This window comes from Miniopterus schreibersii (assembly GCF_964146895.1).
Source record: "Miniopterus schreibersii genome assembly, chromosome: 2".
In the NCBI taxonomy this organism is placed as follows: domain Eukaryota; kingdom Metazoa; phylum Chordata; class Mammalia; order Chiroptera; family Miniopteridae; genus Miniopterus; species Miniopterus schreibersii.
Window position 1 is genome coordinate 179,941,623 of NC_138102.1, and position 138,400 is coordinate 180,080,022.

The window sequence follows — 138,400 nt, forward strand, 5'->3', positions numbered from 1 at the left end:
AGAAAGAAAGAAAGAAAGAAAGAAAGAAAGAAAGAAAGAAAGATGCCTGTTGTGCTTTATCCCTGAAGGAGGATGACTTCTTAGTTCAAAAAATACCTAGATTAATTTTTGTGTTTTGTAAGGAAGGGAGGCCTCCTGAGCATATCTGGATGGAAAACGTTTGCACATACACAAGGCAATAAACCACTTTATTGGTAGAGGAGTTGAGAAATTTCTAAACCACTTTACTGGTAGAGGGTAGAAGAATTTCTCCTTCCTCTTGAGAATTCATTGACATTATAGAGAAAAGATATAAAAGGTATCATCCCACAGGGACAAAGGGAGTAGGAAGGGCATCGACAGGTAAGAGGTTGAACACACTTTAGAAGGGGATTTGTGCAGAATGCTCGCAACATATTTAGAAAGACAGGAGAAACCAGAGCACGCAGGGAGATAACAGTGAGAAGAAAATGAGCGAGGCTTCAGAACCCCAATAAGGTCCAGGGCTTAAGGGGAGCAGGTGGAGAGGGTGATGAGGAGAGTTGAGACCCAAGGTCTTGCCCTTGAGCCTTCTGCAGGAGGTTTATTCTCTGGAGACTGGTAGAGGGGACATCTCAGGACACCAAAGTCACCAGCATGACAGTGGACAGGAACAAAACACAGGGCTGACAACAGGTATTAATTGGAAGTCTGCATTCTGATGGTCAAAATAGCCTCCCACCCCCAATCCACTCTTACCCATTTCTACATTTCAAGCATAGGATGTCAGCTGCCAGACAAGTTACTGGAAACTTTACTAGAGAAAACGTCTTATGCATGCTATCATTTGTGGGGGTTCTCAGCAACATAGCTGTCTCCCTGCCCTAACCCCCAATTGGACACCTGTCATTCCACAAGCTCTCTTCCACAGTTGTAGAACTTCTGATCAGCTTTATCAGTACATGTGTTTTAAATATTAACAAACAACCAAAGAGCATTAGACACATAAGTGAAGCCCCCAGTGTGAAACAGAGACACTAAACCAAGAAGGCAAAAAAATTAAAAAAACAACAACCTAGAAGAAACACTGTCCCTCTAGGTTGGACTCAAGAATGAGTCAACTGAATCAGAATGACTCTGGTCCAGCCACAGGTGCACAAGTAATAATAAATTCCTTATTGTTGGGTGCCACTGAGATTTTGTGGTTGGTTGTTACACAGCAAAAGCTGACTGATACAATCCATAAAACAAGTATAGGATGCTATGACCACTGAACAATTATAGAACAAGAATGAGAGAGAGATATCTTGGAAATTTAATATAAAAAAGTCAAGATAAGAGCTTCAGTAATAGATTTGGAAAATAAATCCCATGGGTATAAAAGGAAGAAATGGAGCAGGAAATATGACAGGGCAGGGAGCAGAAAAACAATCAGGAGGCCTAACGTCTGACTTAGAAGAAATTTTTTTTAAAAAAGAGAGAGAACAGAGAACACTGAAGTGGAAATTATTTTTAAAAATTCAATAAAATTTCCCCAAACTGAAAGATTGTGAGTCTCCAGATAGAGTAAGTCTACCATGGAACTAGTAAATGGAGGAGAAATAATCCACACAATGTACATCATCGTGTGACTCGGGAAGACCAAAGTAAAAGTCCCAGAAGCTTCCAATGAAACAAAAATAAGAATGGAGTCAGTATTTTTGTTTTTCTTAAGATCTGCACAAAACACTAGAAAGCAATGGAAAACTGCCTTTGATATTCTGAGGTCAAATGATTTTCAACAAGTATATTTATATGCAGCTAAACTCAATCAAGTGAGGATGAAATAAAGACTTTTTTCAGGCATGCAAGAACTCAGGACATTAGCCTCTCATGCATTCACTCTTAGAGAGATATCAGAGGATGTGCTCCAGAAAAGTGAAGGAGGAGAACAAAAAGAAGGACATAGCATCCAGGAAATGGGGCCAACTCAGGAGAAGAACAGTGGAGAAAAGCTACAGGAAGCAATGGGGAGTCCAAACCAACAGCTAGCTAGGACACTACAGAGAGCTTTTTTAAAAACCTACTACAGAGAGCTTTGAGAAAAAAGTAGATTTGGTAAGAAGATCATACACTAGGTAACATGATAGACCCTCTGTGAGCATTCTGGCAAGTAAAAATTCAAAGCAATTATTAACTCATGGAAAAACAAAAGTTGCCCAAGAGAAAATATTGATCATAAAACAGATGGAGAGAGTGGGCAGTTGGGGGAAGCTTCGGAGGTCAAATTCATTCCTGATGGACTAGACATAGCAGCTAACGGAGGACAGGAAGGCCACAGTGATGCATAGGTTTCTGGCTTTGGTGAGGGGGAGACAGACCGCTTGAGGAAGAGCCTCTGTGAAGAGGAGCTGTTGGCTCGAGGAGCTGGGGGCATTTGGTGGGGTGTCCTTGGTGTGCAGACAAATGGTAATGGAGGTGTGGGAGCAGATGAAGCCCACAAGCAGAGAGCCCTGGGGGTGGGAAGAGGCTGAGGAGGCAGATGAAGAAGAGCCTGGGAAGGAGCCCGGGACACATAGGAGGAGATGGTGGAGCCAGAGGTGTGTGAGGGGGGTGGACCGAGAGAGCGCCGTAGGCAATTGGCAGAGGCCAGAGGTGGAGAAGGGGGCTCCAGGTGAGGGCTTGGGCAGGGTAGCATCCTGGAGGCCACTGGGAACCGTGACAGGAGGTCTCAGGCCTCAAGTGGGAGCAGATTGCCTAAGGGTAAGGGATGGAAGGGCAGTTACAGAACTTCCAGGACCTCCTGTTGCAAAGCTGTCTAGTTCCTGGGTGTGCAATTTGGGGCAGAGGGGCCCTGTGGGCAGTTATTGCACTTTGTGGGCTGGGAGAGAGGAAGCTCTTCCCTTAATATAGAGGCAGAGGCCACGGGGCTGGGGGGGGGCACGAAATGCATTAGGTCATCACCAGGGCCCAGCCTGGCCCAGGAAGCCCACCTGCTGTGCCCCCTTCAGGTCCTCCTCCCTCCCTCCCTCCTCCCTCCCTCCCAAAAACTCTTTTTGGTCCTGTTTTGGACACCCAAGATTCATAGATGATTATGACTCAGGCCTTGATTGACCTAAATGTGCTAATGGCACATAACCCTTAGCAGGAGAGATGGAAAGGTCTGGAAGATGCTCTGATAGAGGCTGGAAACACTCTGAGAGAAACTCCCACCCCAACCTTTGAGGAAAGTCTTGGGCCAGCTTTGAATCTTAGATGCTGCAGAATCAAAGGATGCAGAAGAGCCATCGAATCATGAAGGTGGAATGACAGTGAAGAGGATTCTTCGAGGAGGCCAGGCTGATCTGCAGGAGGAAGAACGGGCCTGGGGGCCGGGGCAGGGGGTGGCAGCCGGGGGGAGCGAGGGCTTGTGCTGGGGCTTTGGAGCAGCTGCAGAGCGTGAAGAGGGAGGGGCTCCTGAGACAGGGAGGCTGGCATTCCTTTCAGTTACCATTTCCCGGTGGCACTGATTTTTTAACAGAACCCTGTGCATGGATAGACAAATTGTGATATATCCATTCAATCGAGTCCTACTGGCAATAAAAAGAATACATTCCTGAGGTACACATCAGCACTGATGAATTTCATCAGCTTTAGGCAATGTGAGAAAAGCCAGACACTAAAGACCGCATGCTCTAGGAGCCCATTTGTATAAATTTCAGATATGACAAAATAGACCGAGAGAAAGCAGATCACTGGTTGCCAGGGCCTGGGGTGGGGAGGGAGGGGATTGGTTGAAAAGGGCAAGAGGGATCTTTTTGGGATAATGGATGTGTCCTATATTGTGATGCAGTGGTTACATAATTGTCCAAACCCATTGAATTGTACACTTGAAGTGAGCTAGTTTTATTGCATATAAATTATACCTGGATAAAGCTGATTTTTAAACGTTGAGTGAGAATGCTGTTAGAAGGGGCCACTTAGTCTACTTACTTCCAGTGCAACCTCCTGTGAGCCATAGGCTAAGCAGCAAAAGGATCTTTGAAAATCGTTAATCAGATTACATCACTCTATTTAAACACTCTAACGGATTCTCTTTCCTCTTAGAATGAAAGCGAGAGGATTACTGTGGCTTACAAGTCCCTCTGCCCTGCTCCTGGGCCCCAACACTTGCAGGAACTGGAGCAGTGGTACAAATGGAGGCCCGTGTACGTGAGTAAATACGTAAAACTGTAGATTAAGCCAACAAACTGCTAATAAGACCTGTTCTATCCTCCCACCTTGACAAGTACACCTTCATGATGATCCGGAAGGCCAGGCCCAAATTTAGAATTCTTGGAGTCCTTGGAGTTCTGTGCCAGAAGGTGGTGGCACAGAGGCAGACCCTAAGCCGCATGCAGCCTACCCCCCTAACTTTTCCGTCCCGGCTCCATCTGAAACAGAGGATTCCCACTAGGCCCCTGGAGATATCTGCGTCTACAGTCCCCTGGGGGCTGAGACAGTACTGAGCGTGGAAGCAGGGAAACCGGATTCTCAACAAGTATTTCCTGGCTTTTCCCTGAAATGTACTTTGCTCTGTGTGCATGTGTGGGTATTGTTTGTGTGGGCCTGTATGTGCGTGTGCACACATGTATGTGCATGCCTGTGTTATGTATGTATGCCCACATGCACACATATTTATAGGTGTACTTCAACAGGAGCGTGAGCTCCTTGAGAACAGCAATTGTGCCCGACTCGTCTGTTTCATTTGTACCTGTGCAGAGTGCATGCTGAACGAATGCTGTGGAAGGAATAAATGAATGAGTGGGGGCCAGCATAGCACAGTCACTGACAGTGTGAGTTTTGAGTTTTGGAGTCAGCAGGATTTGAGGTCAAAATCTTACTTTGCCAACTCACTCACTAAGTCATTCTGGTTCAGTCTCCTAACCCCACGGAGCTTTGGTTTCCTCACCTCCAGAGATAAAAATATGACCAGGGATAAAAACATGACCTATTTTATGGGGCTGGCGAGAGGGAGAGGCAGCAGGAATCGGGGCCAGCAGGCGCTGCGCGGTCGTGGCGCTCTGCAGATGCTCGCTCGCGCGCCTGCTGCGGTTTGCGGCGGAGGCGGGTGAACCGCCAGCTCCGCGATCGCGCCGTCATCGCGTTTATGGTCAGCGAGAGGCGATTCCGGGCCCTCCGCCTGCGGGCTTCTTGCTCGGCTCGGTCTGATCGGATTCTGACTGATGGGGCCGCCTGGAGAGGGCGGTGCGATCCGCGGGCCGCGCTCCGCCGGGCCAGCTCCTAATTTGACCCTCCGGTTGGACTAGTCCTTCTGGTGCGGCTATGACATTTGTCCTCTAGGTGGCGCCGCAGAGTGGAAACCGGGCTGCTGAGTCGTTGCGCCCCCTGGTGGTCTTTTGCCGTCAACATTTTGATGAAGTGCAGAGGGGATGGCAAACACGGGGAAATTTTAGAATTAAATGTGATAAGTTTTAATACAAAGAGGAACAACTTGTGCAGGAAGAGAGAGATCAATAAGGGACCAAGCCATACCAAGGAAATGATCATCCATAATAATAACATTAGCATCTATAATTTACTGATCACTTTCTATATGTCAGGCATTGTACTGCACTTGGCATTCATTGTCCTATTTATTTATTTATATTTATTTATTATTTTATTTTATTTTAAACATATCTTTATTGATTTCAGAGAGAGGAAAGGAAGGAGGAGAGAGAGATAGAAATATCAATGATGTGAGAGTCATTGATCGAGCCCGCAACCCGGGCATGTGCCCTGACTGGGAATCGAACCCCGATCGTCTGGATCCTAGGTCAACGCTCAACCGCTGAGCCACGCCCGGCCAGGCTCATTGTCCTATTTAATACACCTCCAGAAGGTATGCGGCACAAGAACAATGACTTTCACTTGGAGACAGGCACACAGTAGGTGTCTGGCACATAGTAGGTGCTCGACAGATTTTGAACAAATGAATAATGTAGTAATCCTATGAAGTAAATCTTAGCATCTCCATTTAGAACATGACTGGGGAAACTGATGGTCAGAGAAGATACACAGCTGGCACATGCCAGAGCCAGGGCGCCTGAGGGCCAGACCAGCTTTGCTGTGTGTTGGGGCCTCACAGAGGAGTGTAGGCCCTGGGCCTTCAGAGAGCTTGCTGTCTCATAGGCCTCAGCCACACCCTGCCTGTTTTCAAGTGCTGCTCCCGGGGGCCTGCCAGAAATGGCTATTTATGGCTCAGGGAGGCTGTCCAGTGAAGGTCCCCTCATAAATTATGAAGGGAGACACATGTGGGTCAGGATTGGGGAATTCAGTGCTCGAGGGATCTTCTGGAATCTTGCTGGTCTAATCTGGGATTTTCCTTCCTTTCCCTAGGAGAGCTGCTGACTCAGGCAGCCCTTATCTGCTGAGTCTCCATGATGAGCTCCCTAGGGCATCTCCTGGTCCTGCAGAAAACGCTCCCCTCCCCCTAAGCCCAGACCGTCCTCAGTCTCGGTCACCGTACTCCATTTCCCGCAGCTGGGGCTCTTGGCCTGACCACCAGCTGCTCAGAGGAGGGTTTCCTCATCTCTAAACGGAGTGCTGTGCTCCATCCTGTGTACCCCAGCACCCCAGCATGCATGCTGGGAATCCCTCAGGTCTGGGCTGAGCATATTGGACCTTTCCCGGAGACATGGTTTTGAATGGACACTGGTAAACTTTCATAAAGCAGCCAGCCATGCCCCTTCTCTGAAGGCCCCTGGTGTTTGTTTTTGAGTTCCCGAGCCTTTTTTTCAGCATTCCATACTCTTGGTCTTTGGCAGAATGTCACTTAATTGTCATATGCTTCCCAGGGCCCCTAGCAGTTTTCTTCCTCCTAACTCGCTGCTTAAAATCTTTGAGTTTGGGGGGTTTGGTGTGATCTCAAAGTAACCTGGCAGGAGGGGAGGGCCAGAGGTTCTTCTAAATATCTGTGCATACAAGCGTCAGTGCCCGGACTGGGGCTGCCCATTCAGGCTGCTCAGTGACTGTTGTTTATCACAGGCTGTGGAGGCGGAGGTTATGCTCTGACACGGGAGAGGCCACTTCAGACACTTCCTACTTGCTTAATGGAACGAGTGAAGAGCTTGTCTCCTCTTGGGGGGGGGGGTAGGGGAGACCCAGAAACGCAGCAGCAGCAGCAGGACCGGAGCCCACTGCTGACAGAGTGTCTGGCCTCAAATTACACCGTAGTGGGACCCAGGCATAAAATTAGCAGCGGTGTTCTCTGTATGAGGAGCCAGAGAAATACCCACATTCAGCAGAACCACGGCAGGGACAGAAGAGAGGGAGAGAAGGGGAGGGGGAGGCCACCCCAGGCCCTGGGCCTTCCCCTGGACAACCTCCTCCCCCACTTCGGAGGCAGCTGCCCTGTGGATGAGTCAGGGCCGGGGGAGGCTCCCTGGGGTCAAGGGGGCATGCATGGGAAGGCAAGGTCTCGAGAGACCTGGGAAGTTGAACTTGAGGGCTAGGCCTACCCAAAACACACACACACACACACACACACTCAAACTGTAAACAAAAAGGAGAAATTGCCGTGTGTCCGCAAGCTTTTGGTGTATTTTTCTCATGAATTCTCACCACAACCCCATTGGGTAAGCCCACTTTACAGATGAGTGAAGAGAGGGCAGGGAAGGGCATGGGCGCTTGCCCAAGTTCATGTGCCATCAGTGACTCACTCTGCACCCACTTGGACTTGGGCATCTGAATATGTCCTCTCACTCCCACAGTGTCACCACTGTACACATTGTGGGCTCCTGTATAGACACACCATGGACACATGCTTGCCTACAGTTATATGTCTTTATATGCATGTTACTGTGGACGAAAAGGGGCCACATACTGAACCCGACAAGCTCAGGGCAGGCCTGCGTGGTGGGCCCCACAAACTCAGAGAGCAGAGGTAACCACATAGGATGGTCTGAACGTACAGAGTCCTGCAGTTACCTGGGCCGATGGTTGAGAAATTCTGTTCCTCTAATCAGCTCTGACACCCAGCTTCATACCAGGAGCTCAGCTTTGACTTCCTGCCGACACCAGGACCATGGCCTGGACCCAGACCCAGACCCAGATTAGCATTAAAATCTCAGCCCCAACAACCCATATCCACCCTTGGTTTTCCCATGGGGTGTGGGGCACCAGCCTCTCTCACTGGTACAGGTTCCTCCTGAAATTTATATTTTCTTTCCTTTGAGCTGGGTTCTACATGTTTAAAATACTTGAAAATATCTTATCCAGCATATTCTATGTGGCTGTAGGAGGAAGGGAAATTTCAACTTGTGCTCGCCCTGCCGTCTTCATTTATCTCTGTATTTCAAGTGCCTCGCTCAATAAATAGTTTTTGGTTGAGTATCTTTTGTCCTTTCTTGTCCTGTCCTCTGTCTTTCCTCAGCTCTGTCCTTACCTCCCACGGTGTCCATAAAGGACCTTGGTTTCAGAAGAGCCCTGGGCCCTGGCCTGCCTGGAGGAGGAGAGGGACATGCTCTTCAGTCAGGACTGCAGGCTGGGCCCAGAGCACCTTTCCTCCTGCGGACCCTGCCCCACCCTGAACTCTATTTGGGCAGAAAGCTCCTTGGGGTGCCTGGGTGGGGCAGAGCCGGGGCTCAGAGAGGCCTTGAGGCTGCCAGCTGCTCTCCATTCTTGGGGTCACACAGTCCTTGGGATCCTGAGGATGGATCCTGTCCCCAGTCCTTTCGTCTGGGAAATGACAAAGGACCTGCAGTGGGAGACCCTGGCTCCAGGCTCCACCCAGCTGGCTTTGTCCCCGCAGACCCTTGTCCCAGTCCTGGGAATCTTAAGGCAGCATGAGTCTGGGGCAGAGGGAGTCAGAAGATCCCATTCTGTAATTCACGGACACCAAGGCAGGCTGTGTCTTCACGTATGTCCTCTGCTGTCCTGCTTTGCATCTGTAGCGCGTGAGTGAGTGTGAGTGTGAGTGTGAGTGTGAGTGTGAGTGTGAGTGTGAGTGTGACTGACTGGGGTTCCTGGGCATGGCTGTGGACTTCTTCTCAGAGAGCTCCCTCCAGAATCCAACAGCCACACGCGTGAGGGGAGCCACAGAATCGCCAACTGGAAGCGCTCATTCCTTCCCTGAATATAGAATACGGGCGGAGTGCTTGCCCTGTGTAGACACTGGGCGAGCCAGGAAGGCGGTCATTAAACATCTAAATATGAAAGATGCTAACAGTCCAGCTGCTCTGAAGTGGAAGTACAGGGACTTGCGAGAGAGCATTAAGGGAGGGCCTTCATTCAGGGGGAGGGGGAGGGAAGGCCTTGCTGAAGAGGTGACTTCTAACCCGAGCCCTAAAGGAGACAGGGAAGAGCATCCTGGCAGAGGAACAGCATGCACAGTGGCCCTGAGGAGCAGGCATCTTGGAGCCTTCTAGAAATGGAATGGAGGCCAGTGTGGGAGGAGACAGCTTGCGAGAGGGGGCTGGGAAAGCCAGCAGGACCTGCAGAGGCAGGAGGGCTGGGAGTCTGGGCTTCTAGAGCAGGGTGAGCAACTGAAGAGTTTCAGCTGAGAAGGGTGTGATCAGGTTGTGACAGGCAGTCACTCTGGCTGGCAGCCCTGCAGAGAGGCTTGGCCGTGCAGGTCCTGCATAGGCCCAAAGATCTAGAGGAAAGTATAGCCCAGAGCTCCAGGGCAAGGGGGAGGGGAAGGAGAAGGGGAAGATGGACCAGCTCTCACACCCCAACATGACAGAGGGGCCTGTGAGCACTGATTCTGTCAGAGGAACTGGGGAGGCTTCCTGAAAGAGGCGGCATCTGAGCTGGGCTGCAGGGATGGCAGGCATGGTAGAGGCCAGCACTCCAGGCTTAGAGAACCCCCTGGGCACAGGCTCAGCAGTGGGGGGGCATGGTTTTGGGTTTGATGAGCAGGAGAATGAGGAGTGACTCCCCAAGGTCACAGGGCCCCTTGGTGGCCAAGCCAGCACTGAGACTGCCTCTGATGAAGTGGGGTTCTCTGATGCCCACCTGAGGCCGGCACTAAGAACTGGCATTGAGAAAGTCCCCAAAGCCCCAAATCAGGCAAACCTGGCATCTGAGGCTGTGCATTTCCCCACATGCCGTGCAGCTGGGACATAGGGAAGAGGAAGTGTGGGCCACTGGCTAGACCCAGAGCGCCTGGAGGAGGGGCCTCTGCTAGAGCTCAGAGAAGCGGGGGTGGGGCCTCCCCAAAATTTCCTGGGGACTCCTGGGACCGCAGCCCAGACGCTGGGTGGCCGGAAGGAAGTGAGAGGTGAACGCAGTCTGGGCCTGGCTGGGTGAGACCCTCCGTCACCCACTCTCCTGGACCACTGACGGCCATGGCCGTGGCCCAGCAGCTGCGGTCCGAGAGGTGAGTGCAGGGGTGCTGCCCTCCCTGGGCCTCCTCACTGTTCCCAGCAGGCCTTGGGGACAGAGGCCAGCCCTCTTGCAGCCCCTTATTAATAGCAAAAGTTGAGAGGCTGGGGTTGAGTCAGAACCCAAATACTCAGAAATGCAGACTCTCAGAACTATTTTAAGGAAACTAGACTGCGGTTCACTCCCTCAGGCACAGATGAAGACTTGAGGCTCAGAGATGGGCAGTGACCTTCCCAGGGTCACACAGGAGTGGGTGGCAGAGTCGGGATGGGAACTCAGGTGATCTGTCTCCCAGGCTGGGCTCACTGCTCCACATTGTGGTCAGTAGTGGCTTTTCATCTTTTGTTCAGACAGAAGACAGAATCTGCCATGTTCTCCCTCTTTAACCAGGGCTTGGCTCAAATGTCACCTCCTCCCTGAAGCCTTCCCTGACAGCCCCCTTGCTGTTCTTTGACCCCTTGCCCTGCTTTCTTTTTCTGTGCGTCCTGATGTTACTGTAATAATATTCTAGACTCATTTATTTGTTGTCCTTGTCACTGGCTCCACCTTTAGAGGCAAGTTTGATGAGGGTACAGTATCTGTCTCTGTCGATCACTGCGGTCTCCCCAGGATGCAGATCAAGGCTGGTATGAACTCCGTGCTCAGTAAATGCTGCTGAGTGAATGAATGAGTGGATCTTTGAGTTGGAAAGTGTCCTTAAATCCTTCTGGTCCAATCCTGTCGTTGTATAGATGAGAAAACTGAGGCCCAAGGAGGACAGAGAACTTACTCAGGGCACAGGGAGTGAGCGGCAAGGCCTGGGCTTGGGGCACAGCCTGGCCAGGGCTTAGGTTCATCTGTAGCAGCATTTTCTGAATGTTTCCTCAATAGCCAGGCCTGTACTCCGGACTGTGGGCACCTGAGGACCCAGGGCTTGGCTCTTGCTTTCTGGGATTGTAACAGCAGGTGACATAAAAAAGAGCGCGCTGCCCTGGCAGTGTTTCTCAGTGGTTAGAGCGTCAGCATGCACACTGAAGAGTCCTGGGTTCGATTCCGAGTCAAGGGCATGTACCTGGGTTGCAGGTTGTATCCCCGGCCCTGGTCAGGGCACATGTGAGAGGCAACCAATTGATGTTTCTCTTTCTCTCTCCCTCTCCCCCTCCTTCCCTCCCTCCCACTTTCTCTAAAACTCAACGGAAAAAATATCCTCCACTGAGGATTTAAAAAAAGAAAGAGTGTGCTAATTGTGAGGGGGTGACTCTGAGCGTCTCCGGAGATGGGTCAGGCTGGCGTGGGCTGAAGTGGGCGGCAAAGGGCCTGTGGTGCAATCAGGCCAGAAATGGAAGCTGGGGTGGGGTTTGCAGGCTTTGGATGGTGGAAGGAAGGCTCGGCTGCGTGTGAGTGTGTGTGTGTGTGTGTGCGCGCGCTCTCGGGCGTGTGTGGAGGGAGGGGCAGGAGAAGCCTGTGCTTACAGGACGGATCTGGCAGGGCCTTGGTGAGCCACAGAGGCTGGGGCCGGGGCGCTGGGGTGAGGCCGAACCACCAGATCCCAGCCCCTCGTCCCCACCGGTTCCCACTGGAGACCAGGCCCGACATGCCAACACGCACCCCCGGAAACAGCTGCTCTTCGAGGCTGCGGCACTTCCTATTTCTCGGGGTTTGTGGCCCAGAGGGATGACTCCCAGGGCTGGCCAGGCGACTGTGTGCCCCCCTCCCACTCCCTGTCCCTTTACAGCTGCCCTCTCCGCTCAGAGGAGGATCCCCCAGAGCCAGGTCCTGGGTCATTGGCCTCCTTGCCCCCTGGAGGCCACTTATTTGAAAGCGGGCCCCAGGTTCTGCTTCGGGCCAAAGCAGAGGACCAGTGGGCGGGCGGCAGAGTCCCCACAGCAGGACTTTCTAAGACCAGAGCTGTCTGGAGAAGGAAAGGACAAAGCGAGGTAGTGAGTTTAGTTCCAACAAACATGTTTTGAGCACCTACTACGTACAGGAACCACAAAACTTGAACTAGCTGCTGCCCAAGGGTCTTTCAACCTTCAGTCTCACCTGTCCATGCTCCCGAGTGTACTTTGCATGAACAGAGTGTATATAAGCCCCAAGCATCCTGCCCCCAGGCGGCCGAGTTGACTTCAGCTCTGAGGGGTCCTGCTGAGGTCTCCATGGGGACGGTTATTTTAGGGGGACATCAGTGGAGTTGCTGCCCCCCTGCTCCCCCGATGCAGCCCCTTCCTGGCTCTCTCAGGAGGGCCCGGACCCTTTCCACACGGCCCAGTGGAAGCCTTGCTCAAACACAGACGCAGGCAGTGGCCCGGCTGAGCACCTCCTGTGCGCCCAGTGCGGTCTGGGCGCTGGGGATGCAGGGAGGGCGAGGTCCCTGCTCCTGCGGAGCTTCCCGGGCTGTGCTTGTTCCAGTGGGGCCTCCTGACCCTCCTGGGATGTACATGCATCTGTGGTCCCCATGTCCTAGAGGGGAGGAGCCAGAGCACAGAGAGGAGCCTTCCCAAGGCCCCTGCTGGCACCTGCAGAGCAGGGATCCAGGTCTCCCTCTAACACCGGTGCCCTCCTGCTCTGTCCCACTCAGGCCGGCTGATGCCCTTTACAGCTGCCCTCGCCCCTCAGAGGAGGATGGCCCCAGAGCCAGGTCCTGGGTCATTGGCCTCCTTGCCCCCTGGAGCGCTTTCTTCACTCCCCCCACCCCAGGGCAAGGCACAAGGCGCTTGGTGCATGGACCCCGCCAGCCTCACCGGCCTCCTCTCTCATCACTTTCTCCCTCCAGTTCTGTGCTCAGATGCACTCAGATGATCCCTCTCCCTCACGGCAGATCCTTGGATTTGCCCCCCTTGCAGGGCCTTTGGCTCTCAATGTTTCCCTCGCCTATCATCCTGTGGCCAGCTCCTCATTTCTTTTCCTGCTAGTCAAGGAGGCTTCTGGGAGGAAGAAGAAGCTCTCCTGACCACCCTCAGTCTGAGCGAGCCTGGCCCTCACCCGTGCACAGCGCCCCTGCTTTTCTCTCTGAGGGACAGATGGACTTGACGTCTCCCCCAGAAGTGTCTGCTCCCAAGCTCTCACGCCCACTGCACACTGACTCTGAGGGACGGGGCAAATGGCCAGGCTCCTGCTGCAGCTCAAAACGCCGGTGCTTTTCCTTTATAGCACCTATGCCCATCGCAAATCTGTCATTATTTGTTAGTGACCAGCTCCTCCACGCAGCCGTGAGACCAGGTGGCAGAGGCCGTGTCCTAACGTGCTCGGAACCGTCTGAGGTGCTGCGGGCGCTTACAGGGGTTGGCTGTTGCTACTCAGAGGGGCACCTGAGGCTGGGAAGGGCTGGGATTCATGTAAGTTCCTGCTTCAAACCAGGGACTGCACAGCCTCTAGACTTACTTGGGCAAGCCTGTTAACCTGTCTGTACCTCAATTTCCTTGTCTGTAACAAGGGGACACCGTCTTAGAAGAGTGCCTGGTGCAAAGTGGGCGCTCAGGAAATAGTTGGCCAAGGTTACTATTACCCAGCCTGTCGGGTTCCCCGCTCAAGGCTCTTTTTACCCCCCTGGTTCCTTCCTGCCCTACTCTCATCACATTGCAGATGAAATACCCATGAAATGCGGAGCCTCAGGGGAGAAGATGAAGGAGGAAGCTTCTCCATGGGTGTCACCATAGGGGCATGTGTAGAAAGTGACTGGGGAGGTTGCCTGTGGCCACCAAGGTACTATGGGAGTGGTGGGGATTTCCTCTGCGTGCCCACTGCCACCCTGAGTCACCTCCGGATGGCAGCCTTGTATGTCTGTGTCCCAAGGTAGCCTGGGATCCCAAGCAACGCAGGTCACGTGGGAACCAGCGGGGGCTGGGCCTGGGTGTGTAGACTTTGACACCGTTTTCTCCTGAAGTCTTGGCAAGCTCTGAGGCTTCAGATGAGGGGGCCCCTGCCCCCCAGCTCCCTCCCTGTTTCCTAATTGCTGCAATATAGAGTCGTAATTGCTTCCAGTTTCTTCATCTGTCCACAAGTGGCTGGACTTGGCGACTTCTTCCGCTTTATTGGCTGTCTGTCTTCTCTCCCTCCACCTGTCACTCCAGGCCCTTCCTCTGCTCACTGCTCTTCTCTGGGGTCTTAGCCACAGCCTCAGCCACATGGTTCTTACCCTCCCACTGCAGCTGAGATGCCCCGACCCAGCTCCAGAACCACACACCAGCTCTTGCTGGGCCTTGACCTGGGTGCCCAAGAGACCTCTCAAATTGGCCTGAAACTGAGTCCATCAACTCTGCTCCCCTCCCACTATCCTGGTCAGAATACAGGTGACACGTGGGTGTCACTCTGGACGCTGCTATTTCTTTTACCTCCACATCGAAACAGTCGCCAAACCCTGGCGGTCGTAACTCAGGAACGTGTCCATTGGAAATGCATAAGCCTGCAGAGAACAGAGGAACTATAATAGCTTAAACAAACGGGTTTGTTTTTTTCACATAACAAGAAGCTCAGAGGTTCATATCTGGTTCCACAACTCAGTGACTTCAGGACCGGCATCCCAGAGACTCCCTTGGTCTTCTACATGTTTTTGCCTCAGGAATGCAATGTAGCTGCTACAGGTCCAGATGTCACGGTTGCCTTCAAGAGAGGCAGAAGGGAGAAAGGGAAGAAACCATGCTGGCTTGTCCATCTCTCTGGATCAGGAAAGCAAACTCTCCAATAGGCCCCCTGCTGTAGATTCCCTCTTAGGTCCCATTGGCCAAAACCGGCCACGTGGCTACTCCTAGCTGCAAAAGAGGCTGGAAGGCAGGCATGGGACTTTTATGTTTGGCTCAACCCAAGCATGATCTATCACCTTGGAGCTAGGCACACGGCCACCCTGAACAAAACTGGAGCTGATTAGCAGGAAGGAACAGGGAACACAACAAATGAAAAGGTGTCTGTCTGTCATCTCTCAGTTGGAGCATTTCAAAGCCTCCCAGTGGTGTTCTGTCCCTTCAAGTCTCTGCCCTCCTTTCTTCTCTACGCAGGTGCCTCAGTTGGCCTCCTGAAGCCGGATCAGATTGTGTTTTCACTCTCTTCTGAAGCCTTGCATGGCTTCCTATTGCCCGTAGAGCTTCCTTAGCTCAGAACCAGAGACCCTCCTCTGCCTGGCCAGCCTCTGGTCCTGGATGGATCATGCAGCCGCAAAGTGATTTGCTAGCTTGTAACATGGCTGTTGGTACATGTCCCTCACCCTGGAGGCCTGGTCTGCGTGTTGGCCTGGCCCCCCGGGGAAGGGGCGCTGAACGAGCAGTGCCGAGCACACCCGGGATTTGCTTTGCACACTGCCTCACACCCAGCGGGCCCACCGGACAGCTCAGGGCGGTGACCAGGGCTTCTTTTCCTCCCTCAGCGACTTTGAACAGCTTCCTGATGATGTCGCAATCTCAGCCAACATCGCGGACATCGAGGAGAAGAGGGGCTTCACCAGCCACTTTGTAAGAGAGACCCCTGGACCTTCACCTCTGACCTCTGAACCTTCACCTCTCCCATCTCTTCACTTCTACCCAGTGGTTCTCGGCAGGGCGATTCTGCCCTCCAGGGGACATCTGGCAGTAAATACCTTCAGGCATTTTTTATTATTCCCACGTGGGGTGGGGATGCTGCTGGCACCCAGTGGGTGGGGGCCGGGGATGCTGCCTAACATGCTACAGTGAACAGGACGCCCCACGGCAAAGAATTATTTGGCACCAAATGTCCCTCGGAGGTCAAGAAGCCCCACTGTAACCCTCGGACATCGAACCTCTCTCTCCCTCTTCTGCCCTTGGCCTCCGCGTTCCTACCCCCTGGCCTCTGTCCTAGGTGTTTGTCATTGAGGTGAAGACGAAAGGGGGGTCCAAGTACCTCATCTACCGCCGCTACCGCCAGTTCTACGCCTTGCAGAACAAGCTGGAGGAGCGGTACGGCCCCGAGGGCAGGACCGGCCCCTTCCCCTGCAGCCTGCCCGCCCTCCCAGGTAGCGCCGGGCCGTCCCGCCGCAGGCACAGCCGGGCCCCCGCCCAGGACACAACCGCGTCCCTTGGCTCCCCTTCCAGCTTGGCTGACGCTGTCCAGTCGTCCTGTTTTAGACTAAGTGACAGCGTACATTGAGCCCATGCCCCCTCCTTGCGGTCACGGGCTGCCCTCTAACTCCTAGCCTCCCGGTCCTTGACTTCCTAAACTCCCGTGACCCTCACGGCTTCAGCCACCCGCCAGTGGCCGTGGCCATGGTGTGGAGCACACGAGTCAGGCATGCGTGTCCCCCTAGTCAAACGCACCAGCTCCTCTTCGAGCCCTCCCGCTGGCCCCTCCACGAGAACTGCCCTCTACCCCCGCAGTCCTGGCTCCTCCCGGTGCCCATGGCTCCTCTCCTTCCCTGCTCTGCTGAGAGGCTGTCCCCTCACCCCTTGCCTCCTGGCCTTCCTCCCAACTCGAGCCTAACTTGCACCTTGGACAAGCCCAAACCTCCGACTTCTCAGCTCCTGCCTGCTTGAGCCCTGCGAGAGAAATGCTGTGACCTGTTGGCTGGGACGCCGGTGGGCGCAGACAGCTCTCAGGCCTCGTCTTTATTGTCATGGCTCCTCTTCCAGGAAGCCCTCTCCAAGCTTCTGTGGCACCCGTGTCTTCCAGTTCCCTTTCTACCTCACCGGCTGCTCCCCCAGTGTCTCCCTAGAGGTCCACGGCTCCCTTCTGGGGTGGTGGGGGTATCTCTGGGTACGTAGTCCTCCCAGGCCCAGCCTGAGGCTCCTGGAGAGGACCTTTGTCTCCAGTCAGCCAGCGTCAGTGTCCCTCTCCCCGCAAACACTCGGTCTTGCTTTATCAGAGTGATTCACTCACCCACTCACCAAATATCCGTTGATTTGGGCGATATTCTAGACCTGTGGTTCTTAATCGTGGTGGCATATTGGAAGCCACTTGTTTAAAATATCCTGATGCCCAGGCCCCACCCCCAGGGGTCCTGACTCAATTGCTCTGGGGTGAGTCCAGTGCAGTGAGATTGCTGAGGCCCACTCTCCTAGGTGATGGGGCACAGCCTGAGCAAAGCAAAGGTCCTGTTCTTCTGGAGCTAAGAGCTGCGCGCGTGTGTGTGTGTGTGTGTGGTGGGGGCAGTTAGGCACCACATAAACAATTACAACAAGAAAAACATCAGCTGGCGATACTGCAGCTCAGAGAGGGCAAGTTGGATGGGGATGGTGCAGAGCAGCCACCTCAGCACCTGCGGAAAGATGAGGGGAGGAGCCCAGAGGCCATGTTCTTGGGCTGGGCTCCCAGGACAGCTCTTTGCCTCTCCTCAGCCAAGGTCTACATGGGTGTGAAACAGGAGATCGCGGAGATGCGCATACCGGCCCTCAACGCTTACATGAAGGTAACGGCGGGGCCGTGCCACCCTGGCACCTGGGAGGGCACGGGGTGTAGCCCAGGTACCATGTCTGAGCATGGCTCTGGGAACTGGGGCCGGTTCTCTGGCTTGGATTGTCTACGCCTTCCATCCTTAAAGGCCGGGCCTGCAGGGTGCCAGGGGCGGGTTGTCGTAGGCTCAGTGGAGAAGGTATGAGCAGCCACACTTTGAAAGGACAAATACAGTGTTTGTGCCGGGAGTTCTGATACAGAGGTGAATGGGGCCCAGGGCCTGCCTCCAAGGTGCCCCCTGCCCAGTGGAACATGGTCAGGTGGGTCATGAAATCGCAGAGGCTCAGCCTACATAAGGGGGCACGATGGGCCAGGGCCCCAGCTCTCTCACACAGCATGTTTGTGGGAACTGGAGAAAGACCCCTTGCCAGGGCACAGGCTGGATATTAGTTGCTGGATATTATGGGCTTGAATGGGTGCCCTTGTTTATCCCCCAACCTGTATTTTGTCTGCATCCCTAGGAGATGGGGAAGACAGAGGAAGGAGCAACCTAAAGGCAGAGACCAGGCTGTCCAGGAAAGGCCTTTCATCAAACAGAGCTAGACAAGAAAGGGACAATGTTCCTCATGTGGTAGTGAGCACGCTGCCACTAGAGGCATACAAGCCATGCTTAATGGCAACGTCAGGAACCTAGAGAAGGAAGCCCTCCTCATAGCCCAGAGGCATGCTCTTCTACTCTCATGGCTGAAGCACCGAGCTGGGAGTCGCTTTAGTCTTTGCTCCAGCGTTGCCTGTCTCGGTGATGTGGGGCGAGCTGCCCATCCTCCTTGGGCTATGGCTTCCCTCTTATGAAGTGCGGCAGTGCCTCCCATTCTCTGGTCTCATAGGAGTGGCACTGAGATCCATTGAGAAAAGAATGTGAAAGTGCTTTGGAAACTGTGAGCCTGCTTCCTGAAATGAGAGCTAATGACTCCTAGTTCTGTGAAGGGGTGGGAGGAGGGAGCAGGTGGCCCGGCTGCCCACTTTTGGACAGCAGGAATCTCCCCTCTAGGGGGCTCTGCGACAGCTGCTCCCTCAGGGCAGCTGAAAGCTCCACCCTCCTCTCAAAGAGCTGGAGAGTGTGCTCTGGAGGGAGGGAGAAGAGGCTTCACCCCACACTGATCTTAGCAACCGGCAGCCTGGAGGACCCCATCTCTGCCTAGCTGTGTCCAGTTTGATTCCTTGAAGCCCAGAGGTCAATCAGTGCAGGAATCTCTGCTATTGGTCACCCCATCCTGTGCTTGCACACCTACAGAGATGGGAAGCTCACTACCCCTCTCCCTGACCCAGGCTGCTGGTCCCATTGTTGGATAGTTATTAGAAAAGCCTGATTCCCTCCGGTCTCACCTCTGTCCTAATGGAGAACATGGGTCATGTGATAATGACAATGGCCTGGAACTATGTGGAGCACTTTGACTAACAACAGGGAGGCTCTTGATATGCATTAGCCAGAAAAGTGAACGGGCTTATTTAGTTCCCTCAGTAACTTGTGAGTTAGATACCATTATCCCAACACCTTGCTGACCGGTCACGAGTACACTCGTGTTTCCATGTCCAAACGTTGCTGAGATGACTTGTGTCTGCACTTACATAGTTTAAGTCATCTTAAGGTCTGAAAGCAATGTCGAGTTTTATAAGAGCAGAGAAGTAGCCGGGTGCACAGGCAAGTTCTGGCTCGAAATAGTGGGTCAGCAAGGTGTTAAAATGAGGACAGGAGGCACAGAGAGGCGGAGTCGCTCACCCAGGGTCACAGAGCAGTTAGGTAGGAGGGATGGGATTTGAACTCACATCCCTGAGACTCTAGGGTTGTGCCCTTACCCACTGTGCTATGTAGTAATAAAAAAACAGCAACAATGGTGACACCTCACTTGGTGGACGGGTCACTTGGTAGACGCCCAGTGCGGTTCTAAGCGTTGGGCACATACTCATTTATTTAATCCTTACACCATCCCACAAGGGAGATACTGCTCTCATCCCAGTTTATTAGTGAATACATGGAGGCCCGGGGTCACCTCGCTGGTGAGTGGCAGGGCTGGGATTCGATCCCGGGCGCAGCCTGGCTCAGTGTCTGTGCATTCTGACCCAGCTCTGGACTGCCTCCCAGCCCTCACCTACAATAGCTACGTCTTTCTCAGGCTCTGTGTTCCCAGCTCCTCTGGGGTGGTGTTCCAGGCCTCTCCTGTCCTGCTGCCTCCTTGGGATTCTCTGAGGATGCCTGGATTCTGGGTGCCTGTGGGGCTTCAGCTCCCAGAGCTAACCACAGTGCTCCTGGGGGCCTGTGTGGTGTGTGACTGAGGGTAGGGATCTGCGCAGTGTGCATCTTGGAGGTGACCCTGCCAGGCCTGGGTCCTCACGCCTCAAGGTCTTTGCCTCACATCAAATGAGAGTCCTGACCCCACCATTTCCTAGCTCTGCCAACTGGGCCAGGCACTTTCCCTCTCTTAGTTTCAGTTTCCCCAATTATGATATGCGATGAAGTACAAGCAGTGTTTTTTTAGGTCATCTCACCAACTGTTGTTAATTTGGGTTTTTGGGGGATTCCTCCTGCATATCATCTCATTTTGATCTAAGGGATGGTCTTCAGCGGCAGATGGCCCTGGGTGCCCCAGCTTTGTCACTTGCTAAGCTGTGTGGCCTCAGGCAGGCCCCTTCACCTTTCTGATCCTACGGCCCAGGTCCCTGTGAAATGGCGTGAGGTCACATGGCGCGGCACTCAGTGCCTGGTCAGCACCCTGTCCTGCTCCCTGGCACCCTCTGCTGTCCTGTCTGGAGGCCTTTGGTCTTTTCTAAATGAACTCTTCTCCAGCCATTTGGCCCCCCCTTGACCTTAAGCCTGGGCGCAAAGCTTGGGAAGTGTTCCTTTAGCCACTGGAATCGCTGAAATGTATCTCGTTTCTGTTGCCAGGCAGAGGAGAGGGGGGTCCTGGGTGGGGCTGAGGGACGGAGCAGCTGGGCTGCAATGCCCAGGCCGTCCTGACGCCCCCACCCTGCCCTGTGCTCTCCCCAACGCAGGCCCTCCTGAGCCTGCCCATCTGGGTGCTGATGGACGAAGACGTCCGCATCTTCTTCTACCAGTCGCCCTACGACACCGAGCAGGTGCCGCAGGCGCTCCGCAGGCTGCGCCCCCGCACCAGGAAGGTGTAAGTGGGGTCCCTGCGCTCCCGGGGCCGCTTCCTCCGGGCCTATCCCGCAGGAAGTAATCATTGAAAACCTGAGCCCCTGAAACAGCGCGGGTGCGGGGGTGGGGGTCCAAAGGTGAGGCTGCAGCTGCTCAGGATGGGGGGGGGGCAGCACTCCTGAGCCCCACCCCTCCCGAGCCCCACCCCTCCCCCTCCCCCTCCCCCTCCCCCTCCCCCCTCCATCCAGTGTCTCTGAGCGGCTCAGCCTGAAGCCCCCTCCCTGGTGCACCCAGCGGGGCACAGGCCGGATTCCAGCCCTGGGCCCTGGAGCAGGGCGTGTCCCCTCTTCAGCCTGTGTCCAGTTGAAACAGGATAATACCGTGACTTCAGGGGTTGGGTGCGGGAGTAAAAGAAAGAACAAATGTGGGAGGTCTGGCAAGTTAGGCACTAAGTGGCAGCGTCCCATCCCCTCCTTTCTCAGCCCCTGCTTCCTGGTCCAAAAAGGGGGTACAATCTCTCCTCTAGAGGCAGAGAACAAGGCGGGGGGGGGGGGTGCTGAGCCACAGGAGCAATTGTACCTGCATTTTTAACATCATCTCTCTCCCGCGGTTCCCACGTCTGGCACAGAAGCGGGGAGCTGGGCCCTGGGAGAACCAGAAGGCCTGACAGCCCCTCTTCTCTCTCCACAGCAAGAGTGAGTCCCCACAAGGTGCTGGCTTAGATCGCTTGGCAGCTCCGAGAGCAGAGGTACCCTGGGGCCTGCCCCTCCCGCCTCACCTCTGGGCAGCTGACCCTCAGCCACAAAGCCCCTCTTGCAGGGCATTGGCTTGTGTCTAGTGGGGCTGGGGCTGCCAGGAGGAAGGGCCACAGCCTCATTCTTGGACATCGAGGACCTCAGCTAAGCTGTGAAGAGGCCACATGAGGAGCACACAGAGGCAGAAGAGAATGTATCCCTCTGTCACTCATTCAGCAAGCTTTCCCCGGGCCCCTCTGGGCCAGTCCTGTTGACTCAGAGATGACTCAGGCAAGGCCTTGTCCTCAAGGGGCTCACGAGTCCCTGAGGACACACATTAAAACCTGCATCTCAGAGCCAGTGTGGTCAGTGCCTGGGGCATATGGGGGTGCTGGAGCCCACACAGGCCTGGGGGCAGGGAAGGCCCTGGATCCAGGGAGATTGGCTCCTTCCCTCCCATGGAAGAAGCACCAGTGGAAGGAGCACCCACTGCGGAGTCAGGGAGACCTGGGTTCTAGGCCTGCTCCTCTGATAACTAGTGGAGTGGCCTCAAACAAGTGACTCATTCTCCCTGAGCCTTAGTCTCCTCACCTGTTAAATGGGGCACCAAAGTAAGCACTTTAGTAGGGACTCAGTGAATGTTTCCCTCCCCCCACCTTACTCCACTCTTCCCCCCAGGCCCTGTTTGACTTCACTGGGAACAGCAAGCTGGAGCTGAATTTCAAAGCCGGAGATGTGATCTTCCTTCTTAGTCGGATCAACAAAGACTGGCTGGAGGTGAGTTTGGATGTGAAGGTGGAGGTGAGAATGGAGGTGAGAGTGGAGATGAGGTTGGAGGTGAGGGTGGAGGTGAAGATGGAGGTGGGGTTGGAGGTGAGGTTGGAGGTGAGGGTGGAGGTGAAGATGGAGGTGGGGTTGGAGGTGAGGTTGGAGGTCAAGGTGGAGGTGAGGGTGGAGGTGAAGTTAGAAGTGACGATGGAAGTGAGGGTGGAGATGAGGTTAGAAGTGATGATGGAAGTGATGATGGAGGTGAGGGTGGAGGTGAGGTTGGAGGTGAGGGTGGAGGTGAGGGTGGAGGTGAGATCACTTTGGGTCTGGTGAGGGGATCAGAGAATGAGGAGGGGTCAAGGAAGACCCCAGGGAAGAGGTGCAGTCTGAGGATAGGTCTGGGGGTCTGGGCAGGTGGGTGGGAGAACCTGAGGGAATATAGCCACTGGGGGGACAGGTGATTGTGGAGCCTACACTCACCTTTAGTTCTCTCTGACCCCAAGAAACTGTTGCTTTGGGCCAGTCAGTTGATCCACTGAGCTTAATTTCTCGGTCTGTCACTGGGTTTCTCAGAGGCAGCACTGTGGACACTGAGGCCAGAGAGTTCTTTGTTACAGGGCTGCCCTGTGCGCTGTAGGATCTTTAGCAACATCCTTGGGTTCCACCCACTAGATGCGAGTCACACCCCTCCAGTTGCAACAATCAAATAGGTCTCCAGACACAGGGCCCTGGGAGGCAAAGGCGCCCCGCTGAGAAGCACTGGCCTTGACCCGGGATGGCGTTGCTGACAGGCACGCGGCGAGGAAAGGCGGCGAGGAAGGGAGGGCTCGAGCTCTGGAGTCGGCCTGTCTGCTGTCACGTCCTTGCTCTGTTTTTAAGCAGCTTCGTGACCTTGGGAAACTTGCTCAACCCAGTGGTTTCCTTTTCTGTAATTGAAGCAATGCTGACAGTTTCTTCACAGGGTTCCTGGAAATGTTAAACGAGATGTAGCTGTTCAGGGCTTGGGTGTGTGGCCTCTAGCTGGTGCCGAGAGACTTAAATGAGACGCTGGAACCAGGGCCTGTCTTGGTCATAGCTTTGTCCTGGCTCGCAGCGAATGTGCCCCATACAAGGGCCCATGATGACTCGGTGAATGAAGATGGGAGGTCACTGGGTGCGAGACACAGGCCCAGTACCAGCCTTTTGTATTAGGTCCAGTTGTTCTTAAATAAGATTTCTTTCTCTCAGGGCTCCTGGGTGGTGGCATCTCAGGAGGTTGTGGGATGGGTCCCAAGGGGAGCACTGAGGGCAGGGGAGGGCCCCGGGCATGCAGGGCTGGAGGGCAGCAGGAACCATCAGCCTTGCCGAGCTGGCTGTCTTGATTTTCTCCCAGTCCTGGAACTCTGGGTTAGATGCTCATCAGCTCTGACAGCTGCCTCGGGGATATGGCTGGGCCATGTTCCAGAAACAGGAAATGCATGCCATCTTCCTATTTTCTGGAGAGTTCTTTGTGGCTCACTTCAGGTTGAGGGGAGAGTCGGGGAGAAGTGAGGAGATCACTTTGAGCTTCAGTTTATAGGTCTGTAAAACGGGACATAAACAGTATGTCTTGCATAGGGTGTGAAGGTTAAGAGAACATGTGTAAAGCACAGGCCGTGGCCGGGTCCGGCCCCGAAGCTTAGGCGAGAGACATGGGCTGGAGGGGGAGATTCCCGGCTGTTTAGTCTAAAGCAGGTGTTTGGTGGTATCTGTGGAATGAATGGGGGAGGGAAGGAGGAAGGGAGGGAGGGAATGAAAGAGGGGAGCAGACTCTCAGATAAATTCAGATCTTGACCTATTCTAAAATGAAACTCTTCTTGGGTGCAGCTTGGTGACCTTGGTCACTTCTCCTTCTCTTACATAAGGGAACCCAAACTTTGCCTGCCTTTCTTGGTCATGTTAAAGGAACTGGGGAACCCCAAAATGTGGCCCTGCCTTTCTTGGTACTGACAAGGCAGTTCTTTATTTCCTCTTCAGGGCACTGTCCGGGGAGCCACAGGCATCTTCCCACTGTCCTTCGTGAAGATCCTCAAGGACTTCCCGGAGGAAGATGACCCCACCAACTGGCTGCGCTGCTATTACTATGAGGACACCATCAGCACCATCAAGTTTGTGGCCTGTGGGAGGGCCCTGTCTACCCTCCTTGCCCATCCCCACTCCCACATCCGTATCATATTCTAGACCATGAGGCCCAAATCAGATCCTATGTTGTCCCCCCAACCCCAACCCCCATACTCTTAAAGCCTGCAGTGCCCCACTGTCCTCCAGATAAGCCATAAAGCCATAACAAGATGTCAAGATCCACCGCGGTCTGCCAGCCTCACTCTCCTGTCCCCGTCGGGCCTAAGGCCTCTCACTGATGCCGTTGTCCTCTTAGGGACATCGCAGTGGAGGAAGACCTCAGTAGCACTCCACTGTTAAGGGACCTGCTGGAGCTCATGAGGTGAGAGGCTGGGTGGAGGGGTGGGGCACATACCCCGGAGGAGAGATCAGAAGGGGAAATACAGTGCGTTAGGTGCTCTCTGCATCTCCTTTGCCTTTGTTTTGTCCGCAGCCAGCCCTGCTGGGTGGGTATCAGCTCCCTTGTTAGAGAGGAGTGGGGGGCTGCAGAAAGGTCAAGGGCCTTGGATGACATCACACAGTTTGTGAGTGTGGATTGGCAGCTAGAGCTAAAGTCTCTTTAGGTAAAAGCCTTGAATTTGGATACTTCATCACCAGGGAACTACCACCTCCCAAGATCCAGATTAGTTAGGGACAGTTACTTTACAGAATGGAAATAGCATCGTTACCTTCCTGACTGTAACAGTAATACCTATTCATTATTTTTAAAATATCAGAAATCACAGAGAGGTATAAACAAGTGAAATCACCTCATGTTTCCACTCCTCTCATTATCTGACGCACACTCAGATTTCCTCGGCACACACCCCACCCCGGCATAAATCGTCCTTTAATTGGCTACCCAGTAGCATTCTCTGGATGCACCTCAATGAATGTGGCATCCTCTTGCCTTGGCCTTTTAAGTTCTCCTTCACTTTTTTACTACCACAAATAATGTTGTGATCACATATTTGGCGACTTGCCCAAATGATTTTCTAGAAGTAGAATTTTGGGATCAGGGTATTTGCAAGTCAGTTAGGCTTTTGATCCATTTTGTCAAATTACCCATAGAAAGGTCAGATCACTTTTTACCTGGACCAGCCAGTAAGAGTGCCCACCTGCCGGTACCCTCATCAGACAGGCCCAGTCCCCTCCAGAGCTTCACACAGGTGTCTCTCGGGGCTTTATTCTGCTCTACTCTGCACCTGGCAAACCGCTCCTCTTCCCCACGACAGTTCTTAGGTCTTCAACACATTTATACACAAGACATTTCAGGCTGTGCCACTAATTTAATGTGAAAGTCCCTTCCCCCGTGGGTCTCAGGTTCTCCATCTGCACAAGTGATAAGGCCTGTGTCAAGCTCTGACTTCTGATTTTTAGGTCCAGGCCCTAAAACTGCCTTGGCCCTGCTCTCTGCCCCCATGCTTAGGCCTAAGGCTGCTGGACCTTACACTCACCCTGATCTTTCCCACCCAGGCGGGAGTTCCAGAAGGAGGACATCGCCCTAAATTACAGAGATGCTGATGGGGACCTGGTTCGGCTGATCTCGGATGAAGATGTGAGGCTCATGGTGAGGCAGGCCCAGCCCCTGCCTTCCCAGAAGCGCCTCTTCCCCTGGAAGCTACACATCACCCAGAAGGACGACTACAAGGTCTACAACACAGTCCCCTGAGCTGATGGTGTCCCTGGGGCGGTGAGGGGACACTGGAAAAACTTCCATTTGAGAAAAATTAAACAGACCTTGCCACGTCTGTTCACACAAATTCAGTTGTTTTGGTGTCTAACATGTTACCTGGCCAGATTCATAGATGGCTCCAGCTGCTGCAAAACAACTAGACCCCAGACAGGACACACTCTTCAAAGAATTATGAGCCTTACAAGAAGTAGTGGGCTTCTCCAATAACCTCCCACTCTACCCTTCTTACCCACGATCAGAGCTGGGGCCAGAATCCATTTGGCCCCATTTTAAGATTGTTCTGGAATGAAGAGGCAATGCTGCTGTTAGAATACTGAGCCCTGGGGAGGCCATGAAGTGGACAGGCTGGGCCAGGAGCTCTTGTGCAAAGTCAAGGCCTTGAGGGTGAGGTGATCCCGAGAGAGTGGCATCCCTGGGTCCAAACAGAAGCAGAAAGAGTCTCCCCTGAAGTAAAGTGCCCCCAGTGCAGGATGGCAGGAGTCACTTAGATTAAGATAAAGCAAAAGGTTCATTGTCAAAGATCAACAAATCTCTGTCAGTGATAATAGTTGGTGACAACAAACAATAGCTTTAGAATCTCAGGGACTATGAACTACGTGACTAAAGCGTTTAAAGAAATAAAGAATAAATTCATAACAATGAACAAGCTAAAGAGAATGACCAGACAAATTTATAAAAGATAGAATATTATACATGTACAAGTATATGTATATGTATATATACTTACACACATATATATGTATAGGTATATGTGCATGTGTGTAAACCTGTTGAAACAGAAAACTCAGCAGATGAGTTAGATGGTATCTTACACACAGGTGAAGAAAAAAACTGGTGAGTTAGAAGATAAAACCAAAGAAATTACCTAAATATAACACAGAGAGACAAGTAGTTGGAGAATATGAAAATGAAGAGAGATAAACAACAGAATGAGATTGCTTTTAAAATCAGAATCTCAGAAAGAGAAAATATAGAGAACGAAGAAGAGGCAATATTTAAATAGATGGCAGATACAGTATTTCAACAGGAATAAAAAACTTGGATCTATGGATACAAGAGGGATGCCTGGGTAGGCAGGACCAGTAAAAAGCGGTGCACAACTGGCTACAACATTTTGAAACTACAAAACACCAAAGTCAGAAGATCTTAAAAAACAGAAAAAGTTGAGATCACTACAAAATAACAACTAGAATGGTAAGCAGCTTTCTCAACAGCATCCATGGAAGTCAATATAATTATAGCTTCAAATTTTTGAGCCAAAATAACTTTCAATGAAGAATTATAGCCTGGCTGGGCGTGGCTCAGTGGTTGAGCGTCCACCTAGGATCCAGGCGATCGGGGTTTGATTCCTGGTCAGGGCACATGCCCGGGTTGTGGGCTCGATCAGTGACTCTCTCATCATTGATGTTTCTATCTCTCTCCCCCTCTCCTTTCCTCTCTCTGAAATCAATAAAGATATATACATATTTTTTAATTACATACTCAGTAAAATCATCTTTCATTAGTGAGCATGAAACGAAGATGTGTACAGATAAAAAGTGAGAATCTGCCACCGAGATACCTGAACTAAAGGTATCTTTAAAACACATTCTTCAATAAGGAATGTGGGTGGTCCTTGAAGAATAGTCTGAGATGCAAAAACAAATGATAAGCCAAGACAATGGTGAGCATTGTGGTAGATTTGTATTGTGTTGACTGAGTCTGACTGGAATTAGATTTCCAAGAATTTCCTTTCCTGTATGGATCCAGATTAGCATGGGTGATCAGAGACATTTTGTAACAGATTTAGAAGGCAAATGTTAAGCAGCAGCCAACTTCTTTTTAGTTCCGGTAAGAGATGCTGTTTCAGCTCATGCACATTGTTACTTGTCTGCTGGTTCACATTCTGAAACTTCAGAACACAAAAGTCAAAGAGATCTTCAGAGCACTCAGATGAAGTTGACATCACCACAAAAGAATACCACTTATATTGATGAGCAGACTTCTCAGTAAAACCCTTGATGCCAGGTCCCAGCTCCTGTGGATCCTCCTCCTCCTGGGCCAGGTGTGTCTTTAGTTTCATGACAAAGGGCACCAGCTTCTTCTGCAGGTTACCCTTACAGGAGTTTTGGAGATAGTGAGAGACTGACCTGGTTACAATCTGTCTTTATGTTGTGGTTCCAGCTCATACCTGCAGGTTCTAGTTTGTCTTTGCTTCTCTCACTTCATGTGCATCTTCTATTTTTGACTGTCTACCTGGCAGATGGGCCACAGATGCAACAGCATCATGTAAATGTTCAACCGGCTCCCATGATTGAGGAAGATTGAACTCTGAAAACAAATCTCTTATTACATCTTTCCTAGTGATTTTGCTTCTCTGATGGGACCCTGACTGATACACATGCATATAAATTCAAACAAACATTCTCAATATAGAGTAATAATTGTGTCTAATTTGTCAGGTTAAAAAAGAATAGAACTAAAATACTGGGAAATAATAATAATAGTATGGGCATTAGAAGAGGCAGAATTAAAGTATTCTATGGTGTTATGCTATTCATAAGCAGAATAAAAATTGTTATCTAGTAGACTTTGCCAAATTAAATGTCCATGGTAAAATTTCAATAAAAGTCATTAAACGGATAGAAACAGAACATATGCATTTCCTAATATTTAAATCAAAATTGATAAGAAAAAAAGAAATCAATTAAAAAGAGGAAAAGGAAAAGAAAAAGAAGTAGGATTCAAAAGGCTAGTTGGTAAAAATAAGTCCAAATATATCAATAATTTTGATACTGTAAACATATGTGGACTCAATGCACCAATTAAAAGATTGTCATATTAGATTTAAAAAACCAAGTCCATGTAAGTGTCATACACATGAGAGACACATAAACTCTAAAGACATAAAAACATTGAAAATAAAGGCATAGAAAAAGATATTTCTGCCAACTGCTAAGCAAAAGACAACTTGGTGATGTGAGGGAGCCTATGAAACTCACAGTCTATTTTTGTGTAGATTTGGCACCAAAACTCATTTAGAGGCAATTCTTGACCCTGAATTGAAGAGTTGTTCTTACCAGCTACACTTGCCACTGTGGTGCTTTTTGTTGTTGTTGCTTTTGGGGAATAATTTTTGACTTTATGTATAACTGAAGTAAGACAATGTCAACATTGGAGGTAGAAAAGATCTTGCTGATAATGAGGCTGCTGAAAATTGCATCACTGGGTTTGCTATGATATTACCTGATGAAAGCTTTGACATGAACAGTCAACAGTAGAAATAATCCTGCTTTGCAGAATGGCTGATGAGGACCCAGCAATTGGTTCCACCCTGTTGACTGCTCTTGGTGTGCCAAGTGCTGCAGGTACACACAGGATACATTTGAAACTACCTGGGACAAGCCAACATTCACCACCTTTGAAGGGTGTTTGCAATTACTGTCCCTTGTTATGCAAACAAGACAGCATGTGTAACCAGAGAAATGCTTTCTGACCAATTAATAGCCACTGTATCACTTGTGCAAACTCATTGCAGGTATTCTGGATGGTAAAAGAACCAGTTGTAAGATGTTATCATCATTCCTGGAAAATTGCTATGCACACCCCCTTCCTGAACTTCTTGTTGAAAGCAGAATTTCAGCTTTTTTTCCTCCCCAGTGGGATATGTGTATTACAGCCTATGTACCAAAAATTGTAGAGCAAAGATAAACACTTATTTCAGACTGTATGCTTGCTACAATCACAGGGTGTAGGATTCCATGACTCCCTAAAAGAGTTCAGCCTTGAGAATGTCATTTACACAGTTGCCAATGTCTGGAATGATGCTGATAAATTAACCTTCTCAAGGGGTTGGCACAGACTCTGTCTACAATGATGTTTGAAAAATGAACCCGTCCATACGGGCTTTGAAGATTTCTTTGTAACTAATGATAAGATGATGATATAAAACTTCATTCTTGCACAAAATGTTTATCAACTAAGCTTAAATAAATTAGAGGAGCTGATATCAGAAAAACGTTGTACTCTGTGATCCCTCTATCACTCATTCTTTGCTTGATGGGGAAATTGCTGAAGTGGTGTGAAGTACAGATAAGAGCTGACTGGTAATCATGATAACAGTGATGATGTGAACACAGATGAAAACATTCTCATTAATAATATGATGACTATTTGTGATCAGTTTATTAATGGCCTTGAACAATTTTCAGTTACTAGTGAGTAGAGGGTAATGGCAATTACCTAATTAGAAATAGACTTCTTAGGTAGAAATCTAAGTTAATGGGATATACCCCTGGAAGAAATCTATTGCAATGCTGCTGCTTCATTTGAGAACCCTGTTCCTGACCCATAATCAAATGTCCAGTAGGAAAACTGTGGCATCCTCAAATTAGTATAGTTCACAAAAGATACAGGGGAATAAAGAGACTTCCTTAAACTGATGAAGACTGTCTTCAAGACAACCTACAGCAAACATCATTCATAATAGGAAAAGATTAAAATATTAATAGCAGTTCCTTTAAAAAGCAGGAAGGAGGCAAGAATGCCCATTATTGCCCATCTCTTCAACACTGGAGACCCTGACAAGGTCAATGGGGCAGTAGAAAGCAATTAAAGCATAAGGATTGGAAGGCAAAAAAATGTCTGTAATTATTCACATTTGATAAAATTTTCTGCATAGAAGCCCAATAGAATGCACAGGCAAATTATTAGATGTGCTAATAGAGTTTAGTTAGTTAATAGAGTTTAACTATGTGACATTAATACCAGAAGTTGATTGCCTTTCCATATACCAGCAATAAACAATTTGAAAAGAATTTTACACCAATAAAATCTTTAAGGTGCTTGGAATTAAATCTAACTAAAGGTGTGAAAGACCTATATGTATAAAATTATAAAATTCAACTGAAGATTAAAGAAGGCCAAAATAAATGGAAAGACAGCCCATGCTCATGGATAGGAAGCTAAGATATAAAGATGTCAGTTTTCCCCATTGTACCACAGATATCTATGGGTTTGATGCAATTAGAAAAGTGCTCCGATATTTTTTTGGTTTTGTTGGTTTGTTTAGAGTTTCAGAAACTGATTCTAAAATTTATACAGAAGAGCAAAGGGCTTGGAATAACCAACATACTCCCAATTAAGGAGAAAGTGGGAGGCATGCCCTCCAGATAGCAAGATTTGTTATAACACAGTGGAAGTGGGGTAAAAGGGGTCAACATGTGGCTGGCAAGAGAAGATTAGATTTTGGGTGGTGGGTGCACAGTGCAATATGCAGATGATGTATCACAGAATTTCACGCTTGGAACCTATATAATCTTATTAACCAATGTCACCTTCAATAAATTTAATTGAAAGTTATTTAAATGAAAAGACAACACGACTCTCTAAAAGACAAAAAAATATAAAGCAATGGAAGTGAAAACAGTGTGTTATTGGCACAAAGACTGACAACTTTGCAATAGAGCAGAAGAGAAAACCCAGAAATACCATGCATATTTTATATTCGTGGTATTTGACATACGCTAGAGGTAGTTTTGCAGGTCAGTGGGAAAAAAGAAGAATAAAATTAAAGAATGGTGCCCAGGCAAACTGCTCAGCTGCAGGGAACAGAAAACAAATGAGGACGGGCCCCTGATTCAAACCATTTCAAAAGGCAGGCTTAGATGTCTTAAGTTGGAAGAAGAAAAGCAATACTTTGAGAAGATATTTAGGCTACTATCTACCTAATCCTGGGATAGGGAAGGATTCCTTCAACAAAAGAAAATCAACAAATATGAATAAATGTGACTACATTAAACTTAGGAAGTTCTGTTCATGAAAAGATGCAAGGGAAAGATAAGCCAAGAACTAGAAGATATTTGCAAGACATATAACTGACAGAAGACTAGTATCCAGAATATACAAAGAATTCCCACATATCAATAAGAAAAGCAGGCAATTATATTAAAAACGAGCAAAAGACATGAGTAAGTAAAAGACATTTCATTGAAGAGGGGGAAAAATCAGTGGCCAATAAATACATGAAAAGATGTTCAGATGTTCAGTAAATTAATTCACTCTCTTTGGAAAACTGTTTGCCTTTATTTTGTAGAGTTGAACATTCGTGGATTTTATGACCCAACAATGAGCTCTTGATACATAAACAGGAATAGTCCCGGCCGCTCTCTTTCAAATGACCCCCCAAGTATCAACAACCAAAACATTTGTCCAGAGAATAGTAGTTTCATTCACTGATTGTAACACAATGGTGAAGACACACATGAAGACATGAATGGTTTTTAGAAGCAGCTGTTGGTTATTTTGTCACTTCCATATCTGTTACACACATTCTTTTTTATATCTCAAATATGACATTTAAGATATAGATATTAAAAGTTTAAAAGTTGGCTTCCATAGGAGATTCATATTCTCCAGTTTTTAGAACTTTGACTTCATTTTTTTTTTTTGAATGAATTTTTAGATCTATTCTGTTAAGATAGCCTTTGTTCCCTCCCTGTCTTGGGTCATTTCATACATTTTTGGACATTAAGTGACACTGGTCAATTCTTTCTCTCCTGGCTCCAGAAGGGACGCAGCAGGAGTGAGGGGTGACATCTCCCTTCTCTGCAAAGATTGGATGATGCCTGTAGTTCTGAGAGGGAGCGACTTCTATTATTTGTTGTGCCCAAGACTGCTGCAGACAATCCGTGAATGTGTGAGCTCAGTGTTTTCTCAACTCCTCTGGCGGGAGTGGGGCCCTCCTGAAGACTGGGCAGGAGGAGGTTGTGAATCAGGGAGCCTGGCCTTGGGAAAGGAGGCAGGGGAGGGGTCTAGTCTGTCGTGGGGGAGGGACTTGGCGCTCTCTTCCCAGGCTGAAAACTTCGGGACTTTCCACCTTTGAAATTCTGGTTAATGCTCTATTTTCCCAGAGGCAAGTACAATAAATGCTTAAATAGCTTTGGTTTGGAAGGCTGTCTGCCTTTAGGGCCAAGGAGGAGTTGGATTAAAGGAAGGAAGGGCGGGTTTAGCTGGGCCTGGGAGGGCAGAGGGTAGAGAGGAAAGTTCTTGCTAAAAAGGAAAGGGAGGCAGCTGCCCACTTGGAGGCTGCTGTGAAGAGACGGAAAGCAGGAGAGGCTGTCTGGGCCCGTGGGTGGAAACACAGGTCCTGCCTCCATCACTTTCTAGCTGGGCAACTTGCGTAAGAGACTCAGTTTCCTCATGTGTAAAATGGGCTAATAATATTACCTTCATTCGTCTAGGGTTTTGGGGAAATGTTTCTTGCACATTGCCTGGCACACAACACTCACCCAGTACGTGCAGACTCAAGTCACTAAGCTTTAACAAGGAACTGTGAGCATTTGAGCTGGGGATCATGGCACAGCAGAGAAAGGGGCCCAGGGAAGCCTGGCTGGAGTCTGGAGGGAATCACAGAAACCTCGATCCTACTTCCCATTCCCCTACCCATCCATCCTCTAACAATCCCTTCAAGGATAAAGCTGCCACACACAAATGAACTCATCCAGGAACTGTGCTGTGATTACTGTTAAGTGGACATTTACAAACTGTGTTTTCCTCTCATGCCTTACGAGAATTCAGTAGGTTTCCTGTAAGGCAGAGTGACTTGCTCATCCATTTGACATTTTAAAACAATGTACCCTTGGACCCAAATAACACCAGTCAGGATGTTTGGTGATTTTGGTCCAGGGTTTATGTCTTTCCTGCTTGGAAAGAGGGGCCTTTGGGTAGCAACATTAGCTCTGAGATCCTAAAGTCTTGTAACCTCATAGACCTGGGCAACTGGAATCCTAGAGTCCTCATGATTGAAGCACAGAACCTCTAAAGGCTCTCTCTCTCTCTCTCTCTCTCTGTGTGTGTGTGTGTGTGTTTGCTCGCGTGTGTGCGTGCCAGGAGGGGAGTGTGGGGCAGAGGATAGCAAACCAACAAAACCAACATGGGATGGATGAGATCAAAGTCACACAAAAAGGACAAACAGTTTCTGAAGCCTGAAGTAGAAAGACACCAGGCAGGCAGCTGCCCTCTCCTCCACTCTTCGTAGTTCAGTGCCTAGTGGGGAGTGAAGGTGTCCTCAGGGCTGCTCTCTGCAGCGTCGAGGGTGGCTGGGGTTCCTTCTCCTAGAAATGAAAGGCCATCAGAACCAAGTTAGTGTCACTGAGCACCACTGACCATTCTGTGCAGAGCAAGATCCGTGAGAATTCCAGAACCTTTTGCCTTCCCTCAGTTAATCAGATTGGTCACCCCATCAAGTTTTACTTTGTAATAAGTAGGAAAACAGCAACCCGAAGAATGTGGAACACCCTAATGCAGCTCTGGGGCATCCTGCCTTAGGGGGTGTTGAGGGGCAAGAATCCCTGAGGCTGCAGAGGGAGCAGCCCCTTGAAGAGAAGCAGGGGATGTGGGAAATTTTTGGAGCCTACAAGAGAATCCACTGCAACGAAGGCTACCCATTGGCCAAGGTGAAAGGGAGAAACAGTGCTGGGGGTCAAGCCCCTGGGCCAGCAGCCAGATGGGAGAGGCTCTGATGGCCTTGGACCCCAGGCTGAGGGCCCCATGACTCAGAATCAGCTCAGTCTCCTGCTCAGCCTCCTCACCAAAACCCAACCTTCCCCTGCCCATCACCTGGGGCTGTACGGTGTGAGAGACCCAGCCAGCTCCCCACTCCCATCCTAATCTGCCCAAGACACACACTCACCACTTCCTCTGCTGTACTCAAGAAACTATCAATTCAAAAGAACAAATTATGCAACAGAGAGAGAGAGCGGTCTAGAGATAGAGATCTGACTGAAAGGACAGTGTAGAGAGAAGCAGGATCTGATGCAGGGCCTCAGGGAAGATACATCTGAAACTAGGAACAGAGTCTGAACCCTCAAGGAGTCCTGGACAGGTCCTGCCAATGGTGAAGTGGGTGGGGTGGGGATTCCCAGAATGGGAAGAGGAGCCATGTGGACCTCAAGCTCCCTCCCATCTCTCTGTTCAGTTTCTCCAACCAGGGCCAGGGCCCCAGGTACCTGTGGCTGTGGAGGGCCCCAATCCAGCTTGCCCTCTCTGAGAACAACACTCCACATCCACATCTCCTGGCTGCTCTGACAGCACCTCTGCCCTCAGAACATCTTTGGTCAGAAGCAGCTCCATGCCTTGAGTCATACTCACAGAATCTGTCCAGGCCTCTCCCCAAGATGCCTCCCAGGACAGTATTCTTGGTGATGTCCTCAGGTTCTCCTTTCCCCATGACTGAGCCACTGTCCCTTCACTCCCCAGCTGGAGGCTCAGATTCATCCTCAGCCCCAGCATCAGCCCTGAGGATGTTCCTCAGCTCTCCTTGAGACTGTTCTGGATCCAGCCTTTTTTCTGAGAGCCAGGGTCCAACTTATGCCTGACAACTGAATTCCTACATTTCTCCCCATGGCAAAGTCCCTGTCCTAAAAAGCTCAAGATGATCCTCAACTTGATGAAGGCTATCTACAAAAACCTACCACTAACATTACACTAATGATGAGGAACTTGAAGTTTTCCCACTAAGATCAGGTACAAAGCAAGGATGTCCCCTCTAACCACTGCTTTTCAACATTGCACTGGATGTTTTAGCTAATGTAGTAAGAAAATAAAATGAAAGGTATACATATAGGGAAGGAATAGATAAAACTGGCTTTGTTTGCAGGTGACATGATCACCTGTGTAGAAAATCTGAAAGAATTGACCAAAAAAACCTCATGGGAATAAGTGGTTACAGCAAGGCGGCAAGATACAAGTTTAATATACAAAAGTGAATTCTTTCCTCTCTACCAGCAATGAACAAGTAGAATTTTAAATTAATGTTTATATCAGCCCCCCCATCAAATGAAATACTTATATATAAATCTAACAAAATATGTACAAGATCCATATGAGAAAAACGATAACACTTTGATGAATAAAATTAAAGAAGAACAGAATAAATGGAGAGAGAGTCCATGTTCATGGACAAGAAGACTCAATATTGTCAAGATGTCAGTGCTTCCTAACATGACCTGTAGATTCAACACAATCCCAATCAAAATCCCAGGAAGTTATCTTGTGGATATGAATAAACTGATACTAAAGGTAATATAGAGAAGCAAAAGACCCAGAATAGTCAACATGATATTGAAGGCGAAAGACAAAGTTGGAGGACTGATGCTACCTAACTTCGCTTTACTCTAAAGCTACAGCAATCAAGACGCTGTGATGCTGGTGAAAGAACAGATGAATCGATCAATGGAACAGAACAGAGAGCCAAGAAATAGACCTCCATAAATATAGTCAACTGAACTTTGACAAGGGAACATGGGCAGCACAATGGAGCAAAGTTAGTCTTCGCCACAAATGGTGTTGGAACAACTGGACATCCACAGGGGAAAAAATGAATCTAGACACTCTTCACAAAAGTCAACTCAAAGTGGATCATAGACCTAAATATAAAATGCAAAACCATAACACTCTTAGAAGGTAACAGGAGAAAACCTAGATGACTAGGATACGGTGGGTATAGTGATGACTTTTTACATACAACACCAAAGGCATGACCTGCGAAAGAAAAAATTGATAAGCTGGACTTCATTAAAATTAAAAACATCCACTCTATGAAAGACAATGTCATGAAAATAAGAAGACAATCCACAGAGTGTGAAAAAATATTTGCAAAGGACACATCTAATAAAGCACTATTATCCGAAACATTCAAAGAACTCTCAAAACTCAAAAAAGAAAATGAACAACCTGATTAAAAAGTTGGCCAAAGACCTTGACATATCACCAAAGATGATATATACAGATGGCAAATAATCATATGAGAAGATTCTCCACATCACATGTCATCAGGGAAATGCAAATTAAAACAACAATGAGAATCCACTACGCACCTGTTAGAATGGCCATAATCCAGAGCACTGACGACACCAAATGCTAGTGATGATGTGGAGAAACAGGAACGCCCATTCGTTGCTGATGGGAATGCAAACTGGTGCAGCTGCTTTGGAAGACAGTTTGGTGGTTTCTTCCAAAGGAGCTGAAAACTTACGCCCACACAAAAACCTGCACACAGATGTTTATAGCAGTTGCATTTATAATTGCCAATATTGGAAGCAACCAAGATGTCCTTCAGTAGGCGAATGGATAAACTGTAGAACATTCGGACAGTGGAATATTACTCAGTGCTAGAAAGAAAGGAGCTATCAAGAGCCATGAAAAGAAACAGAGAAACCTTACATGCCTATGACTAAATGAAAAAAACAACCTGAAAAGGCTACATACAGTATGGTTTCAACTATATGAACATTCTGGAAAAGGCAAAACTATGGAGACAAGTAAGGTTAGTGGCTGTCAGGGTTTGGGGGAAGGACAAGTAGGCAGAGCACAGAGGATTTTTAGGGCAATGAAACTATATTGTATTGTTCCAGAATGGCAGATACATGTCATTACACATTTGTCCAAACTATAAAATGTACGACACCCAGAGTGAGCCCTGTTGAAATCTGTGGATTTTGGTGATAATGATGTGTCATTGCAGGTTCATCAACCGTAATAAATGTGCCCTCTGGTCCGGGGTGCAGATAGTAGGGGAGGCTGTGCCTGTGCGGGAATGAGGGTGTATGAGAATTCTCTTTACCTTCCTCTCAATTTTGCTGTGCACCTCAAACTGCTCTAAAAATATAAAGTCCTAAAAAATTTTTTTGTAAAGCTCAAGATGAAGGCCTGCCTTGTTCTGTCCCTCCCCAGCTGGCTTCCTAACCTGGCACTTGGTGCTCCTGGGCCCCAGCCCTCAGGTGTGTTGGCTGCTTGCCCCTCAGAACTAACCTGCTTTTCCTGTCACTCTAGTCAGCCTAGGATGGGGACACCCCTCTCCGTGGGTGACTGCCTCCTGCCACTAGTCATTGCCTGGAGTCTCTTAGCTCTGAACTCTCCTATCCTGAGATCCTGTAAACGAACCAGCCCCATCTCCCAGACAGGAGTGGTTTGTGGGGCAGGGATTTTCCTGGAGCTTCTCACCTCAGAGCACTTGTTTATCTGTCGGCACAGATGAAATGCTGACAAGCTCTTATCTTCCTCATGACTCCAAACCACACAGCTCAGTTCCTGGTATCTCCTTCACCACCGTGGCTCACCCTTGAAAAAGGGTGGTTTCAGGGTCTTCCTTTAGTTTCCCATTTTCGGCTCAGGATGCCCTTCCCATAGGAGATGTAAGTTGGGCACTTTTCTGGCCTTGGAAGAGCTAGTGGTCCACGGAGGAGCTATTGAGATGGTCCAATGATGGGGGTGGAGTCCTGCAGGCTCAAAATACAAATTCTCCAACTCCAGGATGTCAGAGCAGCTCTCCCACCAGGGAAACCAATTCCTTCCACAAATCCTGGAAGGACATTTTCCACACACAGGGCTCAACAGCTGGCCCATAGCAACTGCTCTGGGAGGCTTTGTCCGCGCCCGCCTGCCCCAGGCCTGCCCCGTCCTTCCTCCATCCACCCAGCCGCACGCCTGGTGGCTCCCCTCCCAGCTCTGTAGGGTCACATGACAATGTCATCGCCAGACCCTGTGATTCTGTCCTTTAAATATATCTGGAATCTATTTACTCTTCTCTCTTCCTACTGTCACCAACAAAATCCCAAACAGCATCACCTTCTTTCTGGTGACTGTCCACTCGGTGATGTCCCTGCCCGCAGTCTGTTCTCAGCATGGCAGCCCGAGCCATGTGTCCAAACCATAAATCTAATCATAACATTCCTCTGCTTGAAATTCTTATAGCTTCCCAGTGCCCGTAGGATAAAATCCCAAATTCTCACCATGGCTCCCAAGACCCCCAGAACCTGGGCTGTCCCCACAACTCCCTCTCCTCGCATCCCCCCTTCCCCTTTGCTCTCTGAGCTCCAACCCCAGCTCTGCCCGGTTCCTCAAAGGCCTCATGTCCTCTCGTCTCAGAAACTCTTACAGGACACTCTTCCTTCCCACCCCGCTCCCGCCCACCCTTCCAGTCTCAGCGTGCGTGAAAGGCTCTGGGAAGCCTTCCTTAAACCTAGGCCAGGTTAGGCAAGCCCGCCACTCGCTCCAGGACAGCCTGTAGAACACACCTTGACCCACTGCGTCAGTGACATCATACCAAACCAGCTGAGCTAGAAATGGCCAGCACACTAGCCATCTTGATATAACACATATGCTTTAGCGGGTAGGAAATAAACCCATGAAAATTCAGGCATTTTCACTTCAGTAACATTTGTAAGGGTCCAGTGGTCCGGGGAGTACGTGTTGCATCCCGCATGATCCACCCTGGAGAGAATGGTGCTTGGTGGGCTCTGCAGAGCATATTCCCAACCTGCAACTCTATGACCCACATATGGGTCCACATAAAGGCTGCTGGACTTGAGAGGGACCCAGAGAAGGAAAGGGCTCTAGGGTAGGTGGGCTACCAGGCCACTGGGCCACATGGCTCAGCAGACTGTATAATACTGGAGGCGTCCAAGGTGGGTAAGATGCCACGTGGCAAGTCCCAGGGGGAGAGTCATAATGAAGACCCCTGGGGTTCTGGGGCAAGGTTATGCCATCTGCAGGGCAGAAATGCACACCGTGTGGAAAACAATCCCTTGCACGCTATGGGGCCCTAAAGAGACACAATGCTGGTTATGGGGTACCCAGTGACCATGTGGCCACGACTGGCTTCAGTGACTTGGGTTCTGTCAAACACACCAAGTCATGCTGTGGGGCAGGCCCAGGGCATGGCATCGTCGGGTGGAAGTGGTGCACCGGGCTCAGGCATGAACAAGACAAAGGGCAGGAAACAAAGGAGCTGCAGGGACAGGCTGCTTATGTGCCCCAGTCCCCCAGCTCACACTTAGGCTGCAGAGGCTGGAGGCCCCGAAGGACAAGCTGACAGAGGAGAAACAGCTAAGTTGGATTCATACGTGGGTCCGCTGGGCATGAGGGCACCAGCAGACAGGGAGTGGCAGCCCACGAGGAGTGGTCTTGAAAGACGGTGGCAAGGAAAAGTCCTCCCAGCGGGCAGAGCTCTGGGCAGGGCATCTGGACCAAGGGCACACTGAATACGGACTCACGGGCCGAGGCTGTGGTGGGGCCTGTTCCACAGCTCAACCTCCGCTGCCTGCCTGTCCTTCCCTCTTATAGGTTTGGATCCCAAGGACACATCTTAATAAACACCCTACAGCACACTAAACTCCATCTCGGAGTCTGTCCAACAGGATCCCAACCTGTGACACAGGGAGAAGGCAGGTGACAGATCCAGAGACAGAAGAGCCCGCGGGAGCCATAAGTAGTGCAGGGAGTTGGGCTGAGGGTGCTGATGGGCAACGGCAGGGGGATGGGGCAGAAATCGAGTGGTCACAGTGGTGGCAGGTGCTGCTGTTTGAGTGACTGCCAATGTAACCAGTCCCTGGAGCTGTCTCAAACTCTCAGCCACCTGCAGCTCCCCAACTACTTTCTCGGTTCTGCAAAGCTTGGCTCCGGGGGTTCCCAGGGGTGCCCACCATCCTGCCTGGGGGGCGACTGCCCACTGTCCCCCAGTGTCTGTACTTCCAATTCCTAATAAAAGAATTTGTACTGGACACAGTGTATTGGGTTAAACAGGGCTCAAAAGATACGTTCACATCCTAACCCCCAAAACATGCGGGTGTGACCTTATTTGGAAAAGGGGTCTTTGCAGATATAATTAAGTTAAGGATCTTAAGATGCGATCATCCTGGATTATCCAAGTGGACCTTACTCCAACAAGCTTCCTTGTAAGAAAAAGGCTAAGGAGAGACGCAGGGGGAGGCGGGAAGACCATGTGAAGGCAGAGGCAGAGATGGGCCACAGCCACAGGACGCCAGGGGCCACTCGAAGCTGCAGGAGGCCCGCCTGGGTCGCCCCAGCCCCTCCAGAGCGAGCACAGCCCTCCGAAACTGTGAGAGAGTGAACTTCTGCTGTCTTAAGCAGCCAAGTTTGTGGTGCTTTGTAATTGTAGCTCTAGGAAGCTAATACACATGGTCGCCATGAATGAAGAGCGCATTTCCCACTCTCCCTTGCAGCTGAGTGTGGCCAGAAGACGGAGCCCTGGTGGGAAGAAGCAGAAGGGCCATGGTTTCTCCCAAGCGCTGCTGCTACCAGACGACGTGGCTCCGAGGAACTGAGGATCCAAGAGTGGAACAAAAATACTGCAGAGGTTCCCCCCCAGGAAGAGCAGTTAACCAACTGTCCCCAAGTTCAAGTCCAAGACCAAGTTCTCACCAGGCCAAAGGGTAATGGGGGGAAGAAAAACAATTGTGAATTTAAAGGACCGTCCTTTATCCTGAGATTCTATCTTTCTTTCCCTTTTTGAGAAACAAAGCAAAAGCATTCCCTGGTGGAATCAGCAACGGTGGGCAGTGTGGGGACTCTTTCGACTTTCCCATCCTAACATCCCAGGAAGGGAAGTAGAACAGCAACATCTCCAATTGAAGAATCAGGAATTGATGGCAAGTTCCGTGAGCAGCCCTGAACCCGGAGGGAACTGACTGGCCAGTAGTTGCTTTAAAATGGCTTTGTCTAGCACCAGCCCTCCAGCCAAATGTTGGCGACACTACAATGGTCCCAGTCATAATTTGGGGAAAGTGGGCTGGGGAACATTACTGCTGTGTAACTTTCCAAAGTCTGAGACCCCGGAGGTAGAGCACAATGTAAGTTTTAAACTCTTTATATTGTTGGAAAATCATCAAATGAAGAAAAATATTTTGTGACATATGGAAATGCTATGAAGTTGCAGCCTCGGTGTCCATAAGCAGTTTTATTGCTCACAGCCCCGCTAGCTCATCCACACAGGCGGCCTGTGGCTGCCCTGCGTTTCTGCGCTGCAAGGGTCAACTCGAGTAACTGCAACGGAAACCGTGCAGCCTACGAAGTCCTATTTACTATCCGGTCCTTTACAGAAAAGGTTTGCCAGCCCTTTCTCCAGTAGATAGTCAAAGAGCATCTGATGAAAGTATGAGGCGTGACATCTACCTAGGGAGGAAGGGAAGGCTTCCAGGGCCATAAGCGTGCTCTGGGTAGTGAAAGGGCTCAAAATTTTGACATTCATTCATCTGTTCAATAAGCACTGAGCACCTGCTATGTGCCAGGTAATGAAATATAAAGGTGAGTAAACAGGTGCCTGGCCACATGGGGTTCACGTTCTAGGGAGGGTGATATGCAAAGCTCTCCCCCCTGTGCACTGTGAGGACCCCCACTCATGTTGGAATGATCTGGAAGCCGGAGACTCATCTCCCGGGGGGTCAGAGGATGATCCATTGCAGAGGCAGCCCCGGAGCTTGATCTTGGAGTTTATGAAGGGCCTTGACAGATAAAGGAAAAGGGATGTCTGGGAAGCCTCCTTGGAAGTAGGGGCTTTTGCCCTCAGGCACAGCATCCCTGGGACCTGCTCACTGAGCTGGCTGGGCACCAGGCAGTGAGGAGGGCGCCAGGCAGTGAGGGGGGCGCCAGGCAGTGAGGGGGGCGCCAGGCAGTGAGGGGGGCGCCAGGCAGTGAGGAGGGCGCCAGGCAGTGAGGAGGGCGCCAGGCAGCCAGGCAGTGAGGGGGCGCCAGGCAGTGAGGGGGGTGCCAGGCAGTCAGGGGGCTTCCATACAGGACTCGGCCCACACCCCCTTCCAGTCTCACAGGCAGTGAGGGCATCCCAAGGTCACGGCCAGTTGAGGCCAATGCCGCTACTTACGACTTTGAGCCCAGTGAGGAACCCCGGGAGCAAAGGTGAAATCCTGAGCTTTCTGTACCGTTTCCTTCCCCTGCACACTGTGGTTCCGGGGACTTTGGGTAGAGAGATGACCAAGGACGACTCAGCCTTGCCTCATCTCTGTAGGAAGCCAGCAGGCGAAGGAGCCTTACCTCCCCCAGCCTCCCCTGCCCGGCCTCCCTCAGTAACCTGCAGGGCCCCCCTTCCAGCGCCTTCCGCGCTCTGTTGTAGCCGCTCATATTTCTGTCTCCCTTGTTAGCTGGACAACCAGTCAGGGGCAGGGGCCACACCATTTCTTTCTAATCTCTAATGTGGAGGGGTTGTAGGTGCTCAGTGAACGTTTGTTGAATGGATGGCATTGAATTGATGGGGTGGACAGGACGGGGTGGGGTGGACAGGTGGGATTGGATCAAAGAGGCAGTAAAGGTACCAAAGGTGATCTCAGTAGGACATGGGTGCCTCCCTACATCATCTCCAAAGTCACGGACTCTTCCAATAGTCCTCTTTTGGATAAGTAATGAATCCCTTTTATGGGTCATGTCTGGGAATTTATCTACAATCATATATTTTTTTTAATGTTATGGTATCTAAGTGGACTTCCTTCTTTCTTGAGCAACTGCAACTACCAAAACCTCAGTGCATTATCTCCTTGACACAGCCAGCCCTGTTCCGCAGGTCTTTCTATAAACAATTTACACTCATTACATCTGACCATCTGACCCTCCCACCTACCATTAGACCTGACTTTGTGTTAATTCTCCTCTGGCAATAACTCAGGCTTCTGTGACTTCCTACCTGTCCCCCTGCCACCCCCTAGCCAGGCTTTATTATATGTCCAAGAGCTTCTCATGGGAAGGTCCTGCCCTGCACCCCTTTCAGCCCCAGCCCTTCCTCACAGGGCTGCCAGGTTGCATAACTCCAGGGGGCACCATTCACATTGTGCTTTATGGGATTCTGAGTGGTGTCACCCTGAGTGGTCACCAGAGTGATCTGTCCCTACCCTGCTCAAAAAGACCATCAGCCCGCCCTGGCTGGGTGGCTCAGGTAGTTGGAGAGTCGTCCTGTGCATCGAAAGTTTTCAGGTTTGATTTCCAGTCAGAACACATACGCCGGTTGCGGGTTCAACCCCCAGTTGGGGCATATACAGGAGGCAACCTATCGATGTTTCTCTCCCTCTCTTCCTCTCTCTCTAAAAATCAATACAAATGTATCCTTGGGTGAGGATTTTTTTAAAAAGACCATCAGCCCTGGGATTTCCGTAACTCAAGACATTAACTCTGAGCCTGTCAAAGTTATTTACGACCCTCCATGAACCTACGCCCCAGCCCATGTATCACCTCTCCCAACTGCCCCGAACCAGGCTGTTCTCCCCAGTGTGCTCTGACAAGCCTCATTTCTAAGGCCCGAGTCAAGTCCCACTTCTCTTTACTATGTTTTTAAACAAAGAGTTTCCCTCAGCCATAAACATGATCAGGTAGCTGCCATGTTTAAAAACAAAACCCTCTTTTTCCCCCCGCATTTTCTCAAGCCCATTCTCCTCACTCATTCATTCATTCATTTATTCATTCATCCAATCAATATTTTTGAATACCTACTGAGCGCCAACCCCTTGTTCTAGGCACTGGGGGTATATCAGTGAACAAAACAGGTGCGTTTCTCTGCCTTGGCGACTCTTACGGCCTCCGAAGGGAGATACACAGTCTACAAGAAACACAGTCACTCAGCAAAGAATGGCATGCATATAGCACTGGGGAAGGGACTAGCGCTCCGGATAAAAGTAGAGCTATTTAAGGGGACTGGACAGGCGAGGGGAGAGCAGGATGCAGCATTAAATGGGATGGTCTAGGGACACCTCCTGGGCAGAGGAGATACTTGCCATTCCTAAAGAGTCTTGAGTTCAAGGTGAGAACCTGCCCATGCTGCTGGGAACCCGAGGTTTCTGTGTCAGCCGGTCGGAGCTGCTGATTCAGCATCTGCACTGACAGCAAATCTGAGACCTTATTTCCTGTTTGTTTAATACTCAGGTTTCAGCGATGATTTTTGTTGATTTTAGGTTTTGGTTTTGGTTTGGAATGGGGGAGGGGAGCTTTAGAGAATATCTTCACCTCCTGGAGTCCAGCAATGCACTGAAAGACTAAGCTTAACCAGGATCTAGGGGTTTGTAGTAAAGGGATCCTCGGGTATCCAGGTCCTCGCACCTACTGAAGCAATAGATCGCTCCCTGTCCTTGAGCCCTTGGCCGTGGAGCAAGGGACGTCCGTGCCGGCCGAGCGTGTTTTGGTTCCATGCAGGTGGGGAGCAGGCGGTTGAGGGCCTTTCCCAGATTTTAGCAGGGCGTCTATTCTGCCCCTAACCTGCCCTTCTCCACTTTGGAGATTATTTCTGTCAGGATTTGTTGACTCACCCTCTTTCTAAGTACTGCTTCTGGCCAAAGGGGCAGAGGGATCCTGCGCTGGCCTGCCAGCCTCTCTCTCCACATTGTAAAACTGACAGCAGGTCATGCCCTCCATTGGTTGCTACTGGTACATTTTTGTCTGAATTTCTTAGCCAATTTTGTTTGTTTTGATTAGTACCTGAGAGATATAGTCTGTGATTTTGCTTTACTTTCTCATTTAACCTGGAAGTGGAAAATCTGCATTTTTAACAGCACCTCAGAAGGTGGTCATGGCCCATCATTTGAGCCAGATATGGGGCCTCTGCGCCACAGCTGAGTTGGTATGGATACGCAGAACAGAGCAGGCTTGCCACAACGCTGGCATCAGAAAGCCCTTGCCTGTCACTTTGTTTAATTGAAGCATTTGAGATGCAACCAAGCAGAAAACGATTCCATACAGTGCAGTTCAAAACCAGGCACAATTCACTGTGGCAGTTCCCCAATAATTTACACCTAAGGACCATGTGATCAGCAGTCCCACCTCTGAGTATATGCCCCAAAGAACCGACGTTTGTGCACCAGTGTTCACAGCAGCCCTACTCACAACAGCCCCAAGGTGGAAACAGTCTAAATATCTAGCACAGATGAGATGAATGGATAAACAAAATGTGATATATCCATATAATGGAATATCATTCAGCCTTTGAAGAAGGAAATTCTGACACATGCTACATACAATGCGGATAAGCCATGAAGGCATTATAATAAATAAAATAAGCCAGAAACAAAAAGACAAATCTTGTGTAATTTCACTTATATGAGGTACCTAGAGGAGTCAAAATCATGGAGACAGAAAGGAGAACGGTGAGTGCCAGGGGCTGGGAAGGGAGGGGAATGGGGGTCAGTGTTCAGTGGGGACACGGTTTCAGTTGGAGACGCTGAAGAAGTTCTGGAGATGGATGGCGGTGACAGTGTACAACAATGTGAATGTGCTTAATGCCACTGACCTGTATACTTTAAAATGGTAAAAATGGCCCCGGCCGGTGTGGCTCAGTTGGTTGGGTGTTGTCGTGTGCACTGAAGGGTTGCCAGTTCGATTCCCAGTCAAGGCACATGCCCAGGTGCGGTCTCCATCCCTGGTAGGGAGCGTGCATCTGATTGATGTTCGCTCTCACATCCATGTTTTTCTCTCTGGCTCTCCCTCTCCCTCCTCTCTCTCGCTAAAAAAACAACCCCCCCAAAAAAACAATTAAAAAAATCTTTTTAAAATGATAAAAATGACAAATTTTATGTTATGCATATTTTTACCACAATTTTTAAAACAGGCACAACTAATTTATAGTGAGAAAAACCAGAGTAGTGGTTACCTTTGAGAGAGAGTGACAGGGAGGGGGAACAGGGAGGCTTCTGGAGTCTGGAATGTTCTATATTTGACCTAGTGGTGATTACGTGGGTGTATAGTTTTATAAATATTCACTGCTCTGTACACTTAAGATTTGTACATTTTAGAGTATGGAAATGAAAAAAAAAGTTTAAGCAAATACAGTAGAGAACTTTTTTAAGAATTCCTTGAGCCAAAGTTCCTAAGTCCCAGGCAGAGAGGAGCTGGGCTCCGTGATTTTGGAGGCAGTTGGCCAGGAATCGCAGAGCTGAGAGAAGCAGGTGTGTGAACTGGACGGGAACCACGCGTTCCCCACCCCTCCCGGCAGAACCACACTGAGTAACCAAGGCCGTATCCCCTGTGGGATCTCACACCCACATCAAAGGCACCCTCACGAGCGTGATTAAGTTTTTTTCTGGTTTTATTTTTTTCTGACTTCTTATTGCTGTTGCTGGTTTGCTTGTGTTTATATCATTGACAATTTTTCCAAGTGGAACAATATTAAATTCTGATATTCTATTTTCAGGCCATGTCACTACTGAGTCCCCATCACATGGGGATCTGGGAAGCTGAGGTGCACCTTTGCCCACCTGGGGAAGGGGTAGGACCAGCTGTCAGGATCTCCTGGGCTGGGAGAAGGAGCTGAGCTGCCAGGTGTGGGAGTCGCCAGGTAAAGCAACAAGCCACAAACAGAAAGAGTTAAGCCTTAATCACTTACTGTGATGGTAGAAGCAAGAGTGTAAAACCCAAGAAAGCACCAAATCCCCCATTTCCACTTTTCCCCATAGAACAAAGTGCCTGTGGAGTGTCAGACGGATCCTGTCACTGTTGAAGGAACCAGAACAAAGGCTCCCTGGGGTCCTGGGAAGGGAGAGGAGAGGAGAGGGCTGGGAGTGGAAAAGTTCTGGCTGCTGAGTCAGTGGGAAAACAGGTGTTTTTCCCTTTCTTCCTCAATAAAGAGGCCTCCTTAGAGGCACCCGAAGAAGACAGAGGTCTTGGCAGGAGAACGCGTGACCGCATGACAGGCAGGCGCCTGAGTCCTTGACTGCAGGCCCTCCGAGCCTGCCGGGACCCTGTGCAGGAGTCTGGAGTGGACGGCAGCTTCTCCCAGAGGCCCGCAGGAAAAGCTCTGTAATTGCCTATGGTCAGCCCAAGAATCACACACAGGTATTTAACTGGGAACTGGACTCCTCACAGTGGGCGTCTCTTGCCCTTTTATGATGGGCAGTGGGGGTTAGACCTTCCCTGGGGGAACAAGATGGACCTTCCCGAGCTCCCGGGCAGCAGAAATCCCTGGCGACCTGGAAAGCCCAGCGCCCCTGTTGGTCTTCTCAGGCCCAATGCTTTGGGCCAGTGATGGACCAAGTGGACCACCTCCCTTTGTTGTAGGTAGAAGTGGGGTTCTTGGGGTGCCACTGGAATAAGAATTTCCGGAGGCCCTCATTACAAGATGACATGTTGTAGAAAGCTTTATTCCTGTGGAATTATACCCCTGAATTTCCAAGGTCCCATTTCCCCTTGTCCCACCAAAGAAGAAGTGTAGCTGTGGCTTCAGCAAGGCTAAGATCAAAGCCAGTGCCCAGAGTTTCCACTCCGTGTTGGAGCAGCGTGCAGTCCAGCATCAGGCCAGCTTAGCTTGTGTTCCCAGCTGCAGTCCATTGCATGTGAGGTCTGCAGGGCCACAGGGCTATGGAGGGAACACAGGCAGGAGCAAAGACAAAGGAACTGGAGAGCCGAGAGAAAGAGTTCCTTTCTCTAGGGGATTATGTATTCCCAAATTTTTGCGGGCTTGCAGTGGCCCTGCCCACTCTGGCCAGTGTTCTCTGTTCCCAGGTTTGACTGAGAGACAAGTACCTTCCCTGTGTCACCCTGACTCACTGCTCATGCACCCACCTTCCCCGTTGTCTAGTCCCTCCCCCCAGAAATCTGCAGGGAATGGACTGGTGGCTCCCTGGGGAGTGCAAAGTTGCAGCTTCCTGGTAAAGCTGCCTGAAATGGCCATGCTTATAGTGTTTGGTTTCCCCCTTTGCTCCTTTCTTATTATTAATAACTAGCTAATTACACCGGTATCACTTTGACCTCTGGAAGGGCCTCTCTCCCCCAAAACTGGGCTCTTGCTGACCAGGCCTGGGTATGGTCCCTTCAAGTGGTCCCCAGTCCTCAGTCTGGCCAACTCACAGAGGAGCATGGGGGACAGATGGGGTGGGAGCACCTTGGAGAGAAGATAGGCCCTGGACATTATTTCAACTCCCTCCTCTCCACTTGACAGACCCCTGCATGACCTCTCCACGCCAAGAGGGATTTCACACCAGCAAAAGCCCCAAGAGAACTCAGGCCCTGCAGCCACCACTCTGCTCTCCAGCCTGGGCCTTCTCCGCCTGGGAGGGCATTCCGGAGAAAGGCCAGGAGCCCAGTGGCTTTGTTACAGGACCTTCTTGCCCCCTGTCCCCATCTCTGCCCCTATACCCTCTTCCCCAGGAGGCACCCTCCTCTCCACTCACTCTGTCTCTGCGTTTTCCATCTACGTCAGACTCAATATGGCTTGGCATGACACTGTTGTTGAACTTGTATTTAAAATTTCATATTTTGTTTATTGTGAATTTTTGCATGAATTTTGACTTTGTACAATATTGCATTAAAACATTATGCATCTTGATTACTGAGTGTTTGGGTGCCCCCTTAAGTTGTGTACCCAAGGAGGTGCCTTGCTCGGTTTGCCTTAACTCTAGCCCTGCCGTGCTCAGGAGTTTTCATTCATTCATTCCACCTATAGTCACTAAGAAGCCCCCCTGTGCTAAGGCATGTGCTGGGTGCTGGGGGAGAAATGTGAGCCACGCATAAGACAGTGCTGGGGAAAGTCAGCCATGAACACTGAGGACTGTGGGACAGTGTGGGCCGCTACAAGATGAAAGGACACTGGGGGGATCAAAATAATACCGGCTAACCCTTGGGGGTTACTCTGGCCATGTCGGAGCTCAGGTCTCGCCATCAGCATCTCATTTGTTTCTCTCAATGGCCCTTTGATGTTCTAGATGCTTGTAAGCAACAGATGGGCATCCTGAGACCTGGCAAAGTTACAGGCAGGGCATTTGCGTAGCTCACACTGAGCAGTAGTGGAGGTGGGGGTCCAGCCCAGGTCCACGTGGCTCTGGGCTCTCACTTGCTCTTGGAATTGCAGCCACCTTCCCCTGCATCCCCTTGCGGCATCAGGGGAGGCTGCATGGAGGAAGTGTGTGCTGAGCTCACAGAGGATGTGTAGGAGTTCACAGGGTGACGAAGTGGGGTTGAAGTCCTTCTGGCAGAGGGAACGTCGACTAACAGTAAGGCTTAGCGTGAAAAGTGATAGCCCTAGCCGGTTTGGCGGCCCTAGCCGGTTTGGTGGCCCTAGCCGGTTTGGCGGCCCTAGCAGGTTTGGTGGCCCTAGCCGGTTTGGCGGCCCTAGCAGGTTTGGCGGCCCTAACGGGTTTGGCTCAGTGTTGGAGCATTGGCCCTCGGACTGAAGGGTTGCAGGATCAATCCCGGGAGGCAACCAATCAATGTGTCTCTCTCGCATTGATGTTTCTCTCTCTCTCTCTCCCTTCCACTCTCTCTGAAAAGCAATGGAAAAAATATCCTCAGGTGAAGATTAAAAAAAGAAGTGATATCCTGGCATTCACAGTTCTAAGAAGCTGGGCAGCCGCTTGTGCAGAAGCAGGCCTGGGCATCACTTCCCCTTTCTGCTTCTCGGTTTCCTAAGGACCACGTCAGCATAAATAGGAAGCGTGAGAGGCTCCCTGCGGCCTGGAGCCTCCGGCAGAAGGTTGGTCTGCCGTCCACAGAGAGGTAGGTCCTGGCTTTAGGGGCAGGCTGACCGTGGGGTGGGGAGCAGGGGAGTGTGGAGAGACTGGGACGGAAGGGACAGGGAGAGCCTGGGGGTGTTAAGTGGGCAGGTTGCTCTGGGGACTTGAGGTTAGGGCTTGGTCTCTTGGAAAGACCTGAGCCTGGACTCCTAGGGCAGCTGGTGGGTGAGGAGTCAACCGGGGTGCTGACCCGCTTGGGTGCTGACCTGCTTGGGTGCTGAGTGAGGGGCTTGGGGGGAGGGCAGGCCTCCCTGGTGGGATTCAACTAGCTACACCTAGCGGGGTGGAGAGCTCAGGCCTGGGAGTCAGGCGCTGTGTTCCTTCCATCTTTGCTTAGTTTACTAAGGTGTCACTAGGCGTTGGGGACAGTGGGAACATCCACTCCCTGCTCTGGGCTTCTGTGTCCTCACATCTAGAATGGGAGGAGCGCCGACAGTCCCCGACACTGAGAGAGAGAAAGGGGGGCGCCGCACATGCACATGGTGTCCGCGGGGATGCGAGGATGTGGAGCCTGGGAGGCTGGAGGGGAAACGGGCCCTGCTGTGCTCAGGCCAGGGCTTGGTGTGGCTTGGGGAGCTCACTTTGGAAAATGAGAAGCCCAGTCCCTTACCCACAGACAGTTTTCTCCCTCAAAGGACGCTTTGGCTGTCACACTCTCCCTGACCTGCTGTCCCTTGGCTGGGTTCGGACCTAGGTGTGAGTGTTCTGTCCGCAAGTGTGTTGTCTGGGTGGCGGGTGGGCGCCCAGGGGTGCCTGCACGTGTGTGCAGGTGTGTGAAGGCAGGGGCACGTGTGTGTGATTGCCCCGCAGATGGGAGGGCAGGTGTTTCTAGGGGTCTGAACTGGGCTACGAGCCTGTGGGCCTCCCCGGACAGCCTCTGGTGACAGTTGCCTACGTACAATTTTTCTTCTTCCGAGACCCCGTTACTTTTGCGTGGCCGGGTTCTGATTTTCTCCGCCTAAGGGTTTCACAAGTCAAGCCTTTCCCGGCAGCTTCAGGTCACTCTTTCCATTCACCGGTTCTACGTTTGTTGTGCTACTTTCCCCAGCGCTACAGGACAGCTCAGCATTTAGTGAGCGTGTTTAATGTTAGACAAGTAAGTGCACGGATGTCCACTCTATGAAAAATTAGAATCATCCAGAATCGTGCAGCATCTCTATCCCCTGCTTCCAGCCCTGCCCTCTCCACCGGGAGCCTTCCAAACACTTTCCAAGCATAACATAAGTATGTGGGTTTTCTTTGTACAGAAACGAGATTATTCCATATGTCTTGTTCTGAATTATTTTCTCGCCTGGTATTGTGTTTTAGCAACTTGCCACAACAATACATATAGATCGAACTCATTTGTTAACCCTACGATGTACATGGCCCTTATTAATAATCTGGACACACCCCAGTGGGCCCAGCCCCGTATTGGGGGACGCTTAGGTGGCTTCGGATTTTCCTCGCCTGTGAAGCGCCCCTGCAGCCCTCCCTGGAGCGGAATTGCTGGGCGAGAGGCGGCGTGGTTAAGGCATTTCCACGCCAGCCTCCAAGCAGCGGGATCTACATCTGCCCGCCGGGTCCGGCGTGGAAAGGCTGGTTTCTCTGCAGGGAGAGGCTCTTTGAATTGGTTCCCATGAACTGGGTGAAAATTATCTGGCTCCCACTTGGAGTTTTTTCTCTGATGATGGGGGAAGTTGTGCACCTTCACCAGAGGGCCTCCTTCAATGGTGCTCAGGGAAGTGTCGTTTGTTCATTTTCTGATGGATTGTTTGCCTTGTATCTCTGCGCCTGAGGAGTGAGTCATTCATCATGTGTGTTGATGACTTATGCGAATGTGTATTGAAAATATGTTCTTCCAGATTATCACCTGTTTTTATTGTTTCATCTAAAAATGTATTCATAGCTTGCAAGTCAAATCTGCCATTATTTCTTACTTAATGCTGTCTGGATTTGATGAATTAATTGTTCAGCCCCTCAGATGAAAGAAGTATCTGTGGTGCTTTTATCGTTTTAGTTTTGGTTTTTAGATCTTTAATCCACCTAGAATCTAGAGAGGTGGGTAATATGTAAAGTGATCATCTAACCTGAAAAATGATCGGCTACTAGTGGCAGTACCATTAGCTGTCTGCACGCAGCCCATCCTCCCCTCGGTGAGTTGAAAGGCCCTTATTACCCCTCGAACTCCTCCTTGCTTATTGCCGGTACTGTATTCTGTTCCGTCTGTATATTATTATATTCCTTGTTATTTCTATAGCACATAGAGCAAGTCTCTCATTTTCGGTTTGTTATAATTTGGAATCAGCTTCTCAAGCCCATTAAAAATCCTTTTGAAACTGTTTTGGAATTTTGATTAGATTGCATCGAATTTAGAGATTTTTTGGGAGAGGACTGACGATCGTGGGCAGCTTCTCTGTGCCTCTGACCAGGAGGGCACCAATGTTCTCTTTGCCTCTGATGTCATCGCCACGGGTTTCTAGTAGATTCCAGAAATGTCAGTCTCTCCTTCCTCTCCTCATTTGCCAAGGTTTATTTGTTTAGTCAAGAATGGCTTTTGTACTATCAACTATTTAGAAGCATCTATCAAGAGAGACTTACCCTTTTCCCCCTCTTTAATCTGTACATCTGTTTCTTTATTTTAAAATATATTTTATTGATTCCAGAGAGAGGAAGGGAGAGGGAGAGAGAGAAACATCAATGATGAAAGTCATCCTTGATCGGCTGCCTCCCGAATGCCCCCTGCTGGGGATCGAGCCCGAAACCCGGGATCGATCGAACCGGGATCTCCTGGGGCCTAGGTCGAGGCTCGAAGGCTGAGCCACACCCACCAGCCTGTTCATCTGTTTCTTTTAGTCGTGAATAGATTTTTTTAAAGGCTCTCTGTCCCTTTCTGGAATAATCCCTAAGTTACCGCAATGCATTCTTTCTTTAAAGGCCTTTGTCAGACTGTCCTCTGAAATTGCTTTTGTTTGCAGTGGGCTGGGTGTTTGTTTTGTTTTTCGCTTCCAGTTTTTACTCCTACCATCAGATTTCTTCTCGGGTTTGGGAGCTTTGAAGCGCGTGTTTCTCTTGAGGGAGGAGGTGTTTGGTTTCTCTCTTCTCTGTTCTCCCTCCTCCTTTCCCTCCCTGTCTCCTTCTTGCCCCTGCAGTCACCTCTCATTCTTAGTGATTTTTAACCCTTATATTTTTAACACACATTTAACCTCTATTTTCCATCAGCAGTTGGGTATAATTAACACACAGATGCCCTTGCTAAAGTTTGTGCTTAGCAAACTTTCACTTCTCCCCTCCTGTCCACCACAACCTCACAGCCAACTCCCAGGGTAAAATCATCTGATTTTTGAATTTAATAGTGTCTTGTATTTATTTTCACTCTATACAGGAACTATTCTTCTTTACTTAGCTGCAAGTCTTATTGGTTTATTTTCTCTCCACCTTTTCCAGTATCACATGCTTCCTTGCTTTCTTTTTTTTTTTTCTTTCCTGAAGTACATCCTACAGTAATTTTTTTCAAAAAATACCTAAAAAGCTTTTTTTTGCCCTTACATTTCCAAAACATTGTGGGGTTTTTCCCTTGAACGTCAAAGTAAGCTTAATTTTTTTATGATTCTAAGTTTAAACTGTTCTCTCTCCTTATTTTCAAGACATCACTGTGTATTTGGAGTTCAGGGTCACTAACTTCTTGGGAAAATTTTTGCCAACCTGACTCTTGCTACATTAAAAAGAACCTGTTTTTGTTTCTTTCGTTCTGGAAGCTTCTAGGATTACCCTTTTATTCTTGGATGACTGAAGGTTCACCAGCATGTGACTGAGTATGGCACTATTAAAAATTAATCTTACTCTTCACTAGTGAACTGCCGTCTCCTTCAAAGCCCTGTGAAGTTTTCTTCTATTTCTAATTGTATCCATTTGGGCTCACATGGAAAATCCCCAAACAACAGTAGTTTAACAATACAGAAGTTTATTTTTCACTCACGTAAAAGATGTCTAGAGATAGGCAGCCTCAGGCTGGTATGGCTGCCCCACAGTGAAAAGAAGGATCCAAGTTTCTCTCTTTCTGTGGCATGTGGCTTTCATCCTCAAGGTAACTCTGTGGTCCAAAGTGGCTGCTGGAGCTCCAGCCATCACTTCCAAGTAGCAGGTGGGAAAAAGGAGGAAAGGTAGGAGGACCTCTCCCACCCGAGCCAACTCCCTTTAAACAGCCTTATTGGAGAGCACATCCAATGTTTCCACTTGTATCTCCCTGGATTACATTTAGTCATATGGCCACACCTAATGCTAGAAGTCTACAGGAAATACAGTCTTTTATTCTGCGCAGCAAAAGGTCCAGATAAAACCTGAACTTCTGTTACCAAGGAAGAAAGGGGCAGCTAGTTGGCTGACACCATCTGCCATGCCTACCTCTGTCCTCTGCTTCCAGATGTTGGAGCTCCTGGATTTCTTCTCCAGGCCTCCACTTTTCTCTAAGACGATCCCTCTCCTTGCCCATTTGCTCCGTCTTCAACATGTAGCATCACGGCACAGTCATTTGTAGCAGTCATTCTGTAATATGGCCCATTACTGAGTGTATTTTTTAATTATGGATTTTTTTTTACCACCAAATTCCAAGATCTCTATTTATTTATTCTTTGCATAGCAGTCTGTTCTTTTAAAAGGCTATGATTTCTCAAATCTCCCCGAGGACACTAAACGAGATGTTTTAAAGTTTTGTTTTGGCTTTGGCCGGGTGGCTCAGTTGGTTGAGCATTGTCTAGTAAACCCAAAGGTCGCCAGTTCGATTCCCAGTCAGGACACATACCTAGGTTGCAGGTTCGATCCTAGGTCAGGGAGATGGGAAGCAACCGACCAATGTTTCTCTCTCTATCTCTCTCTAAACATATCTTTAGGTGAGGATTTAAAAAAGATTTTTGTTTTGTTTTGCCTGTATTTATGCATGCCTATAGAAATGTGTGTTGGGTCACATACATCACAATAGACACGTATGGTACCAAGGTGCCAGGCCGAGGCGACGGTGGGGCTGGAGCCCATGAAGCAGGGCCCCTCTGCAACCTACTGGTATAGTGGCTGAGAGTGGAGTCCAGCGCCCACCTGCTGTGGCCTTCGGTCCCAGCCTGTCCTTCACTAGCTGTGTGACTGTGGCCCATCTACCGGTTTCCTACCTATAAAGTGGGGGTTCTAGTAGTAACCCACACATTCATGTATTCATATCCATAAAGCCCTTTGAACCCAGCTGGCTCGCGGTCAGCATTTTATCTTTGTTAGCCACTAATATGAATTTTCCGCCTGTGTGGATTTTATGCTTGTGTTCTTTGATGACATTAATTTGTTTTAACCATTTACAATGTAAACATAGTAATCTGTTCTTCATAATTTTGCTGCAAACATTTCTCTTTTGCGCTTTGTCCTTTGCTTTATGGTCTGGTTATTTTTATAAAATAGAGAAGATTTTCCTTTTATGTACTTCTGTCAGCCTTCGTCTCTGATTTCTTCCATTGTGTTTAAGCTTGAATAGTTTAAAGGCATTCATTTCTATGGTTTGCCAGTTTAATATGCTTCGACTTCTCCCATTGAATTTTTTTTTAATCCTTACCTGAGGATATTTTTTCCATTGCTTTTCAAAGAGCGTGGAAGAGAGAGAGAAAGAGAGACAGAGACAGAGACAGAGAGATGTGAGAGAGACACATCGACTGGTTGCCTCCCACACGGGCCCCAACCAAGGCCGGGGATGGAGCCTGCAACCGAGGTTCATGCCCTTGGCCAGAATCAAACCCGAGACCCTTCGGTCCGAGGGCCAAAGCTCTAACCACTGAGCCAGACCGGCCAGGGCCCATTTAGATGTTCAAGCAGCCCGATATTTGGGGAATGGTGTGAGGGGCAGGGATTGAGCTGATCTGTTTTACGTTCCCCAAGCATCTTAGCATGTTTTCTTACTCCATCGCTGTACGCTCATTCCCAGTTCCTCCATCATTCAGCACATCCTTGGTAAAACAGTTTGTCTGCCCGCTGATCTATCCTGTGTGTGAGTGCGTGTGTGTGTGTGTGTGTGCACGCGCATGCTCTCCTGCAACTCGAGTGAGGTTTCAGACTATTTTCCTAGGGATGAAAAGAGGAAATCCCCAGCCTCTTGCTGAGAAAAGGGAAATGGCATTCAGAGAGCGGTGTGGGAGGAATGCCAGGAAATGGGGCAGAGGTGGGGAGAGCACCAGGCCCCGAGTGTGTGAGTGTACACCTGATCACACCCAGGGGAGGGCACTGTCCCCACCACCCAGTGACTCCCCAAAGCAGATGTAGGTCAGTAGCCCATGGGGAACTCAAAATAATACTAGGCCTCCCTCTCTGGTTTTCCCACCCCCCGGGCTCTGCACGGGGGAGCCCGACACCTGACCCAGTGGAAACCCATTTCTTCAGAGGCCATGAGAGTACCTCCCTCCTGGTCACACTGGAGGACACTGAGGCTAAGGGGAAGGGGCGGTCCAAGGTGCCAGGCCGAGGCCACAGTGGGAGATGGAGCCCACGAAGCAGAGCCACTCTTGGATTCATCCTAAAAGTGGGCAGAGTCCCTGGGGATGCAGGACTGGGAGGGGCAGCTCCCAGATGTCATTTCCTCTACAGGCCTAGAGAAGGCAGAAACCTGCAGGGAAGATTCACAGGAGCAGCTGACATGGGTCTGGCCTGGCCCCCAACTCGGAAGGAACGCAGGATTCCAGGCCAGTGAGGACCTGGCCCCTGCCCAGACCTGTGCCCACCCGTGCTGGCCCCTGCTCGCCCACAGCTGACGGGGAGATGGCGCTGGCCTGGTGCCTGCTCCCCATCGCCCTGCTCACCCTGAGCCAGGAGTCCAGCATGGCAGAGGCCCAAGGTGAGCCCGACCGCTCCCTCCCCTCTCTCTCCTCTTCCCAGCCCCCCTCCTCACTGGGACCGTTGGGTGAAGCTGTCCACCACATATCCCCCAGAAAGCCCCAGACTCCAGAGGCTCCCCCTCCCTGCCCACGTTTCTCAGGGTGGCATTCAAGGCCTCTGACCTCCAGGCTGGCCCTTCCAGCATTTTTCCTGCCCCTTCTCTCCCCTACCCCCAACTCTGCGCCTCTGACGTGGCCTTGACCGATTCCTACTTCCCTGGGCCTCAGCCTGGTGGCCTCTCCCTGCTTTGTATTCTCCAGCAACTTCCTGGTGCTTGGAGGCCCAGCTGGGGTGCTCCTGGGGCGCATGCACCCACTCCCCAAGGGCTCCCAGAGAACTTGGCATCTCTGATAACTGTGGGAACCACATTCGCTTTTCCAACCCTCAGGCCTGGCAGCTGGCCAAGGACATGGGCAGGAGGTCCCCAGTGCTGGGCACCCAGGAGAGGCTGGGAGGGATGGTGACAAGGGGCATCTAGAGGGGAAAGGTGTGATCCCTTCTTGCCTTTCTCGGGTCAGGGACCGTCCCGCTGCAGACCCTGAGCTGCCATAACGACTACACCAGCCGCATCATCTGCAGGTGGGCTGACACCGAGGACGCCCAGCAGGTCATCAACGTGACCCTCCACCGCAGGCTGAATAAGTGAGTGACGCTGGGGCTGGAGGGCATGGAGGGAGCTGGAGGGCAGGCAGGGGCTGCGGTGTGGGGCTGTGCCAGGAAAAACCTGGACAGAGAACAGAGGAGGGAGGCCCCTGCCCAGGAGCTCCTGCTCCTTCAGGTGGCCACCAGGCCCGGGTGCTGGTGACCGATGCCAGGGTTTCTGGGAAGAGCGTCTGTGTAACTGTTGCTGATGATGGTGATGATCTTCTTTTATTTTCTCACAGTTTAACAAAATCACCCCGCATACCTTCCATTGTAGAGGTGGGCATGGTGGGGATAAGATGCCCACCCAGTTCACAGATGAGAAAACTGAGGCTGTGGAGCTGAGGTCCCTCAGCCCCACCACCTGGTGGCCAACACCTGCGTCTGGCCTGCCAGCTGGGCTCCATGTGTCCCCAAGCCCTGAAACCTCCAGGTGGAGGAGTTTGTCCTTTCCCCTCAAGTGGTCTCTGGGGAATATGCCTTTCGGGGAGATACCTCGCACCATGCTGGGGTTTGGTGAGAGTGGAACTCACAGTAATAGAAATAATTAAACAGCTGGGGTCACGGGTTCAAGGATCCTCCCAGGACTCCCTGGGAGGAGCCACTGTCACCCACCGGCATGGCTGTTCAGCTCTCTCCTGCTCTCCTGGGAGCCTCTGTACGTCTCTCTCTCCCCTCCTCATTCCCACTGCACCCCCCGCCCTTGCCTGTGACCTGCTTCCTCCTGTGCTGAGACACCAGACTCCACAGAAGGGAGGCCCTCGCCTGCCCCCCCACACTCTGCCGGGCTGCACACCACCGCCTCCCTGGGTCCGCCTGCCCTGATTTCCTGCAGTGATTTTGCAGCCGGTGTCCCATTTGGTCTTGCTGCTCAAGAACATCACTGTCTCTACGGTCTCTACTCTTTCCTGTGCCATGGACGGGCCCTCCCCTGAGATCATTCACAATCACTGAGCTAAAGTACCCAACCCCCACTTACAGTTGCCGAGAAGGGGTGCAGCTCTGGGGCCTCTCCTGACCCCATCTCCTCCAGCCCAGACCCACCCTCTGCCCCTCTTTGTAGCAACGTGCCTCTAAAGAGTTGTCCAGACCCGACGGCCGGGTCTCTCCAGTTACTCTCTCCTGATCCTACTCCCCGGATTCTGCTGCCCCCACCAGGCCGCCCAAACCGCTCCTGCTGAAGTCAGCAAAGCTCTTGCCAGCGCTAAGCCTAAGGGCCCCTCTGAGCCCTCTCCCTCCTTGACCTGGAGCGCACCTGACTTGGACCCACCGCAGTGTCCTCCTAACGCACTTCTTTCTCCTGACTTCTGGTCACCACACTCACCCTTGTGTCCCCGGCCCATCCTTTCTGTCTCCTTGTCCAGCTCCCTTTTTGGTTTTGAACTTGAAGGGTGAGATGCCCCAGGGCTCAGTCTTCCACTCTTATAACGTGGCCCAATGGCAGAGATACACCTCAGGCTCTGGGCCTCCACTGCTCTCTCCAGCTCAGACCTCCCCCGAAGCTGCACACCAACAGGGGCACTTGCCTCTCCACCCCATCCCTCAGAAAATAGGTGTCTTCAACCCTAAACATCCTAAACCCAATTCCTGCTCTGCCCCCAGAAGACCACGCCTGCTCCAGGCTTCCCACCTCCCTTCACTTACGTGAATCTGGCCAATGCTAACACAATCACCCTGGGTCAAACCATTTCCTATCACTTGGGATATTCAGAAGCCTCCTGACTGGTCCTTCTGCTTCCAGTATTGCCAGCCCCCCTCAAACCAATCTGTCCACAACCCAGCAGCCAGAGGAATCCTTTCAAAGCATATGTCAGAATATGTCACTCCTTGGCTCATAACTCTAAATTTCCCCACTTACAGAGAAATCCAAATTCCTTAAATTCCTTTTAAGTGTTGACCTCCTGTCACCTCACTCAATTAGCCTCCTCGGCCTCCCAGCCTCACATACGCTATTCCATGCACAATGTTTCACTGCCTGGTCACTCAACACTACAAATCTGAGCCTGCCCCAGGGCCTTTTCACTTGCTGTTGCAATTACTAGAAATCCCCTTTCCCCAGAATTCACATGGCTCCTCCCCCACTTCCTTCAAGTTTCTACTCAAATGTCACCTTTTTCAGGAGCCCTTCCCTGTCTCCCCTCTTTCAAATTGCACCCCCACTCCTGGCCTCCTTATCACCCTTTCCTGCTGCCCTTGTCTGCATAAAGTTTTCTCCGTTTGACACGCGATTAGTTTCATCCAGCTGTTTCATGTGTGTCTCCCTCCTGCAGACGCTGGCTCTGGGGGCAGGGACCTGTGTGTTTTGTTCACTGCCCGACCGCCTGGCCCTGGGCAAAGCCTCACACCTGGGAGCCGCCCAGTAATGTTGCGAATGAGCAGTTCTTCAGTCCAGACTGACCTGCGTCCTCTCCTGGCAGGTCCCCCCCGCAGCCAGTATCCTGTGATCTCAGTGACGACATGCCCTGGTCCGATTGCCCTTCTCCCCGCTGTGTGCCCAGAAAATGTGTCATTCCCTACAAGCTGTTTGTCATTGCCGACCAGGACAGCTTCTCATTCCAACCGGACAGGCCTCTGGGCACCCAGCTCACCGTTGTTCTGACCCAGCATGGTGAGGCTTGGGGCCCTTGGCTGGGGGTGGCCCCCAGTGTGGACAGTGGGCCCCGGGGGGGGGGGTCAGACTGCAGAGGGAGTGAGAGTCTTCAAGGGGTAGAGACATTGGCCTAGGGTTGGATTTGGTTTCTTGAGGGGACAGAATATGGTCGCCTTATGATGGAGGTGTTGGAGCCGGTGCAATGTGAGGAGCCCCTGGCTAAAGGCGCCCCCGCCCGGCCCTGGCTGCTCCACCACCTGCCGAGCCACTGTCTCCAGCACTGAAGCGTCCCTTCTAGATGAAGCATTCACATAAACATTTACCAGTTTAAGGGACTCCTTCGTCTTTACTGTCTCATCCAATGTCTGCAATGACCCATCTTTCAGATGAGGTGCTTGAGACCCACAGAGGTTTCGTAACTTTTCAAAGTGCCACCACTGAGCAGAAGTGACAGTTCTGGGTCACTTGACAGACTTGCCAAGTGTTTCCTGCATGTTAGATGGAGCTCACCACCTTATAGGTCAACGTCAAGGCAATGGGAAGCCATTGAGGGGGCATGACATAGTCAGATGAGGGTGTGACAATGCCAGAGGGGGTGATGTACTGGGGAGATGGTGGAGGATAGAGGCAGGAGACTGGGGCCCAGAATGTGACCTAAGGCCTTAACCCCATGGAGAAATGAGGAGTCAACTGGGATGTGGCCAGGGGATGCGGACATGGGAGTACAAGTCAGGGTCAGGGTGTGCGTGCAATTCACCCGTTCCCCCGTTCCCCCGTGGAGCACTATGTACAGCAGGAAGGCAGTGAATGGGCCTGGAAGGACCCCACCCTTGTGAAGCTTATGGCCTGGTAACAGGAAAGGCATCACAGTGGACATGGGGACACCATAAAAATGGGGAGGCGAGGAGGACATTTGCCTCCTGGAGCATTTGTTAGTTGGGAAGTCAGCTCCACCCCAACCATTAAGGCAATGAGTCAGGGAGGCTGAGGTACCGGGAGAGGACAGGTGGGCATCTGATCTGCTCGAGGCTCCCACATGTGGAGATCTGGATGCTTTATTCTCTCGATCAGTTTCTCCATCTGTGAAATGGGCTGGTGGACTAAAATCTCTCAGGTTGGGTGAATAGGTTTTCTGTTGGGTTCCCAGTTGGTAGCAGCTTCCTAGAGTTCCGTGCTGAGAGGGATTCCACTCCATGAAGCCTCAGGGGCCAAGTGCAGCGATTGGTTAGTGATGCCTGGTGTGAGTGGGGCCAGGAAAGAGGTGTCCTGCCTGGCCTGAAGATGTTCTGAAGGCCCCAGCTCTGACACGCTCTAACACACCGAGCTCCGTGTGCAGCATAGAATATTTACATCCTGTTTGCTCTTACCGAATTCTTTGTGCTGGAATGTCAGCCCTGGGCATTCAGGAGGGCAGGAGCCATGCCATTCATTCATTAACGAATCTGCTCGCCCGGCCCTGTAGGTTCCAACAGAGGCATGCTTGCTGCTGCTTGATGAAATGATTTCATGGAAAGTCTCTAGAGGTTGCCTACATGTCTCCATTCATTTCTCCATTCACTTTGTCCCCCAAATTCACTAAACCACTACATCTCAGGCCCGGGGGAGTGGGAAGGGGATCAAGACCCAAAACCTGCCATCCCACAAGCTCCCTGACAGCTTGGGGAGGCAGATGTGGAAACACATTAGCTCACCAGGTAAGGACCACACGATTGGCTAGGTGGGACTGGGGAAGGAGCAAAGATTCTGCCTGGGGGTATCCAAGAAGGTTCTAGAGGAGGAGACTTTTATGATGGGCACTGGAGGTGCAGGACATTGGGCAGGTGGGAAGGGGAAGGAGAATGGACACACAGAGGAGTAACATGGGCCACAGTGCCCTCTGCTGGGTCGGAGGTGCCACACAGGCGACATCCTGGGTCGTGGGCACCTGGGGACAGAGGGAGGCTGCATGTAGAGTGTAATTGTCAGCACCTTGTATGGAGCTTGTGTTATATGTGCACAGCTGTCTGCACAGCCGTCATTCACAGTCACACTGGATCCCTCCATTCGGCAGATGAAGGTCCTGAAGCCCACAGGACTGGGGTCTTGTCCAAGATCGGTCTGCTGGCGGGGCAGCGCTCCTCCTGGAACCCCAGGCTGTCCACACAAAGGCCATGCAGCCCCTCACAGACCCCTGACTTCCTCTCCCACAGTGCAGCCCCCCGCACCTAAGGACCTCCACGTCAGTGCTGCCGGAGACCGGTTCCTGCTGACCTGGAATGTGACTCTCGAGGGTTCCCAGAGCCAGTGGCTATCAAACCTGGAGTTCGAGGTGTTCTACAGGCGGCTTCAGGACTCCTGGGAGGTAGGGACTTCAGCCAGCTCTGCCCAGAGCCCACAGGGTGGACCCAGCCCAGCCAGCACCTGCTCCAACAGCGCCTCTCTCCCGACAGGATGCCTCCACCCTCTACTCCGCCATCCCGCAGGCCGACCTGGGGCCAGAGCACCTCATGCCCAGCAGCACCTACGTGGCCCGAGTGCGCACCCGGCTGGGCCCAGGCTCAGGGCTCTCGGGCCGGCCCAGCCAATGGAGCTCGGAGGTCCTTTGGGACTCCCAGCCAGGTAAGGGAGTGGAGTGGGGATGACACCCTCCTGTGGGGAGGGCAGCTCATTGCAGTTCCTGGACAAAAGGAGTCTGGGGGTCCACACTGCAGGCTCCACCAGCCTCTGTGCCATGTACTTAGAGGCGCCACCAACCTCTGTGCCATGTACTTAGAGGCGCCTCCCAGGCCCACCTGCCCATGTGACTCCACAGAGGCAGCCCAGCATCCGGCTCACTCTGGGCCCGGTGTCCGCACTTTCTGCCCAGGAATCACTGCAGCAGTGGTCCCTGCGGCGCTCTGAGCGGCTGTTTCCCCGAGAGCTGCACCACGTGCAAACCAACCACCATTCTTGTGTCAAATCCTCAAGCCCTGAAACTAGACGCTGCCCCCATTCCATAAGGGGCATGAAGGTTCACAGGATTTACTCTCTGACCTGTGGTCACACAGCTGGCAGGCTCAGGCTGGAGCCTAACCCCTGGTCTGGGCCCCAAAGCCCAGGCTCTCCCTGTGATGAGTCTCATGGTGGGCAGCTACTGAGAGCTGGGACTGAATGAAGGAGGGAATGAGTGAGGGACTGTCTCCCTCCCAGGGGACAAGGCCCAGCCCCAGAACCTCCAGTGCTTCTTTGATGGGGGCACCGAGCTCAGCTGCTCCTGGGAAGTGAGGCTCGAGGTGACCAGCTCTCTCTCCTTCACCCTCTTCTACAAGTCCAGCCCCAGCGCAGGGTGAGTGTCCCCTTCCCTCCCCTAGGCCTTGCCCTCTCCAGGCCTTCTCCTGCCCATGGGTGCCCAGCAGCGGCCACAGCTCGCCTCGGCCCCCGTAGGCCCTGCCTCCTCCCGCCCTCACCTCTGCTGTGGCCCTCAGGGAGCAAGAATGCCACCCGGTGCTGAAGGAGGCCAGCGGCCCCTATGTCCGACACCGGTGCCAGGTTCCCGTGGCCGATCCCTGGAACCACAGCCAGTACATCGTCTCTGTTCGGCCAAAGGAGGAAGAGAAGTTTATAAAGAGCTCAGACCACAGTGAGTTTGCCCCCAGCCCTCTTGGGGGCTGGGGGGGGGGGGCGGGGGCTGTGTCTTATTGTGTAAACCACGTAAGCTCAGGGTTCCTTATGGCCCTGTCTTCACATTTGTGACTTTCAACAAACGCAGTCCAGTGAGCAAAGTGAACAAATATCATTAGAATCACCTCTTGGATTCTAGAATCTCCTCTTGGGTTCTCAAGAAGCAGTAACACAACAGCAACGGCAAATAACACGTAGGAGGTTCCCCAAGGACACGCCTTTAACGCCCTTCCCTCCACTGTGCGGGCTCCGCCTTCCTCCCCAGCCCGCAGCTGCCCCATGTGCTCTCGGCCATGCCTCCCGGTGCTCCCGCCAGCTTTCTGTCCGTTCCCTGAGTGGGTGTTTTGCCTTCAGGTTCCCAAAGTCGTCCCCTGATGGATCTTTTCAGTCTTCAAAATAATTGACCTATATTTTGTTCCTATCAGTGTTCAGGCAAATAAACTGAAGCTCCTTGCAGATTAACATCCCTGGTTAACATCCCCAGCTAATATCCCTGTTAATACCCCTGGTTAACATCCCTAGTTAATGTCCCTGGTTAATACCCCTGGATAATTTCCCTGATTCCTGACATGTAGCAAGGTCCCATGCAAAGGAACTGCCACATTATTTCAGGGTGACCAGGTTCTTCCTCTCTGCCTTCCCATCCTCAGTGTGTGTCGCAGGCAATGGCCAGTTTGTCTTAGCCACCTGGGTTAGAATCCACCACTTACTCTCTGGGGACTGGCCGGGTTTCAACCTTGGTCTCTAGCCCTTGCTAGCTGCCCGACCTTGATAAGTGACTCATTGTTCTGGGGCTCAGTTTCTCTGTCTGCAAAGTGTAACAAGTTAACGGTACCTACCCCATAGAGGTGTTGTTAGAATTGAGTGAAATAATTCATGTAGAGCGAGCATGTCTGACAGTACCTGGAACAGTCACAGCTCTAGAATAGAACCAATTATAGTGATTTTATTTTTACTTAAATGCTATGAGTAACCCATGCTTGGGGTCACCTCACTACAAAACAAGTGAAGCTCAAACAAGATCAGGGCTGCTCGGGTCAAATCGGATGATGCAGTGAAGGGGTGCAGAGACCCTGAGATGGGTGGGACCTGGGGTCCTGGGGCCGGTGCAGACGGCACCTGTGACCAGCATGGAACGAAAGGAATGTCCCGTGGGAGGATGTCAGGAACAGTATTCCCTGAAAGTCTCCTCCCTCCAGTCCAGATGGCGCCCCCGACACTCAACTTGACCAAGGGCAGAGACGGCTACATCCTGCGCTGGGAAGTAGAGGCGATGTTCTTCACATACATAGAGTACACCTTCGAGGTCCAGTACAAGAAAGACACAGACTCGTGGGAGGTGAGGGCCTGTGCCCTGGGGGGCTGCTGGGGAGGCATGTGAGACAACACCAGGGAGGGCACCACCTGCCAGAGGCCTGGCTCCGGCAGGTGACCAGTCAGCAGAAGCCACTAGGACTTGGTGATCACAATGCTGGCTGGCTGGCAGGTCATAGTTCCATCCTTTGGTGCAGGAACTGAGGCTCAAAGAGATGATGTGACTTGGCCAAAATTAACACATGTGACCCTGAATATCAAAGGCGGCATAGATGTTAGGGTGCAGAGGGCTCAGAGATGCTGCATGAGGGTTTTCAAAAGTCATAAAGGGGACATTTCTTCAGAGGAATCTCATCTGGACACAAAGGTGCAGCCACCCAGAGCAGATCTGCTCCTGATGAAGCCAGCAGGGCCCCAGCCCAGGGCTTGGTACAGGTCCCTACCCCCAGGTAGCCCTCCATCCGTGTGCAGAACCTGGGGACCCAGAGGGCAGAACAGAAACCTCAGAGAGAGCCCCAGACCTTCAGGTTGGAAATGGAGAAACTGAAGCCAGGAGGGGGTGGATCAGTGGTGGATCTGGGATTAGGCTCCGGGCACCAGAGCCCCATCTCAGAGTCCAGAGTCCAGTCACCCAGCACTGCACCCCTGAGAGACCCTAATCAGGGTTCAGGCTGCCCCCGAGGAGCTGGGAGGGATGTTGAGGGATCTCATGATGAAAGTGGGACTGGGTGACCCCTTAGGTTTTCTGGGCCACAGTGTTGTCTTACATCACAGCGGTGCATTGCGAGAGGTGTGGTCCCCGGTCCCATCAGAGTACTCTCCCTGTGTGGGCCTAAAGGAGGGTCCTCCGTGGTAGGAGTTTTCCTGCCTCAGACCCGAGGATGCAACCACAGCAGGGGCTGGGAGGTGGGGGTGCTCACAAGTAGCAGAGACCTGGGCTGGGAGGGGTTTGCAGCTGTGCCCGTGTGGTCTCCAAAAGTTACCTCAGCCCCAGCATACCTGCTGACACACCTGTACCCACAGGAGAGCAAGACAGAGCCCCTCCAGAACACCTACATCATGTCGCTGCCCCCTCTGGAGTCCTCCACCAGGTACCAGGCGAGAGTGAGGGTCAAGCCCTACAACGGCTACAGCGGGATCTGGAGCGAGTGGAGTGAGGAGAGCTCCTGGGACACGGAGTGGGGTATGTCTTTCCTGCCCATACCCACCCCTCCTGCTATGGCCCCTGGGATGCTGGACAGGGTGATGCAGACACAGAGAAGTGACCGCACCCCACCGAGCATCCTTCCCTCCCATGTGTCACTAGTCATCAAAAGTGACACCTGTTGCCCAGTTGGTGTGGCTCAGTGGTTGAAAGTTGACCCATGAACCTGGAGGTCACAGTTCGATTCCCGGTCAGGGCACACGCCTGGACTGCGGGCTCGCTCCCCAGCAGGGGGCGTGCAGGAGGCAGCTGATCAATGACTCTCTCATCATTGATGTTTCTATCTCTCTCTCCCTTTCTGTCTCTGGAATCAATATTTTTTTAAAAAATTTTTTAAAAAGTGACGCTGTACAACAGAGACTGCAGGTGAGATCTCGAGAGAGCAGAGAAGAGTGGGTGTAGTCACCGTGCCTCCCTCAGACTGGGTTTTAGCCCTCTATTAATAAGACCCGTGGCTTCATTAGCCTTTGTGTCAACCACTAACCGGCGACCACTCAGCCCAAAATTCCAATTACCATCAGCAAGCATCAGGGCCGACGGGGCTCTGAGATGGGAAGGGTTTGGTCTGATTTCTTGTCTTCCCCATGGCCCTGCACTTGCTACTTCAATCTGTCCCTCACTTTTGCCTGAGCTTCCAGCTTTTCCCTCCCCAGATGCTAATGCTCCTTTTTCTTTCCTGGCTGCCTGAAGTGCTGCCCACGTGGGGCCTGGCCGTTGTCCTAGTCTTCATCACCCTCGCCTTACTCCTGGCCCTGCGCTTCTGTGGCACCTATGGGTACAGGTAAGGGGACTCCATGATGGCTAGGGGTGGGGTACCCAGGACCCCAGGGGGCCACAGGGATCCCACAGCTGATCCCTCCATTCCCTTGCTCTGCCACCACTCCCTGGGGGCTCTTGGACAGATCTTGCCCTCTCCCTGGGCCTCAGGTTCCCCTCTGTACACGAGCATGGGAGCTGCCCTAAGGTCTCTGGTGGCTGTCACCTCCTGCTATCTTTACAGGCTGAACCAGAAGTGGAAGGAGAAAATCCCCAACCCCAGTAAGAGCCAGCTGTTCCAGGTAGGATCTGTTCGTGAGGGCGGCTGGGGTGGTAAAGGCTCCTCTGTGCCAGTGCCCATGTCCTCACTTCTTCCTGGGGCCTTGGAGAGCGGGCATAGGCTGCCAGGGCCAGCACCTGCAGGCTCATCCCTGAAGACCCCTAGGCCCCGCAGATGCATGGGGTGCCCTGCCTTCAGGGGCCCACATGGAGCAGGAACGAGTTGAGTGTGGGGATACCAGGAGTGAAAAAGTGGGCTCAGGAAGGGGCTGGTTCTACCGAGGCTGGGGTGAGGGGTAGTGGGATGCAGGATGGCTCTCCCAGGACAGGACAGCAGAGCTGAGCTTTGCGGGACCTGGGTGGCACCAGGTGGGAAAGGTCACTGTAGGCAGCAGGCATGTGGGGATGAGACAGGATCATTCACGAAGGACTGAGGTGGCTGGGTCGTGAGGCTGGGGGAGCATCCCAGGGGCTGAGGTCACCACAGAGTGAACGAGCCCTGCAGCCAGGCAGGGCCAGCTCTGTGTGGGGAGGGTCTCAGGGCCAATGTGGGGAGACTAGGGGGTGAACATGGAGGCAGCAACACCCCAATGAGCAGACTCACCAGAACAGGGTCCGTGTCTTCCAATGCTGGGGTGGAGGACCCCAGGGAAGTCCCAGCCCATCTCTGGCCTCCCCTCCTGGTGTCAGAAGGCTGTGTCTGGTCCTGATGCTGCTGAGATCCTCCCATTTCTGGGGGCTCACTGAATCCCCTGTCACCCCCACAGCCCTCCCCCGCCAACACCATCTCAAGGTCCCACTCACATAGGCACAAACTCCTTCCCTTCCAGAATGGGAGTGCGGGGCTCTGGCTCCCCAGCAGCGTGTCTGCCATCACCAGCAGGAGCTCTTCACACAAAGGGCCGTGGGACAGCTTCTTCCCTGGGCTGGAGGGGTGAGTGTCTGGACCTGGGATCCCTCGGGGGTGGAAGGTGCGCATGGGAGGCTCTGAGGAGATGGCCTCTGGCCTGTGCTCAGTGTGGAGAGGCCCAAGGAGATGGCTTGCACTAAAGCCAGGGGCAACCCAGTTGGATGGCTGGAAGAACATCCTGATTCCAGGTTAGCAAGAGCCAGAGCTCAGGTTCGACAGGTAGCCTCTCTGTGCCCTGCTGCTCAGGGGCAGCCCACACTGCCTCAGCCTCATGGGATGGCCAAGGAGCTACAGGCCCTCGTGGTCAGCACCTGAGCCACCAGCTCACTAACCCCCAGGAGAGGGCACTGCACGCTGGGGGAGGGGACAAGGAGATGGCTGAGCTCGCAAGGGCGGGGCATGTCAAGGAGCAAAGGGTGAGAGGGTCACACCTGGGAGAGGAGGACCTTGACCGAGAGCACGGAGGCTGAGGGCCAGATGCACGGGGAGCCGGAGGAACGTCCGATTTCCTGCCCTGGGTTCCCCCACCCACCGAGCCTGGCCTGCTCTGTGCTCTCCATGGACCCCGCTTCCCCCAGGCCTCCTAGAGTCCCCTCCCCCAAGCCCCCCTGCATGAGCTGAGATGTCTGCCCAAGGTGGTCCCAATATCTCTGCACCTGTTCTCTCACAGGGTGTCCCCTGTAAATTGCATGCACAGCGAGGTGTCACCTCTCACCATAGAGGACCCTAAAAATGCCCATGACTCACCATCTGAGCCTAACACGACTCCGGCTGCCTTGGACCTGCCCACGGACCCGCCCCCGAGTCCCTTGCCCTGCCTGACAGCCCCGTCCAGCAGGCTTGAGGGCCAGGCTTCCGGCTTCGACTTCAATGGCCCCTACCTGGGGCCACCCCACAGCCTCTCCCTGCCTGACCTTGTAGGGCAGGAGGAGCTCCCACGGATGGGTGTGAGCCAGAAGCCCCTGCCCCCAGGGTCCCTGGAGTACCTGTGCCTGCCTGAAGGGGAGCAGATGCAGCTGGTCCCATTGGCCCAGGTGGCGGGACAGCGCCAGGCCAGGGGTGTGGAGGGGAGACCTTCCCCAGGGGCCAAGGAGAGCCCCTCTCTGGAGTCAGGGGCAGGCCCCGTCCCTCCTGCACCTGGGCAGATGGTGGGGGGTCAGGGCACGAAGGATAGCCCCGCAGCTCCGTCCGCTGCGTCTGGGGGCTCTGAGGACAGCACCCTGGCTTCTGGTTTCGTCAGCACTGCAGACCTGGCGCGCACCTTACCCACAGGGGCCCTGTCCGCCCCTCGGGTTCCTCCTCTGAGCCTCCCTGCAGGCCAGAACCACGGCCTCTGTCCCGGTCAGGCTCCTGGGCCTCCTGGAGCCCCAGCCCCGGTGAGGTCAGAGTTTGACAGCTATGTGGAGCTCCCTCCCACCATGTCCCCTAAGTCCCCTCTGGTGGGCAGCAGCCAGGTCCTGAGCCCAAGGGAGCCCCGGGGAGAGGTGAGCCCGGTCTCTCCACGCCCCGGGGGGCTCCTGGTCCTGCAGCAGGTGGGTGACTATTGCTTTCTCCCTGGCGTGGGGTCTGGCTCCCTCTCACCCCAGAGAAAGTCCTCTTCTCCCGGACCCTTTCCTGAGCTCAGGGACCTGGACCAGGGCCTCCAGGCCAAGAAGCCTCCCAGCCAGGGCCTTCCCCAGGTGCCGGCCATTCAGCTCTTCAAAGCCCTGAAGCAGCAGGACTACCTGTCACTGCCGCCCTGGGATGTCAGCAGGCCTGGGGAAGTGTGCTGAGACCTGCGGACCCTGGGGAGACACGTGGGAGAATAGGGTCTGCCCCTCCCCCGCCCCCTGCCTTTCTCCCAGCAGCCTCTGGTTTTCTCCACACTCGTTTCTACAAAGCTGAGGAGAGGAGACCGGGCAACTGAGCGAGCCATCCATCTCCCCCTTGACCTTCAGCAAGGCCAAGCTTCCCTCTTTATCTCTCCTGCTGCCCCACCTCACAGACAAACGCGCGCACACACACACACACACACACACGCACACGCACACGCACACGCACACACTCTTCTCTCCTGTCCGTCCTTAGGCTCTGAGGGACTGCGCCCCGCGCTCATTCATTCCCCTCACTCCCCCCATTACCAGGTTTCCCTCTTTAGCTCTTCCTCTCTCTTTTCCCCGGTTTTTTATTCTAGTGAGTTTGAGGTCCAAGCTCCGCGTGTCTGGAGATGTCATGTCTCCATCAGAGCCTGTTCTGATGCTGACGGGCCTGGTTGGGTTGGGGACCTGTGTCTGGAGCTGTTTCCTGCAGCCACAAACTCAAGATTCCAACCCCGGGGGCAGGTGGCAGCAGGGCAGGCGCCCTGACGGGGCCCATGGCCCCAGATGAGGTGACAAAGCACCAGTCTCGACGGTCACTCCAAGAAACGGGCATGGTAAAGGGGTGTGCAAGGGAAGCAGTGTTCTGAGCTCACAGGAAGCCCTGCTAGTGTCACCGAGGTGACTGGGGAATGCCCGGGCCCAGGACCTGCACCCCGGACGGGCGCTGCCCTGAGCCGTGGGCGACGCTGGCTCCTGGCTGATCTCCTCCCTGCGCTCAGGCTGCTGGGGCCTGGAAAATTCAGGAGGAATTTTCTGGTGGGGAGTCCAGAACCCACGTCTACTGCAGAAAAGTTGGAAAGAACTGCTCGACAAAGGAAAGTGATAAAAGGGCACATACACTCTAGGGTTTGTAGTCCAAACAGTCTGGCTGTGCTTTTTCCAGAAAGACCTACAACTCCAACTGCCACCAGCCAAGTATGAGAGGCTTTTGGCCTATGTCTGGGCCAAGAGGGGATGATGGTTCTTTTAAATCTTTGCCTTCCTGATCTGCAAAACTAATAGCATTAAATAGTTTGAATGTGTATTATTTGATAACTTCCAAGTTTGCACGTATTATATTTCATGGGCCTCAGTATTTTTCACTGGGCTAAGCGTATTAAGGACTTTCTGTCGGGTGCTCATCTTTTTTGGTGGAGTTTTTAAAACTGCTTATCTTTCACACATGGTGCCAATTCCACACTCCCCTCGTCCGTGGTCTGTCTTGTGATTGTGTGGATGGGGCTTGTGGGCGTCCACAAAGCCGCCTCCCGTCTAACAGATCTCCCGGCGAATGCCAGGGTGGCTGCAGTGTGGATACCAGGTTCACAAAGGCCGTCCCCACTTCAGAAGCGCATTTGTCCTGATTAATTTATTTATTTCTAGTTCTTTTTGTGTTTCAAGCTTTTCATGTAAAATTTTAATGATTTGGGGACATACACATGTGAGATGGAGAGCTAGCCTTACGCTGTCCCCCAGTGAGTGGCCAGGTGTTTTTGCATTATTTGCTGAATCAGCTGTTCTTTTTCCGTGGATCTGAAATGCCCCTTTTATGATATAGGGAGGCCCTGTATGTACTTGGTCAGTTGCTAGGCCTTCAATTGTATTACATTGCTCTCTAACGGTGCTGGCGTTTTGATTGCTCTCTCTAGCTTTATAATGTTTTAACACATTTCAGAACAAATATTCTTGTTTCTTTTGTTCAGGAATCTCTGTTCATTGCAGCAATGATTGTGGTGGAAGAAAATTATAAACAACGTAAATATCCACCAGCAATGAAATTAATAACAATGTTTTTTGTACATTCCAAAGTAGAAACCTGTGTTAAAAATGAATGAGGTGGACCTGCATGTATTAGAAAGAAGTCCAAGCTATTTATCCCAAAATGTTCGGATGTTTTTAACTGAAAAAAATTGCAATAAAATATTTCTTATTTAAAACCAGACCCTAAATTCATGTAAGTGCATTGGAGTAGGTGGGGAGGGTGCTGTTGGAAACCTCAGTTGCACTGAGAAGGGTGAATTCTGTTAAACAGAAGGATCTTTGGTCTTTGAGGCACTACAGTGAGTCTGGGGACAGTTTAAATGAGAACAGAAGTGCTGTGGCTAAGGAGTGAGACGCAGGTGGTGCTCCTGGGACAGCCAGAAGGGAGTGACGCAAGATGACCAAAGGGGGGCATGAAAGATACACTTACACTAAAAAAAATTATTCATTGTTTTCTAATATTCAAATTTAACTGGGTGTCCTCTATTTGCTTTCTAATCAGAGGGAAGAACTGAGTTAGGAGACTGAGTTCCCCACAAAAATAGCTGAGAATTACTGAGAACTTATTTCTGGCAGGTGCTGCCCAATGGATTTGGCAGGATCAGCTCATTTAATCTCCACGGCCCTCTGAGGCAGACACTATCCCTATCTTACCCTTTTCTAAGTGAGGAAACTAAGGCGCAGGGAGGTTCCATGACTTGTCCCAGGTCAACCAGCTGGGAGGTGGCCGAGTCAGGGTTTGTACCCTGGCCCTGTGGTTCAGGGCCTGCCCTTGAAAGGAAGGCCTCTCACCACGCATAGATGCGAGATGGTTCATGTTTCTTGGCAAGGCAGGAAAATCTATAAACCAATGCAGTGGAGGGAGGAGATTGAGACAGAGGTGACCATGAAATATGTTTGTATTTTTCTGGGAGCTAAAATAATGGTGCAAGTTCTCACTCATTGAAGGCCCAGGAGACCTGGTGGGTAGGACCACGTGTCCCTCACCTGCCTGCCTCCGAGAACCCGGCCCAGAGCCGTGCATGTAGCAGGTGATGATGAAGGAATTGTCACAGCGGGAGACCTCCAGGAAGCTGCCCCTGAGATGGAGGTAGACATGCGAAGGACATGCTGGGGATGAAAGGAAACGGGACAAGGCAAAGCTGGGCAGGAGGAACCATCAGACCTTCTAGACCTGGCAAAGCATCTGCCAGCCCACAGAGAACTCTGGAGCAAAAATTGCCTGTTACAAACGCCCCACATTGGGCAGAAATGGCTGGGCCCTGGGGCCCTCGGGGTGTCAGTCATTGGTTGGGGTGTTCCATAAGGAGGGCAGGAGCAGAGGTGGGATGGGAGCAGCTGAGCCCCTTGCACCTCCCCCACCAGGACACTGTGCAGCGGAGATGTCCCCAGAAGCATGTGTCCCTTTTCCCAGAGTGGACCTGGGTCAGAGCTGGCCAGAGAAGCAGCAACAATGTCACAGGCTGATCACAGAGCCACCTGAAAAGAAGCACACCCTTCCCCGGCCCTCCCATCCTAACACATCGCCAGAGAGGGGGGACAAAGACCAAGCATCCGTGACCCTCCCCCTCCAGTTCCCTCAGCCACGGATCAAGCCTTAAGGGCAGGAAGGATGAGACTGAATGGGGTGAACTTTTAACACTGTGAAACTTGCCCACGATGTCATTAAGGGACGTGGAGGGGGGAGTTCACACAGGCCCACGAAGATGCTACAGCAGCAGGAAGTAAGAATGCCTCGAGTTTGCACCCACTGCGTGCAGGCTGCTCCCTAAACTGGTGACCTAGGTTGTGCTAAAACCAGACTTCGGGAAATTAGATTCTGAATGTTTAGAAGCTGAGGCAGATCTATACACACCAACTTGAAAACATGACTAGGTCATACTAAGGAAACAGTAAGCTGAGAATGTGTGTGGAATATGCATCTATTTAGGGAGGAGATAAAACACTCGTGTGTTTACATGTGTGCATAAGAAATGTGTGTAGGTGCTTACGCATAGAAAGACGTCCGGAGGGTGCGGGCAAGGTCCTGGGAGGAGAGGAGATACTGTCACTTCCTTTTACAGCCTTAAAAAAGGCGTCAGGTTATGGGTGATTTTTAATTTTGTGTGTGTCTTATTTTCTATAATAAAATGTGTTGCATTTATAATCAGAAAAATTTAAGAAACACAAAAAGAAAAATATTTTTAAATGAATGGAAAAATGAACTAAATGAAAATATAGGCACAGAAGAATGGACTAGATAATCCCTTGGAGACTGTTGCCTTGGGAAATCTCCAGGCTTTCTGGAAAAGGGTAGATTCCAGGAACGACTGGCGGCACCCACTCCCCCCCCCCCAGTCCTCCTAGGGGCTTGGCTCGGCTTGATGCTGCCACCTAGAGGTCAGCGCCGGGCATGACCTCACCCCCTCTCCGGAGGGGCACCTCCAGCCGCGTTTCCAGTTTTCACCTCCAGCCGTTGGTTTCAGAGCCGAGGGTAGAGCTTCGTGGGAATGTCCGGTGTGAAGAGGAGACAGAGGAAAGAGCAAGACCGAACGAGATAGAGAACAGCTGTGCGTGTGCATCTGCTCAAAAGTGAAGCATTTCAAAACCTCGACAGTAGAGCTTAAACCAAGCGCGGGGCCCTTCTGAGTATGGGGCCTTGTGCAACTGTATGGGTTACACGCCCAGGAAGCTGGCCCTGCTTGTGCACTTGTATTTGGATGTGTGTATGTCAGTGATGCTTTTTGTATGCTGGGCATATGTGTGTGAGTGTGTCTGTGTGTACTAACATGTATGTCTGTGTGTGTGCATTGTGTGGTGTGCACTCATCTGTTCCTGTGTGAATGCACATTTGCTTAGGTGACTGCGTATGTCCCTCTGCGGTGTGTGTGTGTGTGTGTGTGTGTGTGTGAGAGAGAGAGAGAGAGAGAGAGAGAGAGAGAGAGAGAGAGTGCAGGTTCTGTGTTCCAGGACTGCAAGCCTCAGGTCTCTGGCTCAGGCCCCAGGGGTAATGGCAAAGCTGTTGGCTTGTCCAGCACGATCTGTAACAGGTGCTGCCAGGCCCTGCCCACTGAAACCATGAGCTCTGGGCACTTAAGGACTCTGTCCAACCCCCCACCCCCACCCCACTAAGAGACTTGGCCAAGCTCTGGCAGGGCCTCTAGCAGCATGAGTCTGTGTCCCGAGGATGACCCCAGCCCCCACTGAACTGCCAGCCTGAGAAAGCTCGAGCTGCCAGGACAATTTACCGTTTGTTCAGCCAACGCGTGACAGCAGGTCCCTGCCCTCCCCTCCTAGAGCACCCACGAAAAAGGGAGTGTTTTTCTCAAGGACCTGAGCGAAAGCCATTCCTTTGACATGCCACCATCAGGAGGGACAGGCCTCTGTACCCCAGTCTCTGTGGAAGGACAGAATCCCAACTTCCATAGCAGCCAGACAGTGGACAGCGCTGGCCTCATCACACTGACACTGACCAACGCTTTGGAAGTTTTGCCTCAAGCCCCCCTTCTCCTTCTTACACCCTCGCTCTCCCTTTAAAACGGCCAGTCACCTCTGCACAGACGGAATGGCCTCAGCCCCTGCCCTGCCATCAGGAGTTACCAAGTGGAATCCGCTTTCACCACTTTAACTGTGTGTGGCTCTGTTTACCTTTGACACCACACCTTTAAGTTCCAGGGCGTTGGACCCGCTCACCCGCCGGCCTGCACCACCTCCCTGGGCAGGGACACCCTCGGCTGCAGCTGCCAGAGCGGGCATCCCGGGAAGCTCACAGCAGCCCCTCGGGTGGGATAATTCCGAGCCCCAGGGGCCACACCACTTCCCATAATTTTGGGGGGGAATGAAGGTCCTTCCAGTTGTCCAAGCGGTAATTTACTTAACAATGTGCATTTGGTTGGCTCCCTCCCTTCTCTCTCACTTCACTCCCCAACCGTCATCTCCTACTAACGGCTCCCAAGTAAATTCTCGCCCAGATCTGCTTCCCCGGACCCAGGCTCTGAGGCTGCGCTCTGAAGTGCAGGCCCAGTCAGCAGGGCTCTGTCCCCAGGGACTGTCTCGGGTGGTGTTTTTAAATGTCTCTGCTCAGCCGGCTGACCCCAGACAAAGCAGCTGGGCAGTGGGCAATGTGCTTGTGTCTCCGGAAGGCAAAGCCTTGCCCAGACTCCACGGAGGGGGCACCCTGGGCTCTGACTTCTGACCCTGCGGATGCCCTCCCTCTCCCCTCTCAGCTTTTCGGCTTCCCAACTGAAAGGGTTGCTTTGTTTTTTCTCTTCTTTGCTTCTTTCTTTCGAAGTGATTTCTGGGGAGCAAGAGTGCCCGGAATACAACAGGGCTGCGCGCCGTTGGCCAAGCGCTGCTCTGTGCCAGGCGCTGCTGCGGCTCAGGGACCCTGGAGGGTAACCTCCTGCCTCCTATGAGCTAGGTTCTCTGACTGGCTCCGAGCCAGCATCGGGGGCCCCCACCCCACCCCCACCAGGATCTCTCAGCTGATTGGCAGCTGAGTCAGCCAGAGGGAGAACCCTGAGACCTGAACCCCAACTCGGCCCCAGTGTGAGCTGAGTTAGAGGCTGCTGAGCGGGCACTACCTCGCTCTCTGTGGCGTGCCTCAGTTTCCCCATTTGTTAATAAGGGGGCTCAGGGAGCCTTTGCCCCCATGTTCTTCTTTAGGGAGGGAGCCGTGGCCTGATGACCTGGGTCCACAGTCCCAGGTGCCCTGCACGCGTGGCCGCCTGTCCGCATTGCCTGGTCAGCCTTCCTTGCTGACGCCGCCTGGCCCTGACCCAGATCAGATGCCGTGCAGCTCGTGGTCCCCCGTCTCGGGCTATGAAAGATCCCCGGCATTTCACTACCAGGAGGAACTGAAGGAGCAGCAGCCGACAGGAAAATCTCCGTGTGACCTTCCTCCTCTGGACCATCAGGCGCCCCAGAAGCCTCGCCGCCCCCCCCCCCCACACTGACTCCTGAGAAAACCATGGCTACCCCTTCTCAAAGCAGTGCAACTACCGGCTGCGGGCATGGACTTCAGTCAGACCACCGCTTCAAACCCCAGCCCTGGCACTTACTGGCTGTGTGACCTTGAGCAAGTCATTGGGCCTCTCTGTGCTTCGGTGTCAGGATGTGAAAGTCGGGGACTATCCCGGCCCTCACCTCGCAGTGGTGTTGTGACTGAGCTGTGCACACGGCTGTCTCAGTGCCGGCTGCTGTTCTTAATGGGGTCACCCTGTGCTCCTAGCCTCTTAAGTCTGAGGAATTACAGTTTCTCTACAATGACTCAGCTTTTCCGTGGTGAACATCTGCAAGGAGCCTGGGGAGTGGGGAGTTACCCTGACCGAAAGCAAAGCAAAACCTAGGAAAAATAGGGAGTCGTGGGTTAAGATAAATCAAAGGAAGAGCCTGTAACCCTGAGGGCCTGAGGCTTAGAGACAGCCTGAGGGCGAAGGGTTGCGGCTCAGGCTGAACTCACCTCTCTGACCTCCAAAAGGCCACAGTCACAAATGCCCCTCCCTCGGGTCCAGAATACTTTACTCCGCCAGTCTCCACCAGGACCCTGACCTGCTCCGGGGCTCAGCAGTGTTCACCCCGAATCACAGCTCCTAAATCCCCACCCTGGAGGCCAAGCCCCCCCCCCACCTCCACAACAAACACACCCCTCCTATCCCCTCCTTTCCTGACCCTCTCACTCCCTGTATTACGCTTGTGTATGTCCCCCATTATCACACCCTACCCTGGGAGCCCTCTGAGCACAAGGGCTACATCCCTGTCACCCCCATGATGCCAAATACCCAGCATATACTAGGTGCTCAGTAAAAACCAGACCACTGGAAAGACATTACCACTGGCAATTATTGCCTGGGTCAGGTCACCCTCTTGCTTGAAAACCGGGTAAGCTAGCAGCACAGGGCAGTGAGCAGGGAGCTGGGTAGCCCTCAGCCTGATTTGTGCTGTACCAGCCATAAAAGTCACCCACCTTGCTGTGTGCACAGGCTCACGTCTCCTCGGATTACTTGTCTGCTCCCCGGGTGGGATGCCTGCAGGGTTGGCCAGAGGGAGGTCATGGCCAGGCCCTTTAGCAGACATTTCTCCAGGAACCTTGATCATGAGCATCCTGGTTTACATGTCAGTCTATTCACGACCCCTCCCCCCCCAAAAAAAAGTCTACTCTTCCCAGGGCGACTTCCCAGGCTTCTGAACCTGCAATGTCATTAAATTAATATTGTCACAGTTATTAGTGGCTTGCTACGTCTGTGCCAGGCATAATGGGGAACATGAACACTATATGCAATAATTTGGAGCAACACAATGAATTTTAGCATATTTCAGGTTCTAAGAAGTCTTGCACAAAATAAATCTGTTTATTGTTATTTGAACAGCATGACCCAAATTCATTTGACAAAGGGACAACTTTTCACATAGCCTGTGGATGGAAAAGAGTTCTGTAATAAAACTGACAAGTCTGGTGAGAGAAAAGAACCTCACAGGGTGACCTGGTCATAGATTCCTAACTGGGCAGGTCATGGTGGGTAGTTACGCCTCAGGCATATAACTTCTTTAATTAAAGGCTTATTTTTGCCTTAAGCCAGCCCTGTCCATTGTTCTTGTGCATCTAGGTAAATGCACCCTTGAAATGCCAGAGGTAATTCTCTCTTCCAGACCCCTCTAAGGCGTGAGCACACAATCTTGTTGGCTATCCTGTACCTTGCTTTCTCCCAACTTCATGTAATCTTCCTTGTTCCCTCCTTAATTCCAAATGTATAAAAGAAACTGCAAAACTGTCATTTTCCAGGGCATTTGAGATCTTGCTTCCCAGCAATTGTTCTCAGTTTGGCTCAAATAAAATCTTATAAAAATTCTTTTCGGATTTGGATGTACTAACCTTGACAGTACCTATTCACAGGCCCCAGTGTTCCGAGAAACACATAGTTGGGAACCCTGGACCTGAAGGAAGGAAAATAATATTTTTTACACACCTGTAAGACGGCTGTGCACTGTGCTGGGTCCCCGATGCACATTTTCTCAGGTTATCCTTACAAGGACCTCTGAGGAAGGAGTTATTGTCCCTGCTGTAAATGAGAAACAGGCTTTACAAGTGAGGCAGCCTTCCCCCAGGAGATGAGCCCAGCTGGGGGGTCACCTAGGGCTGCCGAGTCTCTTGTTGCCCCTTGACCACAAACCTGCCTTTGGATTTTCCTCTGCATTTGCTGCAGTCCTGATTGCTCCTGTTAACCACAGAAACCATGATCCCTAGAGGAAGAAAGTGAAAAGACTTTGCCTGCCCCCCCTGCACCATCCCTGAGAGTTTGGATTTGCAAAATTGGCTAACAAGGACGGTTGACTTCCAGACTAAACATAAATCTATCTGGGCCTCAGTTTCCTCATCTGTAAAATGGAGCTGTGGGTGGGGCAGGAGAGGCATGGTTAGAAAGATGTAACTAAATGGTCTCTAGGTTTCCTCCTCAGCATGGATTGGAGACCTAAAGGCTCGGCCTGCAATTTAGAGACACTTCCACCAGGGGACAAGCTGGAGTAGGACTATAACCACATGGCGCTGGTCATCTGGGGAAGTCCCCCTCCGGTGGTGCTTGGATGTGACAGAAATTATGAAGCCGTTTCTGAATCACTATAGGCAAAGGAGGCCCTGCATGAACTGCAAGTGAATAGCTTTTCCACCATGTGAATTCATGCTACTTAAGATCCGGTCCCTGTCCTTCCTTGAAACAGGAATCACTGGATTCCACCATCCAGGGACCTCAGGAGCTTGAAGAACAAGGAACACTGTTCGAAGCAGCATCAGTGAGATGAAGACCTTATTTAAGTTTTAAAAACCTATGCATGTTTTATTTTGCCAAGATTACAGCTTCTCTCTCTCCAATATATTCAATGTTTAGTGAAAAAGGGTTCCTCTTAATGTCCTGAGATGGGATCTTTAACTGAGGCGAAGTGGTGACACTTGCCTCATTTGTTCCCTTACGTCAAAGCTGAAATTCCCCGCTGCCCAGCGTTCGGTTACTCGGCCGCTCTCGCCAGCACTGGCCTCCTGGAGGGCATTTGGCAGCTCTCTCCTGCAGTCACAGAAAGCGAAGTTATGTCTGAAAAGGGCTCGTCTCACTGTAACGTGAGGTTGAATTTCTGCAGCACCCTTCCAATCCCCCTTCCGTATTCTCATAACTGTATCCACGAGCGGTGCGTGGCCGTGTGTGCCTTTCGAAGGCTGTGCAAATGGGACGTTTCTCAGCGTGGGGCTCATTCTGCGTTATTCCGCCCCCTGTGGGACGTCGTGAGAGCCTTCGGTGCCGGTGCGCATAGACGCGGCTCGTTTCTTCCCGCGGCTCTACGGCACCCCATCTGTCCATTCCCCTGCTCACAGACATGGGCGTTGTTTTGCAATTATAAACAAAGCCGCAGTGACTCTCTTTGTGCGGGGCTCCTGGCGTGCATGTTTGAGTTTCTCTAGGCTACGCAGAAATGGAATTTTAAGTTATGATATCATTTCAATTTTGCTAAATTCTTTTTTGCTGTTCAGCCCTCATAATTCATTGAGTGTGCGAGTTCCCATTTCCCTCCTTCTCACCTACACTTGCATTTTAATGTTTGCCAGCCTGACAGATTTATTGTTTTAATTTGCAGCTGTCTGATTATTGGGGACGTTGAGTATCTTTTCAACTCTTCGGTGTGGCTTCTTCAGTCATTATCAACCCTTTATGTCCCAGCCAGACTGTAAGCTCCTGGGGGAGGGGCTGGGTCTCACATCTAAGGCCCTCGCAGGGCACAGACAGCCCCATCCAAGCATAGATTCTATTCCTACTTTTCCCACCTGGCCACTGTGCCCCACCTTGGAGCCCTGCTCTCCAAGCTTAACACGCTCCCTCCCCTGCAGCTCCCCAAATACGCCATGCTGGGATTTGTTCACACTGTGCCCTCTGTCTGGAACGCTATGTCTCTCCCAGTTCATTTGAATGTGCCTGCTCGTGCCCCAAGGCTCATCTCAAGAGCCACCTCCTCTATGAGGCCTTCCATGACTACTAGCCCCTATGCCATCCCAAGTTCTCTTTTGTGCTTCCACTGGCCCCACGTGAACTTCTTGCTGCCTGTGTAAAACTTTGGAGCATCTGTTTGCCGATGTGTCTCCCCACCTGATCCTGGGCACGCAGAGGACAGGCGCTGCGTCCTAGTGATCCCCGAACCCCCAGCTCGTTGGTCAGGGCTGGGCGGAGAGGGCAGGTGCGCAGGGCCTGTTCGTCGGGTGGATGGATGAGCCCTGAAGCCGGCGCCTCCCGCATCAGCCTTCTGCAGCCTGTGGAGTCCTTGGGAACAAGGACAGCAGTGGGTCCATATCACTGTCCCCCAGCGCCTAACAAGGCCAAGCGTTTGTGGCGCTCAGTGTGTTGTGGGTTTTTTTCTTTGAATCCTTACCTGAGGATATTTTTTCCATTGCTTTTTTTCAGAAAGTGGGGAAGGGGGAGAGAGAGAGAGAAACATCGATATGAGAGAGACACATCAATTGGTTGCCTCCCCACATGTGCCCCAACAGGGGCCAGGGATCAAGCCTGCAACCGAGGTACGTGTCTGTGGCTGGAATCGAACCCGGGACCGGTTCAATGGGCCGGTGCTTTAACCACTGAGCCAAACTGGTGGCTCAGTGTGTACACTCAGTGTGTACACTCAGTGTGTATTTATTGACATAACTTTATGATTGCCTGGTAGCGTAGAAAATGGCTTTGCTCAGAAATTCCTGGATTTTCAATCCCAGCTTCCTAGTGGTATAATCTTGGGCAATTTCCGTGGCCTTTCCAAGCCTCCGTGCTCTCATCTTCCTGGAGAGGCTGGCCATGGCTTTGAGGACTGGGGTAAGGATGGGAAAAGGGTGCTTGTGTGCAGCATTTTATCACATGTACCTGGCATACTATAATTCTATGTCCAAACAGTACGGGGTTTGCTTTGGCTGCAATACTCTGGTTGGCTCACCTTTTTCAGTTGCCGTCTGTGATGAGGCGACAGTAGCTACTCAATAAAGTCTGGTTTTTCCAGCACAAGAACAGCGTCTTGCAGAAATTAGGTCCTTAGTAAGGAAGTTGAGCTGAACTCAGCACCTTGCACATAATAGGTAGTCAATAAATATTAAATCAAGCCAAATCCACCTCCCCATACTGCGTCCTGTTCCAGGCCCACCTTAAAGAAGTCAGTCCTTTTGTGGGGAGAGGGGCAGCCCCTTCTCCTGGCAGTGACCTTGTTTGATTTTTTCCAAAACACAATGGTCTGTGGTGGACTGTTACTGTGGGGTCCCCGCAAACCAAACCTGCCCATAACAGTACCCCAGTGCGGTCTCCTCCCACTGTGAGTCTGGGCTTGGCCACAGGACCTTTAGACCACAGGGACATTAACAAGCCAGGGCGAGGCGAGATGAGTTCTTGCACACTGACCCTTGTCCCCTCAGAAGGTTCCTTCTTGGAGCCCAGTCACCATGCAAAGAAGAAGCCCAAACCAGTCACAAAGAGAGAGTGAGGCCTCGCCAGCCCTGCTGAGGCACCTGGTGTGTGAGAAGCAGCCACCTTCACAGCAGATGCCACGTGGAGCAGAAACTCACCAGACCACCTGAGCCCTGCCCCAATTGCACAATCATAAGCAAATAAATGATCGCTGTTCTTTTAAGCTACTAGGCTTGAGGGTGGTTTGAAACACAGCGGATAACCCATGAGCAGAGCATGTTCTGAGAGAGCAAGTCAGTGATCTGGGCGATGGTGTGCTGCTGGCTTGGAAATCTAACAGGAAATAAGCTTCAGGTAGACATGGCTGCCTAACCTGGAACCCCCTCTCTGGGGTCTTCTTCCCTGGAACCCCAATTCTCAGGTCCATACCCTGTTGTTACCAGGGACCCTTTATCAGTTAAGGGTAAGGCTAGCTCTCTAAACAGATGCCCAGGCTCACATGACAAGAAGTCCGGAAGCGGGTGGCTTCTGGCCAGGTGAATGGAGCAGCTCAGTGAGGTCCCTGGAGGACTCAGATTGCGCAGGACCCAGATTGTGTCTGCTGGGAGCAGCCTGGGCTGCATCCTGCCTCACTCAATACCACAGGAAAGAGTGATGCATTGGCTCTCCTAGCAGAGAAAAGAATCTCCCAGAGGGCCACACACACACACCCACACACACACACACACCCCTCTTCCTTTGCATGTCATTGGCCAAATTGAGTCACGTGTCCATTACTGAGCCAATCATTTTGTATGAGTAGGGGGAGGGGTCAGAATGACCATGAGACCAATCAAAACTACCCTTGGATTAGAGGGGGTGTGGCCAATTCTTCCGAAGTCCCTGGGCTCATAGGGAAGGAATGGATGCCTGGAAATAATCGGGGTTCTGCTGGGGAGGGCACACAGGGTAAGGTCCAGCAGTGTCCCCTATAGGACCCCTCCACACTGGGCATGCGGGAGGAGCCCAGCATACTGGAATCATGGGGGAAGGCAGGGGGGAGGGGGGGAGTGTGGGTGTGGGTGTGGGTGTGGGTGTGGGTGTGGGTGTGTCTAGGGGGCAGGTCTGGGGAAGAGCTGGGGCCCTCAGGGCTTCTGTCCTCCCTCAGTTGGTCTCTCCAGTGTCGCACATCGGCCCCCACCCCAGCATGAAGAGAGGCACCAAGCAGGGGGAGGAGGTTTAGATTCGTGCCTCTCTCTCTTTATTGTTAGCTTTATCGTTAGCACTTTCTTGAGTCGAGGGCACCGCTTCTGGGTCGTTATCTAGGACTTCGAGCTCTTGCTCTTTTCTCCATATCTCTCCTCCAGTGCCTTCTGCAAGTTCATGTTCATAGCATTTTTCTGGTGCCACCGGCCTGCAGAGAGCAGGGCAGGAGCAGGCACAGATCACCCAGAGGACCTCTGGAGCGCCCAGGCCCCATGGTGACCCATGCCTCTTCCAGGCCGACCATTCACACCCAGGGCTCTCTCTGCTGCTCTGGGTTCTATCTGCACCTTGGGGCCACCATCCCCCACCCAGGGAGGGAAGTGCCCCGCTCCCATCGTCCCAGCTCCCACATACCCAGATCATCCGTCTTCCTGCCATGCCAGTGCTCTATGTCCCTCACCGATTTCTCAATCACCTCTGGGGTGTAGGAGGCCTTCATGAGGCTCTTCATCTCCTCTGTGGCCCCTGTGGAACCCCATGAAGAAATCCCCAGAAGCCCCAAGTCAATGGAGGTCAGGTGCTCTAGGGTTCATACCTGGATGTTAGTGTCGTCTATGAAGGGTGGACTGTGAAAGAGTCAAGGAGGGGAATGGGGAAGGTAAGGCAGAGGATGCCAGGCTTGGGCTCAGATCCCAGCTCCATCGTTTATGGACAGTGTGGCCTCAGATAAGTTTTTAGCCTCTCAGAGCTTTGGGCTCTTCATCTATTCAAAGGAAGAGAATGATCTTGCACAGGAGAGGTCCATCACTTAGTAACTAATAGATCAAGCAAAGAATATCAACAAAGAATGAGAAGATTTGTAGAGAAATAATTAGCAAGCCTGCTCTATTAGACAAACAGGATCCTGAACCCCAGAGATTATTTTCACATTGATCATCTACAAAATGGGCCGTCTCCTAGGCTATCGAGCAGGTTCCAACAATTTCAAACAACTGAAATCATTGCAGGCCCTGCTTTCTAATGACGATGCCATCAGGCTAGACATCAACCTTTTGAAAGCAATGTTTATTGGTTTAGCAAGGATGGCTGTACATGCTTATGTCACAGAATGTTAAGTTAGAAATTTGGACTGAAGCCCTAAGCTTGATAGATTTTAGATATCCAAGTGAGGTGTGATGCAGACGACAATGACTCCCAGTAAAAAGCCCAGGGCAAGCCAACGTCCTCCACACAGTCCCTCTGTCCAGCTGCTCTTCCCCCAGCAATCACAGCCTGACCTGCTCCCCTCCTGCTGGTCTTTACTCAGGCATCACCTGCTCTGAGAGGTCTACCCTAGCCAGTCTACTTAACATCCCTTAGGGGTTCATACAGAGGTGCTAACACTATAAAGCAAAGCAAAGGGTTTGTTGACAAAAGTCAGGTGATGCAGCTGGAAGAAGGAAGGAGAGGCTTCCCAGGAGCCTGTGAAGCCCTACCTTAGCCCAGGAGGTGGCACATGGCCTCTTACTATTATTCTTTACACTGCACACATAGGCTTTATACACTCTCTACGTGGGTGGTAGTTTTCACAATTAAAAAAGGATAATGCATCTATACTGGTTTAAATGAAGGAATACAAGTTTGTTTTGACGTTAGGAAATCAGCTAATGGAATTTACCACATCAACAGATCAAAAGGGAAAAAATCATATGGTCTAAATAACTGTTGTATAAATAATTCATACAACTTAACATCCATTCATAGTTTTTTTAAATTAACAAACCAAAGTCAAAGCATCCCTGGAGTGACACATTTGGCTGAATTATGTTCCGTGCTCATACTGACATTAACTCTGTTTCTCTAAAGACTCAGCCTTAGAACAAGATGTGATACTGGGTCCGTGCCCAGACCTAGAAACTGTGGGACATGGAGATGTTTGTTTTAAAAGTGGATTTGACTAAACTCTTACGTCTAAGTATAAAAGAGCACTGGGGAGCCAAGTGATCTTCCCATCCACAGGATTAGTAAACTTCTGTATTATAAAAAAAATAAAAATAAATTTAAAAAAAAATTAACATGCAAACTAGAAATAAAGGGAACCCTCCTTAATCTGATAAAAATTTCAAAATATTATATTTAATGGTAAAATGTTAGAATCAAGAAAGAGATAAGGACCCGTTCCCCTGCTTATATGCAGCATTGTCCTGGGCAAGGCAGCCAGGACAGATGGGAGAAAGGCAGGAAGAGCCCAGGGGTTAATAATGTAAACTCTGGCCCCAGGCTGCCAGGGTTCAAATCCCATCTGTGACTGTTCCTATCTATGTGGCCTTAAGCAAGTTGTTTAATTTTTCCATGCCTCATCTTTTTCTATCTAAAAAAAGGGGGGGGCATATAGCACTTACTACATAAGGCTCTTGTAAAACTTAAAATGTATTTATAGTAAAGCAGGGCCTGGCACATACTACATGCTATGCATAGATGTAGCCATTGTTATTATTAAAAAGAAGTCCCCAAAGAATCTACAAACAAATTACTGGAATTAATAGGTGAGCTGAGTAAGGCTTCTGGATATAAGATTAATGTACAAAAATTAAAATTGCCTCTGTGTATATAAGCAGTAAAGTTAGAAAATGTAACTTTAAAAAATATACCATTTGCAACAAACAGCAAAAAAAAAAAGAGGTTCTTCTAAATAAATCTAACAAAAAAACTGCATAATCTTTCTAGAAAATAATTTGAAAATGTTGTTGACAGATATTGAAGGAAGATTTCAGTTAATGGATCTGAATACCATATTCATGGATTAGAAAATTCATTATCATAAAACTGACATCTGCCCCTACATTGAGCTGTAGATTCAATGTGCTTCCAATCAAAACCTCCACAGAGCTTTTCATGGAAACTGACAAGCTGATTCTGGAATGTGTGTGGAAGAGTAAAGGGCCTAGAACGGACAAGACATTTTTAGCTGCTGGTGGTGGTGGTGTAGGGTGGGGGCGGGGTTTACCCAGCCAGATATGAGACTGCTTATAATACCTTGGTCATAAAAAGTGTAACATTAGCCCAGTGGGCAGAATAGAGCCTGGAAACTGATCCGTGCTCTTAGGAAGCTTGGTGGATACCAGCTGCACCACCCCAGGTCACTGGGGGGAAAGGCGGGACTATTCGATTAAAGGGACTGAGACAATAGGTAACCCCCATAAAGGAGGAATCAAAAATGACTTCCTGCTTCACGCTAAAAACAGAGATCAACTCCAGGTGGCTGAAAGGCTGACGTGTGAAAAGCAAAACTAAATATTTTTAGAAGACTACAGAAAAGACCACCTTTATAACTCAGCAGGGCTAGGATTTCTTCAACACGCGCCTCTGGAACTGTCTCGCCTCAGTAAATAGGACTCCATCCTTCCAGATCCCAGGTCAAAAGCCTGGCAGCGACCTTAACTCCTCCCTCGCTTAGGCCGAATCCTCCATTAGCCTCTTCTGTCTGCTCCGCTTCACACAAACGCCCAGAATCCTACCCTCCGGCCCACCTTCACCAGGACCTCCCTGGGCCGCCAAATGGCACAGGGGTGCCCTCCAGGGCTGTGCAGCGCACCAGCCCTGCTCCCCGGGCCCAACCACCACCGTCTGCCCCCCGGACTTTTGCAGTCACCTCTTCACTGCTCCCCCTGCGTGTGTCCTAGCTCCCCACATCTATTCTCAACACAGCAACTGGAGCAATCCTTTAACCTAAGCCAGACAGTCAGGCCTCCCACTTATGGTCCCTCCCCGGCTCCCCATCTAAGAGAAAAGCCCCTCCCCGCCTCCCCCTGGCCCGTGTCCTCCGCTTCCTCCCCTCACTGCTGTCCAGCCACGGGAGCCTCGCCCACCTGGAATGGCAAGTGCAGGGGCCACCCCGGGTGGGTGGAGATGAAGAGGGGCCTGGGGAGCACGGGATGTCCTAATTCCTAATTTGCAGCACTTGCCAATTTTTGGGTATAAACCCTGCCACGCCCAGTGGTGAGATGGCTCTGTGACCCCAATCAGCCAGCCCAGGACAATTTAACAGTCGGCTCTCGGGAGCTGGTACAAGCTGGTGCGACACCCAATGGTGTTTCTCGGTCTGGATGATGGGTGCGCAGATTTTTTAATATTAGTCTCTTACATTTATGTGGGCGCTGCTATATGAGGTTGCATGTAAGAGGTGCTGGGTGATGATTGTTAGAGGGACGAGAGGAAGGCTGATCGCTGAGGCCTGGAACACAGGGCGATCTCAGCTGAATTCTCTCTTCCCTCCCCCAGCACCACCCCTTCTCTAAGCTCAAAGGAAAACCCAGAAATTTCCAGTGGCTGTCTGGTTCCTAGGCAATGGGGATCCGAGCCAGGTGAGGAGGTTTGCCAGGCCCCTGGGGACACTGGAGAGGACCTGGAGTGAGGCAAGAGGAAGGAAGAAGAGGCCCAGAATGACTTGACTGTTTGCAATGAGGCCGAACTGGACCGTGGGGCCAGAGAGAAGCCCCTGCATGCCGGCCGTGGACCCCATCTGAGCAATTCATTAAACGCTTGGGGACAGGGTCATAGCTAGGGAAGTGACCCGGTGCCAACGAAAACTTCAGATCCACCTCCTACTACTGAGAGTCCTGGGTAAACTCTTTCCAACCTGTCTGTGAAAGGGAGCCCCCCCACCCCGGAACGAACGGGTCCACGGCCGGCCCGCAGGATGCTGTCGCTGTCACTGTCAAAGGCTCCAACCCACCCTTTCCCTAGGTAGTGCCACCCCCAGACCCCGGGAAGGAAAAATACCAGCCTGCCAGCTACTGAGCACTCGCTGGGTGTCACAGGCCAAGCATCTTCAGAGAGTCCTGCCAACGACCCAGTGAAGGCCACGTGACCGTGTTGTCCCCATTTACCAGGAAGGTGACTAAGGCTCAGAGAGGTTAAGGATCTTACGTGAGGCCACACCAGTGAGTTGCTGAGCTGAGCTTTGCACCAGAAACCTGACATCACTGTGACGGAAGGTGCAAGGCCAGGGGTGCCTGGGTCTTGGCAGATTAGGACACCAGAGCTGTTTGGGGGAGGGAGGAGCTGACAGCCAACTGGGATGGACAATCGGCATAGTGAGGACAGGCTTGCCCGGGGACTGGGCATTTACAGAATCGGCACACGGCCTGGCAAAGAGTAGGCCCTTGGTGGCCGTGAATGAGTGTCCCTGGGATATATCCTGGGGTCTGATCCATAGAGGTCAGGGAAGGGGTAGACATCCCATCGGCCTTCCCTGCCCCTTGGGGACCATGGGTGTTCATGGCCCCACCCTTGCCCTTTGACCTGACCTTGAAACAAGTTTGACCGCATGTTATAGCCCAGGTCGTAGTAGTCTGAGAAGATGGAGGCGATTTCCACAGAATTCTGAGTCCTGCTGGGCCACGAGCTCGCCCTCTTGTGACCCTCAAAGTCTTCACCAATGGCCCTTCGCGCCTAAGCAGGGAGGGACGGAGGAGAGACAAGGGGCAGAGAAGCAGGGTCAAGCCTTGTATTTCCCTGTGACTCCCCCGACCCTGCCCTCACCACCCTACCCACCCTCAGCCTGCAGCCTTCAACCAAGCCCCAGGGCTGGGGAGCCAGTAGCTGAAGGCCCCTCCACCCACCTCCCACGCCACCTCCCCCCTCACCTCCCCCTGGGCAGGGACTTCAGTGATCATAAACCCCTCCTGCACTGAGCACCTACTGTGCACCTCTTCAGGAGAGGCTATTTTATAAATGCGGAAAGCTGGGGCTCAGGGCAGGGACTCAGCAAAAACATAGCCGAGTAACCACTGAGCCTGGTTGGCCTCCTGGGATGGAGGCAGCACTCTAGTCAGCTCTAGGTGGCTCCTCTGATTGCATGGAAGCCAACCCTGCCTGTACAGATGGGGAAACTGAGGCCCAGAATTATTAAACCTAAGCCTAGGAGCCAGGAAGCCTGGGTTTGAGTCCCAATTCTGCCACATGCCAGCTGCTGACTTTAGGCAGGTCTCTGCTCATCTCTGGGCCTTCCGAAGGCCGAGAGAGGCCGCAAGAGTGACCATGCCTCAAACTGGACAAGATTCTCCAAGTAAGGCAGAACATTTAGGACAGTGACCTCCCAAGCTAGCTGGTGGGTGGGCTCACCGCACCTTCAGACGACAGATGGAAGGTGACCTGGTGAGTCTGGATCTTCCACTAACTCAGTATGGCTATGAGCAGATTACAGCCCCTCTCTGAGCCTTGGTTTTTCCATCTGTTAAAAGGAAGCAATAGCCCGGCCGGCGTGGCTCAGTGGTTGAGCATCGACTATGATCCAGGAGATCCCGGTTTGATTCCCTGTCAGGGCACATGCCCAGATTGAGGGCTCGATCCCCAGTAGTGGTGTGCAGGACACAGCTGATCAATGATTCTCTCATTATTGATGTTTCTATCTCTCTCTCCCCCTCTCCCTTCCTCTCTCTGAAGTCAGTAAAGATGTATTTTTTTAAAAAGGAAGCAAGAGCTCCTGTCCAGCCTACTGCACAGTGATGTTACTATGAGTGTTGAGAGGGTGGCTTTGAAAATGTGTCTCACAATTCAGAGTAGGAAGAACCCTTAGTACTTGGCCAGAAGTGGCAGGTGAATTTTGTCTTGGCTTCAATTGATCAGTAATAACTCCCTGAAATGCTATATCCGGTGGGGAGAGGTGCCGGCATTGATTAGTGATGTCTGCCATGGGTGCACACTAGGAATGCTGTGGGAGGCATGCTAGGTATTTGCCAGCGGGATCTAGTCCAGCTGCCTCACTTCACAGACGTAGCGACTAAAGCCCAGAGAGGGGAAGTAACTTATTCAAAATGACCCAGCCCTTGGGGCAGAGCCAGGACTCAAACCCAAATCTTCTGATTCCCCATCAATGCTGTCCATTCGCTGCAATCTCCTTTAGATCTGTGTTGAACATATCTCATTCAAACATGAGACTTATATCTGCAAAGTCATCAAGGGCTAGGGCTCCCGAATCTGCTGGCCAGTTTGGGAACTCATCCTACACAACTGGGCAAGTTGGGTAACTTACTCAACCCCTCCTAAGACTTGGCATCTTACCCTAGAGATGAGGAAATAGTACCTTTCTGGTTGGGAAGACGAAATGAGTTGTTATATGTGAAGGGTTCAAACAGTACACAGTGCCTGGCACATAGCAGGTGCTCAGTAAACACTGCTTTCTGGTAATATTGTTACAGGGACTCTGCCCTCAAGAGTGGGCTCCTGTGGGGTCTCATTGTAAGTCTCCATGCATGACCCTCCTGCCGCCCTTGGCTCCTGCACCCTGTGCTGACACCTGCTCTTCGGAGACCAGCTCGTCCACCACGTTGCTCCCAAACTTGTGGCGAATGTTATCAGGAATGACGCTGCTCCTCTGGCCCTGGGCCCCCAAGTTGGGGTCTTCCTTCAGCCCCTGGCATGGCTGAACCCCCTCTTGGGAAGTGGCCTTGCTCTCCCTCGAGGAGGGTCTGTAGCTCCCCTTCTTCAGTGACCCAGGTCGTAAGTCCATCCCAGAGGAGTCCCTGCTGACAGGTGAGGGGTTTGGAGGCCGGACCCCCTCCAGGTGGGCCTGTCCCAGGAGGCTGCCTCGGGGGCTGCCTCTCTGGTGCAGGGACGGCTGAGGGGAGACTGGGGCCTGGCACTTGAACTTAGAGGGGCTATGGTCAGTTCTCCTGGGGTCGGTGTCCTGCTGGCCTTCTTTGTTCAGATGGCCCCTGGTCAACGCAGTTGTACCTGAACAGAGGGGAGAAAGAGGGAAGGAGAGACAGAGACAGACAGACAAATGCAGAGTGGAAGGCAGGAAGGGAGACAGTAGTGGGGGTGGGGAGGGGAACAGGCAGACACAGAGCCCCAGAAATCCAGAGCAGAAAAGAGGATGGGAGCAGAGAGGTCACGGGAGTCCGAAGCATGGGTGAGAAATTTGGGAAGAGACAGGGAGAGAAGTTAGTCCCGCTGCCAAGCCTCCCATGGGACAGGGTTGTCCCACATGGTTTCTGACAATAGGAGCCACAGCCCTGAAAGCTGGCACAGGGCACTACTTGGCTTGGCCAAGTCACACGACTGGAAAGGACCAGAGCTGGGTCTGGGCCCCCGTCTTTGTTCCCCTTCTGAGCTGCTCCCCCACCCTCACTTCCCTCCTCTATTCTCTGGGTTAATCGGGTGGTGTGACCCCAGCCTAGTCCCCCGCTCTCACAGGGCACCTCTCCGCTCCCGTCTCCCAGTCCCAGGAGGTCTCCTGCTCCCAGCCTGAGAGGTCTCCTCTTCCTCCCCTTCTCCCATCCCCAGCATTTGCCCAGGCTGGTTCTGCTACCTAGAAGGCCACCCCTCCTTTCCCTAGATCAAAATTCTACCATTCCTTTCAGTGCGGCCTCACCAGGAAGCCCTCCTGGACGCCCACCCCAAGCTGCGGGCCAGCTTCCGCCCCTCAATTTCACAACCCTGTCCCCAGCATGCTCCACGAATCTCCCCCTGTGTTTTCCCTTTCTCCATCACTGAGCTACAAACCATCTGGTTTCACCTCTAAACTGGGGGGAAAGGGGGCAGGGCCATTAAGGTGGGGTCCATGGGTGAGTCAGCCCTGGGCCTCCCACAGCACCCGCCAGAGAACACTGTGCGTCGGGCTGTAGGTGAAACCCCTCATGAGTGAGGGGCGAGTAGGAGGCTGCGAGGGAATCAGACCCAGAGTAACGCTGCTCTCGAGTCTGAGAGGAGGCCAGACTGCCCCCCCCCCACCGTCCTGGGCTCTGCCTCCGGGGAAACTAAGGCTTCCAAGACGCGGATGACGACCCTTCTCAGAAGGAGTGGAGGCAGAGAGCTTGAAGAGCACTCAGCGCCCACCTCATCAATCTCCTGCTCACGGGGAAACTGAGGTCTAGTGCAGGGATGGACTCCTCCTGGGGTCCCCCAGCATTCAGGGCTCGGGGCTCCAGGGTAGTGCTCCCCATTTTCCCCAGGCTGTGCTCCTGCCTGCCTCCTCTACCAGCATATTCTGCGGAATCGCCTGCTCACCCTCTGCCGGTTAAGTGTTTGTTGAATGAATGAACGATCGGCAGCTAGCATTCCAGGAATCTCATTGTAACTCTACCTTTCCCTCCACTCTATTCATTCAGCTGTAAAATGGGCAGAGTAAATCCTGTTTTACTTGCTATCTAAGGATCAAAAGATGAGTCCTCAGAGTTTCCAAGTTGGCCATTTACCAGAATTCCCCAGGATACAAATTAAAAATGCAGATTCCTGGGCCTCTCCCAGAGCTGCTGTATCAGGATCTCCATGGGAGAGGCTGAGAGTCTGAGTGTTTGACAAGGTCCCTGGGTCATTTGGCTCACTGGAGAAAGCTTCTAGCAGGAGTCCCGCCCCCACCTCATCCCATCTGCCCTCACCCATGCGGACCCTTCTCAGACCTGAACTAATCCAGTCACAGTGCATTGAAACCCTTCCCCATGTCCTCAGGACAGAGCCTCCACCCTCGGGGATCTGGCCCAGGACCAGGCTTGGCCTGGCTCCCACCTCACCCTCCAGTCTTCAAGCCATATTGAATTTCATGCAAGCACCACCCTCTCTCACCTCCACGCCTCTGTCCACACTGCGGGGCCTAGAACACTCTCCTTCCCTCCTTCGGCCCCACCCCACCCCTGCTTGGCTCGCTCATGTACTTCCCACTCTCAGAGACCTGGCCTCTCTCCCCCCGCCCCCCACTGCCCTACTGTGTTCCCCCACAGCCTGCCCATCCACTTGGATGAAAAAGGGGCTCTACAGAAAGGAACCTCACAGGGTGAGCTGATCATGAACTCCTAACCGGTGAGGTCCTGGTGAGCAGTCACACCCCTGGCATATGACTCCTTCGTTAAAGGTTATCTCTGCCTCAAGCAAGCCCTGTCCATTGTTTCTAGATTAACACGCTTTTGAAATGCCTCTTTTCAGATCCCCCCTTCTAATAGTGACCACCCTTCCAGACATTCCTTCTAATAGTGACCACCCTTTTAGAGTCCCTTCTTCTAAGATGTAACCACCCTCAAGAGAGTGAGTAATCTTAACTCTCCTGTCATCCAATCCCTGCCTTGCTTTCCCCCACCTCCATGTAACCTTCCTTATGTTCTCTCCTTAGTCTCAAATGCTTAAAACAAGCTGCGATACTTTTTCTCCGAAGCATTTGAGATCTTGCTTCCCGGTATATGTTGTCAGTTCAGCCCAAATAAACTCATAAAAATTCTCTACAAGTTTGGACATTTCTTATGTCAACATGCTGCCCACAGGGGGCTGCTGTCTCCCCTCTGAGCCCTGAGGACGGGCCCTGTGGCAGGGTCGTGATCCCCAGGCCTGGCAGATGGGACAGGCCCAGTGATATTCCTTTCCCCCCCTTTTCCTTCTGTCTTCAACAAAATGCCCTGAGGAAGTCAGGGCCACACAGAGAGCTAGGGGAAGGAGTAGTCCCCGCTGCCCCTGAGGAGTCCCTCCCAAAGCCCTGGCTGTGCACTGAGTGTCCTTGGTCAGTGCGTCCCTGGCCAGCCAGTCCTACCTGCTTGGTGGCCCAGCTCCATAGACTCTTGTTCCAAGCTTAGTCCTGTAAACAAAGAAACAAACGGTCGTCTCAGATGTCATAGAGGCCTCGTGAATGGAAGTAAGCTGAGAGTGGAACAGGGAGACCTGTGCCATCTACCCAGCCCCTGACCAGAGGCCCCTCCACGCTGCTGCCCCTAGTGCTCTCTGGCACTCAAGGAGCCCCACGCCCCATCCACCCATCACCCCTGGGCCTGCCTCCTGGACCCTCAGACTCTGCCCTTTCTGGAAAGCCTTGGGCACCCCCACCACCAGTGAGTGCCTCAAAGGCCTTTCTCACACAGCCTGGGGCCTGGGCCCCTCTTCCTCCTGCTTCTCCCCCATCTGCACCAGCCAACACTCCCCTGGCCGTGGGGTGCTGTCCCAAGCTCCCCATCCTGATGACTAGTTGCCTTTCTGCAAATAGGATTTTGTCCATTTTACCAGCTGGGCATTCAAGCTCAAGCAAAGGGAACCAACTAAGCCAATGTGGAGAACAGGATCCAACTCTGGTGTATGTAACCTGTCTTTCCTCCGAAGACAGGCCTTTGGGCCAAATTTGGGGGTCCGCTCTGGCATCTTCAAAAGCCTCTGCACCTTTTAGGGTTGTGTTCCTTTTTCTTAGGTGATCTTTTTATTATTCATATTCTCATCACTTTTTAGAAAGGTTTTTGTGAATTTTGAAATAAGATAAAATTTCTGCCACCTGAATCACCCTTCCCCAGCTGAGCCTTGATGTGAGAACACAGCCCAGCCGACACATTAATTACAGCCTGTGGGAGACCCTGAGCCAGAGGACCCAGCCAACTACACCCAGGATCCTTACCCTGAGAAACTGGGAGATAATAAATTTTTCTCTTTTTTTAAAGCACAGGTTTTATGCTGCTGAGCTTTGTGGTGACTTGTTATGCAACAATAGCTAGCTAATATTTTGGTACCAAGAATAGGGCGCCTCTGTAACAAATACCTAAAAGTGTGGGAGTGGCTATGGAACCAAGCAGTGGGTGGCACCTGGGAGAATTTTGAGGAACATGGTGGAAAAGGCCTTAAATTGCCTTAAGCAGACTGATAGCAGAAATCTGAACTTGGAGAATGCTGCTACTGAAGGCACACAAGGAAGTGAGGGACATGTTATCAGAACCTGGAGAAGAAGAGCTCTTGTTGTGTAGTGACAGAAACTTAAGGATGCTCATCGGCAGTCACATGGAAAGCAGAGCATGTGACTAACGAACTGGATGACCTAGCAAAGGAGATTTCCAAACAAAGTGCTGGAGGTGCCTCCTGGTTTCTTCCTGCTGCTTGTAGCACAATGTGAGAGGGGAGAGAAAGATTGAATAAAGAGCTGTTAGGACTTAGAGGCAGGACTTAATAATTTTGAAATTTCTCATCCTCTCCAGATGTCAAAAGATGCAAAAATTAAGAAAAGGCTTCTGGGAGAAAATGGGAGACATCTGTAATACTGTCAGCAATAAAATAAAATTAAAGAAAAAAAGAAAAGAGAAAAGAAAAAAAGAGAGAAGAGAAGAGAAGAGAAGAGAAGAGAAGAGAAGAGAAGAGAAGAGAAGAGAAGAGAAGGAAGAAAGAAAAGAAAAGAAAAGAAAAGAAAAGAAAAGAAAAGAAAAGAAAAGAAAAGAAAAGAAAAGAAAAGAAAAGAAAAGAAAAGAAAAGAAAAGAAAAGAAAAGAAAACTACTTTAGATCACTGTCAGGAAAATGTAGCCAAGGGTGTGACTGCACAACCTTTTGTTAAAACATTAAAAAGATGAAAGAATCAGAGTATTATTCAGTCACACAATGGGCCCTTACAAGAGATAAAAATATGCCTCACAGATTCTCTTAATGGAATAACAGGGCCTCTAGGAAGCTTAAGGGTGCTATCTCTCAGCAGGAATGACAGTTGAGAAGAGCAGTGTCACAGTTTGGGGGAAAACTATTGGAAAAAGTACTGCCAGCTTGGAGTGAAAGGGACAGAGACAGTTCAGAATGAAGAGAGACCAGTGGACTTCCAAATTCTGACAGAAAATAGTCTGAAAAAACCATCCAGCTGCCAACACGCACTACTATTTTTTTTAAAGGATAACTTAGAGAGTGGAAGCAAGGGTCCACAGGGCAAAGCTGAGATTATGGAGAGTTATTTCCATGCCTTGAAAACTAATAAGGAAAGCCCAACATTTGCCTGATTTCGGAATTGCTATGGACCAGTGACTGTGTTTCCATTTTCCTTGTATTTGAATAGGAATGTCTGCAGCTCTTACCCTATACCTGCCACACCACTGTATGTCAGGTGTGTTCAGGGCAGATAGCTTAGTCTCACAGATCTAGTGATGGAGGACTGAACTCAAGAAACAACACCTGAAGAGAATCATCCACACCTGGGCCTGATTTATAGGACCAGATTCTAGAGTTTAAGGAGATGCTCTAATGAGATGAGATGTTTGGAGATTGTGGGAGGGGAGGAATGTATTTTGCATGTGGGACATATATGATCATCAAAGGTGAGATGGGGGCACTTGATATAGCTCCAGTGTCCCCTATTCCTTGGTATTCACCCACCTGGGTAATTCCACTTCTGGCCCCAGCTGTGGGCTGGACTTACAGACTTGCTCCTAACAAATAGAATAGGACCAAAGTGATGGGATGCCCCTTCAAAGATGAGATTATAAAAGACCATGACTGTCTTGTTCACACACTCTCTGGGGCTTCTTGGTTCAGTCACTCTGACAAAAGCAGCTTCCATGTTAGGAGCTGCCCTCTGGAGAGGCCCACAGGGCAAGAAACTGAAGGTGGCCTCTGACCAACAACTGATGAGGAACTGAGGCCCTCAGTTCACAATCCTACCACATGAGGGGCTTAAAGTGGTCCTCCTTTAGTTGAGCCTTGAGATGAGACCGAAGCCCCGGCCAACGGCTTAACCACAGCCTGTGAGAGAACCTGAGACAGAGGACCCATTGAAGCTGCATCTGTTTTCCTGACCCACAGAGCCTGTGAGATGATAGTCTTAAGCCACTAAGTGTTGGGTGATTTGTTATGCAGTCTAGTAGATTAGTCTTTCTTCACAAGGACTTGGTGAGGGGTTCAGAGAAAGTATTAACTTACCCTCTTTCCCAGAGGGAGGAACTGGGGCTCAGGAAGGAAACAGGACCTCACCCAGGTGGTGTTGAAACCAAGCCCATCTTCTATTTCCTTCAGGTGAGTTCTCTCCTATTGTCCCCATTCCCCGTTCCAGCCACCCAACTGAAGTGCACAGAGCAGCTTTCCCATCCGCCCAAATGGCACCCCCGGTGTGGCCTCACTGCAGTTTCTGACCTGGAGAGAAGGTCCCAAGAGATGCTGGTCAAGGAGGGAGAAAGTGGAGGTCCAGCTGCAGTCTGAGCACTCTTCACTCACAGGCAACTCTGAATGGGGAGAGGGAAGGTGAGCTCTGTGTCCCGACAGACCCCTGGCCCACCTTGCAAGTATCTGCCTGACCTCTCCACTCTCCTTTATACTGTCAGAAAACACATGAGCCGCTCCAGTGTGCTGGAGCCCAGGAGTGTAGATCTGCACTGCTGGTGAAGACCAAAGGATGGTTGCTAGGGAGCAGCCCGCCCCTGCTCTTCATTGGAGTCTCCATGGTGATCACTACACAGAGGGCTCTGTTACCTCAGAGGCTGAGAGGCCAACCCTAGGGAGCAGAGGCTTTAGAAAGCCAGCACTGACGGGCAAAATAGACCTTGAGCACCCACCACGTGCCAGGTTGTGTATACCAGGCACAGAGGGCTCAGGTGCCATCGAGTGGGAAGGAAGTTATTGGTATTACAAAGGATTAAGTACAGGGTGATTAGTTCTATCTAGGGAAAGAAGACAGGACTCACAGAAGGGCCACTTGAGCTGGATTTTGAAGGACGCATAGGAGTTCAACAGTTTAGAATGGAATCAAATATTAAAGGCATGGATGTCCTTATGAGCATAAATGTAGGTCAAGGGGAATGGGGAGGGGAGGGAAAGATGCACCTGGGCTGTCTGAGCTGGACGTGAAGGGATCAGGAACCAAGGAGTAAAATTAGAGCAGAGGTGGGACAGGGAGGGTCTATGCTCCTCCTTTTGAAACATAAGGGCTTCAGGAGATTATATAAGATAAAATGACTTCCACAGTTGGTGCCAGCCACTGAGTCCTGTCTGGCTGCTGCTCAGCAGGGGTGGGGGTACAGGGAATGCCCCCTGCATGCCCAGCCTTTCAGGGTCTCCGCAGGAGGCAGAGTGCTGTGGTTCAACTTGGGGTCTCCAGAGTCTGGGCCTGCCACTCATTAGAAGAGCAGCTTTGTCCATGTTCTTTAGCTGAACTTTCCTCATATGTGAAACACATATAACCCACCTCCCAGGGCAAGAGTGAGGACTGAACGAAGTCATTTTTGTGAAATGCCCAGAACATTCCCTGGCAGAGAGAAATGTTGCTATAACTCTAAGTTAACTCCATAAGCAACCCACCTCCAAGGCCTTCAAAGAAACCGGACCGGGACCCCTTTATCCAGCTCCACGTCTTCCCTTGACCCTGGTTGAAACCACCACCACCGCTTGCCTGGGTTAGCATACTTGCCTCCCCACCGGTTTCCTGTTTTTGCTCTTGCCCCCTGCATTAACTACCTATAGGCTCTAACAGTACAGGCAAAGGTCAGAGATACTGTGGGTTTGGTTCCAGACCACCACAATAAAGCAAATATTGCAATAAAGCAAATATTGCAATAAAGCAAGTCACACCCATTGTTTGGCTTCCCAGTGCATATAAAAGTTATGTTTACGCAATAGTCTATTAAGTGTGTAGTAGCATTATGTGTAAAAACAATGTACACACCTTAATTTAAAATACTTTATTGCTAAAAAAATGCTAACCATCCTCTGAGCCTTTAGCTGGTCGTAATCTTTGCGCTAGTGGAGGGTGTTGATGGCTGCTGACTGATCAGGGTGGTGGTTGAAGGCTGGGGTGGCTCTGGCAATTTCTCAATATAAGACAACAATGAAGTTCGCTGCATCGATGGACTCTTCCTTTCATGAACAGGTTTTCTATAGAGTGTGACGCTATTGGGTGGCATTTTACCCACAGTAGAACCTCTTTCAAAACTTGGACATAGGAAGGGGGGAAGGGGAAGAGAAGGGGGAGTTTTTATCTCACTCCTTAAACAGACAGCCAGCAGTCTCAGGGCTCTTCAAAATAAAATCACCGAATGCTTCTCATAAATTCTGGGAAAACCATAAAAAAGTAAAAGGGAGACCTCGAGATCCAGTCTGTACCAAGATATCCGGCAGAGAAATTTTAAAGCCTATAGACAGTATAAAAGGCTAAACCTCTACTGGGCAACGCTCCTCAGATTAGCTGAGAGCCCATCTGTGCTTTATGCCAGATGTATTTTGACAATTTGCTTGCCTTGCTTTTTGATAAATTTACTTGCTTTACTTCTTTAATAAATTCACGTTATTACAACACACATACACATAAAAAAAATTGGACAGCAGTCACTAATCATCAGAGAGATGCAAATTAAAACCACAATGAGGCATCACCTCACACCTGTCAGAATGGTTCCATCAACAAATCAACAAACGACAAGTGCTGGCGAGGGTGTGGAGAAAAGGAAACCCTAGGACACTGCTGGTGGGAATGCAGACTGGGGCAGCCACTGTGGGAAGCAGTATGGAGGTGCCTCAAAAGATTAAAAATGGACCTGCCATTTGACTCAGTGATCCCACTTCTAGGAATATACCCTAAGAATCCTGAAACAGTAATCAGAAAGAATATATGCGCCCCTATGTTCATAGCAGCACAATTTACAACAGCTAAGATCTGGAAACAGCCCAAGTGCCCATCAGCAGATGAGTGGATAAAAAGCTGTGGGACATTTACACCGTGGAATACTATGCAGCTGTAAAGAAGGATCTTTTATCCTTTGGGACAGCATGGATGGACCTGGAGAGTGTATGCTAGGTGAAATAAGCCCGGCAGAGAAAGACAAGTACCATATGATCTCATTCATATGTGGAATATAATAAACAAAAAAACTGATGAACAAAATAGATCCAGAGACATAGAAGCACGGAACAGACTGAGAGATCTCAGAGGGAAGGTGGGGAGGGGGAAGGGGGTGGGGAAAGATTAATCAAAGAACTTATATGCATATATGCATAACCCATGGACACAGACATTGGTCTGGGGAAGGCCTGGGGGTGGGATGGATGAGGGGTGGAAGGGGTCAATGGGAGAGAAAAGGGGGACATCTGCAATACTTTCAACAATAAAAAAACAAAACAAAAAAATAACAAAATTGGATAGCAGGCAGCAGGGAACCCCCAGTGGGTAGGGCCTGGAATCATCTTATGGCCCCAAAGGAGGGTTTAGAGAGCCTGTTTCTGGAAAACTGGAGATCCAGCCACCTGGGTCCACCCTGCTAGGTGACTCTTCTCCAGTAGCTTCTTGGTTCACCAGCCTGAGCTCTAAGACCTCGTCTCAGGAGCTTGGCTGCTTCTCCAGCCCCTCCCTCACCAGCCCCAGAGGGTCTTACTCTGAGCCAGGAAGGTCACCTAAGGTGGAAGCCACCTTCCTCTGGCCTGCTTCTGAGCATCACCTCTTCTGAGGGCCCAAGGCCTGAGTCCTGTGACACCTCTTTGAACAGTCACTTGGAAGGCCAGCTGTCCCCACCCCCCTCCCAACCACACACACACACACACACACACACACACCCAGAGGGCGGGGCCCACAGCAGGGGTTGGTGCCTGGCCAGCTGTGGTCTCACTTCTCTCTGGCTTCCTGGTGCCCCTGCCAGGTAGGCCCCAGCCTGCCCCACCTGGTGTGGAACAGGGGGCCTCCTCTGCCAACACTAAACAATAAAGTGGCTTCCCCAGCTGGCGGTTGCTACGGGGGTTTCTTTCCTTGGTGGATTCTGAGGAATCTGCAGGAGATGGCAATATGGGGGGTGCGGGGCAAGGATGGAAGCCAGGGAGAGGCAGGCAGACACAGCGACTCAGAAAAAGCCACGTTTATTCCAGTGTTGTTGGGGGGAAGGGGAGCTTGACCCAGCGATTCTAAAATTGTGCCTGCCGGTCCCCTTCGCTGGAGGGCATGAGCCAGCTGCAGGGCAGCCAGGCCGTCACTGACCCGGCTGGGTTGCGGGTGAGTGGAGAGGCTCGGGGCTCAGGCCTTCCCGTCCTTGCCCTGGGACACGCGGGTCTCTGGCGGGGCCCGGTGGAACCACTCGAACCAGGAGCCATCGTAGATGGCCACGTCGGGCTTGCCGCAGAGGTAGGCGGCCAGGGCGATATGGCAGGCAGTGACACCCTTGCGACACGTGGCAATGAGGGGCTTTGTGAGGTCCACCTTCTTGGCGTCGAACATGGCCCGGAGCATCTCTGGGCTCTTCTCGAAGCCATCCTCGGTCAGGAAGTCCATGAACGGCATGTTGACTGCGCCTCGGATGTGGCCGGAAGCCAGTCCTTGGCAGGGGCAGAGAACAGAGGGAAGGGCAGGGTTAGGAAGGCACCCGGGGTAGGGGGGCCTGGAGGCCTCAACAGCCAAGACTATAAGGATAGGGTAGTTTGCAAGTAAAAATAATGTCTCTGCCCTTCCCTGAGCTTGGTTTATTCCCAGCCCTACCTATATTCAATGTCCATGACTTAAGACAAATTGCCCTCTTCCCCCAAAACTGCCTTGATGTAGGAATGTCCAAAATCATAGCTGCTGGAGAGGACAGGGATATGAGTCTCGGCTCTACCATTTACTAACCCTTATCTTGGGTCAATCGTGGCACTTCTCTGACCCTCAGTTTTCTCAGATGTAAAATGGGATCAGTGGTGCAGACCCATCTCATAGGGTTGTTGAGAAGAGCAAATGAAATGATTAATGTGAATGCTATGTGCTGCCAACTGCTGAGAACAAAGGTGAAAGGAGAGACTCAGCCCTGCTCTCTGGGAGTATGGTCTAGTTAGGAAGATAAACATTAAACAGATATCCTCAGAATTTGTTAATATTAACATGACTCCATTTTACAGGTGAATACACTGAGGCAATATAGATGACATTGGCAAAATAAAACGGCTTCCCTAAGGCCACACAGAGAGGTAAAGGCAGACCCAGGATGGCACGAAGTCACCAGGTTTTCCTGTTAAGCACACAGCTGTGGAAGGAGCGCATGACCAGGTGTTAGACATAAGTTCAAATCCCAGCTCTGATACTTACCAGAAGGCTGACCTTAAGCAAATGACCTCACTTCTCTGAGCCTCAGTTTCCCCATGGGCAAATGGGAATGAGCGTAGTCACATGTGTCAGGGCTGTTGTAAGGAGTGAAGCCCTGACTACTGAGGCTGGCCCAGCCACTCTCAGATGCTGTGGCTCCCATCACTTCACCACCCACACCAGGGGGCGAGTGAGACTGGGGATAGTGTGGTCTGTCTCTTTAGGCGCCTCCTAGCAACACTGAGAGGCTTGGATGGAAGCAGAATGGGGGTCTGGGCTGGCTTTGGGGTCCATTCCAGAACTGTTTGCACCCAGTGAGTGCCCTCTGCCAAATCTGGCTTCAGACAAGCCAGCAGGTTGGATACAGTGGACTAGGCACAGCCAGAGCTGGTGCCACCCACAGGGCCAAGGCCTTGGTCTAGCTCCCAGCATGCCCAGGAGCTCCTCTATCTCAAGTGCCCCACACTCCAACAGACTGGGCACTGGGAATGGGGCCCAAGACACTTTTGAGCGTCTCTTTGAGCTCCCAGGATGGGAGCAGGATCAGGGTGGGCAGCAGTGGGAGAGGACCTGACCTAGTTACCAGGGCACACACTCGGGTATTGTGCAGCCAAGCAGGCCCTGCACCTCTGAGCCTCAGTTTCCCCAACTGTGAAATGGGGAGATAATCCCACCTACCTCTCAGGCTTGTGGAGAAGTTAGTTACTGTAGGTAAAAGCCCCTAATGACCCTGGGCACACAGTAGGTGTGCAATGTCCCATTCCTCTCACCCAAGGTCAAAGAGGATTCTGAAATTCGCTAGCACGACTCAAAGAGTTCCTTTGATTAAATAGATGTCCAATGTATAAAATTATAGCAATTTTTTCCTGTGGTGATTTCATCTTCTTGTCTGGAAACTTTAATCTGGGATTGGATGGGTGCTGATCCTACCAGTGAGAAACAATTCATCAGGGGGTTGTTTGCCAAGAAGCCCAACTTTTAAATGTTCAGCATTCACGCAGTGGGCTGGATTTGGTGCATTTAAAAGCACAAGCATTTGTTGAGTTTGAACGCTCCCCCACTGCCACCCGGTTCCCCCATGAACCCGAGTCATTGTTTTCCTCTGATTACATAAAAGTGAAGAAGTCAGAGTTCTGCAGCCCTCCTGCGGGGGGGGGGGGGGGGGGGGGGGGGGCTCCTTTGCAGCTCTGCCAGCGAGGGCCCCAGGCAGGGCTGAGGAATTGAAATGAGTAGAAACTGCCTCCCCGCCCCCCCCGGGGGGGGGGCCGTATGGAGGCGCTTGGGGTGGGGGGAAGGAATCAGTCCAGAGCAGCTTGGGGAACAGCCAACTGGAGGAAAGGCGGGATGGACCCGGGAGCTGCTGCTCTTCCGAGTGCAACTCCAGCTGCAGGCCCGGCTTGCCCTCCCCCCGGCAGGCAAGCTGCCATGCTCGTAACCTCTGGCCCCCAGACAATGGGTCATCATACAGCTTTATCCTCTTGGCACTAAAGGGGAGCCCAGGCTCAGAGAGGTGAGGTAACTTACCCCGGGACACACAGTACAGGTGTGTGAGGCAAAGTCAGGTCTGTGTGACCCCAAAGCCGGTGCTCTTTGACCCCCCCGCACCCCCCGACCCGAGCCGCCCTGGAAGAGGGGGCTGAGGCTGAGGATGGAGGAGACGACCCCTCCTTTCCCTCAGCTGCCCAGAGGTCTGGGGCCTTGTGTTCCAGCTTTGGCCAAGATGCCAGTCAAATTGGTGAGGCTACTGGGAGGTGTGGGTTTTCAAGGCCAGGAAAGCCTGTTTGGCTCTTTCTTGCTTTCTTCCTAAAGACACTAAGGAATTCCGAGCAAGTAGCCCCAGTGGGTAGCCCCCAACCCTGGCCACTGGGAGGCATCTTGGCACCTTCTTCCCGCGCCCCTCTGGCCCCAGCCCCCAGACGTTCAAGGGCAAGAGAGAGGCAGAGGGGCCACACGATCCCACAGCAACAGCAGAGCTGGGACCTTTCTTCCCAGTCCTCACATTTGCTTACACACAGTGGTCTTGGGAAACAGCCCCCCTTTGATGCCTGCAGGCTGGGGTCAAGTCTTGGCCACTTTGCCTCATTAGAGAAGTCTCTGCTCCCTAACCCCCACCTGCCTCCCTGTGCAGGGCTGCCGTCGGTGTCAAGGAGAGCATAAAAAGGATTCTGCAAACAGGAGTGTTCGTTAGGGGTCAATCCTCCCTCCTCAGCCTCACCCCTCCCCCGCGCAGGGGGAAGGAAAAGAGCCTGGGTTTATAGAGACGCTGAGCTGGATCGATTCCCACCTGTTTCCTCCCTGCCCCCAGGCTCCTAGCCTAGGTGAGCAGTGTTCCTTTCATTATGGGTTTTGAGCTGAAGGGACTTGCTCAAGGCGACACACAAGTGCCACACCAGGATATAAACTCAGGCGTCCGCCTCTCCCCTCGCTCCCCTTGCAAACAGGACCAAAGCCACACGGGACACAAAACTGAGGCCCAAGGGGGAGTTGCTTGCATGGGTTCCGCAGGAAGTGGCTGTTAGGTTTCTGAGGCCCTGCTTCCAGCTACCTCCTGGGGGACACTCTCCAGGGATGCCCAGGGCCGGCCACCCACATTCCCCCGGGTGTTACATCTGGGGCCCACGGGCTGCCTCCCTGATCCCATCCCAAGTTGGCGACCATGAATTCAGCAGAGCCTCATGAGCCTTTGTCCCCAAAATGTCTCATGCGGAAGGCCAGCAAAGCCTTAGAAAACAAGGGAGGGAGGTGCCTCATCCCCGTGCCTTCGTAGACGGCCTTGGCCTTTGCACAGTTCCTCGCCCTTCTCAAAATATCCTTCTAGCCACTGCTGCATTTAGAGGAATACACCCCCAGGTGGGAAACGCTGACATTTCTCCTCTCATTTTATAATAAAGAAACCCGGGGAAGCTGAGCAATTGGATTTGGTCCCACCACAAATGAGGGGCTGACCTCAACTAGGAACCCTGCTCCCCAGGGCTCCAGATGGGAACTGCAGGAGGTGGAAGTAGGGCCACGGGCAGGGGGTGGAGCTTGAAAATTCCAGGCCTCCGGGAGGCATCGCCCACAGCAGGCCATTTCCCCTCTCTGAGCCTCAGTCTCCTCCTCTCTAAAATGGGAGTGAAGAGGCTGGGTCTGGCATCTCTAAGCTCTCCCTTCACTTATTCTCAGAGTACTTCGGGGCAAGCTGGAAAGCAGCTCAGGGAACAACTCCACAATCCTCCCCCAGCGGCAGCTTAAGTCCCAAGGAGAGAAGGCGGCTTGAACCAAGGCCATGAGGGGGCTGCAGGAGCTCTGTGCCAGGAGTCTCTAGAAGGTGACAAAATAACTTGAATCTTCAACTCTGGACCTTCAGAGAGCAAGCTGGGCAAGGATAAAACAGGGCCTGGAAAAAAACCACAATAGGGACAGCAGAACCCTGCATTCTCCTGGCTTATCCACTAACTAGCCTTGTGGCCTTGACCTTCCCCTTCCTCTGTGTACCTCAGTCTCCCTTCTGTCCTAAGAGGTGGCCTTTCTGGCCCTTCAGTTCAGTGTTGGAAATAGCTTTCAGAGTTCTCTTCTTCAGAGGCACAGAGAGGAAGAGATAGTTTTCAACAAGTTAGGCAAAATGTTGCACAGGAGTTTGATTCTGCAGAGGCATCCTGACTGAGGACAGAGCCACTGCCCTAGGAGGTGCCAGTCACTCTGAGGGCTCAGGCCAACCTGGGTCATGAGAGGCCCCAAGAGCACTGACAAGAGGTACTCCACCCAGAAGGGGTGATGGCAAGACCTCTGAGGTTCTAAAACTCTGCATTCCCTCTCTGGAGATCATCCCCACCCCCAGCTGTGTAGAATCCTCCACAGGAGAGGGAGAACTTCTGTGCCATCTCCCTGCTGATGCCTAGGGAGGGAGCTCCCTCCTGGGCCTGCAAGGTGGGGATGGGCAAAATGGCGATGCATCCTGGTTTAGCTCACTGGTTTGAAGCTAGGCAGCACTGGATTCAAATCTTGACTCTGCCACTTAACTGAGCAAGTAACAATATCCTGGCATCTCAGTTTCCTCCCCTCTAAAATGGAGATATTAAGCCTGTTGGACGAGATCACGCAATGTCGAGTGCTTAGCCTGAAATGGCAGAAGCTGGTAGCTCTGCAGACAGGCTGCCCTGCTTGGAAAGGTCAGGGGTCCTGGGAGAGCTGGAGGGGTGGACTGGGGGAAGGACATTGTTGACATCTATAAGGGTTTCTGAGGAGTAGAGAGGCCCTGAGAAGTTAGGTACAGGGACTGAGAGGCCCCTGTACAGTGATTTGTGTGTTGGCTCACGGGCATGTGGGCAGCTAGTGCCTGGGTGTGGATGTGGGTGGATATGTCACCAGTCACCTCTGCTGATGCCGCCACCCCAAATGCATGCTAGGTGCCTGTCAGCACATGATTATGGGACCACATTGGAGGTCCTCATGCATCAGGGCTGAAAAGCCTTTAGGTTTGACTCTATCCTCTCATTTTACAGATGGAAAAACTGAGGCCTACATAGGAGGTACTGAGGGCAAAACCTGAAGAGGGTCCCAGACATCCTTATTCCCCATCCCTCCATTGGGCGTTATTCCCCAGGGACTATCCCACCCACTGGGACACCTACCTACAGCATCTGGCTCCGGCTGGGTGCCCAGGAACCGCCCTTGGGCCCGTGAATCCACCAGCTGGAACCTCTTAGACTCAAGGTTCTCCAGCACCTGCTCGTAGGTCTTGAGCAGCGAGCGGTCAAGTGTGGCTTTGAAGACTGCAGGCTCTGGGCATGAGGGCTCAGATGTCACGGGGTGGCCCTCCTTCAGCCAGTTCCGGAAGCCACCATTGAGCACTGACACTGTGCGGTGGCCAAACACACGGAACATCCACCAAACCCGAGGTGCATAGAAGCTGCCCAGGTTGTCACCATCATATACCACCACGTGTGTGTCATTGCTGATGCCCAGGCGGCCAACGTAGTCAGCGAAGCCCGCCTCGCTGGGCAGCATCATCTCGTAGGGTGACGACTTGTCCTTGCACTCCTCTATATCAAAGAAGGAGGCGCCGGGCACATGGCGCTCCAGGTACTCCTTGCGGGCATCCCGAGTGCCCGGTGAGTACCAGGACGCGTCCAGTACTCGCAGGCCAGGCCCCAGCTTTCCAGCCCGGACCGACTCTGCCAGCCACTTGGTGGAGACCAGAGCCCGGTAGAGCACCTGGTGAACCATGGTTTCAGCTCCGCTCTTCACCTGGCGCGGGTGGGAACCGGGAGAGACAGGCCGTGAGGACCATGTGTTCAGTGCGTGGGGCCTGGCACGCGCTTTTTCCCCACCAACCCTTCAGGGTGGCGTGTTCACAGCAACCCAGCCGACCGGGGCGTGTCGTGGGACAGGTGGGCAGATTCCCTAAGGAAAGCCTCTCCGCCCCTTCCTGGGTCCCCCTCACGGAAGGGGGGCGCAAGAGCTTCCGAGGGCTCCAGGGGGAGCGGGCCCCAGAAGCTACAGTACTCGCCTTCCGGACCCTGCCACATAAGAATCGCGAAAAGATGCCCAGGGTGGGGGAAGATGGCATCGTGGGCTTAGAGCCCCCTTTCCTGGAGGGCAGGGGAGTGGGCGCGTGGGGGAGGGTTCGCTGGAATCCTGCACTTTACCCTCCGACTCCCGTCCCCCGCGCCTCTGGTCTCGCAACGCCCCCTGCGCTTTCTTGGCAGCTGGGGCGAGCCCGCCCCCAGGATGCCCGGTCCGGTGCCCTCTGCCCCCGCTGGGTCAGGGGTTCCCGGGGCGTCGCGCCCGCCCTCGCCACGGGGACCCGACGGGCGGCTCAGTCCCCAGCGGCCCGAGGCCGGTGGCCGCCCCCACCCCGCCGCACTTACTCGCCCTCGCCGCGCCCTGGCGCCCGCCCCTGCCCGCTGGAGAAGTTAGCCGTTCAAACCCCGGGCCAGCAACTCCCCGGCCGGCCCGCACCACCGCGCCGCCGCCCGCGGGGGGGACGCGCGCCGCCCGCTCCTGCCCCGCGCGGCCCGCCGCCCGGCCGCGCCCGCCCCGCACCCCCACCCCGCGCGCGGCCCCTCTCACATCCCCAGAGACCCGCGGGGGCCGTGGGGCGGCGCCCGGGAGGCCCGGGGCGACGGGAGGCAGCGCGGGCGCCCCCCGGGCCCCGCGAATGGAAGGCGCGAGTGCAGGCGGCTCAGAGTGGCCACCCCGGTGGGCCGTGCCCAAGTCTCCTCCCTTTGGCCGCCCGCAGGTTGGTGTCGGGAGGAGGGGACAGCTGCGGGCGCGGGGAGGGGGCACCTTGCGGCGGGGGCTATGGCCGAGCCCGGAATCCAAGAGCCCGAAACCCGGGTAACTGCTGCGGTGTCGGGCTTGATTGCTTTAGGGGGAGGCCCATTGTTGGGGCGCGGTGCGGGGCTCCTTGCGGGGCCTGAGCGGAGGTGGGGGCTGCAGTCTCGGAGCGAAGGCCGGCCCTTGGGTTTGCCCTAAGAATGGCTGTCGGCAGCAGCTTGGGGCGCGGTGCAGGGTGGGGTCGGTGTGAGTGGCGGGTCGGGAGCCGTGGGTGGGGAAGGGGGACACCTGGTGCCACCAGAAACGACAAGAAAGAGGGAGGAGGGACTAATAAACCTGACGGATAAGCTAGGGAGAGGCCAACTGACCCAGAGGTGCCAGGAGGAGAAACTGCTTAGCAAGGAACTTGCTGGAGTAAAATGAAACTAACTTTTGTCAGGGCCTGCGTGGTGAGGCACTTTTCTCCTAGGGGTGTTACCTAGTTCCCACAATAACCCAGCTCGGAAGGCCAGAAACTTATTTAAAGACCAGAGAGAGACGTTGGGCTGGTTGCCCCGGGCACTCGGTGTGGAGGCCAGGCTGTGTTAGATCTGAAGCCCACGTGGCACCGGCTGCCTTTGCTTACCTTGCCAATCTCTGCCTTTGCTTACCTTGCCAATCTGGAGGCCTCATACTTTTAAAAATAATTGCCTTTGTTGTTGTTTTTTAATTTAATTGTAAGTTTGTATACTTTAATTTTTAACAACCTGTTAGCATAATTACTGAAAATCTAACAACTGGGGGGCTGCACTGCCCTCCCTACTCAGCTTTTGCACATGCTGTTACAAGTGCCTGGAGTGCTTTCCTCAGCCCCCTTTAAAATTTTTGTTTTAGTCTGAAATAATTATATTCTCTCAGGAAGCTGCAAAAAGCCATGCTTTGATGAGCATTTATGCAGTGAATCCTCTGAGCTTTGTGCTTTGCAGGGAGGCAGAGAACCCAGGAAGGACAAGGCTGGAGAAGTCCTTGAGGAATGCCCAGGCTGATGGGAGCCCCACTCTTCCCAGGGCTCACCCAGATGGCAGCCTGGGGCTCACACTTCCCTTGTGTGGTTGTTTACACTCCTGAGATGGGCCTGGGGCTATCCTGTATGTCCTGGAGTCCTTCACTCCCAGAACACCCCCAACGGCACTGGTCCAGGCCTGCCGAGCACACAGGAACCTGATCTCTACCCTTCAGTGACACAGGGCCTGCCCTCCCAGACCCTCTACCTCCCAGTCTTCTGTGGGAGCTGCCAATCCAGCAGGGAGGGTGGGGCAGGATGACTTCAAGTCCCACCGAGTCCTAAAACTATGATTCTAGATTTGTGCATGTCCATTCGAAGGCCCCTTTACGAGAGTAACTTTGAAAAGAAAATGGGATTTTTATTAAGCCACTTTGAATGATTATTAACACCAGTTATATGCATCATCATGGTCCTCTACATTCATTATTTAATCTTTGCTAAAAGAGGTGAGGCTTGGAAGACCCTTTATAGGAAATGGAAACAGTCCAGGGAGCCTAACATGCCCACCCTCATATAACCTGTTAAGCTGAAGAGTAGCATTTGCACTGGCTTGTGTGTGTGTGGGGGGGGGGGGGGGCTCTGACTCCCAAACCATGGTTCTTTTCACTCTAAATGTACCTTTTGGTGGGGGGAACAAGGAGCCCCAAGAGTGTTGGGGGGCAGAGGCTGTTGTGGTTCACAAATGGGTTCTTAAAGAGGGGCCCGAAGCACCCCTCAACATCATCTAGCTGTGGCATAAACCACAGATTCTGGGGTGGCTCCTTAACCAAAGCCTCCTTGGCAGCCTCCCCATCCCAATGGTCAAGCTTCCTGGGCCCCTGAAAAGGTCAAATCAGTTTGGATTTTCCCCTCCTGCAGGAAACCTTCCCACCCCTTCTCCTCCTACCCCAGGCCAAGCCAGTGGCCCCTGTGTACTCCCATTGAACTCCAGCCTTTCCTTAATTATATTGTTTCCCAAGCAGGCCTATGGCCTGCCTTTACCCCCAAGGCCTGGCAAAGGCAAGTTTCTCAGTACCCAGCACAGGGCTTGGCCCTGTGGACAAAGTGATTCCTAAAAGTCAGCTGCAGTGAGACTGTGGGAGGGGGCTGGGCATAAGGTAGCACACTGTCCACTCTTTAGACCTGGTCATCATTGACCTAGGGCTGGGGAAGAAGTTCAGCCTCAGAAGTTGAAATCTGGCTTCAAATCCTGAGGCTTCCCCTGAACTGCTGCAGTGCTTAGCTTGCAACCTAGCCCAAACTTTTTCTCTACCCACCTTCTTCCCTTCAGTGGCAGGACTGCCTGGTGTGGATGTAAAGGCTGTGCCCTGCACAGGAAGTGCACAGCTGAGGGGCTTGACCTGGAGGCTCTGCACCCACCTTTTGCAAGAGGGGCACCTTTCTCTAACCTGCACAAAGGCACCTGGTAAACTAGGAGCTGCTTGCACAGGGGCTCAGTGCTTTGGGAGCATCTCAGCTTTGGAAGACTCAACTGATATGACAGTGGGCTGCTGCCGGCTCACAGGGAAATGGAGGGGAGAGGGAGTGAGACGCTAAGTCACTATAGCTGCTGCCGCAAGAAGATCCAGAGAGAAAGCTCAGGCTCACGGGGCAAAATCTGACTGTGCTTGACTCAGGAGCCTGCTCAGTGGGTGTGGTGAGGTCTGGATTCTGGTGCCAGACTGCTGAATGTGCAGCCTGGTGTCACCACTTCTCAGCTATTGCCCTTGGTCAAGTTAGTGCACATCTATGAGCCTCAGTGGCCCCCTCTCTGAAGCAGTGAGAATTACACCTTACCTCTGAGGGCAGTCACTCAACAAATAATCTGGAGCCTACTCAGTGTCCTGCCTTGTTCTAAAGTAGTGTGAGGATTAAATGGTCCACACAGCAAGGACCCAGTGAATTCCAGCTACTCTTCCTATTAGGCTAATTATGTAAATGTTTGATGAACCAGTTCCGCCAGGGACCTTCCTTGGGTGCATCTTGGGGAGGGGCCCTCCTGTTCCTCTCTAGGGGTCATGGTCATCACTTTGCTGGGTATATAGCCTGGCGGGGGGGAGGGGAGGGGAGGGCCCGGTGACCCGAGTCTGCACCTGGGTTCACCACTGCTGATTTTCTGCATTCCCTGGACTCTGCCCTCCCTCGGCTCCACCTCCCCACCGAGCTAGCCCCGGCCCCAGCCCCTGGCCCCGGCCCAGACTGAGCAGCACGGGGCGTTTCCTGACCTGGGGCCGGCCTCTTCCTAGATTCCCTCCTGACATCACCCTTCCTGCCTCCTAGGCCTGCAGCCCCAGTCCCGCCGCAGCCGCAGCCTCCGCGGCCGCCATGGCCCCGCAGCAGCTCTTCCGCGCGCTCGTGTCGGCGCAGTGGGTGGCGGAGGCGCTGGGGGCGCTGCGCGCGGGGCAGCCGCAGCCCGCGAGGCCGCTGCAGCTGCTGGACGCCTCCTGGTACCTGCCCAAGCTGGGCCGCGACGCGCGCCGCGAGTTCGAGGAGCGCCACATCCCCGGCGCTGCCTTTTTTGACATCGACCAGTGCAGCGACCGCACGTCGCCCTACGACCACATGCTGCCCAGCGCGGCGCACTTCGCGGAGTACGTGGGCCACCTGGGCGTGGGCGCCGACACCCACGTGGTGGTTTACGACGCCAGTGACCAGGGCATGTACGCGGCGCCGCGGGTCTGGTGGATGTTCCGCGCCTTCGGCCACCGCGCCGTGTCACTGCTGGACGGTGGCCTCCGCAACTGGCTGCGCCAGGGCCTCCCGCTCAGCTCGGGCAAGAGCCGCCCGGTGTCCGCCGAGTTCCGAGCCACACTGGACCCCACCTTCGTCAAGACCTACGAGGACATCAAGGAGAACATCGAAGCCCGGCGCTTCCAGGTGGTGGACGCCCGCGCCGCTGGCCGGTTCCAGGGCATCGAGCCCGAGCCCCGAGATGGTAACAGCGCTGGCACAGGGGCTGGGAGGTCCCCTGGGCCGTGGGATCAGGCGGGCCCCGGGCACTGCCCTTGCCCTTAAAGGACTCTGCGTGGGGTGGGGGCTCAAGATTTGCCTCCCCCTCCAGTACTTGGGGCAGTGACTGCCCCAAATTTGTTGGGAACCCAGGGTGCCTCACTCACTACTGTGGGTGTAGGGGTCACTGTAGACTAGGAGGGGTGGTGGGCAGGCCCAGTGTGAGGGAAGCCCCAAAGAAATGAGGCCTCATCAGGTCTTTGCCATCCCTGAGGGTGACAGAGTGGGGGCGGGGAGAGGCTGAGGCCACAGAGTAAAGGGAAGTCTCTCAGGGGCCAAGGCTGACAGAGGGCGGGAGACGGGGCTGCCTGGGTTGGGGCAGAAACTGAATAGAGGGTGGTTGCTGCCCTGGGTTGGGGCAGGGCCTTCTGCTGGGGGCTCAGTTCTCCAGGCAAGGAGCCTGCAGGGAAACCCTGTATGAGGTAGGGCGGGGTCAGTTAGGGGCCACTTGGTGTGAGCTTTTTAATGGTCCCTCAAGGTGTCTGCTGTCCCCGTAGAAAGGAGGAAATGGAACCTTAGAATGGCGACCTTGCCACAGGTGTCAGAAAGCAGCCCAGCCGGGAGTTGAACTCCTAGAGCCCGTACGTTTAATGTCAGTGAGCAGCCAGTAACTCCCCAGCCATTTCTCCTGTGCTGACTTCAGGGAGGGGGAAAGAACTTGCTACTTCCTCCGGGAAGCTCTCCCTGAATGGCACCCCCGTATCCCCGGATCAGAGTTGGAGCTTCTCTGTGCTGGCAGAGCAGCGTGGGCTCACCCTATCCTCGCGCTGTTTTGGATGGCCTGTGGGCAAGGACATCCTTGTTCCCAGTGTACCCTGAAGCTCACCCAGGAGCTGGCACCGAGATGGTGCCTCAGAGAGGTTTAGTAAATCCAGAAGGTCCCTACCACATGGGACCCTGCAGAGCGATGTTGACAGGTCAAACCACATGGAACTGCTAATAGCCAACCATTCTTAAACCTACACAGGTGGCAGTTTCATACAGTTCAGCCTAATAAGGATGCCACCTGAACCTGTTGGGTCCTTCAGCTCAGCCCCTGGGGAGGGGAGGAGTGGGAATGAAGAGTGAAGCAATGTAGGACCTGGCTTTGAGACAGCGCCCTGCCCCAGATTCCACAGGCTGTGTGACACCTGGCAGGTGACCTAGTCTCTGAACCGTAGCTTCTGCACGTGTAAAGTAGCAACAGAATGTGGAACTTCAGAGATGCGGTCAGGGTCAAAGGTCAGGTGGCAGCAAGTGAGGAAAGCATTTGGCTCCGTGTTGGCGCACATGGGATGCACTCAGGAAATGCGAAGTGATGTAATGTGTGCGTCTCTGGTTGTGGCTCTTTACTGGAGTGCTTCGGGCTTACCCCAGTCACGCTTGCTCATCTGCAAAGTGAGATAACGGTATACACCCAGCAGGCCTGTTGTCAAGGTGCACTGAGCTGATATGCGTCAAGGCTCGATCTAAACCAGTGCAGAATGTCACTATCATCATTCTTGCCCCACGACTGAGACCTGGCCCAGTGTGCCTAGAGTCTGCCACATTGTTCTGGCAGGGAGGGGAAGCCTCCTTTGCTTGGTGGGATTCAAGGAGTGGGGACAGCCCTGCTCTGACAGTAGCCAACCTGGGTTGAGAGCTTGCTCTGCTCCTTTGCTCTGGGCCAATCTATACACAATGGCTCTGACTGAGCCCAATTTCTGCATCTGTTAAGTGGAGATGCATGATGCACTCCAACTCACCATTGGCTGTAATGCTGGCTATACATGAAGTCCTGAGAGGAGACAGTGACAGGAGTCAGCTGCTCCCTTTAGGAGTGTCACCCCACTGCAGGAGGAAACTGAGGCAGAAGCCACCCTGGAGTCCAATGCCTGAGATTTGAGCCATTGCCTGTTACGGTTTATTTTGTTGCAAATCTGTCTTTGGTGTGAAAATGGGAATATTAGGAACACCTGCCTAATTGGAGGTGGTGAGAACAAATGACCAATGGTGAAATGAACTGTGTATTGGGAGCCCTGGGGAAGTTTTGGGTGATGTGGGTGAAAGGATGACCCCCTAAATGAATGGTTTTCTAGCCTTGCCCTGGTTCTTCCTGCTATAATCAAAATAATCTTTGGAAATGGAAGTCTGATTTCCCCTTGTGGTCATGTCCGAGCTCTAAGATTTAATCCAGGCCTGCTAAGATGTTCCCACCTGCCTCAGTTTCCCCTTGGGCCTCAGCCTCCCCACTATCTGGGCTTTTACTATGATGACCTTTAACCCATCTAAGCACCATCTCCTTGGAATGCTCTCAGCCCCCGCAGCCCAGACCTCTCTACCTGGCTGAATCCTACTCACCTTTCAGGGCCTTCTCAGAGAAGCTTCCCTGGCCACCCCTCCCGGGCAGTGCTGCCTGATGGTTAGTGAACAGGCTCTGGGGCCTCTGCCCCTACTAACTTGGGAAAGTTAGTCTGTGTGCCTCGATCTCACCTGTATAAAGAGAGGGTGGTAATTTCTTTCCCATAGAGTTTTGGGGAGTATTAAAAGAGAAAATATAGCCGAGGGGCTTCAGAACAGTGCCAGGCACAAAGTGAACACTCAGTAGTGTCAGCTGTTATCATCTTATCTGATGTGCCCCATGCAGGAGGGCCTTTTGGTAACACTCACCATACTTGTAATTATTCAGCTATTGCCTGTCTGCCCTGCCAGATCAAAAGTCCTTGACTGCAGGTGCTACCGTCCCAGAGGCAGAGGTCTTGTTTATCTTCATTACCCCAGGACACATAGTCGGTCATCAGGAAAGCAAGAGCAGTGTGGCTCTGGGGGCTCTGAGTCTTGGGTTCAGGTTCCAGCCAGCAATTGGCCAGAGGCACGACCTTGGGTGGTACTGAACCTCAGCATCTCCATCTGTGAAATGGAAATGCCTGTAAATCGTGCCTGGGTTTCCAGTTATGAGGGCCACAAGAGATGATGTACACAGGGGGTTTAGCGCCATGGCTGCGTGGGAGGCTCTCAGGACCGCAGGGGCCATTCACGTTGCCCTTGTATTTGATTCCTCCCCCTGCTCTCCTGCTGCAGGCATTGAACCTGGCCACATCCCCGGCACTGTGAATATCCCCTTCACAGACTTCCTGACCAAGGAGGGCCTGGAGAAGAGCCCTGAGGAGATCCACCGCCTGTTCCAGGACAAGAAGGTGGACCTGTCCCGGCCACTGGTGGCCACTTGTGGCTCCGGCGTCACAGCCTGCCACGTGGCATTGGGGGCCTACCTCTGTGGCAAGCCTGATGTGGCCATCTACGATGGGTCCTGGGTGGAGTGGTACATGCGTGCCCAGCCCGAGGAAGTCATCTCCGAGGGCCGAGGGAAGACCCGCTGAGGCTGGGCAGGACATGACACATGAAGCTCAGGTGATACCTAGCCACCAGCTGTGCCCAACCTGGTGGTTCTGATGCTGTTTTCACCAGAAGAGCGTTTCTTCCTCTAACTCAGGCGGTACATGGGGCGACATCCCAGAGGCGAGGAGTTCTTTTGACCGGTGGGCTCCCAGGAGAGAAGGTGGCGGTGGGCGCAGGGGAAGGGGAGCCACCCACATGGTGCTGAGCTGGGCCCCACCTCCCTTCTGTTTCAACTGTGGAGGAAATAAAACAGCCAAGTACTAAATGCTTCTTACTCTGGGGCTGCCTTGGTTTCCTAAGGAGCCAGGGATTCCAGCACGCCCAGCAAAGGGAGCTCCCTGGAGCCTGAGGGTCTTGGAAACCTGTCCCTGCCTCTGAGTGGTGCTGGGTCCCCAGATCCCATTCATTCTTATAACCAGAATGCCCCCAACAAACCATCCTGCACCCCTAATGCTACGGCTCTCCCTTCTGGCTTCCAGGCTATTTAAGGTGAATCTTGCCATGATATGTCTGGAGTCCCACTCAAAGCCCCAGTGGGTGAGCAGTACATCTCGTTTCCGGATTGAGATGGGTCCGGCACGAAATAGGAGGCTGTACCACACTGAGGAGGCCTGTCCCAGCCCATAGGGCGTGCTGGAGAATGGCCAAGTTTAGCTCAATTGGAGGAGAATCTTATTTTAGACTCTGGGAGTCCATGCTTAGAGGCTACTCTCTGGAGCTGCCAGGGGGTGGGCCGACCCAGGGGTCCATCTTTTCTGCCCAGGAGAACCTCTTCCCTGAGGCTTCCCTAGGGTAGGGACTCTGTTCTCCCTTTGTCTTTGTCCTCTGTGCAGGGGTGGACAGAGGTATTTGAGAAGGCCCCAAAGGCTTCCTGTCAATCTGGGCCACCCCTCCCCACCTTCAAGCCCCCGAGGCACCTCTCAGTAGCAAATGACCAGTGTCAGCCAGTATTGGGGGGAACCCTAGAAAGAAAGAAAAAAAACAGGGGCAGTGACTTTCCCAAGGTAACACAATGGGAATCACCCCCATTGAGAACCACAGCTGTAGGAGCAAATAGCACAGTGGAGCACAGCAGTCAGGAACACTGTAGACATGCAGGGAGCCCTTTCCCTAGAGACACAATTTAGCAACCGAGAAACCTTCCCTTTGGCTGGTCTCAAACAAGCCTCATTTTCTCTCCCAGTAATGTCCCTGCCTCTTCAAGGAGCAAGGTTTGTCTGCAAACACATGTGAGGTTCTGATCTGCCTTCTGTCTCTGCTACCCCATTGCAAGGCTGCCTGACCTTGGACACATTTCTGAGCCTTGGTTTCTTCATCTTTAAAATGGGAGTAATAGTACCTCCCTTGAGCAATACGAGGATTGAATGAGGGAATCCATAGATACTGTTTAAGGGTGCTGGGCACCGAGCAGACATCAACATTGTTATTTTTTAAAGGACTTTTATTTATTTGGCATGTTGAGTGCCTCCTACACTCCGGAAAGGGAGCAAGGAATGTGAGCACTGCTCCTGCCCTGGAAAAGCTTCCCGGCCAGGGAGGAAAACAGGCCCATCTTGTCATATTTCCAGAGAGAAGGGAGAAATGATCTATTTTACAAGTGAGAAGATAAGTTCAGAGATTGAGTGGTTTGCCTAAGGGCACACAGCTAGTTCAGAGAGTTAAAATTCTCAGGTCAGGAGCCTCTCCAATGGGCCTTTCCTGCGGTGGCTTTACAGATCTCAAGGTCAAGGGAAGGATGGAGTATAACTCGGGGTTTGGAAACACACGTGACAAGCTCATGTGAGATGGCCAAGTGTCTCCCCAGCTCCACGAGGAGATGCCTTGAGTTGAGGGATACAAGCAAGGGTGCTCGGTTCCCTTTCCCCAGCCCAGCCCACCCCCGGCAAGGCGCCTGGCTGATTGAGCCAGGGCTACTTTCCTCCTTGGAAGGCCCTCCTAGATGGGTCTGGACAGGTTCAGAGGAGCCTGAACCTGCCCAGAGGCGGAGAAGAGGTGTAGCCAAGCCTTCTAGGATTCTCAGAACTTCGGGTTTAACTTCACAGGAGCTGGCGAGCCCTGACCTGCCCCCTGCCTCCTGCCAGCCCGAATTCCCGGAATAATTAACCACACAAGGGAGAGGCCCTGCCTCCCCTCCACTTGTGCACTGTAGGCAGGAGCTTGCAACATTGGATAACGAGGGTGATGAAATTTTTGTCCACTGGGCAAATATTTGCTGAGCACCCCCTCTGTGTAAGGGACAGTTGGAAGTTTCCCAACCTTGTCTAACCAGGTGTCCTGGAATATAGTCATTCCCTGGGCCGGTCCCTTGAGGGATCATGGCCTCAAGAAGCCCCCACCCCACACTGGAATCAACTCTGCACAAGGCCCCAGAGGGTCTGCCTTTTAGACCCTTCAGGTAGGGGCCTCAGTCATCTCTGAAAAATGGGAGCAGACTCAGCCCTGCCACGCACAGGGTGGGTGTGATGTAAAATAAGGTAAAGCTCAAAACAATATAAGGTGTCACTCCCACTGGATCAACCCCAGCTCCATGCACAGAGCAGAGCTTTATCTCCCTAACTCCTGGTGAATGTCACTTGGGAGGAGATGAAGTTGTCAGGTTAACTGACGCTTTATCATTTTAAGCACCAACATTTTTAACATTAAGCTTTGAGGGGGTGGAACACAGTACATGGAGGGAACCTGAACTCCCAGGATTCTGTTTCACCACTTTATTGCAGTGATACCTTCAGGGACTGTTTGCCCCTGAACTAAATGGCCCCAACTGATGTGCCTTCCTAGTGCTAAAGTTCTTGCAACGCCATCGCAGGTCAGCCTTGCTGACTCCTGCAGTCTCCACCTGCTTCCAGGTGGGCCCACTCTCCCTGGATGATGCCACCATTCCAGTGGCTTAACCCACTGAGTTGAGCTGGGGACTCGAATCTGGGCCTGCAGCAGCTGGCTGCACTCAGATCCCTGTGCCCACTGTCAGCTCCTCAGTCCACATTCCCTGACTCAGTGTGCACGGCCACCATGCAGGGGTCACCTGTGGCCAGACCTGGCAGTTTGAGACTCCATAGCCAGTCAGCACTGAGGTCTTTGTGTTTTGTTTTGTTTTAAAATATGTCTTTATTGATTTCAGAGAGAAAAAGGGAGGGGAGAGAGAAACATCAATGATGAGAGAGTCATTGATTGGCTGCTTCCTGCATGCCCCCGACTGGGGATCGAGCCTACAACCCGGGCATGTGCCCTGACCAGGAGTCAAACCGCGATCTCCTGGATCATAGGTCATTGCTCAACCGCTGAGCCACACCGACCGTGCAGCACTGAGGTCTTAGGATTTCCAACTCTATTCCCACTGCCTTGGTCCAGGTCCCCCGCCCACCATGCCCAAGACACACAGACACAGTCTGTCCCACCTGTCAATTCCAGCACACGCTGAGGGACAGGCCTTGCACCAGGACCCGGGGTGATGGAGAATGAAGAGAGACCCTCGGGAATCGGCCTAGTGGGTAGTGACTGACAAAGACTATGACAGATGTGAGGAGCATCAGGCCTGGTGCACAGAAAAGGTGGGGGGCCTGGTCTGAGAGGCCCTCTGCCCAGGGCTGACAGCCATGTGGACACAGCAGGGAACAGCGTTCAAAACACAGCCCCTGGAGGCATCAGGACCTCCTGCTCCTCAGCTCTGAGTGTGGGCAGGTGCCTCGATTTCCTCATCTGTGACATGGGGATAATCCAGTACCTGCTTCATAGTATCAGATTCATACAAAGCACTGAGAACAGAGCCAGTCGCAGAAATAATTATCGCTGTTACTAATACCCTGTCCTGCTCCTACTCCTGCCTCCTTGTGCCAGCCTGTATGCCCTTGGGGGTAACATCTTCCTCATGGTTCTCTTCCTGGCCTCAGCAGTGACGGGTGTGAAAGGGGCTGGAATATGAATGGGGCGTATACGTTAATATCCTGGTAGGGCTGAGAGGGACCCTAATAATCCCTCCATTTACTGAGCACTGTCCATGTCCAGAGAGGATGCTAAGTGTTTTGCATCCATTTAACCCAACAAGTCAGAAATAGGTGTTATTAGCCCCCATTTTACAGGCAAGAAAGGTAGGGGCTTAGAGAGGTGAGGTGACCACCCAAGGCCACAGGAAGGTTAGGGCTGGGATGGAATCCTGTATGGAATGACTACAGGGCATTCATCCACTGCAAGACAGAATTGGAGATGGGTCATAGAAGAGGAGTGGGGGTTCTCTCCTGGCGGGGACAGTCATAAGTCCCCTACAAAGGCCCTGGCACACACACATGCTCACACCTTCATTCACGGGGAAGGAATGAGGGAACCAGAGGCTGACTAACTTGCGGGCGCCGTATGTACTCTGATCTGTTTCCCCAGGACTCTCTTTAAAGTATGGAGTAGCAATCAGCAAAGAAAACCGCCGGAAAGGCCATCACCAGGCACTAAACATCGGGCACAATATTTGCTGAAAACGTGATAAACTGCAGAATTGTGTGGCTCTAGAACGGGATGGGAGGGGCCTCCAGGAATTCCAGGCAAGCTGGGTACCAGGGAGGCTCCCTGAGCTGATGCCGTGGGGACAGCTATTGCCCAGTGACAGTGGTTCGTGTGCACTTTCTTGTCACCTCTTCTGCTGCTGGCCTTCGCTCCCTCCCACTCCTGCCTTGTAGCCCTTCCCCGCTTCTGAACCATGACAGGCTTAAAAATCATGTTGGTATCTAACGAAGCCACAGACACACTTCCCTTGTGATCCAGTGATCTCATTCTAGGAAGCCACCCTGAAGATACACTTCCAACAATATGAAAATACTTATGCATAATTGAGTTACTTGTTATAGCATTAGTTGTAATTGTAAAATACTCAAAACCACCTAAATGCAAACATATAGAAGGACATTTGAATAAACTGTGGTGAGATCACAGGGAGAGCTGTGCAGAAATGAAGGAACGAGGAAGGGCTCTGTGAAGTGTGGTGGACTGATTTCTAGGATGCATTGTTAAGGGAGAACAAAGGGCAAGAGTGTCCACAGGATGCTGCCTTTTGTGTAAGGAAGGAGGGAAATTAGAGTGGGCATGTCCCTGATCATTCCTGCGAAAGAGACACAGCAGCGATAAACCAGAACGGGTGGGACTGGCTGCCTATGGGGATGGTGGCAAGAGGGTGAGACCGCTGTGGTGACACTTGTCTACTTTTCTGTACATGACTTCTTGCATCATTTGACCTTTAGAACAGTGCTACGTTTTGCATACTCAAAAAAATGAACAAGGAAAGAGTGAAATATTAATACACATAGAAACAGTGAACCTAACTGTCCTTCAGATAGATAACATAAGCACACGGCACAGGGGAAGGCCAACCCCATAGCTTCCCCGACCACCCAAGTAACTCTGCACTGTGGTATTTGGGCTATTTTGACTCTGTGTCCTAAGTAAAAAGACAAAACAGAACAATAAACGCCCGCAAATAAATACTGGCCTCTTGACTGTTTTGTGTCACAGAGTTATGGGTCGCCAGTTAGGAAACTAGGACTGAGCAAGCATGGGAACTGACACTGTCCCTGTGGGAGAGGGGAAAGCGGAGGGGAAGGGAGAGGGCTGGGGCGAGGGCTCTGGTGCTGGCCTGGAACGGCAGGTACCAGTGTGAACTCGGGGTTGCTGAGGCACAGAAATAGACACGGTGCGGGGCGGGCGCGGGCGCGGGCGCGGGCGGCCCTGCATGTCTCCCAGCTCTGGCTCTGCTCCCGGAGGACCTGGCAGCAATGACACCAGTGCAGTGAGCGTCCCTAGTGCTCACATCTTGGCCTACATACCGTTGTCCACCAAAAGGAACCGGAGCTTCCCGGCAGGGAGAGTACAATGGGAGCCTGGACCATTTCGCAGGGCAGGAAACAGGGAGTGCTCCAAGAGTCCACAGGATACCGAGGGGGGATCAGAAGTTACTATTTATTGACTACAGGTTTCAGTTCTTCAAGGTGAAAGGGATATGTTGATGGCGTCACGACAGCCTGAGTGTGCTTAATGCCATGAGCTCTATTCAGATGGTTAAGATGGTGCCAGGAAGAACTCGTCTGCTACCGTCTCAGGTCTAGGCTTGGGGGCCTGCAACTTAAACTGACCAAAGGCAGATTAGCACAAGAAAAGACAGATGTTACTCACATAGAAACAGACGAGTCTACTGGAGTCACAAAGAAATATGACTCTGGAAGGGAATTTGGGGTTTAGGGTCACCCTAGTAAGGGAACGGGAGGGGAGAAAGGAATTTAGAAGACAAATGACTTCTTAATAGTGGATGGAGAAAGGGCACTTAAGGGAAAACAAATTACTTTTAAGAAAGATAAATGGGTCCTTAGGAAACTAGAAAAGATATAGGACATTTTTGTGACAATGCCTATTTAGGTGTGGTTTGGACTTCCAGTCTGCAAGGACAGAAATCATTCTTTCCTGGCAGCTCCTGGAAAAGGGACTTATGGCAATTAAGTTCTTTTGAATTTTCTTGGGAGTCTGTGCTTTTTGGCTGATAAAGGAGATTAGGGAAAAAACCCTATTCACAAATGCATTCAGCTCAAAATAATTTTTGTGCCACAGTGCTGCATTCTGGGCCACTTCAATGGTACATTTTATGTTAGGTCTATGTTACCACAATTTTTAAAAAGATGACGTGCTTTATTTAAGAACCTATTTTTTTAAAAGGATATGGGAGCCGGCTTGGAGGGGTTCCCATTGACCAAATCTTAGACAATTTGAGCATCAAAATACATACTAATGGTAACAGGTTATAACTATTACTATTAGTTATCTGATAGGAATCAAACAGTCCGTTCCTATACACGTAAATGAATGGACAAATGAGAAGGAAAATATCTCCCTTGCAATAGAATGCCACCCAATAAATGTAGAAGGGATGTTGGAATTAGAAAAACCACAATTTGGCAATCATCAGAGTCCTAATTTTTATAGCAAGAATCAACAATGAATGCTAAAATTAATGAGATAAGTAAGTGTGGACAAAAAGGGGCCCCATGTTAACTTGACTAGCTCAGGGAAGGCCTGCATGGAGGCTTTGCAAACTCAGAGACCTAAAGTAACCACAAAGGGTGGTCTGAAATTAAAACTTTTTAATTAAAAGCAGTTTATGGTAGGTAGTCATATCCTAGGCTGATATCTTCCCTGACAAAGGTCAATCTTGACCTTAACTAAGCCTGTCTATTGTCTTTTGCGTCTATGATAACATTCCTTTGGAATGTCAGGGTAACTCCCCTTTTTCCAGACCCCACAGGGCACAACCAGTGCACTAGGGCAGAGACCATAAATCCTCCCATTGTTTTATTATGTTAATTGTTGACTGCTAACTATGCTGTGTCCACCTACGTAAAAGATGAGTGTGTCTATCATTTTACTTTTCATCCAGTCCCAGAGGTCCCCCCTACCTCCCCATCCCCCCACCCCCCACCCCCCCCTTTGCTTTCTCCCGCCTCCCTAACCTATCACCAGTGAATTTAATGCACCCCCCTTGCGTCATCTCTTTTGGCTGTGATGCACGAAAGTGCAAAACGGCCATTCTCCGGAGCATTATCTCAGTCTGTTGAGATTTTGCTTCCTGGCAATTGTTGATAGTTTGGCTCAAATAAACTCACAAAAATTGTTCACATGGTTGACGCTGACATAAGTTTGATGGTAAACAGGATGTTTTTGCAACTTTTCTCTAAGCCTGAAATTACTTAAAAAAAAAATGCTATTTTTTTTTTAAACACAGGTTTTTCTGATTCAGTTTCAGCCAGGGCTGCTAACTGCACCCACATTCTAAAATAAGACGCTAGACGCTCTAACGCGGTTCTTTCAGCAGAGGTGGTTAAGAACTACTTTAGAAACTTAGGAGACCACACAGCTCCTGCCCGCGGCAGATGGCAGGTGCATGAGAGATGCCAGAGGGAGCCGCTGGAAGGCGGCCAGGCTTTCTCTAGAAGCAGCCTTGGGGGTGCCTGGGGGTGCCGTGGCGCTTTACTTCCCCTGCCTTAAGGAGGGAGGTGCCTCCCCCCGCAGGCTGAGTGAGAGGGGTTTCCAGGAGGCCATTTGTGGAACTTGACCTGTGTGTCCTGGATTCTGGGGGGCTCACAGGCTGGGGTGACCCAGTCTGGGGAAAGCCTGCAGGCAGGTGCTGGCCTGGTAAGAGAGATACTCCACGAAAGTGCTTGGAGCAGACTCTCTGGCAGCAGAGCCGGGGTTCAAGGGGCCCGGGGGGATGATTAACAGAGTGCTGGTTCTGTGTGATTCCTACTTCAAGCTGTGGGATGACAGCCACAGGAGCCAGAAGGACGTTTGCATGGAAGAGTGGGGTTCCTGGAGGAGGCTGGTTAGAGCTATAATTATTTCCAATTTAGAAATGGGGAAACTGAGGTTCAAGGAGGGTAAGTGACGTTCCCAAGACACCAAGCTAGCAAGCCACAAAGTCCGGGCTGGCATCCTTGTCTGGGAGCCTTTGTCTGTTAACCACCTCTGTCTTGGCTTACTTTCAAGTCCAGTTCAGAGGCACCTGCTCTTCCCAGAAGGGGACAGCAGGGGACAGTGTAACCAGCAGGCGGTTGAGGTTTGGCCCCCCTCCAGGATAGCCATTGACCCAGAAAGCACCTCAGGGGTGGCCGCCTTTTCCTCTGAACCCAGAAGGCAGCAAACAGCGGTGAGGAGTGCCAGTCTGGGTCTCAAACAGGGCTGCCTGGGATTCTGGGTTTTGTCAAAGCCTCTCGCACGCATCTACCCAAACGGAAGCAGCCCCCTCTAGACCAGAGACCACCCCTGACGTCTCTCTTCATCTCTGTGTTTCAGCGTCTGGCACATAGTTGTCGATGGTACCGAATGATGGCTGGTGGGAGAAAGGAGTCAGGAGTCCTTTTCCAGCGGCGGGTGTACCCCACCCCCCAATCTCCACCACCCAAACATGGCTTCTTCCAGACAAAACCCAGCCACAGGCAAAGATGTGGTGGCATCTGTCAGCTCTATTTAAGGGCCTCGGGTCCTGCTACCTGGTTCTTAGCTGTGGCCCTCATCAGTGGGGTTGTTGCTTCTGGTGGGAACATTTTAGATACTGATGTCCAGGAATTGGTGAGGGCCTCTGAGGAAGGAGGGGGCGTGAGAGCTTCCCCCTCTACTTTGGAACCAAAGGTGCTGGCTCAGCCTCCACTGACACCTCCAGGGCCGCAATCCACAGGGCAGCTCCTGTGGTAGGATGGCAATGAGCCCTGGCACTGGGCTCAGCCTCAAGATGATCTAAGTGGCAAATCTGACCAGGTCACTCCCTGCCTACAACACTTAAGTTGATTAAAAAAAAAGCATTTCCTGCTTTGGTTTTGTTGTAGCTAACAATGGCTGAGGCCTCACTGAGCGCCAGGAGTGCAGCTGATCTTTCAAGATCAGTTCGTACCCCACTTCATTCATTCATTCGTTCATCCACTCATTCAATATACTGAAACCAGGGACTGTGCCAGGTGTTTTACAGACATTATATAATCTTCACAACAATGCTCTGGGACTACTATAATCCCCAGTTTCCAAAAGAGAAAGCTGAGGTTCAGAGAGGAAATTGCTCTAAAACATACTGGTGAGTCCTTGGGAATAAGACTCTAGCAGCTGTGACCTAGTCCCTGCCAAGATGAAAGGCTTTACGGAGCAAAAAGAGCCTTGGATGGTAACAGAACCTTCCCCCAGCACAGGGTCAGGCTGCCCAGTGTGTGGGGCCTGTGTGTGTGACACTGGGATCAATGAGGGGGACCTCAGACCACTCCGCCTTAATTGAAGACCAGGACAGAAACATGGAGAAGAGGAAGTTAAGGATAGCTTCCCCTTAAGCCCTGTGCCTCCCTGGTCCCAGATGGCCTGAGGAGCTGCCCCTCTTCTCCCATCCTGCAGTACCCACAATGTCAGTCCCACCGCCAAATTAGCTGTCTCAGAAGGGGACCGACACAACCAATCCCTCCTCACCCTCCCGAATTACAGATGAGAAAACTGAGACCTCTCACCATACCTCATCCTACAAAAGTCAGGATGAAAACCCAGTTCTCCAGACTTTGATCCAGTGCCCTAGCCACATTCCCCCCACTAGAAATCCTCCCCAGGGAGTGCTGACAATCCAAGGGAGGGAAGCAGGAGAGGGGCCCTGGTGGTGGAAATGCACTTGGAACCCACGTGGGTTCATGCCAGCCTGCCACTCGCCAGCCCTGGGTCAGGAAGGTCACTTCAGCTGAGTCCTCATCTGTACAATGGGTACAGTAACAGCAGCCTTGCAGGGCTGCTGAGAGCCTCATGAATAACATAGATACCTGAAGCATCTGGAATACAGTGGGTGCTCAGTCAACTTTAAGCTCAACTACGTTGCCTTCAAAAAACATGTGGGGAAAGACCCCCCCCCCCCCCACGAAGGGCAGAATGAAATCATATTAAAGAATATTAGAAGACAGATACAGGTAAGGGCTATGGAATTCTGGGAAGGAAACGTTTCTTCCCGCATTTATCAGCTGTTTGATAATCCAGCCTGGACAAAGGGAAATCAATAATGTGGAGAACCAATGGGAGGGTTGATGATTTGGGGTATCACTCACTATTTTCCCAGAGACCCCGAACTTGACGTTTCCCAAACACAGTCATTTGGCCACGAGGCTTCTTCACGAGACCCGTCTGTGGGCATCCCAGGGAAGGCAAAGGGGGCAGGGCGGGGCAGGACGGCTGCAGGCGTCGGGGACCCTCACCCCCGGCCCGGCTCCGGGCGGCGCGGACTACAACTCCCGGCATGCCCCGCGCGGCGCCCGCCCGCCGCCTGCCCGGGAGCCCGGAGGATGCAGACGCCGGAGCCAGAAATGAGGATGGAGGCCGGGGAGGCGGCGCCGCCGGCGGGCGCGGGCGGCCGCGCGGCGGGCGGCTGGAGCAAGTGGGTGCGGCTCAACGTGGGGGGCACGGTGTTCCTGACCACCCGGCAGACGCTGTGCCGGGAGCAGAAGTCCTTCCTCAGCCGCCTGTGCCAGGGGGAGGAGCTGCAGTCGGACCGGGTGAGGCCCCGGGGTGGGCGGCGTGGGCCGGGGTCCCCAGCTCGCTGGGGTCGGGGCTGTCCGGCCTGGCCCCGCCGCCGGCTGGGAACCGGGCGGGTTTTATTTCCGAAGAGCCGGAGGCGGGAAGAACTGGCTGGAGGCGGGGAGGAGGAAGTGGATCCGAGGGTGAGGAATGTTCCCATTGCCTTGGCAACGGGACAACGCCAGGCAACGGCCATTTGGAGCTTACGAGGGCTGCCCTCGGCTCCCACCCCAGGAGCTGGGGGCTCGGAGCCGGCTCTCCCCCTCCTTTGGGACTGTGGGGACAGACAGACGCATAGGGCCTTCAGTGCTTTCCAAACGGGACTTTTGCACTGGGGGCGGAGGGACCGAGGCTGCTTCTCCCTGCCCTTTGGGGAGTGGGAGGCCTAGGGGTGCAGGGAGCTGGGTGGAGGAGGCCCAGGGTGCCTTCTGAGCTGGGCTTCATGTGGGAGTGCTGCTTGCCTGGGGTTCCGTTTCCCTCTGCTTTTAACTGCTTACATGACCTTAGGTCGGACCCTTCCCTGCTCCAGGCTCAGCCTCCTGTCTGTAACCAGAGGAGATGGCTGGTCTGGAGATGACCTCTAAGGCTCTCTTGTCCCCCATTCCCTGACCATCTGATGCTGTGACCTTGGGCAAGTCCCCTCACCTCTCCATGCTCTTTTCTCTCTGTGGAGTTGTGCTGCTGGCCGCCCTGCCTCCCTGCAGGCTGAGGGTGTCCAATAAGATAGTGGCTCCTTTGGAAACCTGCAAGCGCCCAGGACTGGAGATCTGATGGACAGTATAGGGCTGTCTTCATGGAAACAGTCTCTAAGAAGGACAATTACTGAGCCCTACTTTGGGTTGGGTGCCACTGAGACCTCACTGGATGCTCACAGTGACCCCTAGTTATGGGGGAGAGGAGTGAGGCTCAGAGAGGCCAAATCACTGGCCTAAGGTCACAGTCAGGAACAGGCAGAGGCAGGATCTGAACCTTTTTGCTCCATTGTGCTACTTCATTCCAGGCGATAACAGACTGCGCCCTCACTCCCTCCCTCCCTCCAGTCCTCTACTGGGCCTGAAGCGAGGGGTGGGCAGGGGGAGGCCTCACTCTTCTCTCACAGCCTGTGCTCCTCCCTCCGTAGGATGAGACCGGGGCCTACCTCATCGATCGCGACCCCACCTACTTTGGGCCCATCCTGAACTTCCTCCGGCATGGCAAGCTGGTGCTGGACAAGGACATGGCTGAGGAGGGTGAGTTGGTCCAGGGGGCTGGCCGGGCCCGCATTCTAGGCCTGCCCTCTGCAGTCTGCCAGGCCTTCTGTGGAGGTCCAAGGCCATGTCTCCCAGCCAGAGGGACATCTCCTTTCCTCTGTGTTCCCTGCCTCTTCCCATCCCTGACAGGGCTGAATCCCAGAGCTTCTGCCCGGGCTGAGCCCCGGGGCTCTGCCAAGCTGACCAGTCTGAGCTCTCACTAGGTGCTGTTGGGGGAGGTGAAAGATGCACAGGCAGAAGTCAGAGGGAGCCGGCGAGGCTGGAAGCCTTCACTGTGGGCAGGGATGCCCTTTCTCTTGGTCTTCTGGGAAGCCAGGTGTGAACGGTGAAGCTGGGCGGGGTAATCCAGTATCTCTGCCGCCTGTTGAGGGCTTGCAGTCAGCAGGTGGGCGGAGCGGGTGGCTCTTCCCCACATGCATCAACTTCTGCAGCACATTGCCTGCTGTGGGTAGAGGCAGGGAAGGAGGGAGCCTGCTCCTCAGAGGAGGTTTCGACCCTCCCAGGCCTGGCCGGCTGAAGCCCTGTAGTTGCCCACTTCTGGGCCCAGCAGATGGCAGAAGCTGTGCCTGGGGGGATAGCCTCTTCGCACAGTCAGTGCCACGTCAACTCTTTGTTGGGGCACAGGGTGTGGCTCTGGGTCAGCTGACCCAGCCAGGCCAACTTGTACATGTCACTTCTCCTTTCTGAGTCTCCACCTGTATATCAAATGTAGGTGGTGATCTATACTGGTGAGAGCATATTTTGCAACAACTAATGTGGGTCCCGGCACTTGTACCCTGTGGGTATATAGCACAGTCCTCCCCTCCTTCCTAATGTATCCCCAGTGAGCCATGACTTCAAAATCAGAGGCCACCATAGGCACTGGCTCAGCAGGGCCCACAGGCAGCCCCGCCGGGCACCGAGGTACCATGGGCGTGGCCTGGGTCCAGGAGCAGATCCTCGGGGAGGGGAGTAAACACTCCAGTGGTGTCATAGCCAACACCTATTTACAGGTTCTGGATTTCTCCATGCTTGGCCACTCCCACCACCTTCAGGCAGGCCTAGGGTCCCATGTAGGGGGTGAGGGATCTGGGAGGAGATTTACTAGCTTTGTAACACCGGCCAAGTCACTTATCCTTTTGTGCCTTTGTGCCGCATCTATGAAATGGGATGACAGTAGCACCCACCTTGCTGAGCTGCGGTGAGGATAAAAGGAGCTAATACAAGTGCGTCATTTAGTGCAGTGTCTGGCGCTGGGGACCAGTGATGCAGTGTTAGTTGTCTGTCATCTGCAGGGCTCCACAAGGGGCACTCAGGCAGCTCTGCTCGCTGACCACCTACTGTGTGTTGGGTGCTGTGTGGGCACTGGGGACAGCAGGGTAGATCAGACATAGACCCTGTGCTCAGGGAGCCCAGAGGCCAGTCATAGAAACACTCAGAAGGGTCCCTGCTCTTAAGGAGCTTAGGGGACTGCAAAGGCTGGGGGCCATTCCTCTTCACTGGAGAGGTGACTCACTTAGTTTCTAAGACCCAGTTCCCTTAACATATAGGATATGGGGACAATAATGCCTGCTTCTCTCATATCCCCTGAGCACAGGAGGGGCTTTGCAAACTGTGAAGTGTGGGAATCAGGGATATGCACATACGCAGAGATTATGCACCTACAGTGGGCTCTGAAGTCAGAAGAGTTTGAGTTTGAATCTCAGCTCAGCTGCTTCATGGCTGCAGGGTCATAGGCAAGCGCTCTTTCTGGTCCTCAGTTTCCCTATTTCTTCCGTGGGGCAATGAAAGTACCTACTTCTAGTTCCGAGAATTAACTGCAATAAAGAATGGAAAGTGCCAAGCATAGCGCCTGGCACTTGGCATGCACTTCACAAAGGGGAGCATGTAATGGGGTCAACCAGGGCCCTTCTCGTTGTGGCCTTCTAGGGGCCAGTCCCAGCGAGCTTGCTGCCTCTTGATGGCCCCAGAGCAGCCCCAGATTAGGGGATTGGTAGGCATCCCTTGGGGCACCCCACAGCAGAGACATTGGGCTGCTAAGTGGCAGTATTTCACCCCTTCCACAGAGCATGAGATGCAGGGAAGGAAATGTTCCCTTTTACTTGACCTGTGAACTGAGAGATGCTCGTCACCCTCGTGTGACTGGAGCAGGAGGTTGGTTTGGAGGAGGAGGGGACGGAAGAATGGGAGCAGCGGGAGTGACCCGGGGACGGCTTTGTCTGTGCCAGGGGTCCTGGAGGAAGCTGAGTTCTACAACATCGGCCCGCTGATCCGCATCATCAAAGACCGGATGGAGGAGAGGGACTACACTGTCACGCAGGTCAGGCAGCAGGGGCAGCGGGGCAACTCCATGGCCAGAGCAATTGGTGATGGGAGAGGGAGGCGGGCAGAGAGCCAGGGAGGCGGGGGAGAGGTTGGGGAGTCCAAGCAGACTGCCCTGCAAAGCCTCAGACTAGGAGATCAACACTGGTTCTTCCACTGCCTCGGATCTGTTTACTGCATGACCTTGGGCCAAGCCTGCCCCTCTCTAGACCTTGGTTTCCTCTGATGCAGTACAGAGGTGCTGAGAGCTGCCCACCCCTGCCCTTCCACATAGGCAGAATGGGGTCAGTGTGAAGGTACAGGGGGCCCTTTGGGGGGCAATGCAGGATTAGCTGGAGCTGGCATTTCTGAGCTTGGACCCTGGGCCTCAGGGACCAGTCTGTAGGAGGAGCTGTGAGATTCTCAGCCTGTCCTGGGGGAGAGGTGGGGATGGGGAACAGGTAGTGAGACACCAACTTCTAGCCTCAGATTGAAGGTGGGAGGCTCCGTGTCTCTTTGAGGGCCTGCCTCAATTAATGACCCAGAATGTCCCCCAAGCCCATCCCTTCCCTCTTGTATCATCTGTGTTCCAGCTCTGGCTCTGCCACTCTTTAGTTTGGTGACCTTGGGCAAGTAACTGACCCTCAGAGCCTTCATGAAAATCCCATAACTCATAGAGTGTTTGGGAGGGTCGAGATCACGAATGTTGGGGGCTGGCACACAGTTGGCGCTCAAAACATGGCTCCCATCTTCCCACCCTGCCACTCCCCTCCTTCTCTCCTTCTAGGGGTACATGGTATGGGAGCAGCAGCTGGGGGAAGGCAGGTGCTTGTCCCCCTCCCAGGGTGCCTGTCGCCTCCACAGGTGCCCTCCACATCGCCCTTCTGCCTGCAGGTGCCACCCAAGCATGTCTACCGTGTGCTGCAGTGCCAGGAGGAGGAGCTCACGCAGATGGTCTCCACCATGTCTGATGGCTGGCGCTTTGAGCAGGTGGGCTGAGGACATGGGGACGATGCCCAGGGCTTCCCAGTCTCCAGGCAAAGCAGGCCCTCCCCTTCCTGCAGCCCCAGCCTTGGGTCCCCTGATGCCACCCCAACCCAGGGGTCTTAAGTTAAAGTAAACAAGACCAGGAAAGGCCACACTAGCAGCAGACTGACCTGGAAGAGAGGGTAGGAGCCCTACTTGCTGCAGGGCAGCTCTGGGCATCCTTGGTGGGAGTGCTCATAGCAACTGGGCAGTAGTCTACATGGTAGCGTGAGCGAACTCAGGTGCAAGGAGTTGAGAGCCACATAGGTGAGCGTAGTCCACCTGGGGTTGACACCTGAAACAATTCCACAGGCACAGCTCCCAGGGTCCCTGCAAGGGACATGCCCAGGTACAGGTCTGGCCACATTCAGGGAAGCCCAAAGCAGTGACTGCCTGAGAAATTTATAGTGATTTCTAGTTCCTCCCGGTCCAGATGCAGGTTTCCCATCAGGGAATTTTTATCCTAAGTGGCGTTGCCCTAGTAACATAGCAGACGTCCCACCAGTGTCAGGTTTCCAGAGGAACAGAGCAGTGAGCTAACCTGAGGTCAGACTTTCCCCTACAGAAGGAGGATTTGGATAGCCCTTTATCCACATGCACACACATGCTCCCTGTGGAGGTCGGAGAAGGGAGAAGACTGGGCTCCCTCAGATGGCTGGGCAGTGTGGAGGAAGGAGCCCCCTCCAGGAGCCAGAGGCCTGATTCACATCTAGGCTTCACCAGTGACATACGGTGTGACTCTGGGCCTCAGTTTCCTGATCTGTGATGCAGGACTGTGAAGGTTAGAAGGACCATTGACAAAGCCCCCAGCCCAGGGTAGGACCCTAGACATTGAAACGAGCTGGCATCATACAAATAATTAGAAGTATTTAAGTCTGTAAGACCCCAGAGAGGCCTTGGGATCTCAGATTCTAACTCCTGTCCACTCCTCCTGGCTGTGGGACTTTTGGCAGGTCACCCCTCTCCAAGCCTTGTCTGCCAAATCGGCTGATATTTTCCTCTGCCTGCTGGATGAAGGTCCCTGGGGCCTGAGTGAGACCTGTCATGTGTAGGGCTTTTGTCAGCCAGAGGGGGGGTGGATGTGGTTATACTAGGGACCCCAGAATAAAGGTAGGGCCACCCTGAGAGCCTGAGGGAGTCTTTGGCCATTGCATGGGTTCTCAGAGGCCGAGCCAGCAGGTCAGGGGCCACTGAACATTTACGCTGTGGCCTGAGGAGGGGGTGACCTGTCCTCCCTCTGCTTCCAAGAGTGAACAGAATATTTGTCGGGGCTCCACCATGCCAACCTTGTTCTAGGACTGCTTCAGCCGCTTCTGCTACAGCCTGCCTATTACAGGCCTCCTGCTTTTAGGAAGTGGCCTGCTAGATCTAGATTTGGGCTGGGCCCGGGTGGGGGTGGGGAGGAGCAGCGATACCACCAGCGTCCTCCAGGGACCAAGCCTAGGCTAGCCAGGGAGGCTGGTCTGAAAACACACCAGAGGCGTGGATGGGGACACGGAGTAGACTTTACTTTCAGCCCAGGAGTATCCTCTGGAAACCCAGGAATGCGCCTGAGCAGAACAGCCAAATCGGGGCACACGTTGGTGTCTTGACAAGGGCCAGTGGCCACCTCCTCCCTCCTCACTGCTCCCAACTGCCCCTGTCATCTTTCTCCCTGCGCCACGCCTCTAGCTGGTGAACATCGGCTCCTCCTATAACTACAGTGGTGAGGACCAGGCAGAGTTCCTGTGTGTGGTCTCCAAGGAGCTCCACAGCTCCCCCCACGGGCTGAGCTCTGAGTCCAGCCGCAAAACTAAGGTGAGCCCCACCCTCAGCTTCCCTGCCTCCCTCCCTCCCCTCCCCGCCTTCCACGTAGTCATCCCTGCTGCTACTTTCTCCCTCCTGCACACGCATAACCCCTCGTCACGGCCAATGCCATCCATCTCATGCCACCCGTGGTCCTGTCTGCTCATGCTGGTCACCCAGGCCCAGGCTGGGGGAACAGTGAGATGGGACCACCCTGAGGGCGTGGTAACAGTGACTTAGATGCCACTTGAATGGTGGCACGAGGTGTGTCCTGGACTAGAGGGGTCTGGGCATGATACGCCTCTCTCTGTGTGACCTTGGACAGGTTCCCATACCCTCAGCACCTTCATTGTGTTGTGTGAGAACTGAGGGGATAGATCATGTCCTCTCAGTGGTGCCGTCAAGCTTGGGACTTCTGGGATCCTAGGGGCCAGTTTATTCCCAGGGGCAGATCAATGTCCCCAGCTGGCCTGTTCCAGGGTGGGGAAGCCACATCTATTAGTCATGCCCCTTTCCCAGGCCCCCTCCCTGGGCATTCTGCAGGAGAGGGATCAGGAACCCTGTGGGTCTGGCCCTGTGTTTCCACGCTGGCCTTCGGGGCAGCATCAGCTAGTTGTGAGGAACAGGGGTCCTGCCGCCCTGGACCCTCAGCTGATCGGAAGCCTCAAGCGCCTTCTGTAGGGCCAGTGGGACAGTCAGCAAGCCAGGCCAGGAGGAAGGGAGACCATTCCTTCTGGGGTCTGTCCCTGTGCCTTGGAGACATAGACCTCTGGCTTCCTGTCTGTCTGTTTGCCTTCCCTGTCCTGTGACTTCCCTTGCCCACCAACCCCTTGGGGCCAGTGGCTGGCCCTACCTTACAGGGGTACAGAATGAGGCTTCTGCCTCTGGGCCAGAGCCTCGGGACCTGGGGTGCCAGAGCCTGTTGCTGGCATCCCAGAACTGGGTGGTGACTGCCTTGGGTCTTCCCTGGCCTCATTTCAACTCTGGGGCAGCCCTCCTAAAATGGGGCCTTTCCAGGCATCCCTCAAGAACATCCCAGCCACCCACCCACCCCAGTCCCCTTCCCTTACCCAGCCTGCTCCATGCACCAGCAGCCAGACTGGCCCACGAGCACCCCAGCGGGGCCCTTCCTCTGCTAGCTCCTCCAGTCCCTTCCCAGGCTTCCCAGGGGACGGGACAAAATGCCCAGCTTCTTTGCTGTAGCTCCCCCCTGCTGGAGTTCCCCCTTCATGTAGCCCAGCGCCTGCCCTGAGCCGGGGCCCACGGGTCAGCTGCCCACAGGCCCCCTCGTTAGCTCTCCACTCTTTCTTCCCTGGGTCCGCCGGCTGGTCCACAGAGCGCGGAGGAGCAGCGGCAGGAGGAGCAGCGGCAGGAGGAGGAGGTGGAGGTGGAACAGGTGCAGGTGGAGGCAGATACACAGGAGAAAGGTGCAGCCGCCCCCGAGAACGATTGCTAACAGCAGCCGGACCTCCCGCGCGCTCCCCGCCCCCGCCGGAGCCGGCGCAGAGCTGGGCCAGGGCTGCGGGCGCCCGCCAGGCTTAGGGCAGCCGCCGGCACTCGCCTGCATAACCATCCCTCTCTCACTTTCTCTCTGCAGCCCCGTCATCTCAGGATCCCGCTAACCTTTTCTTCCCCCCACCGCCTCCTCCGCTTCCCGCCGGAGGTCCTGCCTCACCTTCATCCACCTCCTGGATCTCATCTGCACCCTGCCTCTTCCCTCTCTGCCCCTGCCCGGGTTTCCTCTCTGCCTGCTCACGCCTCCATCCCGGGCCACCCTGGTCCCAGCCTCCCGTGCCCTCCACCCAGGCGCCCCAGCCTCGCATCTCAGAGCATCCTGCCTGCCGCCTCCCGCACCCCTTCTGGCAGCTCCTGCCTCCTGGCCTGGGGAGGACGGGTGCAGCTGCGCCTCCTCGGGGCCTGCCAACCCCACCGGGCTCCTCCGAGGCTGGGCTGCCCAGCCCCAGCACTTCGCCTCCTTGCCGCCTCCTCACATTTCCTCCTTGCAGGTTCCTGTGTGCACCCCTCAGACCTGAGGCTGCGCTTGCAGTGAGGGCCTCTCAGCCCCTCGCCCACCCCCAGAGCTGCCATCCCCGGTTTGTAGCTTGGCGGAGCTGGAGGGAGGGCAGAAGCCAGGAGGGGTGCTCATTTCTTGTTCCTTGGACTCGGGCAGAACTTTTGGCTGATTTTTCTCCCATCACCAAAGTTTCTGAGCCGATCTTGGCCTTGGATGTGAGGCTATGAGAGGAGAAAGTTGAGGGCGGAAACTGTGCCAGCTGCCCATCAGTGCCAGAGCAGGCTGGGCAGGAGGGAGGGGAAATGAGCCGTATGCCCTGTCCTCCCCTGCACAGAGGAGCCCCTGCCCCAGCCTCACGGCCGGGCTCCCTGTCTGTGGGGTGGAAAGGCCAGGCCGTACTTTGGATCCCCTTGGCCTGCCTGCGAGGAGTCAGCCAGAGCCGGCTAAGGATCGGGGCAGCAGAAAAGCCCTGGTCACGTGCCCAGAAGCCCCCAATCAATCTTGTCTGCCTGCTGTGTGACTTGGGGCTAGTCACTGTTCCTCTAAAATACTAGTTGCCTCTAAAGTGGGGACAGATACTGCTCTCTATGACCTGCCTTTCAGCCTTGACCCCCTGACCAGAGTCTTGGCAGAATCTGGCCTCCTAAGCAGCCACCACTAGCCCAGAAGGGGGCATGGGCTCCCAGATGGGCGAGCTGGTCCCCTTCCTGCTCCCCCTCCTCCTGGGCTCTGAACCCCCCTTCTCTGGGCTTCAGCCCCCCTCCTCCTCCCAAAAGGGACCCTGTTACTCACCTACCTCTTTCTCTCTCCCTCTCTCCCCCACCCCTCCCTCCCTCCATTTCAATCTCCTTTCTGTCCTCCTGGCCCCCATCACCCCCTCCTCACCGGCCCCACCCCTCATCCCCTTCCTGGTGTTCTGACCACCCTGCACCCATCCCCCTGCCCTTTTCCTTCTTATTTTCTAGCTGTTACAAGCCAGAGGCACCCGGATGTGAGGCCCCACGTCACCTCCAGGGACTTGGGGTTCCGATCTGAAGTCCTTTGTTTTTGTACCAGAGGGTGGGCCCCCAGCTCAAGGTGGAGGAAGTGCGCTTCCCACTGCCGCCTCTGTCTACACCTACGGGGCTGTGATCCACTCCTGCCTCCCTGGGGGGCCCTGGGACCCCTGGGCAGAGCCGCCTGCCTCTGGCCCAAGTATGGCACTGTCCAGCTGTGTCTCCCAGGCCCCTGTGTCCCGTCCCCTGAGACCCCCAGCTGCATGGCGGATACAGTCCCTCCTGGCCCAGTCATATCACCTCCTTGAGCCTTAGTCTCCTTGTCTGTGAAATGGGTTCTCTCTTCCCCCACCTACCTCACAGGGTTGTTGTGAGGTTACTTCTAAGGGGAGCAGGGTCCCAGAAAGCCCTCCCTCAGGGAGTAGATGCCAGATACAGAGCAGCCCCCTCCACTCTTCCCTCAGAGGGAAGGACCATTGTAGCCCCAGGTGAGGTCCAGGTATTGAGGAGGTGATGAAGGGGGTGGGGTCAACTGTCTCAAGGGGGGTGGGTGACTTGGCCTTCACCTGGACTGCTCCCCCCCCCCATATTGCTGGAGACAGAGTGCCTCAGCCAGGAGCAGGCCAGCAATGCTCAGCAGGGGCAGTGGGGCCACTCAGGAACTGGTGAGAAGGAAGAGGGGGACCCCCTTTGTTCAGGGGCCTCCTGCCCGTGTGACTTCTCAGCTGGGTACTTCCTGGCTGTGTCTGGCCCCACCACGTAATAAAATCTGAAAAAATTGGGCCTGGCCACCTACCTCCCTCTCTCTGGCTAATTGTTGGTGATGGGCTAAACTCAAGGTGGGGTAGATGACCCAAAGGTAATGAGGCTTTTCCCTAAAGCCCAGGGACCCTGCACTGTCGACTGTCACTCCCCTGTGGGTAGGGAGCTCATGGCTGGATCCTCTGCCCAGACATCGAGGGCATCAGTTTTGCCTGGCTGGTGCCCACCCCCCTCTGGGCCTCTGTTTCCTCATTTATGAAACAAGGGGTTGGACCACGTGACTTCAAGGCTAGGCCAGCCGGGGTTGCTGAGGGGATAGGGAGTTGGGCTCCAGGAGAGCAGGTCCTCCCAAGCCTCGCTCCCTGTCCTCCCACTTCCCAGCCTCACTCCACTGTCCAGAAGATGCTCTGTGTGCTGACTTCACTCTGTCCCATGGAGGCCACCTCTGCTCCATCCCAACCCCCTAGGACACTCCTGCTTCCTGCTATGACAACTCAAGTCTAGGTCTCTGAGGCTCCCCTTCTCTCAGCTAGGCTTCAAGAAAGGCTGGTCCATACCGACTCCCCCGTCCTCAGCTCTGCCACTGCACCCAGGAGGTGCCAGGGACCCAGGGCCTGGCCCTGTGGCCCTCCCTGACCACCCCTACTGATGCCAGGGCCTTGGTGCTGACTCCACTCCTCGGTTTCCCTCCAGCCTCTGGCCATGTCCTCAGCCTGCTGTCTGCAGTGTCTGTCTCCCACAGCCTCAGTCTCCCCAGACCACCTGCCATGGGGGGTGGCTCTGGAATCCCTCCCATCTCCCTCAAGCCCTACCTGCGCCCTGGACACCTCCCTCCTAGAGGTGCCCCAAGTTCATGTCACCCTCCCATAGCCTTTCCCTCCCAGGTACCCCAGCTCAGGCAGCGGGTCTTCCACCAGCCAGCTGCTCAGGCAAGTCCCCCAGGAGTGGTCCTGGGTGACTTCTTCATCCACCCCACCTACCAAGGCACTTGGTGGGTAATGAGGGTCCTTCAACCCTGTGTCCTTCCCCGCAGGCCCCATGCTGTTCTGCCTGGGCTTCTGCAGTGGCCTCCTCGCTGGCCACTTTATCTCCCACTCCCTCCACACTGCCAGTGGTGGTTCTAAAATGTGAATCC

General features: G+C 52.6%; 6 protein-coding genes across 23 annotated transcripts; 4 read left to right on the top strand and 2 right to left on the bottom strand.

Moving 5' to 3' along the window:
• The first annotated feature begins 10,152 nt into the window (after positions 1 to 10,152).
• On the top strand, positions 10,153 to 26,132 carry NCF4 (neutrophil cytosolic factor 4). Its single transcript, XM_081128501.1, has 10 exons — positions 10,153 to 10,279; positions 15,620 to 15,704; positions 16,069 to 16,222; positions 17,541 to 17,611; positions 20,647 to 20,774; positions 21,443 to 21,500; positions 22,165 to 22,263; positions 24,250 to 24,380; positions 24,650 to 24,715; positions 25,849 to 26,132. The coding sequence occupies exons 1-10, from the start codon at positions 10,248 to 10,250 to the stop codon at positions 26,042 to 26,044; spliced, it is 1,020 nt and encodes a 339-aa protein (XP_080984627.1). The 5' UTR covers positions 10,153 to 10,247; the 3' UTR covers positions 26,045 to 26,132.
• A 24,146-nt stretch (positions 26,133 to 50,278) lies between these two features.
• CSF2RB (colony stimulating factor 2 receptor subunit beta) lies at positions 50,279 to 72,324 on the top strand. Its single transcript, XM_081129207.1, has 14 exons — positions 50,279 to 50,320; positions 56,932 to 57,178; positions 57,738 to 57,861; positions 60,279 to 60,469; positions 62,641 to 62,792; positions 62,881 to 63,049; positions 63,620 to 63,755; positions 63,895 to 64,049; positions 65,290 to 65,429; positions 66,428 to 66,587; positions 67,299 to 67,389; positions 67,609 to 67,666; positions 68,474 to 68,577; positions 69,224 to 72,324. Exons 2-14 carry the CDS (start codon positions 57,103 to 57,105, stop codon positions 70,323 to 70,325), a joined length of 2,658 nt encoding a protein of 885 aa, XP_080985333.1. The 5' UTR covers positions 50,279 to 50,320; positions 56,932 to 57,102; the 3' UTR covers positions 70,326 to 72,324.
• Positions 72,325 to 83,755: 11,431 nt separating this feature from the next.
• On the bottom strand, positions 83,756 to 97,813 carry CIMIP4 (ciliary microtubule inner protein 4). Of its 7 annotated transcripts, none has more exons than XM_081128173.1 (8): positions 97,742 to 97,813; positions 97,560 to 97,648; positions 96,807 to 96,859; positions 94,236 to 94,280; positions 91,017 to 91,453; positions 89,026 to 89,170; positions 84,152 to 84,262; positions 83,756 to 83,945 (listed from the first exon to the last, which is right to left on the bottom strand). In XM_081128173.1, the coding sequence occupies exons 4-8, from the start codon at positions 94,255 to 94,257 to the stop codon at positions 83,854 to 83,856; spliced, it is 807 nt and encodes a 268-aa protein (XP_080984299.1). In that variant the 5' UTR covers positions 94,258 to 94,280; positions 96,807 to 96,859; positions 97,560 to 97,648; positions 97,742 to 97,813; the 3' UTR covers positions 83,756 to 83,853. The 7 variants fall into 7 exon arrangements, with proteins under 7 accessions (XP_080984299.1, XP_080984298.1, XP_080984302.1 ...); XM_081128172.1 differs by having other exon boundaries at positions 97,722 to 97,800; XM_081128176.1 differs by having other exon boundaries at positions 91,017 to 91,242; positions 97,742 to 97,783.
• Positions 97,814 to 101,242: 3,429 nt separating this feature from the next.
• Positions 101,243 to 108,392, bottom strand: TST (thiosulfate sulfurtransferase). Its single transcript, XM_081125405.1, has 3 exons — positions 108,306 to 108,392; positions 107,067 to 107,682; positions 101,243 to 101,714 (listed from the first exon to the last, which is right to left on the bottom strand). The coding sequence occupies exons 2-3, from the start codon at positions 107,659 to 107,661 to the stop codon at positions 101,416 to 101,418; spliced, it is 894 nt and encodes a 297-aa protein (XP_080981531.1). The 5' UTR covers positions 107,662 to 107,682; positions 108,306 to 108,392; the 3' UTR covers positions 101,243 to 101,415.
• Positions 108,393 to 108,610: 218 nt separating this feature from the next.
• On the top strand, positions 108,611 to 116,379 carry MPST (mercaptopyruvate sulfurtransferase). Of its 4 annotated transcripts, none has more exons than XM_081125410.1 (4): positions 108,658 to 108,676; positions 111,030 to 111,164; positions 112,019 to 112,673; positions 115,787 to 116,379. In XM_081125410.1, exons 3-4 carry the CDS (start codon positions 112,064 to 112,066, stop codon positions 116,083 to 116,085), a joined length of 909 nt encoding a protein of 302 aa, XP_080981536.1. In that variant the 5' UTR covers positions 108,658 to 108,676; positions 111,030 to 111,164; positions 112,019 to 112,063; the 3' UTR covers positions 116,086 to 116,379. The 4 variants fall into 4 exon arrangements, with proteins under 4 accessions (XP_080981534.1, XP_080981536.1, XP_080981535.1 ...); XM_081125409.1 differs by having other exon boundaries at positions 108,669 to 108,774; XM_081125408.1 differs by lacking the exon at positions 111,030 to 111,164 and having other exon boundaries at positions 108,611 to 108,676.
• Positions 116,380 to 126,907: 10,528 nt separating this feature from the next.
• On the top strand, positions 126,908 to 137,285 carry KCTD17 (potassium channel tetramerization domain containing 17). 9 transcript variants are annotated; one of them, XM_081125923.1, is made up of 8 exons: positions 126,908 to 127,131; positions 128,274 to 128,382; positions 130,611 to 130,702; positions 131,548 to 131,673; positions 133,381 to 133,506; positions 134,831 to 134,921; positions 135,092 to 135,587; positions 136,474 to 137,285. In XM_081125923.1, exons 1-8 carry the CDS (start codon positions 126,922 to 126,924, stop codon positions 136,541 to 136,543), a joined length of 1,320 nt encoding a protein of 439 aa, XP_080982049.1. In that variant the 5' UTR covers positions 126,908 to 126,921; the 3' UTR covers positions 136,544 to 137,285. The 9 variants fall into 9 exon arrangements, with proteins under 9 accessions (XP_080982049.1, XP_080982052.1, XP_080982050.1 ...); XM_081125926.1 differs by having other exon boundaries at positions 135,501 to 135,587; XM_081125924.1 differs by having other exon boundaries at positions 131,578 to 131,673.
• Positions 137,286 to 138,400: the final 1,115 nt, after the last annotated feature.

Bases quoted from the DNA above. Each gene is read 5' to 3' on its own strand.
- NCF4 (XM_081128501.1), top strand. From the start codon at position 10,248: ATGGCCGTGGCCCAGCAGCTGCGGTCCGAGAG. The intron at 16,223-17,540 runs GTAGCGCCGGGC...GCCTCTCCTCAG, and splicing joins CAGCCTGCCCGCCCTCCCAG to CCAAGGTCTACATGGGTGTG. The intron at 24,381-24,649 runs GTTTGTGGCCTG...TTGTCCTCTTAG, and splicing joins GACACCATCAGCACCATCAA to GGACATCGCAGTGGAGGAAG.
- CSF2RB (XM_081129207.1), top strand. From the start codon at position 57,103: ATGGCGCTGGCCTGGTGCCTGCTCCCCATCGCCCTGCTCACCCTGAGC. The intron at 60,470-62,640 runs GTGAGGCTTGGG...CCTCTCCCACAG, and splicing joins CGTTGTTCTGACCCAGCATG to TGCAGCCCCCCGCACCTAAG. The intron at 63,050-63,619 runs GTAAGGGAGTGG...TCTCCCTCCCAG, and splicing joins CCTTTGGGACTCCCAGCCAG to GGGACAAGGCCCAGCCCCAG.
- CIMIP4 (XM_081128171.1), bottom strand. From the start codon at position 94,257: ATGGAGCTGGGCCACCAAGCAG. The intron at 89,171-91,016 runs GTGTCAGCACAG...CTCCCTGCTTAG, and splicing joins AGCTGGTCTCCGAAGAGCAG to GCGCGAAGGGCCATTGGTGA. The intron at 83,946-84,151 runs GTATGTGGGAGC...TGCTCTCTGCAG, and splicing joins CAGGAAGACGGATGATCTGG to GCCGGTGGCACCAGAAAAAT.
- TST (XM_081125405.1), bottom strand. From the start codon at position 107,661: ATGGTTCACCAGGTGCTCTACCGGGCTCTGGTCTCCACCAAGTGGCTG. The intron at 101,715-107,066 runs GTAGGTGTCCCA...GCCCCTGCCAAG, and splicing joins GCCGGAGCCAGATGCTGTAG to GACTGGCTTCCGGCCACATC.
- MPST (XM_081125407.1), top strand. From the start codon at position 108,739: ATGGCCGAGCCCGGAATCCAAGAGCCCGAAACCCGG. The intron at 108,775-112,018 runs GTAACTGCTGCG...CCTGCCTCCTAG, and splicing joins TCCAAGAGCCCGAAACCCGG to GCCTGCAGCCCCAGTCCCGC. The intron at 112,674-115,786 runs GTAACAGCGCTG...CTCCTGCTGCAG, and splicing joins CGAGCCCGAGCCCCGAGATG to GCATTGAACCTGGCCACATC.
- KCTD17 (XM_081125921.1), top strand. From the start codon at position 126,922: ATGCAGACGCCGGAGCCAGAAATGAGGATGGAGGCCGGGGAGGCGGCG. The intron at 127,132-128,273 runs GTGAGGCCCCGG...CTCCCTCCGTAG, and splicing joins AGGAGCTGCAGTCGGACCGG to GATGAGACCGGGGCCTACCT. The intron at 130,703-131,547 runs GTCAGGCAGCAG...TCGCCTCCACAG, and splicing joins GGGACTACACTGTCACGCAG to GTGCCCTCCACATCGCCCTT.